General features: G+C 45.6%; 27 protein-coding genes and 1 non-coding gene across 30 annotated transcripts; 15 read left to right on the top strand and 13 right to left on the bottom strand.

The window, feature by feature from the left end:
* Window positions 1-5,378: 5,378 nt before the first annotated feature.
* On the top strand, window positions 5,379-10,217 carry LOC122613970. Of its 2 annotated transcripts, none has more exons than XM_043788415.1 (3): window positions 5,379-5,629; window positions 8,427-9,067; window positions 9,516-10,217. In XM_043788415.1, exons 2-3 carry the CDS (start codon window positions 8,428-8,430, stop codon window positions 10,040-10,042), a joined length of 1,167 nt encoding a protein of 388 aa, XP_043644350.1. In that variant the 5' UTR covers window positions 5,379-5,629; window position 8,427; the 3' UTR covers window positions 10,043-10,217. The 2 variants fall into 2 exon arrangements, with proteins under 2 accessions (XP_043644350.1, XP_043644351.1); XM_043788416.1 differs by lacking the exon at window positions 5,379-5,629 and adding an exon at window positions 8,180-8,296.
* A 10,298-nt stretch (window positions 10,218-20,515) lies between these two features.
* On the bottom strand, window positions 20,516-20,889 carry LOC122614685. Its single transcript, XM_043789301.1, has one exon. It carries the CDS (start codon window positions 20,867-20,869, stop codon window positions 20,561-20,563), a length of 309 nt encoding a protein of 102 aa, XP_043645236.1. The 5' UTR covers window positions 20,870-20,889; the 3' UTR covers window positions 20,516-20,560.
* A 2,592-nt stretch (window positions 20,890-23,481) lies between these two features.
* On the top strand, window positions 23,482-25,905 carry LOC122613848. The gene is made up of 5 exons (XM_043788251.1): window positions 23,482-23,576; window positions 23,628-23,860; window positions 24,005-24,542; window positions 24,673-25,364; window positions 25,425-25,905. Exons 2-5 carry the CDS (start codon window positions 23,641-23,643, stop codon window positions 25,778-25,780), a joined length of 1,806 nt encoding a protein of 601 aa, XP_043644186.1. The 5' UTR covers window positions 23,482-23,576; window positions 23,628-23,640; the 3' UTR covers window positions 25,781-25,905.
* A 7,862-nt stretch (window positions 25,906-33,767) lies between these two features.
* LOC122612885 (40S ribosomal protein S11) lies at window positions 33,768-35,287 on the top strand. Its single transcript, XM_043786753.1, has 4 exons — window positions 33,768-33,890; window positions 34,405-34,530; window positions 34,603-34,808; window positions 35,086-35,287. The coding sequence occupies exons 1-4, from the start codon at window positions 33,879-33,881 to the stop codon at window positions 35,207-35,209; spliced, it is 468 nt and encodes a 155-aa protein (XP_043642688.1). The 5' UTR covers window positions 33,768-33,878; the 3' UTR covers window positions 35,210-35,287.
* Window positions 35,288-35,765: 478 nt separating this feature from the next.
* On the top strand, window positions 35,766-42,236 carry LOC122613601 (proteasome-associated protein ECM29 homolog). Its single transcript, XM_043787838.1, has 9 exons — window positions 35,766-35,884; window positions 36,013-36,143; window positions 36,246-37,126; window positions 37,179-37,664; window positions 37,730-38,196; window positions 38,250-38,612; window positions 38,676-39,311; window positions 39,376-40,607; window positions 40,662-42,236. Exons 1-9 carry the CDS (start codon window positions 35,857-35,859, stop codon window positions 42,099-42,101), a joined length of 5,664 nt encoding a protein of 1,887 aa, XP_043643773.1. The 5' UTR covers window positions 35,766-35,856; the 3' UTR covers window positions 42,102-42,236.
* Window positions 42,237-42,402: 166 nt separating this feature from the next.
* On the bottom strand, window positions 42,403-44,126 carry LOC122613605 (probable cytochrome P450 6t3). Its single transcript, XM_043787842.1, has 2 exons — window positions 42,766-44,126; window positions 42,403-42,708 (listed from the first exon to the last, which is right to left on the bottom strand). Exons 1-2 carry the CDS (start codon window positions 43,987-43,989, stop codon window positions 42,427-42,429), a joined length of 1,506 nt encoding a protein of 501 aa, XP_043643777.1. The 5' UTR covers window positions 43,990-44,126; the 3' UTR covers window positions 42,403-42,426.
* A 170-nt stretch (window positions 44,127-44,296) lies between these two features.
* Window positions 44,297-46,169, top strand: LOC122613604 (probable cytochrome P450 6g2). Its single transcript, XM_043787841.1, has 2 exons — window positions 44,297-45,606; window positions 45,665-46,169. The coding sequence occupies exons 1-2, from the start codon at window positions 44,338-44,340 to the stop codon at window positions 45,950-45,952; spliced, it is 1,557 nt and encodes a 518-aa protein (XP_043643776.1). The 5' UTR covers window positions 44,297-44,337; the 3' UTR covers window positions 45,953-46,169.
* Window positions 46,170-46,283: 114 nt separating this feature from the next.
* Window positions 46,284-48,923, bottom strand: LOC122613603 (cytochrome P450 6g1). The gene is made up of 4 exons (XM_043787840.1): window positions 48,749-48,923; window positions 47,743-48,239; window positions 46,881-47,681; window positions 46,284-46,823 (listed from the first exon to the last, which is right to left on the bottom strand). Exons 2-4 carry the CDS (start codon window positions 48,205-48,207, stop codon window positions 46,515-46,517), a joined length of 1,575 nt encoding a protein of 524 aa, XP_043643775.1. The 5' UTR covers window positions 48,208-48,239; window positions 48,749-48,923; the 3' UTR covers window positions 46,284-46,514.
* A 159-nt stretch (window positions 48,924-49,082) lies between these two features.
* On the bottom strand, window positions 49,083-51,351 carry LOC122613348 (methyltransferase-like protein 25). The gene is made up of 3 exons (XM_043787479.1): window positions 50,971-51,351; window positions 50,720-50,911; window positions 49,083-50,164 (listed from the first exon to the last, which is right to left on the bottom strand). Exons 1-3 carry the CDS (start codon window positions 51,349-51,351, stop codon window positions 49,256-49,258), a joined length of 1,482 nt encoding a protein of 493 aa, XP_043643414.1. The 3' UTR covers window positions 49,083-49,255.
* Window positions 50,215-50,708, top strand: LOC122613350 (small nuclear ribonucleoprotein F). Its single transcript, XM_043787482.1, has one exon. The coding sequence runs from the start codon at window positions 50,367-50,369 to the stop codon at window positions 50,631-50,633; it is 267 nt and encodes an 88-aa protein (XP_043643417.1). The 5' UTR covers window positions 50,215-50,366; the 3' UTR covers window positions 50,634-50,708.
* Window positions 51,352-51,355: 4 nt separating the features above from the next.
* Window positions 51,356-52,065, bottom strand: LOC122613349 (LTO1 family protein C191.08). Its single transcript, XM_043787481.1, has 2 exons — window positions 51,920-52,065; window positions 51,356-51,860 (listed from the first exon to the last, which is right to left on the bottom strand). The coding sequence occupies exon 2, from the start codon at window positions 51,779-51,781 to the stop codon at window positions 51,356-51,358; it is 426 nt and encodes a 141-aa protein (XP_043643416.1). The 5' UTR covers window positions 51,782-51,860; window positions 51,920-52,065.
* Window positions 52,066-52,190: 125 nt separating this feature from the next.
* On the bottom strand, window positions 52,191-53,953 carry LOC122613347 (WASH complex subunit 1). The gene has a single exon (XM_043787478.1). The coding sequence runs from the start codon at window positions 53,887-53,889 to the stop codon at window positions 52,387-52,389; it is 1,503 nt and encodes a 500-aa protein (XP_043643413.1). The 5' UTR covers window positions 53,890-53,953; the 3' UTR covers window positions 52,191-52,386.
* Window positions 53,954-54,142: 189 nt separating this feature from the next.
* On the top strand, window positions 54,143-54,559 carry LOC122613351 (protein transport protein Sec61 gamma-1 subunit). The gene has a single exon (XM_043787483.1). It carries the CDS (start codon window positions 54,246-54,248, stop codon window positions 54,450-54,452), a length of 207 nt encoding a protein of 68 aa, XP_043643418.1. The 5' UTR covers window positions 54,143-54,245; the 3' UTR covers window positions 54,453-54,559.
* Window positions 54,560-56,266: 1,707 nt separating this feature from the next.
* LOC122612241 (endonuclease G, mitochondrial) lies at window positions 56,267-57,387 on the top strand. Its single transcript, XM_043785713.1, has one exon. The coding sequence runs from the start codon at window positions 56,338-56,340 to the stop codon at window positions 57,268-57,270; it is 933 nt and encodes a 310-aa protein (XP_043641648.1). The 5' UTR covers window positions 56,267-56,337; the 3' UTR covers window positions 57,271-57,387.
* Window positions 57,279-60,031, bottom strand: LOC122612240 (T-complex protein 1 subunit epsilon). The gene is made up of 3 exons (XM_043785711.1): window positions 59,798-60,031; window positions 58,102-59,083; window positions 57,279-58,026 (listed from the first exon to the last, which is right to left on the bottom strand). The coding sequence occupies exons 1-3, from the start codon at window positions 59,903-59,905 to the stop codon at window positions 57,488-57,490; spliced, it is 1,629 nt and encodes a 542-aa protein (XP_043641646.1). The 5' UTR covers window positions 59,906-60,031; the 3' UTR covers window positions 57,279-57,487.
* Window positions 60,032-63,444: 3,413 nt separating this feature from the next.
* On the top strand, window positions 63,445-68,080 carry LOC122612498 (ornithine decarboxylase antizyme). The gene is given in 4 exon segments (XM_043786171.1): window positions 63,445-63,785; window positions 66,492-66,648; window positions 66,650-66,701; window positions 66,760-68,080. Coding segments are annotated over 4 exon segments (816 nt in total). The 5' UTR covers window positions 63,445-63,708; the 3' UTR covers window positions 67,290-68,080.
* Window positions 64,701-66,118, bottom strand: LOC122612499 (small nuclear ribonucleoprotein Sm D3). The gene is made up of 2 exons (XM_043786172.1): window positions 65,495-66,118; window positions 64,701-64,986 (listed from the first exon to the last, which is right to left on the bottom strand). The coding sequence occupies exons 1-2, from the start codon at window positions 65,811-65,813 to the stop codon at window positions 64,850-64,852; spliced, it is 456 nt and encodes a 151-aa protein (XP_043642107.1). The 5' UTR covers window positions 65,814-66,118; the 3' UTR covers window positions 64,701-64,849.
* A 757-nt stretch (window positions 68,081-68,837) lies between the features above and the next one.
* On the top strand, window positions 68,838-69,766 carry LOC122613539 (histidine-rich glycoprotein). Its single transcript, XM_043787754.1, has 2 exons — window positions 68,838-68,997; window positions 69,129-69,766. The coding sequence occupies exons 1-2, from the start codon at window positions 68,986-68,988 to the stop codon at window positions 69,516-69,518; spliced, it is 402 nt and encodes a 133-aa protein (XP_043643689.1). The 5' UTR covers window positions 68,838-68,985; the 3' UTR covers window positions 69,519-69,766.
* A 508-nt stretch (window positions 69,767-70,274) lies between these two features.
* LOC122613540 (neuropeptide-like protein 31) lies at window positions 70,275-71,043 on the bottom strand. The gene is made up of 3 exons (XM_043787755.1): window positions 70,891-71,043; window positions 70,775-70,834; window positions 70,275-70,705 (listed from the first exon to the last, which is right to left on the bottom strand). The coding sequence occupies exons 1-3, from the start codon at window positions 70,897-70,899 to the stop codon at window positions 70,502-70,504; spliced, it is 273 nt and encodes a 90-aa protein (XP_043643690.1). The 5' UTR covers window positions 70,900-71,043; the 3' UTR covers window positions 70,275-70,501.
* A 652-nt stretch (window positions 71,044-71,695) lies between these two features.
* On the top strand, window positions 71,696-80,446 carry LOC122612278 (pre-mRNA-processing-splicing factor 8). Its single transcript, XM_043785774.1, has 14 exons — window positions 71,696-71,833; window positions 72,004-72,635; window positions 72,691-72,906; window positions 72,966-73,178; window positions 73,239-73,364; window positions 73,636-74,055; window positions 74,114-74,331; window positions 74,388-75,439; window positions 75,503-75,695; window positions 75,934-76,507; window positions 76,574-76,724; window positions 76,786-76,962; window positions 77,025-77,316; window positions 77,379-80,446. The coding sequence occupies exons 2-14, from the start codon at window positions 72,022-72,024 to the stop codon at window positions 80,321-80,323; spliced, it is 7,191 nt and encodes a 2,396-aa protein (XP_043641709.1). The 5' UTR covers window positions 71,696-71,833; window positions 72,004-72,021; the 3' UTR covers window positions 80,324-80,446.
* On the top strand, window positions 73,408-73,584 carry LOC122615353. The gene has a single exon (XR_006325806.1).
* Window positions 80,447-80,461: 15 nt separating the features above from the next.
* LOC122612280 (dynein axonemal light chain 4) lies at window positions 80,462-81,443 on the bottom strand. The gene is made up of 3 exons (XM_043785775.1): window positions 81,238-81,443; window positions 81,083-81,166; window positions 80,462-80,786 (listed from the first exon to the last, which is right to left on the bottom strand). Exons 1-3 carry the CDS (start codon window positions 81,301-81,303, stop codon window positions 80,622-80,624), a joined length of 315 nt encoding a protein of 104 aa, XP_043641710.1. The 5' UTR covers window positions 81,304-81,443; the 3' UTR covers window positions 80,462-80,621.
* Window positions 81,444-82,137: 694 nt separating this feature from the next.
* Window positions 82,138-89,058, bottom strand: LOC122613909 (small RNA 2'-O-methyltransferase). The gene is made up of 3 exons (XM_043788326.1): window positions 88,802-89,058; window positions 83,271-83,440; window positions 82,138-83,188 (listed from the first exon to the last, which is right to left on the bottom strand). The coding sequence occupies exons 1-3, from the start codon at window positions 89,030-89,032 to the stop codon at window positions 82,405-82,407; spliced, it is 1,185 nt and encodes a 394-aa protein (XP_043644261.1). The 5' UTR covers window positions 89,033-89,058; the 3' UTR covers window positions 82,138-82,404.
* On the top strand, window positions 83,748-88,749 carry LOC122613908 (glutamic acid-rich protein). Of its 2 annotated transcripts, none has more exons than XM_043788324.1 (5): window positions 83,748-83,887; window positions 84,650-85,192; window positions 85,254-85,409; window positions 85,467-87,451; window positions 87,585-88,749. In XM_043788324.1, exons 2-5 carry the CDS (start codon window positions 84,805-84,807, stop codon window positions 88,077-88,079), a joined length of 3,024 nt encoding a protein of 1,007 aa, XP_043644259.1. In that variant the 5' UTR covers window positions 83,748-83,887; window positions 84,650-84,804; the 3' UTR covers window positions 88,080-88,749. The 2 variants fall into 2 exon arrangements, with proteins under 2 accessions (XP_043644259.1, XP_043644260.1); XM_043788325.1 differs by having other exon boundaries at window positions 84,647-85,192.
* A 1,199-nt stretch (window positions 89,059-90,257) lies between the features above and the next one.
* LOC122613918 lies at window positions 90,258-91,580 on the top strand. Its single transcript, XM_043788339.1, has 2 exons — window positions 90,258-90,537; window positions 90,722-91,580. Exons 1-2 carry the CDS (start codon window positions 90,261-90,263, stop codon window positions 91,558-91,560), a joined length of 1,116 nt encoding a protein of 371 aa, XP_043644274.1. The 5' UTR covers window positions 90,258-90,260; the 3' UTR covers window positions 91,561-91,580.
* A 60-nt stretch (window positions 91,581-91,640) lies between these two features.
* LOC122613917 (SET and MYND domain-containing protein 4) lies at window positions 91,641-94,285 on the bottom strand. The gene is made up of 3 exons (XM_043788338.1): window positions 93,709-94,285; window positions 92,511-93,634; window positions 91,641-92,359 (listed from the first exon to the last, which is right to left on the bottom strand). Exons 1-3 carry the CDS (start codon window positions 93,970-93,972, stop codon window positions 92,026-92,028), a joined length of 1,722 nt encoding a protein of 573 aa, XP_043644273.1. The 5' UTR covers window positions 93,973-94,285; the 3' UTR covers window positions 91,641-92,025.
* Window positions 94,286-94,748: 463 nt separating this feature from the next.
* LOC122613919 (S-phase kinase-associated protein 1) lies at window positions 94,749-95,666 on the top strand. Its single transcript, XM_043788340.1, has 2 exons — window positions 94,749-95,006; window positions 95,079-95,666. The coding sequence occupies exon 2, from the start codon at window positions 95,081-95,083 to the stop codon at window positions 95,567-95,569; it is 489 nt and encodes a 162-aa protein (XP_043644275.1). The 5' UTR covers window positions 94,749-95,006; window positions 95,079-95,080; the 3' UTR covers window positions 95,570-95,666.
* Window positions 95,667-95,729: 63 nt separating this feature from the next.
* LOC122613920 lies at window positions 95,730-96,253 on the bottom strand. Its single transcript, XM_043788341.1, has one exon. The coding sequence runs from the start codon at window positions 96,164-96,166 to the stop codon at window positions 95,882-95,884; it is 285 nt and encodes a 94-aa protein (XP_043644276.1). The 5' UTR covers window positions 96,167-96,253; the 3' UTR covers window positions 95,730-95,881.
* Between the last annotated feature and the right edge of the window lie 19,173 nt (window positions 96,254-115,426).

The following is a 115,426-nucleotide window of genomic DNA, read 5'->3' as shown; positions in this document are numbered from 1 at the left end:
CTTTCCATGTCATTACCGTCTAAATTATGCACACTCAGCGCTGTCCGAACACCATGTCGTATGTGTAATTGCAGCCGCTAATTAAAACCAGAGCTCAAGCTCAATGCCTAATGCAAATTGCGCATACGCCGCGTGAGCCATTGAACTTGTCGTCAGTCAGTCAGTCGTATTCAAATCCCAGCACACGCCATCTGCCGGAGGTTTCGATAATTACGAGCAATCCCGGGCTTCCCAAGTGATGATGATGAGGCCTATCGTGCAATCATAATTAATTAAACATTGTTTTAACAAGTTTCCGTGTCAAGATTGGTTGCTGTAAAAGTAATGGCTGCTACAGCAAGTGCAACATTTTGATGGTTTCCTGTGAGAAAGCAAATTTACTTGCCTACCACCATTGTTATCTGCGATAACTCAACTTGGAAATTAGGAAGTAACATTTTCGAAAGAAATTCATTCTAATTAAAAGGGTTCTAGTTGGAGTAAGCTTGCTTAGTTATTATTTATTTAGTTTTAAATAACTTATACATACCAAATTGTTTAACGAGATATAAAGATTCTTGCGAATCAGCTTAGAATTTAAACTATTGTTTCTTTTCGACGTCATATTCAAAGCCAACCTCCTTCCATCTGATAATTGTGGATCATAATCAACTTAAAGGCATCCGCTTAATCTAGTTTCAGCTGGTGGTTTCATTTTCAGAGTTCGGTTTCTAATTTTCGCCTGAAGTTTCTGCGTTTCGTGGAGCATTAATTGATTTAATGATTTTGCGGGCCGAAAACAAATGCCCTGTCTAGCCTGAAGTTAGCGATAATAATTTTAGTTGCGTTAACGAAGCGTTAAAAATCACCAAGCCAGCAGCATAAGTGGCAACAAACTGTTGGCGGCTTTCGAGCAAATATTGTCCGAGTATTTAAGTATCTTTCGGATACTTGGATAGCAAGAGCTTCACGCGTGGCAAACTTTTTTCAAGTGCAGCATGCAATTTTGCAATATTAAGAAGAAGAGCTCGGAAAAAAGTGAAACTCGGAGTATCTTGCAGATAGTCGAGCATAACTGTAACCATAATTACCGACAGCAATGAAAAGCGAAACAAAATTAATGAAGTGTGTGATAAGCGCCGAGGGAAAAACTAAAAGAAAAGGAAAACCCCCCATTCCGGCCAAGACAATGCCTTTGATACTCGGGTACTTGGTTCCCCCGGCGATGTTCATATGCACCTAAGTACGAGTATCTCGAAGCCAGTGCCATGTATCCATGTATCTTGTGCCGACACGGAAGTGCGGGAAAAAATGTTTCGTTACTTGGCCAAAACAATGCACAATGTACTCACGCGCAATTGTTTGTTTTTTGTTTTTTGGTTTTTTTTCTCCCCGCAATACGTTTTTGTATCTTGAACTTGAGGCATCATCGAACAAGATGTACTATCTGTGGGTGTATCCGCACTGCTTCTACTATATGTACATGTATGTGGGTTTTCTTTGCAGGCGTGTTTTTGGGTGTGTTGGGTTGACATGGAAAACTGTTTTTGGAAGTGCTGATCTGCGGCTGTGAGTAATAGTTGTCTTGCTGTGCTAATGATGGAAAACTATAATAGGAAATCAATTGACAACTGGCAGTTGTCATATTTATACAAAACAATTATACAAAACACTTCTTAAAAAGAATAAAAGCCATGAGAAACGACAATTGCATTTATAACATATATTAGCCTACCTTTTTTTGTAAAACTAACTAAACATTATTCTAAGTTTATTCATACGAACACAAAACTTATGTTGAGTGAGATAAAACTATTATATACCTTGAATCTATGTCTATAAATTTATTCAATAAAAAATCCCCTTGATAAGAGAAGACGCTTAAAGCAACATCATGAGCATGAACAAAATCCACAAAAACAATAATCGAGAGAAGGCAGCAACTATTTTGGCCAAATTATGTCAGAGTTGCCTCCAAAGATGTCTAGCTCTTGTGATGCTAGACTTTATTTTGCTGATTTTTTCAGAGCTCTACACACATAGGTGGATTTTCGTTAAGATGATTTGTGCCAGTGCCACTTGAACTGTGCGTCAGCAGTGATTGAGGCACATGGAGCCCGCGATGAAGACGATGTCGAAGATGGAGATGGAGGCGATGGAGGCGATGGAGGTGATGCCTGGCCCTCGGCGTGTCAGATGTCGATGGTGATGATGCTGCTGCTGATGTTCATGTAGTTCGTCTTTTATCTTGTGGTTTTTTGCTGCCCCGATGTCTGCCTGCAGTACTAGGCATTATTGCATCATCAAGCAGATTGAGCAATGAGTGGATTTAAATACAAACTTAATGGTTTCAGTTATGGCTCATTGTGTTGCGTCGGGGTTGTTAAACCGAACCCAAAACTGTCTTATCGATACGATTTATGGCTGAGAACACATTTTTGCCAACTGACAATAAACCAAAATAATTGTGAAATTAAAATTTATTAACTGTAAACACATTTAAAAGCATTTTTGGCATATATATTTTAACCTAAATACCCAAATTTAAGTGAATGTAAGGCTTTTAAATAATGAATATTATCATGTAACCAAAACCGAAACAACTTATTATTGAATATCAAAAATACACAAAGTAGTTTATTTACATTTCATTCAAAAGCTTAAAGATTTTAGCAAGTATATAAAAATTATTGCTTTATTTAATCTTTTTAAAAGGAAATGAAGCTGTTCCCTAATTTGAACTTTCATTTGATAAGTAGAACAAATGAGAGACATTTAGGAAATTCTTTCAGGCTTTCATATTTCGGCTTAAATGATTAATTCACGTTTGAATAATTCACTTAAAGGCGGATGCAAAATGGTTGGGGAAGGGCTTTTTACAAGCCGACAATGAATGTCCCGAGTTCGGCAAAGGAACCGCAAAAAGCGTTTTGCTGACACACCAAATGGGAAGCACACAATTACCGGCCATATTTCTTCCCTGTTTTTCTGCCATTGGACCGCTTTCCTTTTGTGGGCCGAACACGTGCAAAATGTCCAACACGGCGGCCAAATGGGGCCGTAGAAGCAAAAACGCCATAAATGCCCAGGTCCACTTACAATTATTGCCCCAATGGCGGGAGATGTTGGTGAGTTGCAAAAAAGCCCCTACTACAGAGGCTGCCAGCTATGAAAAATCGAAAGTGGCAAGCCGAGTGACAAGCGTGGAGCAAAGAAGTAAAAAGAGTCATGTGCTATGGGCTATAGCCATTCGATTCGATTCGGTTTAGATTCGGATTTGGTATTGCTATAGCTAGTGGTATTGGTACTGGTACTGCGACTGGGATTGGGTTTGGGATTGGAATTGGAACTTGGGCTTGGGTGCAGCGCAATCTGCGAACCAGCATCTCCAATGCCCGCTGCAGCTGTTGCCAATCCACATTGGTTGTAGTAATCGTAAAAACCAAAATGGAATGAAGACATTATAAAAAGCTGGAAGGTGCATAGTAGCACTATAAGTCTAGGGAATTCCAAGAAAACTCCTATATGTATATTATACGATACATTTTTACTCAATCGAGTTGATAATATTAAATGAAATTGAATATGAATTGGTGAAAAGGGTTACAAATTCATAGATGTCACCATTTGTGGTATGTTCTTACCAATATGAAATAAGTTTGCAATTTTTCTTGTCATAACCAAGAGCATGTTGCACAATGTCGCCGGTGCGAGTATCTGAAAGATACCGGGCGAAGGAGCGGAGCACACACACGTATTGGAATTGGAGCAGAGATCAACGAGTCTGCCGCCAGTCAAAGGCAAACATCTGGCTGTGGCACCGCCCCCTCTGCACCCCCGGAAAATCCACCATCCCCCGCTGGGTGGCCAGGTGCAGCCGGTTTCCTGTGCGTTTCCACACGCTGCAACGTGTGCTGCAAGTCCCCATACGGCGTTCGCCATTAAGAGCGGCAAATTGCTCTGGAGCCTCTGAATGGGGCCAATAGTGCATACATATGTACATACATATGTACATATATGTTGGGGTTCTATGGCAAGGAATGTAGGCCTGATGAACTGCAGGGTGGCTAGATGAACTGAATGGATGCCTAGTGAGGGCAACAATTTGCGAAACCCTCGTGACCAGAAATCCAAATAGCTTCCGAATGCTGAATGGCATAAACTTGCACGGCATTTCATTTATAGAAATATTTCTAGCTAACTCTTACCAACCCCTAAAAATAGGTTGACGTATACCACAAAAATATTCTGAATTATTCATAAGACATTTGAAGTATTTTTGAATAGTTTGGAAAATGATTTAAAGAGTATTACCACAAAACCAACCGTTTTCTAACAGCTGTGGCCGCTGAGATTGCGTAAATCCTTTAAAGCCCCCAAACAATTATTTGTTAATTGACTTTTTTTGGCGACACATCTGACCACAAAATGTGGCCCACTTTAGATGGCTTAATTGAATTGTTTTTGGTCTGGTCTATGGGCCATCAATTGATTGTTTGCACTCGACACTCACCGCAAAAGGAAATAATAACTGACCTGACTGAATAAACGCCATAAATATCGGCACGACTTTGGGATACCACAACAAAAAACCAAACCGCCACCGCATTGAAAGTGAAAGCTTAAAGGTTTTTTTCAAACAATTCATTTTATAAATACCTTTTGGTAGCTAACGAAAAAATGCATAAATTACCTGGGACTTGGCCGCTGGTGATGGGAAAAGTCTCGAATGAGAGATGATGCTCATCACCTGTTTTCTGTTCACGAATTCAAAGGCGGCGAACATTGCTCCACCCAAAAGTCGGTTCAAGTTGAAGTTGAAGTGATGCAATTTCTCTCAGCAGCGATTTCAATTTCTTTCCGCAGGAAAAAAGACTTGAACTTGGCAGCTGCTTTTTGTAAACCACTTACTCTAGCAATGGCTATGGTCACTTTGCGGTTGGGTTAAATGATTTTGGAAAATGGTTGTAACTTATGAGTGCTGTGAATCAGCTAATTTTTCACAAGTGATGACAGTTCAATTTACAACTTATACATTTTCACTGCCTTTCTAGATACATTTCCTAAGAGCAACTCCCATTCGTTGAGTAATGAAACCGAGTTTATCTGAACTACGAGTACGAGTATCTTCGGCATTTCCCTGGCGCAGTCGCATTTCAACGACTCACAAATTTGCATATCAATGTGACTTTGAGTAGCTCCGCGACTGTGACATAATCACGGGCTGTCAGTTTAATTTACTGCTAATTAATTTACAGGCCGCCCGAAATTACATCTAACCAAAGACATAAAGACTGAATGGGAGCTCTGATTAATTTTGATGGAAATTGGCAAACGAACCCGTGGCCACCGCAACCAGAGGATCAAACCAGTTCGAACATGCTGCCAGCAATGGAGCAGAAGACTTGTAACTTGGCTCAAACCGCTGGCCAAAACAGTTGAGCGCCGGTCGAAGAAGCGAACACAACGCGTTGCGCATGCGCGTGGATCATGTGCGGATCGGACGTGTCTGGAACTCACAATTCACATATTGGCTGAAAGGGGTTCTATGCCCATACAAGTGTTCTACCGCAAGTGACAAGTGACCGACGGCCAAAACAAATTCAAATTCACATTCAAATTGGTGTCCCCTTCCAAAAATCAAAACAAGGTGAATGAAACTGCCGAGCAAACTGTGTCAAAAGCAAAGAAAGTTGCGATTTGTGAGTGGGCAGGTCCCAAGATCTTTTCAGACGTATCTTCGGCTTTGTCTGCAGTTTGTTTTCAATCTTTTGCGGGCTTGTCGAGATTGAGATTGATCATCTGCGTGGGTCTGCGCCTCATGAATGCGAATGCATCGCAAGTGTAATACTGATCACCATCTAGGGCACTACGCCCAGGTATGCCGAAGAACTGTTCTTCTCAGGTGATTCATCAGCGAGGCTTCTGCTCGTCTTGGATATTTTCAAAGGTGCGGCAGAAGCGCAATTTGAATTCATTTCGCCCTGCTCTTGATTGGGCTGATGTAAATCCGCCTTTGGGTATGATATCACTCGAATAAATATTTATATTCGAATACTTGGCAAGGTCGATTGGCATTTGGCAAACTTGTTTCCAGTTATTTTGCATTATAATTCGATGTCGAAATATTTACCTTATTTTTTGCATAATTTGTGCTGAACGAGACATGGCCAGGTTGTTAATTATTACCTTAATTGAAATATTCGCAGGTGTGCCGAAATTGAGTGGCAAATTTAACAAAGTGGTTAAAATGAATGAGTGTTTTACTTTGAGCATTGGAATATTTTCGAAGTCTACATTTTAAACAAAAAATTTAGGTTGGTAACTTTATTCTTTGAAAATTTCTAGTTCAAGAATCAGTTATTGCTAAATTGAATAGGTTTTAATAGATTTTGTTTGAATTTGTTTATTTTATACTTTAACCAAATCTTCAATTAAGTTTGCGGTTGCTGTCATCCGTCTTAATAAGTTTTCCGGGTATCCACAAATATTGATGGCTGTCTTTAACTTCGAGCTCAACTCAGGTGGCAAACCACTATCAATCACCAATCGCTAACAAGCCCGACTGATTACACAAAGTAACTCGACGCGAACTTGACACATTTGAAATGCAAATGGCCAGAAGCCAAAGTCAAAGCGGCAATTTGCGCTGAGATGAGTCTGAATCTGAATCTGAAGCTGAATTTGAACCTGAGGTTGACCGGGGCAAGCAGCCAACCGCAGTGGAGCCGTGGAAGTGCCGGCCGAAGATGCCAATTAATTAACAGGGCTTTTGGGCCGTAAGTGGTTCCATATCCACGTCCACGAATGTGTTTGCATAGGCATCTCTAATTGCGGCTAAACACTGCGCATGCAATTAACTTTTCACGGTTAAGGGCCACGTGGCGCATACGTAATGCCAGTTTCACCGGCCAAGAACATTTGTTATTCTTATCAATTTATTCATCAGCTATCTGGCATAACAACTGAATATCCAATGCAAAGTGCAAAATTCGTAAGCCTTTCATATTTGCTTTGTACTTCATCCCAATGTTGGTATTGACTGCATTTTTGAGTTCCTTTAAATAATAAATAGCTCAAAAAACAAGCCCTACGCCATTTTGCCTCGCGTGCAAATCACTGCAACTGCATTCAGATGGGCTTGTGTGTTTATTTTGTGTTTGGATATATGCCATAAAAAGTTTATAGACCCTGAAAGACCCGCAGATACACGATTTCATTTGCGTGTCACAGCCAAGTCACGTTGTTTTTTTTTGGCTCGGTACAGTTTGTGGATTTTATAAATTATATTCCCATCTGAAACCTTTTTCTTGTTAAGGCCATGCAAATGTAAATCGATAACCGAACAGATTAAAACAAACCAGCTAAAACAAAACCAACACAACATTTTTATGCAAATGCACAAATCACAAATGCCTCGCAGAGATTGCGCAAAACCTTTTTTCAAATGGGCGTTTTAATGAAATAGCTGAGGGGAAAAACCTACAAAATTACCAAAACTTATGAAAAGCACAAGCCTAAAAAGTTTGGTAAAAAATTCGTTGAATATTATAGCATTTTATTTAACCTTTTTGTTTTTACTGATGTATTAATAATATTTTCTGTGTCTATTCATGTTTTTCATTCAGATCGCAGCAGAGATTTAATCGAATGAAAGAAATGTAAACCGTTTTTCGCTTATCAAATGCTGATATTGTCTTTCATGTTAAATAAACTCTGAAATGAATATGGAGTAAAAACTGAATGTTTTCCATATATTTATTTACACAATGGAAAACTCGGTGTACTTTAATTTCATTTCGATAGCACTGCAACTGACACACCGATCAAAAATCTAGTTAACCTTCTCGGCAAAATGGGAATTTGTGTATCTTTTCGTGGCACTTATTCCACTTGATTTTGTTTTGCATAAATCTGTATATTTGTACAGTTGCTGGCGGGCTCCAATTCAGATTTTAATTAAATAGTATTTTTTATGATATTTGATAAGTAAAGCAATTTGTTTCTGATGCCCGAAACGGGTGGATGGGTTTTGTTCATTTTCCTTTGACGTAAACCAGTTGGTTGGCTAATGGAATAGCGCGGCTTATTGGCAATTGGAATGCCAATTGATTGGCCATGCTAAGTTATGCAGATCCATAAACCGGCTAATGGTTGCGATGTGGAGTCGTGAAGTGTAACACCTGCAAAAGATATGTCTATAGCCGGTGTGCGATTTAAGCCGGCATTAATGCCGCGGAAAATTCGCGGCCACCGCCACCGCCAATGAAGAACGGGTTCGATTGGTTGACGGAAGAGTTTCGGTATTAGCCACAAAGTGCGTTGCGTAACCAACCAGTTGATGCACTTGCTCGTGGCTTTCCCACACACTCACTCTCACACTCACCATCTCCATCTCCGCATTTCCCAGCTAATATTACGTGTTTTTCTCTGCGAATTTCTTGCAGCATGCGTGAACGCAGCCAAACGACCCCAAGAAGGCGACGAGCCGGTCCAAAACAGGCCTTGCCCGGCGGCTCCTCCGAGGGAGTGGGCGCCCTGGAATCCCCCTACTACACCATTGACAACACGGAGGACATATACGGCACCACCTTGCTGCCCTCGCAGCGCTGCTACGTGGATCCCTGGGATCTGGAGAACTATGACTATGTGCGCAAGAAGATCGATGATGTCAACGGTGGTGCTGGTGGTGCTGGTGGTGCTGGTGGTGAAGCCATTGAACCCGCCTACGGTGGTGGGGGCAACTCACTGACGCCCAGTCCCACATACGGATACACTGGGGGCGTGGGTGTGGGTGTGGGCGTGGGCATGTCGGCCACAATGCCACGCCCCCACACCCAGAGTCGCCGGGTGTCGCGTGCCCAGTGCCAACTGGAGTGCTGCGTGCCCCAGAGGACTCGCCGCAGGAGCCGCAGCGCCCGCAAGGAGCCACTCTACACGGCCAGGAGCGACATCTACGGAGTGCCCAGTCGCTACGAGGACTACATGGCCACCATGACCAGGCAGCTGCAGCTGGACAACGCCGAGGATGAGGAACCCGAGGACCTTTACGGCGAGGAGCAGCGGCAACTTTACAATGGCTTTGGAGGTGCGTGCAAACCTAAATTTCAAATTCAAACTTTAGTGCAAGCTTTTAATTATAAATTACTTCATGTATTTTCGGCTCAAGTTACACAAATATGTTTAGATATCATTTTCAATGCCATTTGATTTTTCAATTTACGCAGTGCGGGTTTTATTGCAATTCAAATTTAATTACACATATCTGGCTAAATAATGGCAAGCTGAGTTCGACTATTTCAATTAATTTATAAGGAAATTTAATACTGCATTCGATTTTCTGCGATTGGGTTCATTACATTCTCAGTATTTATTTATATTTAATATTAGATAATCTAAACTAATATAATTAAGATGTATGATTGATCGATTTATAAAGATATATCATTACTAAAACTTGAGTATATGTTGATAACTGATGCTTCGACACAGTTTCGATAGCCTTCTTTAATGCACTGTATTCCCACACCTTTCAGGCTTCTCTAGCACCAGCTCCACGGAGCACCCCTCCTCCATTGGCGACGAGCGGCCCGTTCCCCAGCGACGGGCGGCCACCCTCCAGCGCCGCTCCGTGCCCAGCGAGATGCAGAGGAGCAGCAACCTGGCCGGGGGCTACGGAACTGCCCCCCATCCGCGGCGCAAGCGAAGCGGCAAGTCGGCGCCCCTGGCCGCTCCGCCGCAGATCGAGTTCCCCGCCCCGCCGCCACTTTCGCCCGCCTACGACTACTGCAATCCCTATGCTACACTGCCGTACTGCAGCATTCCGGATTGCAGCGAGTGCCAGCAGCAGATCTACGCCGCCCCCTCCACGCTCTACGGAGCAGCTGCCGGGGAGGGCAGCCGGATCAGGGGCTCGTCGCCCCACCACTCCAGCGGAGGCGACTCGTCGCTCTACTCGGGGATTTACGCCCGTAAATTCGGACTGAGCAAGAAGGGTCTGCTGCAGATCGACTACTCCTGCAGTTGGAACGACCTGGACAGGGTGATGCAGCGCCACTTCTGAGATGCACATGGTTCACATGGTGGGTTTGGGTGCTTGGGTTAGGGTTACCAACACATCACGTTCGCACCAATCGATTGGAGTCGCGAACAGAAACATTATTGTACTTAAGTCATTTTGCATTACAGATACACACACACTGAAGACCAAATAGCTGAACATGTTTGTCGTAGATTTATAGTGCTTTCATATACATACTTACTGAATAAACATTTTGAAGTCAAGCATTGGGAATTTGTTGTTCCTATGGAAATAAGATAGATAGATAAGATAGATATAGACTTAATTATAGTAAAGTCTAAGTGCTATTAGGTCCTGCCAAGTTTAATCCACTAATTAGGGAGAGCATTGCAAGGGAAAACTTGACTCGGTGACAAAGAAAAGTTCCCTATTTTCCACTCTAATTAGTTGTGTCGTCACGGGACGAATGGTTCATGTTTGACAAAATGTTTGGGGCAAATGAGAACACGGAAATGGTTTTAGCGCCGGACTTTGATGAATGTTTTGGGGATTGTCGAGCCCAAGTTCGTCGAACAAATGCCAAATGTGCAGGTGTGCGAACGAATATAAGTGGCAGCAAGCAATTTTTAAACTTTTAAAGCACACCTTTCGGTGCTGGTGCTGAATGGAGGAAAATCCATTAAACTTTTCTCCAGCAAAGTGGGAAATGCAACTTCAGCTCGATTATCTCGGCCGGAGGTGCACAAATACATGGGGCGCCCTGTTCAAAAGGGAAAATCAATAAGGTAAATAAAACGGAAAAGATTTTCCTCTATCTCCTTTGCTCTTGCCCCTATTTCTCGCCGCCCCTCCCCTTTGCCTCTGAATGCGATTTCAATTTCTCAATCCAATTTACCTTTGCAACAGTGTATACACATCAGTGCACAGACAAAAAAAGTGGCCATGCTTTAAATATAAAAGAAAATGGCAAGGCTGCAATATAATAGTGCAGAATACTGTCATATTTTATGCATTACCACAAGAAAATTTCAATAATCGATTTTCATTTTTAAAGGTAAAGTTAATATTTAAAAATATAAATTAATATTATTAAGGGTAATTACTGCACTTTTAATTAAAAAGTTAAGCCAATTGAAAAGTTAGCCATTTGTTTTGCGTGTATCAATTCCAATACCAACGCAAACACAAATACGAACCAAAGTACAAACACAAAGCACAAGTAAATCATAAAAAGCAGCAACAACAAGCATCTGCAAAGCGAAAATCTGAATGCACAAAAAGAAATGGGAGGAAAAATGTTCCAAGTCGAGGGAAAAAAGACATCAAAAATGAGGAGCTAAGGTTTTTGCTATGCACATAAAAGCGCAAATATTTGCGCAACATTTTCGTCGTCATCGTCGTCGTCGTCGTCGGCGACTTGGCGATAAAAATCGAACCAGAAAAATATGCAAAAAGCTGAAGCAGCCGGAGGGGAAATAAAATCGTCGCAAGAATAAGCCCAAGAATATAAAAAAATTTATGTATATATGATGTGTACATTAGTGTGGGTCCCTCGCTTTTTTGTGCCGGGGATTTGCCTTTATTATTGTATAACGTCAAACATTTGCATGCGGCGACGCCTAAATGTATGCCACACTTTGTTCGCCAGCTGCCACACCCCCTTCGAAAGCCCCCAGCCCCCTGGCCACTTTTTGCCACTTTTTGCATTTGCATTTATGTGCGGCGCCAATTCGAGCTGCCACGCCTCCGGCCTGCCCCTGCCTACCTCTGCCTGCCCGCCAAACAAATGCAAATCGCAGCGAAAATATTTCGCACTTTCACGAAACTGAGTTGAATGCCTGGCCAACCAACCAACCACCCATCCACCCACCTGCCAAACCCAAAGGCCCACCTGCGATTCCTATCTCGCTGCGAACGAGTGCTCGAATTTGGCCTGGAAAAGTGCTCCCAATTTGCCAGGGCCCTCGACTGCAGCTAAGCAAGATGAAAAGCCCTTTTCCGAAAGGTGGTTTGTCAGGCAATTTGGCAGCGATCTCTGGGGAAGTGCCTATTTTCCCATACATATATATATATACATATATAGGAGAAAAATTAAGTTTTTAAAATTTAAATAAATCTCAGAAGTGTGAGCCTACTATACAGTAATTTAGTTAACTTTTCATAATATGGTATCATATGTCTCTTAATGCTTTTTAAGGCAGCCAACTGCACTTAAACACAAGTTCATTGTGCTTGGCATTGCTTAATATTTAAAATTAGTTTATTTCATATTTGCATAAGCAATTTTTAAACTTTTATAGCTTTTATCTCTGCAATAGAAATTGATTATTCAAGAACAGGCAATATGGAATTTTCCCACCTTTTTCCCGCCGCTTTGTCGCTCCTTTTGCGCCGTTTTTCTTTGTTGGCTGGGGGGAATAGAGATGAAATGTAGAAAATTTGCGATTTTACGTTCTATTCTCCCTGGCCGACTTGAAAAAGGGCCAAATTGTCAGCGACAATTGTAAGTCGTTTGCACAAATTGCAAGTTAAATGGATCCCTGCCGCCGGGTCTGCCGCTCCATTTGAGGCAAGAATGGTGCAAGGATGGCAGGACGACAGGATGGTCGCATATAATGCGACTGACAAATGCAAATGAGCTGAGCGGATCGGGCAGCTGACAATCAGATGAGTATTATCCTTTTCAGCACAGGCAGGAGGCAGCTGGCTGCACAATTCCTTCGAGCAGTCAGGTGCATGAAAAAGGATTTGACTGGAGATTAGGGCTGAGATTGTGTCGCATTGATAGGAAATCTAATTTAAAGTTGCAGTGAAGCCACTGACTGAGAATATGAATGTCAGAAACTCAGCTGGGCAAACTTTAATTAAAACTATATTTAAGCTTATCAAATGCGAGGTGAAGTGCCACGAACTGTAGCCCCCATTATTTTTGGCCCCACATCATACATATGTGTGTTGGCCAACTTTTGAAGCGAGCTTCCATCATGAGGGACAAAATCTGCAGCTAAATGCCCTTATAAATTACGGGCAGCTGTCAGAACTTACGGTTGCTGTTTTGTGCCGTTCTGTGCTGTTTTGTGCTGTTTTGTAGTATGCAAAATACTCGAGTTAAAAATAAACCAGCCACCTGAAAACTTAATTAAAGTTTTTTCCTTCTTTGTTTCTGGCGATGTTGGGGAAACAACAAGTAACGAAACGAAACGAAACGAAACCCGGAGGTGCAGGACGAAAAGGACATACCAAACAAACAACAAAACGCAGTCACTTACTCACTCCTGAGTGTGTGTGTGTGTGAGTGTGCCTGCAGCTGTGTGAGTGGGCGTACCGGTGTCTCGTTAAGCCAGCAACTCAAAATGGCGCCCGAAGTCCTGCTGCCTTGTGTTCGCTATGCAATTTGCCAGCCATTTTGCACCTTGCAATGAAAATGTTTTTTAATTAAAAACAAGAAAGAAAACTTTGCGAAGGCTGTTGGCAATAGTTGGTACTTAAGACCCCAGGTATACTCAGTGTAGTCGTGGCTAATTATGGGTAGAGTACCCTGCTCTTGGAGAACCGCAACTAATTGGGTTAAGATCAACTTGAATCAATGATCAGTTATTGAAATGTGTATTTAGGCTGGTACCAAAATAGCTTTCTAAACATACGCTTCTTGTACATATACATTCCATCTACTATAATATCCTTACTCTAGTTGCCAAACGAACGGATATGGTCGACATTGCGCATACGCAGGGTATGCCAGCATAAAAGACAGCTTAAGTCGCACTAAGGTGTAGAAAGTGTCTGACATTTAGCGCCTTTTCAAAGGGCTACAAACAGTTTATAGACATAAGCACACAAAAATTTGCATTTATCTGTGCTTCTATGTGCCAGAATGTATACGTACATACATACATATATCTGGCATATCTGTGTATGTAGTGTTTAAGACGGGACCCCGGGCTGCCATTTGCTAATGAATAAGTTAATTTCATTCTGGCCTCAGCAGGGAAATGCGGAACAGGACGCTCGTCGTGTTATTTATGTGGCCGCTGCCTGACTGTCGCCCATTTTAAAACCCTCAAAGTGGTCATTAGAGACTTTGGCTCAGTTGGCAGTTTCAGTTTCAGTTCCAGTTCCCGTTCCCGTTCCCGTTTCAGTTCAGTTCAGTTCCAGCAGAGGGGCTGCACTGCGTATACTTAATTTATATATAGGCAACGCCCCCGTCCGCCCCGTTGCACGTTCCATGTTCCACGTACAACAAAAGTGGCCACTAAAAGTGAGTGAGAGTGCGGGGTGTAGATATATACATACACACGTATATAAAATGTGTTCGAGGCCCCTCAACTAAATTTAGTTGCGTACGTGCACAGTGTTGCTGTAAATGCAAATTAAGTCTTTTGCAGCACAATATACTCGTATACTCGTAGCATGGAGTAGCAGCAAACACCCAGGGTGCGGAACATTGGGATATCGTGGGTTGGCTGGCTAGTGTAGCCCAGTTGGCCCAGTGCCGCATTACGGCCAGAGTGTCGGAGTTACGTAAGCCCGAATCCATTAGTTGGAGCAGCTTAATTAAAATAAAGGACTCACTTGCTCCGATCCAGGGGGGATTACGAAATCGGGGGGCGGGCATGAGTTGGCTGTCAACAAGTGTCTAGGTGCGCCATTAATCTGCATTTCTAGGTAAATTCAATTTGCGAGTATCGCGAAAGGCTGCATTATCCAATCAATACTGTGGGTGTATCTTACATTTATACACAATTCCGATTTACTTTGGTCATGTTCGTAAGCGTCATGTGGAAACAAAACATCGAATTATATTACTATCTAGAGTTTTGGCCAGAGTGGGGGATTTATCCTTAAACATTCAATCTGGTAAGGATAGCAAAAGCAAAGTTAAATAATTCATTTGCCAATTTCCTCGTTCGCCTTGTGGAAAGTGTGACAAATTTAGAGCAATCAAAAAGTGGAATAGAAGCCATCTCACAACCAAACAATCATCCGACAAGTTGTCCAAGAAACCAGCAGGGGAAGTGCTAATGGGGGGGCGAGATGCATCAACAGCATTTTTGCATTTGCTGCCAAGGCTAATTGACATGAATAAATGTTACGCAATCAGCAGGATAATAAATTCAATGCAAAAGCGGGGCAGCATTTTCATTCGCCAGCGACGACTTTGTATGCGACGCTATAGCATTTACTGGAAAACCTCCTCGCACCAGCTATACCTCTTCTAGGATTCTTCCCAGGATCTAGTCAGCTGTACATCATCTCGCAGTCGTGGTTACTTGGTGATTCCCCCATTTTTCAGCTGGCTGCGAACTCCTTTCGAATGGGAAGCTTTATGGTTCTCGCACACACACACTCACACACATACTCGCTCCAAAACGTGACGGGTCCTGGCAGCAAATAAATTCACCACCAGCATCACGGCTCCTGTTGCAGCCTGCTGCTGCCTTTGCCGCCCTTGCTGCCTTTGCTCCTTGGGCTCCATGGGCTCCTTTGGCCCGAATCCGCACCCGCACCCGCCGTTCCCATGCTCGTGATGCCGCTTTTATTGCTCGCCGGTTCAGTGTCAGTGTGTCAAGCAGGCTGCGATGTGGAATAATTCGCAAAATGTCATTATTAGTTTGGATTTTGCGCAACAGCAGCAGGGGGGAGCGGGGCACGGAACAAAAGACAGGAGCAGTTGGAGAAACACTGAGAACAAATGTGTGGAAAGAAACTGGTTCAAATTCGAACAGCATAGACATAGAAGCCTTTTTGTTGATGCATACAACACAATGCATAATATTACTGTATATATCATTTTGAAAATATATTAAAGGAATTATTATTATATTGAGTAATGATTTGTGGCAGTGTAGGAGCACACGCACATCGGCACCCGTCACGTGCCCTCTGTGTTCGTGGATATGGGTTGAATGATAATGCCGGCCCAAGGTTCTTTTACCCATTCCCCGTGAACTCGGAGCCCCCTCTTTTCAGTCGTACATCATCATCAGGAGGCATCAGGGTAAAGTTTATTCGACTCCCCTTTGTTATTCTTGCCGCTGCCGCCGTGCCTCTCCACCTGCAGGACACGTAGAACATTTGATGGAACAGCCTCATTTTACACACCCACTTCGCATTGTGTGGCATGTGCATAAGTAAACACTGAAATTGGTTTCCCCTTGGTGCCCGATCCCTGCATACAAATACAAAGACTCAAATGTATCATATCGTCCCACAGAGCACTCCCTATATCTTCGCTCACCTATATGCCGTATGATGGATGGCGGTTTAATAATAAGCAGATTTTAGGGAGATCAAGCTGATTGACTGATGCCCAATAGAATTTACCTTCGGGCCCAAAGGGAGCCACCAAAATTAATTGGATTCTTTACAAGGGTTTCAATTGAACTGTACGTTTTTATGCTCTGCCATCAAAAGGTAAATTGATTGGCTGCATTTTCCAGAGAATTTTATGGCATATGCACAATGTATGATCTCCAAGTGAAATTGTTCCGGGTTTTGTGAGAAAGTTCACATATGAATGTATGATGATGTTAATACATACAAATAAGAGGCAGTTTCTGGTTTCCAAGTCATTTCATTTTCCATTTTCATTATCAAACGGACTTGTTGTGGTCACCGTTTTGTGTATGAGGGGATACCCAAAGGTGGTAATCGATTGACTTCTGTGGTCGAATGAAATTACGTTTCACCTGGACACAAATGTGTGACTTTCGGAGCCGGCCCACTAAATTAAATTACAGTGGTTACCTACGAGTATGTCCCTCTCCCAGTTATTCACTTAGTTTGTCAATCATATGTACATATACGAGTAGTATGTATTTGTCATGGGCACGTGTCAGCTTTTGTCATCTAATAAAGTGGGCTCTAAATTTAATCTGCATTTATTATTGGTTCACAGAGCGAGGGAAAGTACCTTTCCATATACAAATGTTCGTGTTGAAGCGTGAAAACTCCACTCATTTGGGAACATTTATATTGATCGGCTGAAAGTAAGCCCAAATTTGGGTATTTCAATTAGGCTTATGGCAGGGAATATTTTTAACAAGATTTCGGGTGATGTGCTTACGTTTGTTTGCCTTGCTCGCAAATGCGATTAGGCTGATTGACTTCAAAGTGTCTAAACTTGATTTCGTTTTCCCTGAAAAGGAAATTGCTCTCGAAAAACGAAAGCCAGCCAGAAGGAGACAGTTCCTAATTTATGCTTAATAAGACTCCAGTCGTAAATCTCCGAGGTGGAGCTGCATGTGGGTATGTGTGTGACCGCCCTTGGGGGTCATAAATAAAGCGAAGAGAGCAAAGGAAAAATCTGCACATAAATGGAATGCAGCATCTCTTTTTTCAGCCACGACGCAGCCTGCATTTTAATGTCCTTCGTGACTGGTGAGCCTAGATGGCTGGCCTGGCGAAAGGTCAACATAACGCGTTATCCTGCGGTGGAATCGCGAATAGCTCTCCACCCCCTTGGTATTCCACAACCACTTTTCCCTGCGGTCGGTGCAGAGGTTCGGACTCAACCCACTGCGACTCAACCCACTGCGACTCAACCCACTGAGACTCAACCCACTGCAGGACATGGTTCAAATGAGATGAAAATATGGCTGCAGTTGGCTAGTTGGCCATAAACATGTTACATGACGCGCTGCCAAAGGGAAACTAGGGCCAAAGGCCGACGAGCTGCACAGGGTTGCCAAGCAACCAGAGTTGCCAGCTCATTTGCAAGGCTGCACACACCTGAATTAATTGGACTTTAAGAATAGATGAGGCTGGGATATACGAGCTGCCATCACTTACATGCATAATGGAAGCTCACATCTCAATTATGATGTTGTTAAAAGGGTTTCGTACTTAACGTTTAAGCAAACTACTTGTCCTACAGAAGAAGAAGTGCTGAAAATAAATTGAATCTTTCCATAAATCCATTAGAAAAGTGGCACACAACTAAAATCTTTAGAAATCTGTTTGAGTATATAAATAGTCTTGTTGCGGTTTAGTGAAAGCCACTGTTGCCAGAACCCATTACGAAATTTGAGCCACTTTGCGAGGAATGTATCGATTGATAGCCATAACTTGTCCTGCACTTGGCAACCCATTGGGGCCACCCTCAAAGGGAGGTGCGTCCATTCCCGGGAGTTAATTCTTGCAGCCAAGGCCCGGGAAAAATCAAATTACTCCATTTGCATGCAGAAGGTTCGGCGCAACGTGGAGAGCAGGGAAATCGAGTTGGAGCAGCGTATGTACATGCATAAGTAGTTTACACCCACTGGCTCCGCAAGGGGCTCACATTTCCGAATCCTTGCTGTGCACCACGTGGCGTATGAGTAACGCAACGCCTTATTAAGCCGGACAACTTTATGGCACTTAGGACCTCACAGCTTATCGAGTACCAGAGCAGGGCATAAAAAATGCCGCTTACGCAGGCAAATTATTTTTATTTTGCTTCTCTATTGCTTACTTTTATTCCGCTCCATTTTCGCCTGCTTTTTGCCGTTTGACACAAAAATGTAAATGAAATTCACTAAACGAATTTTCTTGTTAAACGTCACAAATGACCACGCCCCATGCCGAGGCGTTCTGGAGTGCAGCGGGGGGTGTGGGCGGTAGTAGTTCGGGGGGGTTTGGGTTGACAAACCGAAATGCTTTTTCTGGCAGCGGCAACTGGCGCCACATTTCCAAATACACAGTGGAAAATAGGGGATTCATGTTGGAATGTAAAACTAGTACAAAGGCGTAAAGCGTACAAAAAATAATCATAATTACTTATTACATTGTATAAATTAGTAAGTAAAAATAAAAATAGATTTTTAATTTTGGCACATTTTTGTGCTCAAACGAATTGCGATTGGCGACCAGTTGACAGGCAGAGGCTCGAAATACATGCAAGTCCTTTAATGCCCCGGCTCCTTGTCCTGCCGATGTTTTCGTTGTTATTGTGGAAGGACAACGACAACGCTCACTTGGCTGGCCTTTTGTTTTGCAAACAAAGCAGAGTGGGGGCCAAGCGACAGGAAGGGCGGAATGGCAATGGGAGGCCACGGCGGCAGCAAGCCATAAATCAATTGGCAGCGTAGAAAAATTGCAGAAAATTACTTGATATTTACGGTCACTGAGCACACAATAGAGCCGGGCCCCTCCCACTTTTCGCTCTTCCGCCCATCGCCCAACGCCCATCGTCCACCGCCCACAGAAAGCAACAAGTATTGCCTGGCATCCGTGACACTCGGGGACAGCGACAGGACATTTGCTGGCTATAATTACACTTGTACCTTGCGTCGGGCCACATGTCGTATTAGTAATAAGCGCCAAGGCCAAGGACGTTGCCCAACGGGGTTGCAATGGGGTGTCTCCTATTTATTTAATAAACTACTGACAACTGATTTACGGACTTCGCTGGCTTTGAAAGTTCATAGTGCACTTTTTTAAAGATTTAACTTACAATAGTTGCAAGTCAAGCAGGAAAGCAAATAGGGCTGCACTTTGAACTGCATTTGTTTCAATAATCTGTGAAAGTTTGTCTTTGAAATTACTTACATTTCTACATTTACTCGATATGATTTAGTGGATCTAAATGGCCTGCAAACTTATTTCATTGCCTGCCTAGAAGCTCTTGCATTTTAGCAAGTTACAGATGTGGAAAGCTTCCCAGATTTCCCTGGCAAGGATCCCCTCTGGTACGCACCCATGTCATGGTCGGTATGATGCACTGCTCTGCCGACGCTCTCCAGGAATTGCTTCCAGCTGGGGCACTAAAAGCAAATGAACTAGGGGCCTGGTGGCTCTGCATGTAATTATTCTGTCATCCGAGGTGTGTCACCCAGAGCAGGAGGAGCAGGAGCAGGAGCAGGAGCCCGAGGAGTTGCCCAGAAGGGGGCTGGCCTGGATGGATGACAAAAGGCAGAGAGACAGGCAGCCAGCTGGCCTTGCCCTCTGACCCGGAGCCGGAGCCGTGTTGTTTATGGCCACCCAGTGCTGTACATGTGCCGTAATTGCATTGTTGCCGTTGTAATTACAGGCAAACATGCAGTTAATTAAAATCATTAAAATGCCTTTGCCTTCGCCTTTGCCTTCGTCTTTTGCCATTGAGCCACTCAGAGAAGTGAGTGTGAGTGTGTGTGTGTGAATTACTAGCAGACAGCTGGGAGGAGCGCCTTAATTTCCGCTGGAGGGGAAAGGATATGCCTTTCCAACTGTCACAGCGTCGAGTGTAAATTATTTTGGATTTTTGCAGCGTGCCTGGCACAGACTTTCGTTTGAAACTGTGAAGGCCGCCTCATGTCGTCGTCTGGCACGATTTGGGGCAAGAAGGAGTCCTTGGATTGATTTTGATTAATGCTCCGGCAGTCGCAAGTCGAGCAAATCATTTTCACGCTTGCCAAAGCATTCCCAAGTGACAAGCTCGTGCAGAGTCAAAATCAAATACCGAGTGTATATTGCATACATATGTGCGCATCAATGGCGCTCAAAGGACCAACGCGTCAAGTGCAGACATGGCAACCGTGTCCCTTAAATTCTTAATTGTTATTGCTCGCAGCTTTATTTCCACACGCTCCATCAGTCATGAACTCAAGCCATTTCGAATGGCACCTCGTACGAGTCGTACACCACCAGATGAACCTTCTCCAGCAGCGAAAGGCCCTTCAGTTGGGCATTCTTCTCGCTCTGCAGGCACAGCAGACCCAGTTCCATGCGGCACTTGGAGCAGTGCAGGTTCTGGAAGCGCTCCCCATTCGTCTCCCGGATCTTGTCCTCTTGGATCAGGTTGAAGGTCCTGCTCAGGAGCAGGTCGTAGGGCGTCTCGTTCACCTTGGCGGTCTTGTAACTGACGATATTGCCACAGTAACGACAGGCGTAGGCCACTTTAAAGGCAGACATCTGAAATAAGTATGCTTGGTTCCTTGATGATACAAAAGTGAACTAGCTCGAGACATTCGCTTCAAATAAAGGAATATATATACTTAATGGCTATAAAGGTAAAGAGCTGTTCTGGGTTTCCTTTATTTCCTATATTATTTATTTCCTAAGCCAGTGTATAGATGATAAATCCAAATTTGACCACTTAGAAGTGAGAGCAGATTGGGAAACAGTTACCAAAACACATAAATACATAAGCCGAACTACTGATGGCAAATCATTTGTGCCAAGTCGACCCATCATTAAGGACGAACAATCGAAGAGCACATTAAGCATATTTGATGCTCGGCGGCAAGTTGATTGCAAACACAATGCCGTATTCATGGCCGGTCACGGCATGGGTGTCCTGCAAGCTGCATCCCCCTCCGGGGTCCTTCTTAGATTCTTAGATAATTAATGAGTTTAGGCCGAGTCCTGGGATGGGGTTGTGTGCCTGGGGGAAGTGTTGCCATCATCGTCATTTGTTTATGCGTCTGTTTGCAGCTGTTATTTTATTCAGGCTCTCGCCTTGAAGATAATTTGCGCACGTGCTTTAGATTTGCTAGGTGTGTGTGTGTGTTTGTGTGTGGGAGTGTCCTTGTTTGGCCGGAAACCGGAGTGCGGTGGTGTGGGTGCACAAGAGGCACACGCACCTACTTTATGCTCGGATAATTGCGAGCATTTGTCTTGGGCGTACAGCCGAATCCAAATTTAAGCCAAATTACGGACTCGGATTTCTAACTGGCGCCACAGCAACGGGGCCAATTAAAAATGTATGCTCCCTGAGTGCCAAAATGTGTTATGCGAATTCAATCAATAAGCTTCAGCTGCTTTTATTCGATTTAATGGGTTTCCATTTATAACCCTTTTAATTGGAATTGCAATGCAAACAAAACGGGTATACCAATTGTAGCAAGCTTTATCAATAGGAATTTTTTAATATATATAATAAAATGTAGAAACTGTCTTAAAAACGCTTAACTAAGCCATTTGATTGGAAAAAAAAAAACCAATTGAATATGATATATGATGGATACAGAACGAATATATTAAACATTACAGCTGGAGGAGCCAAGAATTCCCGGAAATTCGATCGACTTAATGGTTTTATTTTCAAATCCCGATCTGAAATTTTATACCTCAACTACATAGTTATATTGGTAGTCATTCGAGAACCAAAAGATTAAGCCAACTTTTTATAAGTGGTCCAACTAGAACAACAAATTAATGAAAACTAACTTGAACATTCCCAAGTTTCGCAACTTTTTTCCCTCTTTTTCGCTCTCTGGCTAGCCATCTCTTTCTGTTGCTTTTTGACTTGTTTTCGGTCTTTTCGGTGTTGGAATAGACAGCTTTAGAAGGCGCCATTTCCACCATTTTCCTCCGAGCGAAATTGATGAAAACGAAATTGATGTTGACTCCTGGGCGAAGGGGGATGGAGGAAAGGATGTCTGCGTCGATGCGGTTAGAGCTGCCTTTTTGGCCGAGTAACGTGGACTGGCAAACGGAATTTTCGGAATGGGGAAAGCTTTTAGCAGATACTTTACGCAAATCCCAAGGGAAAACATTGGCCCACTTTCCGCCACTCTCTACCGCTCTCTGCCACAGCGGCCCCATCATTAAAAGTTAAAAAGGATTTTCAACGGATTTACGAATTTGAAGCTGAGCCCGAAAGACAAACAAAGCCATCAATTTACATATGCGAGCAGGTCAGAGCTGAAATTATCAAATCCTGAGCTCCCCCCAGACGTCGCTCCCTCGGCAAGAAACCGAAACAGAAACAGAAATACAGGAATTCAAGAGTTCAAGAAACACAATTTAAGATGCAGCCAGCGTCTTGGAGGAGGAGAAAACTGGGGGCGCCTCCATTGCACAGAAACAAAGCCGAGCCAAGACTGTCAAGTAGTCGTCGTCCCGCATCCACTTACGCCAGTCCCAGTCGCCGTTCGAGTCCCTCGTCCACATCCTCACCATCACCATCGTCCTCGGCCACTTCCACTCGTAGTCATCGTCGCAAGGACCTTGAGTTGTGCCTTCCATGGCTTTTGCCTTTGTTGTGCTAAACTTGTGGATTAGCTAAATGCAGGCTGGGCATGCCACGGCATGCAGGCGGCTTCATTCCGGTAAGTCAACCCGGACAACAGAACCTCCCACCCAACCACGTCGCCATCTCCTCCACGAGGACGCCCACTTAAACCTAAACATTTCGCCTTGTTGGGTTTTTATGAGCTGCTCATGTTGGCGTTTCGCTTTTCTCGTATTCCTCCCACTCGGTCTTTCATTTACTTACACCTGATGTTTGGCTTATTCTTACGTGCTCCTTGGAGAGGTCCTGCCCTACCCATTTCTGAGCACCCTTATACTTCCTAATGACTCAAAATGTGCGTTATCATTATTTGGAAAAGTGGAGGGCCGTAAATTAAAGACTTACGGGGATTGACTGTGGATCTAAGGCTATACTTTTATATGTTACACATTAAAAAGTATCGGTATTTAAACATCTTTTCTTATAAATGGAATATTTTTGAGACTCAAAATTGTGTGTGTATGGCCACACTATACATCGATTGCCGGCACAACGGTAACGCTGTTGATGTACATTCGAAACGATTTTTTTGGCAGCTGCGAAAAATCAGCTGGTGACGAACCCGCCCCTAACAACTCGACTGGAAAATCAGTTGAGCATCAGGTAGCAGTCACTGTCCTTTTGCATCTCCTTAATATACATACAAAATTGCAGCAAAAGTGCAGCTATGCAATTCTTTATTGCGCTGACGTTGATTTTAGTCTTCAGTTTGGACACCACAAACGGAAGCTGTGAGGGAGCTTTGGATTTGGAAAATGGACGGTTCTTCACTCGATCGAACAACTTGGTGATTTTCCAATGCAATCGCGGATTTGTCCTGCAAGGAAACTCAATACACACCTGCGATCGGGATGGTCGCCTGCGCGAGAAGAAACCATTTTGTGCCAGTGAGTGGTGACAGTTTTCAAAAATGTACACCCTCTAAGATCGAACTAAGAATACAAAACGGGTTAAATAATACATTTCCAGGAGAATTTCAATAGAATATTTATCAACAAGATGTAATATTTCATCTTTATTTTGATTTTCAGGGCGAGGATGCGAGAAGCCTGAGGATCCTACGAACGGATATGTTTTGGACAATCCCTTGAAGGCGGAAATCGTGTGTTTGGACGGTTTCGTGTTGTATGGAAGTCGCACTGCCTTCTGCGATGGGGAAAAGTGGAGCACGCAGTTGGGAGCTTGCCGGAGGAGCAACCACACGATGGACCACTCCTGCGACTTCGAGAGCGAGGACCAGTGCGGCTGGTCAGCGGAGGAGACCATCTGGCTGCCCTGGAAGAGGATCAGTGCGGTGACCGACTTTCACCACCCCAGCACAGGACCCCGATACGATCACACCTTCGGAAACAGCTCAGGTGGCCACTACATGCGCATGGAGACCCAGATCGAGGCCTATGGCAGCTACCACTTCGTATCGCCGATCTATCCGAGATCCCTCTGCCTGAATGCCGCCTGCTGCTTCCGGTTCCACTACTTCATGTTCGGAGCTGGAGTGGACAGCCTGGTGGTGTCCGTGAAACCAGCCTCGCTGCAAATCGACGACATGTGGAACAGCTTTAGGTCCAAGTATGTAAAACAATTCATTTAGTTTCGCTAAGTACAGGAAAATATTACAACTCCCTTTATACAATATGCATATCTACAAGCAATCGATATTCAACTTATTTTATATACTTTCTTTCCTTTTTTTGTCCAGTTCCAGCAAATTTGAGATAACTGGCTCGCAGGGAACGCACTGGCTGGAGCACACAATCACCATCGACAAGATGCGGGAGGACTTCCAGGTGGTGTTCACCGCCACGGATGCGAGATCGCAATTCGGGGACATTGCCATCGACGACGTAAAACTGATGACGGGCAGCGAATGTGGAGTGGGTGGGTATACTTCCACCACCAGCACCAGCACCACAGAACCCGCATCTTCAGCGATGTCCAGCAGCGAGGAGCCACTGGTCTTCGACATGATGAGCTGTTCGTTTCGCTGTGGATCCGTTAGTCCGGGGAGTCCACTTTTCTCCGTTGACGGTATTATCCTGAGTTGCGGGTGTGACGACTCCTGTATTCTCAACAATAATTGCTGTCCCAACTACTTCGAGAAGTGTGTGAAGGGGTTAGACATAGGGTCAAATGTTATTCTGAACTCAGCGACCACATCAACTACCCCGAGATCGAGAAATACAACGACGAGCAAAGTGTCAACCATTTCTATAACAACAACGAGAGGTTCCACCACCCCAAGGACGATCACAAATTCAACAACATTACCAAGAACTCAAATAAGTACTAAAAAGTTACTGACCACCCATGAAACTTCAACAGAAAAAACAACACCCACAAGAAACCCAACGTTTTCTGAACCTTCAACAGTTAGTAGCCAACACATAACAGGTAAGCATTAGGTATATTAATTATTAAGTCTTTAGCTATATCATATTGAAAATCCTCCAGAAACCACTACGAGTGATCGGTCCAGAACGGATTACCAGCAGGACCACGCAGGTCAGATGGACATGAACATAAATGAGCCGCATCCAGCTTTAATAGTGATGTACCTGCTCATCGGCGTCATCCTGGTGATAGTTGTGGCCAATCTCAAGCAGCTGTGTAAGATTCTTTCCAAGAGCTCAAGCCGTGATAACGAGAAGGTAGTCAGTTTCAAAAGGGCGTTCGAGGGTCTGAGAAAGCCGAGGGGAATGTCCCAAAACTACACCGGCATGGATCAGCATTTGTGCAGTGCCCTCGACGAGGATTTGGATTACTTCGAGGACATGGACATGAACATACGCATGGTGACTGATTTATGAGGGGCTTATGAGGTTCCCATTCCTTACCCACGACGAAATTTGAAATCATATCAAATCAATAGCATAGTATTGTGACAATAGTATTTTTAAGTAATTGATTGTAATCTGTGACAAAGTAGCTAATAAATGAGGTACGTAAAGATATGTAAATCTGTATTAATATGAGTATTACCTATTAAATTCTATTTAATTGCCCTAATTCAAATTAATAATTTCGAACCCACTTAAGGCGACGGGTAATGTGGCGCAGTTTTACGAAAATAAGTGATTTATATTGGTAGCCTAAGCTATTTGCCAATCAATATAAATTTTCTAAATATTTGGTCATCTATATTTGTGGGATTATCCGACTTCTACCTGTCAGAAAGTACATTAAAGTGTCTTTATCATTCAATAAGTTCCCAAGCCATTCAATTCATTTATTGCGGTAAGAATTGCCCACCAAAAACAATCCCTCCCCAATTGCCACCCACAATTGAAGGCATTTAATTAAAATACATTTGGACAGAGCCCGCGGGATTGCCCGTCCATCTGTGTCGCCTAATGAGACCTTCGATGGGCGGCCCATTCCGTTTCCATTCGAGTGCACCGAGTCACGCAAGGAGGCGAGGTGGGCGGCACCACGCCCCCAAGGCCGAGAATCCAAGGCACTTGAATGCAATAGGCTGGAATAATTCGAGAGGGGATGCGCTGACCCCTGACCCCAAACACCAGACCCCAGAGCCGAAGCCCAAGAAGGCGCTACTCAATGGGGCGTTAATGAAATAATTAACGCATAAATACAATTTGCTGGTCAGAGTTCAAGGAAACAAGAAGCGACCAGCAAGCGGCCCAAAGGGCCAACAAATTCACCGCAACTGCTACAAAGCCATCAATTTGCCAGTCCACTTTCCACTGCCCCCCACTACCCGCCACTAGCCCCCACTTTTCCAAGGATCCGATGAGGCAGTGAAGCATGCAATTTGCTGCCTTATTTATGGGGCCCAAGATGGTGGCGCTGGCCAAGCACAAGAAGCCATGGGAGCTACGAACCGCCCAAAAATCCGGCCTTCCGACGGAAGCATGAGCAAAACTTTTGCAAAATAAAAGTTTTCCGCTATTTGATTTGTTGGTCATTCGGTTTTCCAGTTCAGCCCCACAAAAAAAAGAATCCAAAAAATCTATTGAGCCACAGCCAAGCGAACCAGTTAAAGGCATTAGCCGGAGATCGGAGCAAAAGTTACTCCCTCGCAGGATTCACAGCGACATCCACTGGCTGCATCCACTGACAATAAAATTCAGCAACTGTTTGGCTTGCACATCCTGCTGCGCTTTTGTTTGTCGAGCAGCGAAAATTTACAATTTCTCGCTGGCGGTTCGGCGCAGGATGTTCGCCGTTGGCCAGGATGCGCCAGAAATGGCTTCACTTCCTCCTTCGCTGCCTTATGGCCCACAGCCGGAATTTAAGGGCGCCTTTAAGAGGCACCTCCTTCTCCGGGCTGCTCTGTGCGTGGACTCACGTTTGATGTGATGCCCGGCCCCGGATTGTTTTGCCAGTCAAACGAGGGGCTCTAAAAATACCCAGGCCCAGCTACCCGTTTCACTTGTCAAGTGCAGAGATACACAAGCACTCCTTTAGAGGTTTTGGGGCCATTCGTGTCCTTTGTGCGGATACACAAGGAAAAACCCCACCTTACCTTGATTTTTGTTTTTTGAATTTGGATTATTAACAGCGGAGTTAACTAAGGAGTTCTTAAGCGTGGATCTCGAACCAATCAAACTAATAGCAAGTGCACATTTAAAAAAGATATACAAAAATATCTTATACCAATATAAATGCAACTTATTTAGCTATAGACTTTTCTCGCTGTGCACAAGCAACCGCTTTACTCCATCGCCAGAAAGCATACATATAATAAACATTATTATGACTGCCACTGTCCGAGTCCGAGTCCGTGTCCAAGTCCCGGTCACATTGTGCTGACTCCAGGGGAGGAAGCAGATGGCTCCGCACCAGGCAGAGATGGAGGCCCATCTAAGGGGCTGGCATAAAGTTTCACGACGTTAAGTGGATGATTATTTGCGATTACACGACGGCCAGCAAACCAGCAAAACCAGGCAAAACCAGGATACGAACACGGATGTGAATGCGAATGCGGGCACATCCTTGACGCGAAGGACACTCGCCGGTACACACATGGCTGGATTCGCTGGCAGTTTAATGAAGGTCCTTCGGACTTTACTGCCCCTTCGGATGGGCGCCCACAGACCGCCACTTGATTTTTGCACGCCGCCTTGGGGCGATGATTATGTGTTAATGGTCATCGCACGCGTATTTTTTTATATCGATTGCCAAATTGGCTGCTAACAATTGATGTATGTTGGCAATTACAAAGCAGGCATTACTCATCCAGTTTGCGAGTCTGGGCCAAAGTTTCCCCATAAATGCGACTCGTAAATCTTTGTCGATGCTTACAATAGTTTTTCCTAGTGCTGCCCTTTTCCCACCATGCCCCTCCCTCTCCAACCCGCTTCAGTTTTTGATCGGGGGCAGCTGACCAATCGAGGCATTCAGCAACAGCCAAAGCCATAAACATGGGCCACCATTGTCCGCTGTATGCGAAACGCTGGCTCTGACTGTGGCTCTGAATGCGGCTGTATCTGGGAACGAGGATGTGGCTATATGGCTATATGGATCATTGTGGACGGCGGATGCGGAGGCACAAATTGCTGCTGCCCCAGTTTTGGTACAGTCCAACCGAATTGCACACGCTTCAATTGAATCAGTGCGTTTCCTGAAAGCACGAAAAATGTACCTTCATGGCTACTGAAAGTACTACAAGAATTTAAAGATGTTATGTATAAATCTTTAATGCGGTGCTGCTTCGTTTTACCTTCTTTCAGTTAGCAAGGTCACACTATACGCATTAGTGTAGCCTTGGCTAATAAAACAAGGTATAAATAAGTGCATTTCGTTGTCACCATTGCCATTACATTCCTAACTGATTTTATTAACTGGATTGAAGCAAATTATTTGATTGGACACTTTAATATTTTATATTCCAAAACAATCCCACATAAAGCTTAGATCAATAAATTTCGATTATCGCCAACAATGCCTGCGATGAAAAGCAGAATCCACTTCATTTTAATTTACACCCGAATTTGAGATAAATCATGGCCACGTCATGCATAAATTTACGACGAACAATGGCACAGAAGCGCCTCTGCCTCCCCCCCTTCCCCATTCATCGAGTGGGAAAGAAGGATACAGATACAGATATAATATAAAAGAGCGTGAAACCAGACAAAAGGAATCGCTCCAATTAACGAGCACAAGCCCAACATAGAACATGTACCATGTAGGCAGATTAAATCGAATAGACCTGTTTAATCAGTTTCAGGTTCGCATGCCGATTTCTATGCTTTTCCTTCGCTTCGATTTTCTGGATTGCCTGCCCGTTTCCCGCACCACTTTGCCATAAAAAGGAAACGTAATCTTCCACTTCCCTGGGCGTCGTTTGTCTGCCTCGGCGACGCTTCAATTTAAGAAATTAATGCGAATTTCGTCTTTTTACGGCCTGCCAGCGGGCGCGGCCAATAAATCCACGCCTCACATGCCCCGCGGCGCTCGTAGGACGCTCGTAGGACGCGGAGATAGACCAGGAGCAAGGCAGATGACCTGGCTCCGGAGCCGCCCCGCCCAAATTACGCCAAGCCTCGGGTCTGGCCTCCAGGGCCACGGCAACGGATGCCAGGCACATGGTTCTGCCAAAAAATACACGTTAAAAGCGTGTTTCGGCCAGCGACAGGTCGTGTTTTTGATGCTCTATAAATTAGAATGCCACAAAGTGTCAAAATAAAGTAGGATAAGCGTTGAGCTATTTTTCTTAAAGCTTAAGTTTATTTAGGTGCCTTCCCCATGTGCAGTATTCGCTGTTGTCTGGCATCTTGAATTAAAACTTCAGCTATACAAAAAGCTTTCACGGATCACCCGGCGTATGCGTAATTTAAACAACAGAGCTCCCTAATTAACAATGTTAAGCCTTAAAAAAACTCTGAACTACTTATATTTATATATTTATATTTTTAATTTATTTTTTATGAGCTCTTCCCAGTGTACAACGAATATACATCAAAGTTACGTCCCTACAGACTTAGTACTCATTCGCCTTTAATCAAAAAATATTTTCCGCAATATTTCGTAATTCCATTCAAACGAAAATGTTATTCGCGCGAAAAATGCCCTCTGATATGTAAGCGTAGCCTCAACAGTTGGCGTGGAATTCTACTTTTCATGCAGGTCCTTTTTTATTGCCGCGCCTGCCATTGTTGTTGCTCTTTAATTGCGAGCGTCAGGACACAGGCGTTTTACGGCCTTTTGTGCGGAGCCCGAAAGGCAGAGGAGCCCATGAGCAGGAGGAGCCCATGAGTAGGAGGAGGAACAGAGTTTCTGGGGCGCTAAGGAGGATAAGGAGGCGACAGGAGCCTGGCAACGAGCACTGCCTATAAAACTGAAACGGAGAACGGCACAGGCGACGGCGAGGGGCATGATGCAGTGCCTCCCGCGGACGAATCAGTGGGTGGCACGTGTTCGGGGAGTACGAAAGTTTTTCAATTAGTCGGCCGGAGCGGGAAAATGGAGGGCAAGACTGAGTAGCTCCGAACGCTGGACAGGCTTCATTAGAGTTGTTTGCCGGGTGATTTGGGAGCTCTCCATGTGGACGCCGCTTCCGATTAGGCAGTCAAGTAACGTTGTACTCTTGTTTCTCCCTAATTAACTAGAAATCTGTTGGTTGTTTCGTTAGCCTTTTGAGTCGGGTATTATCGTTGATTCCAATAACATTATTATGCCAATAAAGTTCTTCGGATAATTGACAAAAGCGGAAATTGACTTTGCATTCTTCTGCTAATTTCCGCACAATCTGTCACTTTGCCATACCTCTCAGCCAATAAATGTCCGAGGGCTTAGTCGTTTTTCTGGGTCCTGACAACCCGCTGATAGCGAACATTTTCATCAACTCAGACTGGGATTTTCCAGGGACCCTTGCCTCTGGAATTTATCTGCAAATATTTGGGGAATGTTACAAATACGGAAAATTAACATAATTACAGCCGGCAACCCCTTTTTCCAACGGGGGTGTGCAGGTGTAGTCAAGGCAACGCCCTGCGCAAGGCCCCAAAAATACGGCATCGTAATAATTTCTTTGCATTCGCATTTTACGAGGAGCCAGAGATACAGAAAGATAAAGGCGGTTGGGGCGGCATCGCACACCCATCCCATTTCCCCACGCGCAACGCATAAATTTACTTGCTTAAACAACCCAAAGAGCAGGCAGCCTCACTGGAGGGGTGTTTTTTGGGGCCATCAATGGGGTGGGCGGTTTTTCATGGGGGTTTTCCAGACCCAAGCCCAGGGGCTCAACCGCAACCCAGCTGCTGCTCATCAAAATTGCATGGGCCGGGAGGTGGGCGACACGATGGCGAAAGTAAAACCAAACAAAGCATGCCAAAAATTATCTCGGTCACTTTTCAAATACACGTTCTGAACACCAAATCCCCAACTTTCTTTTTTCGGTGGTTTTGGGGTTAGGTGGTTTCTACACAGGAAGAAACAGGTCCTTATAGCAAAAAATGTTCATTAGAAAACTTTATATAAAAGGGAATAAATAGCAGACAAAAAGGTTTTAATTGGCATAGAAAAATTCATCTTCACAAAGACAGAAACCTATTGAGCCTGAGTGTTAAACATATCAATTTCGTATGCTACGTTTTTGTCGGTGCCTTGGAATTCCTGGTCCACCGCTGCCACCAGAGATCCGCGTTCTTCTCTGTCGCTAGTTCAGAGTTCAGTTTCCCCAAAGCATTTCCCATTCATGGGGTCAATGGTTCCGTCTCGCGACGCCCCCACCCCATTTTTCCACCCATTTCGATCCACTTTCAAGTAGTAAGTGTATGTATACAGTGTTGTAGAACCCATACTGAAGCACGAAAGCCCCTGGCCCCGCCCCTCTGCCACGCTGGACAAGTTGACAACACTGTTTACCTAATGTACCGTTAAGCTGCGCACTTGATGCCGTTATCTTTGCGCTCTTTGTCCCTGCCGTCAACATGGAAATTATTTTCTTAATTTGAGGGCAACATCCAAAACTTTTGGCCCCGACTTTAAAGAGCTTAGCAATACTTTGTATAGTCAAGATTTTATAGCTTAAAATGTAGTTTTCTTACAGTTAAACTATGCACATGGTTGCCATAATGATTTTTTAAAACGCTTAAACGGAAAAAAGAATTAAATTATTAACTATTATCATTACAGTTATTCGTAAATTATAATATAATATTATATAAAATAATTATATTATATATTTATATATGTAAAATAATGACAAAATGACAACAAATTGTTTTATTTCATATAGACGTATATGTATTTATTTAATGTATTTTAGCTCTTAACGTAGTATTTCAAGATTCATTTTCGAGGGCCAAATGATGGTTTCAAAAATGGGTATAGGTCATGATTTTTCCGAAATAGAATTGGTGAGCAAACCCTATCAAGTTATTCTATGCCAATTGGTACCATTGAGTTTCGACGCTGTAACAAATAAGCCAGCTTCGATTTTAAACTGTTGACTGGTCGAACTTTGGCAGTTGGGAAAAGTTTTTTCATTTGCTCGGGCAAACAAGAGTAGCACCACACCCGAAATGGCAATGAGCATGGAAATCATAATAATAAGCGAGTGAAACAAAAGCGAAAAAGTTGTAAACTTTTTTACTGCTGTTTATGATGTCCCGGGGCTTATTTAATCGATAATGCCGAATGATGTCCTGGGCGCATAAGGCGCAATAGTAACAGGTAACAAACCAGTTTCATTTACCTGAGGAAATTCCTCAAACGACGAGCAGGCGGGATAAAACGGCCTTGATGGGTGGCTATGGGCGGTGGCAGCAGCTAAGGGAGGAGCGTAAAGGGATTTCGTTGCCGTCAGAGCTCGGCAAGGTGAAATTGCCGAGCGTGGCGAGAGGCCGACTGGGAAAACCTTCGCCAGCTTCACACGCATGCCACGCCTAATGCAGCTCCTCCTGCCCCTTTTTGCAGGTTAAGGTCATCACCAGCAACAGCAGCGCAGCAGTAGCAGCAGCAAAGCGGCAGCAGCTGCAGCAATGTTTGCCGCAATTTTATGCTGCAGACAGCTGCATTAACAATGGCAATGAAACCCAGGCAGAGCCCAGCGAAAGCCCAGCCCAACCCAGCCTCCTTCGTCCTGCGTTCTTCTCCGCTACATCCGTGACGTTTAGCCGTAAACGGATTTATAGCAGCTGGAAAGGCTGCCGTGGCTGCTGATTGCGCCTTGAAAGTGGGCGGCATTTCAAGGCCGCTCTTCTGGCACTCGTTTACGTTGTCATTACTTTTAATCCGACGTATTCGTGGGGCATGTGGAGAATTAGCGCGGTAGGTATGCGCCTTAAATGCGGGGCGAGTTTGTGTGCCACTAAATAAAAGAAAGCCCACAAAATGCAGGCACAAAGGCATTCTTTGGCGTTGAGCACTATGTACTTAAGTGGTGCTTGAGAAAAACATGGCTGAGCTTTGACTGTATATTTTCAGTCAATGTCGAAAAGATGAAGGTCAATAGCGGCGACAAACTATCTGAATCAGCAGATATGCAAATTCGAGTGCGCCAAATAAAATATTCAAAATCTTAACACCCCATTTGACCAAGGGCGCCATCTTTCGGAATAAGTTTGTGGTATAGCACAGCCTCCAACCATGGTTTGAGCATGAGCTGCAAGGGCTGGAATGTAAATTGCAGAGTTACATTATCTGCTACTGTTAAAATACATTTTGCCGAACATCACCAAATGGAGCATGTTCAAAACAAATCGAATACACCTAAATAACAAAAATGTAAGCAAAAGTTTTTGGCCGGGAACCAGTTTGTGTTTAGCAACATATTACTAATACAATTCACTGTGCTGATATGCCTAACATTGGGCTTAACAGAGTCTGCGTTATCGCCTTCGTTGGGTTGGTATTTCGGCATTGCTCTGCGACGGTCCCACTTGTAGCGCCCACGGCAAACGGTCACTCTGAATCGTTCTTTCCTTTTTCATCAACATGGCTGATCAGGTAAGATTCCACGAGAGTGTGCTAAATAAATGAAATACGCGGGTTAAACGGCGGATGCGAATCCGAAGCAAGATGCGCGATGAAGTGTAAGTGACGAGTGAGTGGACGAACCCATGGAGTAGCTAGCAAACGTGTTGGGAAGCGCAGCCTGGACCAGCTTCGCCCTAACCCCACTTTAGCGCATGGTGTCGCCAATAGTGAACACGAAATGTATATTGCAGCAAACCGAACGCTCGTTCCGCAAGCAACACGCGGTGGTCGTAGTGCGTCGCAAGAGCCCCAACTTGAAGAAAAGGCCCCGTTTCTACCGCCAAATTGGCCTGGGCTTCCGCGCTCCAGCGGAGGTAAGAGAAACCCGAACAAACCACGACTAATGTTGCGCCCCCTTCGTTTGTTTCCTTTTCACGTCTCCCCACGCACGCTGAATGTTCCCGCCCGTGCCTGCCGCCTGCCTGTTGCTCCGACACCACCTTGAACCCTACACACGATCCCAACCGACCGACCAACTAACCAGAACGAGCGCGCCTTCCAAAAACAATTCGGTGTCAACCTAAACCGTAAGGTCAAGCCCGGCATCACCAAGAAGAAGCTGCTGCGTCGCTCCCGCGATGTGGGACTCGGTTTCAAGACCCCCCGTGAGGTGATGCCCAGGATATAGCCCCTGAACTCGCAAGAATTCCCTCACTAACAACATTGTGACTCCATGTTATAGGCCATCGATGGTACCTACATCGACAAGAAGTGCCCCTGGACCGGTGATGTGAGGATTCGTGGTCGCATTCTGACCGGCGTGGTCCGCAAGGCTAAGATGCAGCGCACCATTGTCATTCGGCGCGACTACCTGCACTTTGTGCGCAAATACAGTCGTTTCGAGAAGCGTCACCGCAACATGAGCGTCCACTGCTCTCCTGTTTTCAGGTAAACATATCAATTAAGCTATAATTAATTACGTTTTTCCATCTTCATGTTATGCTAAACCAGAAAATGATTTAGTATATTTTTCATTGAAGATGTGAAAACGAGACAAAATACCTCATACTCTGATGATAAAATCATGACGGTCTTCATAAAACAAATTGCTGAAAGAACTTGACTCTTTTTACTAAAAGTAAAAATACTGAAACTAAGCCTTAGGCTACATTCGTGCTAATCCTGTAGGATCTTTCTCTAATCCGTCCTATTTCTTAACTTGCAGAGATGTTGAGCATGGCGATATTGTCACCATTGGTGAGTGCCGTCCTCTGTCCAAGACTGTGCGCTTCAACGTCCTGAAAGTCAGCAAGGGTCAGGGAGCCAAGAAGAGCTTCAAGAAGTACTAGAGCGGACAACTACCATTCGGGCGATAATATTTGTAGCAATTATTCTTTCTGAATAAAACAAAAAAAAAGTAACTTTAACCATTGGTTTTCCCCAGTCTTCTCTGTTTTCACAGCATTTCAGCAGACGTGCAGCCAGCTATTCCATTAAAAGGTGTGTAAAAGATATTCTTTTGTCAAAACATCTAGTAATTGGCATTCTGATGATAAAATCATGACGGTCTTCATAAAACAAATTGCTGAAGAACCTTGACTCTTCTCATATAAAATGAGAATACTGATATTTATCAAAGAAAAGCCTAATAAAATAAATGTAATTATTCCATACTAATGATATGATTTTTTACTTTTTTACAGGACTAAAGATGGCCTACAGTACAAAGGACTCAAATTTCATTTAGTGTACACATTTTTAATACGATTTTCTTAAATAAAAGTTGATTAATGAGAAATTGTTTTTTTTATGATTTGTATGGCGAAGCATATGTTGTGGTTCTCGCTTCCAGTGAAATTTTTGAATTTGGTGGCGGTTTTGCTTTGAAAAGTTTAAGTGTTGAAAAGCTTTCGAATGAGACTAAAAAAACTTCTGTCGAATATTTAGCACAATAGCTGGTAACACTGAAACAGGGAAACAAAAATAAAGCAAAAAAATGGAAACTGGACCAAATGCAGAAATTGGTAAAAATTACAATTAGCATTGCATACATCGAACTATATGCTTCATCAGTGAATAGAAGAGATGGGCTAGATAATAATAATAAATTAAAGCTGTTCCAAACATACCGATCATATTCCGTCGATTTCAGAGCTTCTGGAGCGCGTCCTGTTGCGTCTGGGAAATGCTGACTCGGATGAGAAGCTGGAAGCCGCTGTGGGCAAGTTCCTGGCCCCGGTGATCCTCAAAATGAACTCGCCCCACAATGCGGTGCGCACAAAGGCAAGTGCATGGCCAAACAATGATTAGCTGAAGGGTTTCCCACACCCTCTCGCATCGTGACAGTGCAAAATTGGCCGGTTGACTAATGCAAGTTTTGTTTAGGTCGTAGAAGTGCTCACCCATATCAAAAGGCGTCTCTCGTCGCGGGGACAGGTGCAAATACCTGTGGAGGCACTGCTGGATCAGTATGCCGCCCAGGATAGCAGCACCTTCCTCAAGAACTTCGCCATTATATTCATTGCCATGGGTTTTCCGCGCCTTGCGGTGGAACAACAGACTGCGCTGGCCAGCAAAGTGGTGGGCTGCGAGGACAAGCTGGAGAGCTACCAGGACAAGCTATTCGCCCTACTGCTGCCCATACTGGCGGACATGAAGATTCCCGATGACCCGGCGCAGCGCTCAAAGCTACTTGATCTGCAGGACAAGCCAGTCATCGGTGCCAACTTTCTGTCACTACTCCAGGATGTGCTCCTCCTGCCCTATGGCATCACCCAGGAGCAGGATGTTCCACCTGGTCTCAGTCCGTACAGTTTTAAGCGCATCATCGCCTACAACTGGCGGGCCGAGGAGCTGGAAAAAGTCAAGAAGGGAATAGTTCGCTTCCTGTGCGCCAGTGTGTTCAGTGATGTGCAAATCTTCGTGCCGCTGGTGGTGGCTTCCGCGGACACACGTTTCAGCGTAGCCACTCCAGCAATCGCAGAGCTGAGCAAGCTCTGTACAATGCTGGATTTCAGCAACCCAGCGGTGACTGCTCCGTTGTACACTCTGTTCGCTGGCAACCAAAACAAGTTAACTGACCGCCAGACACGTCCTTGCTGCGCCCGTGTGCGCCAAAAATTGCTGCAGTATCTTATCAAGTGCCGAGGCAAAAGCATAAACGTGACCAAGGGCCTGCAGGTGATCTTCGATGGCTTGTTTGGGACAAACACCAACCAGAAGTGCAAGGTCCTGGCGCTACAGTTTGTAGAACTGGTCCTCAGAGAGTAAGTTTAGCCGAATTGCAAGCACATATAATTATTCGTTGTTCTTCCTAAGTGGCCCCCACGAACTGGTCTCGAAGGTTTCCAGGGTAATCCTTACCGGCATCACCAAAGTTATTGGGCGGGACTCCAACGAACCGAATGATGTGCAAAATGCAGCGTATTCCGCATTGGCGCAACACGCTCGCAGCTTTCCGCAGGACGTGAGCCAGGATCTGAAACTAGTCCTTGGGTACTTCAACAACCTGGCCAGCTGTGCACCAGAATTGCATTCGTCCATAAGGGAAGCATTGGTTTCGATGGCTCCCGCATTCGCTTGGAAGACAAAGGAGAAGAGCGATGCAATGGAGGTGGATGAGGACGTCGATTCCTCAAGCGTGAAACTGGATGGCCAGCAGCACCTGCTATTGGCCATGCTGCTGGACAATGCGGAGTCCAAGGTGCAGATCGTGCAGAATGTAACCAGTGTTTTCCTCACCAGCTGTTATCCCGAATATTATGCACCAGCCAGATACCTTTTGCTACTAATCGCGGGCGAGCGGTATGTTTTCTATAAATTTGTGGATTGCAATATTTTTTTTATAAAATATCATTTCCATCTCTCAGAAATTCCCTACGCGAGAATGTGACAACTTACTTGTATGGCACATCGAAGAAGGATCACGTAAATTACAGCATGCTCTCTTCCATTGATCAGGCTAAAAACCGCATAAACAGCGAATCCATAAGTGACTTCAATCACCTGTCCCTGGAGCAGCGTAGAGTCCTGCTACCCAGCTTCGAGGTAATGATGTCGCATGTTCATGAGATGGCCGATAAACGCCTTAAGAAGAGCACGGCCTGTGTGGTTGTAGGTCGTACAAAGCTGCCCTACAGCCTGGAGGTCTACGAGGAGCTTCTGGACTATCTGCGTCTATGCCTGTGGTACTCGGCTGGAGTGGTGGCCGCTCCCGGCGACGAGAAGTACGCCCACGAGCTACGCAAGTACATAACCTTGCATTACGAGGAGACGGAGGACAATGCACTGCATCAATATGTGCAGTTTGTGCAGCGAAGCGTGGAGGCCAAGAGAAGTACGTTAGCAAGGAGAATGCAATTAAACTAGATAACGATTTTGAATTCTTAGGCGAATCCAATCTCATCTGCCTATATGACTTGTTGAATGCCGCTCCGGAACTGTTTGCGGCTAAGCAGCTGCATCTGCTGGAACCACTTGGCAACACTTTGAAGGATGTCTCGGAGACTATGCGTATTAATGTGGCCCAAGTCTATGCTATTCTCTGGGCTTTTGGTCTCTCCGATGAAAAATTCGATGAAGAAGTGGGTGAATGCCTGAATAGCCTAACGCAAAAAACCTTGGAGCACAAGCATGGCTGGCTCCTGGTGGTGGGTCACACCTTTAATCGCAAAATTGCTATGCTTAAGCGGGAGAATAAGACCAAGGACTTTGCTGCCTGGTCGCAGTTTGTTAATGCGGTAAAAATAATCTGTAAGTTCACGCCTTGACATTAATGTATGACCTGAAAGTATCTGTAACTTCGATTTTATCCAGCAAAATCCCTTTGTGAATCCCAATGGTTGCTCGTGTCAGCGGCAGTGAAATGCATCTCCATGATCGGCAAGGCTGTGGAAATACCAAACGTCACGGTGGAGATCCAAGTTCCATCAAACGATGGAGACGACGACGAGGAGATGACCGAGTATACGAGCATAGATTCCTCCACCAAGCTGGTTATCTTTGGAGTCGTTTTTCAATTACTGCGAAGCTCTTCGGTGCGTCAGAAGATTCGTGAGGAGTCCGCCAGATGTCTCGGATACCTGGCCATTGGCGATGGCGAACACTTCACGAAACGCAACCTGGAAAAGTTTCTCACCCTGACCAAGATTCAAAAGGATGCTGCTCTAAACATAGCTATTTCGGAAGCGATCGTTAACACACTTTGTGGCTATGATGTAAACAAGGGGCAACCCGATGAGAAGTTTGTCAATAAGCACTGCAAAGACGACGACTTTGAGCAGTTCCTGAACTCGCTAATACGTCTGGTCACCGCACCCAATCCACACTCCCGTCAGGCAATTTCCGTGTGGCTTCTAGCTGTGGTGAAACACTGCAGCCAACGTCCAGCTGTATTGGCCAAAAAGGAGCTGTTGCAGTTTGCTTTTACCGAACTCCTTTCAGACGATAGCGGTAGGTTATTAACGATTTCTATATTTTGTGCCAAAGTGGTAAACTTTATATATTCCTTTATCAGAGTTTGTTCAAGACGTTGCTTCTCGTGGCCTGGGACTGGTCTACTCGCTATCCGATTCTGGAAGCCAAAGTGATTTGGCAAACTCGCTGTTGGATCAACTAATTGGAGGAAAACGAAAAGTCAATCAGGTGTCCGCCGACACTGAACTGTTTGCCGAAGGAATGCTGGGTAAAACCCCAACGGGCGGCAACATCACCACCTACAAGGAGCTGTGTTCCCTGGCATCCGATCTCAACCAGCCGGACATGATCTATCAGTTCATGCAACTGGCCAATCATAATGCCACTTGGACCAGCAAACTGGGTGCTGCTTTTGGATTGAAAACACTCTCTGCGGAATCCAGGCAGAAGATGCAGCCATATCTGGGCAAGATCATTCCTCGCCTCTATCGGTACAAGTATGATCCCACACCCAAGATCCAGAACTCGATGATCTCCATCTGGGACACAATTGTGAGTGACTCGAAAGAGGTGACCGAGCGTTACTACTGGGAAATATTGCGCGAGCTGCTGGACAATCTCACTTGCAAGGAGTGGCGAGTGCGAATCGCGTGCTGCTTGGCTGTAAGAGATCTCTTAAAGCGATCCAACGGCCTTAAGCTACGATCGGAGGAGCAGGTTCGTCGGGCTCCCGCCGCTAATAGTATGGATGTGGATGAGGTTCCTGAGCCGGAACTCAAAGAGCTCTGGTTCCAGCTGTTTCGTGTGATGGATGACATTCATGAGGGCACAAGGGTCACTGCCCACGGAACTGCTTCGTTCCTCGGCAAGTTGTGTGTCATCGCCTCGTCATCGGACCATGGCAAATCCGGGACAGCCGTAGCATCATCGACATTGCCGTTTCTTCTAGAAACCGGAGTGGGTCACAAGGTGCCCGAGATACGCAGAGTTAGCATCAAGACCATTTCCGACATGATAGATTCCTCAGGAGCGCTCATTGCCCCGCACCTCGCCACCCTGATTCCCTGCCTGCTACGTGCCACTGGCGAGCTGGAGAACACTAAGCTCTCCTACGTATCCACTCGCTTGGGGGCCGACAACGAGGCCCAGGAGGCGGTGGATACGTTAAGAGCGGAGGCTGCTAAGTCACATCATACCATGGAAACCATTGGGAAGTGTGTGCGCTATATCGATTATGCCGTTTTGGAGAAAATGACGCCCGAAGTGTTGGAGCTAATGAAGGGTAGTGTTAACCTCGGAACCAAGATTGGCTGTGCGCATTTTGTGTGTCTGGTAGGTATGCGAAGTATATGATTAAAAAAGTTTACAGCATCGAATTCATTACAGATTAGCATCCGGTTAGGCAAGGAGATGACACCTTTGGTGGGAAAGTACATTCGTGCCTGCTTTGTGGGGATCAAGGACCGCAACGCCACCGTGCGCAAGTACAACGCAAGTGCTATTGGCCACCTGTTGGGCTTGGCAAAAGAGCAGTCGATCAAAAGTCTATTCACTAAGCTAGACGAGCTGTATGCCGAACAGCCAGGAAATCGCTCTATTGCACTTACTATTCAGTCCATCAACAAGCGTCACCATGAACTGCTCAAGGACTACATGGACAGTATGTTGCCGCTGATATTCTTTGCCATGCATGAAGAGCCCAATGAAGAGACGAAAGCTAATGTTGAGCTGTGGAAGGACTTGTGGATCGACGTTAGCCCAGGGGATGCCGGCATCCGTCTCAATCTAAATGTGATCATACCCAAACTGGAGTTATCTCTCAACGATGCAAGCTGGTCGCGAAAAGCCCAGGCAGCGAATGCGATCCAGACAATTGCCACTCGTCTAAGTAGCTCATTGGATGAACCCGACCGATTAAGGCTCATCAAACTTCTCCTAAGCGGTCTGCAGGGACGCACTTTCGAGGGCAAAGAACGGCTGTTGCAAGCGCTGGCCGGACTTACAAAAGGATTGGATCGGAATCATGAAATCTGTTCCAGCATTATCGACGCGGCCATGAGGGAAGCAAGGAAGCGGGAACCCGTTTATCGCACCAAGGCATTGGCTTCTCTTGGCGAAATTCTGGATCAACTGGAAGCGGATCGTTTTGAAGAAGTGTACAATATGAGCTGGAACCTGCTGGAAAAGAAGGAGCTGCGCAAGGAGTCTGACGACGAGGACGAGCCCAGCACCAGCCAGGAACTGTCTGCCGACGAGCGCAACAAGAGGGCTCAAACACTCAATCGACTGAAGGAGGTTGTCTGGGAGACGTTGGGTAAATCCTGGCCGCGCCACTCCATCGAGACGCAGCACCGCTATCAACTCTTCTTTGCTGAAAACTGCACCAGCATTCTGGCGGAGAGCACGCGCCCAGTGCAAGTCAGTCTACTAGCAGCACTCACAAAGTACATCGAACGACTCCATGTCTTCGATGAGTCTGCCCAATTGCCCGATCTGCCACAGATTAACCAGGAAAAGAAGATCAAGACGGAGGTTCCGGCTCCAAAAACCCGAGAGGCCATCGTCGAGAAGATTTGCACAGATGTTTTGGCTGCAGTGGCTCTAGCCGCTGGAGTTCCTCATTCCGGTTTGAAAAAGGAGGCCCTCAACATCGTCCTTATGCTGATCAAGCGGCTGAGTGGAACCAAGAACCAGCAGCCACTGAGTTTGATCAGACGCAGCTTTGAATCGAATTTGGAAAAGTTCCAGCGCGATTCGGCGCCAGAAATCCGGTGTCGCATCAAGGACATCGAAGAAAAGCTTAGCAAGTTGAATCCAGAGAATTAAGTCAAATTAAAATAAGGATTTCACTTATGTGTGTGGCCAAAAAACCTGCCTTGGGTAGATTTTAAAAAGGGGGTAAGCGTTAAAATAAAACATCTAACTTTGGCAAAAATGAACAAGTAATTTGCATGCAGATAATTTTATATTGTGATTCATTGAAGCGGGAGTCTAGGAAACCTTAAATATAAATCATAACCTTAAATCATAAATACTTTTGGCTTCGTTTTAAATTGAATTTTTTAGGAGTACTAAGGTCTTCTTAGATTATAGGAACTGATTAATTATCATAGCGTATAAGTCACAGCCGATCGTTTTTGGATACTTATAACTACAAATTACTCCTGCAGAATCTTAAGTAAATCTCATCCTGCGACTCCAACATGAAGGACTTTGGATTAAAGCGAATCTCCGCCACTGTTCGCTCACAAACCTCAACCCAATATTGTTTTAAAATGTGAGCTATGCCCAGTTTCAGTTGGAGGACGCCCAGACGACTACCAATACAGCCATGTGGGCCAGCTCCAAAAGGTATGTAGGTGATCGGGTGAATGTGCTTAACGCGCTCTGGAGCGAACCTCTCGGGATTAAAGAGGCTGGGCTCCGGCCAAAACTGGAATTCAGATTGTCATAAGTAAGTTGGAACAAGCAGCTGCGACTTTAATCATACCCTTTCATCACGGTGGAGGCCGAGAATCGAGATGTATGCTGGCATTCCTGGTGGCACTACGAAATCCACATGAGGCTGCAGAGAGAATCCCTCGGATGCCGGACTGGTGCACTCTCTGTTGACGAAGGCAGCGGCCGGATAGAGACGCAGTGCCTCCAAGCACACCATCTTGAGGTAGGGTAGCGCCATCAGTGTGTCATAGCTTAGGGTAGCAGTAGAATTAAAGGCTTCCCTGAGCTCCCTCCTCAGTCGGTCTTGAATATCCGGTGCCTTGGCCAGCTCATAGAGAGTGAATCCCATCAGGGCTGAGGAGGTTTCAAATCCGGCCAGCAGAATAATGCCTGCCTGGGAGGCTACAAAGTCCGGATGTTGGGAGTAGTGGTTGGATGAGCGGCCCAACTGAAAGTGCTGCAGTTGATTGATGAGATCTCCCTTCGTGGGCTCGTGATGATCCTCCACCAAGTGCCTCATATACCGCGCATAGTCTTCGGTGAAAACTTTGGGCTTCAACAGATTCGTCCATTTGGGCAGAAAAAATACACTCATGAAGTCCAGAACCTTGCGGGGATTGGTGTTAAATAGTTCCTTCGTTTTCGTCAGCAACTCAGACCGCCCACGACGCAATCCACCGACATCCAGACTGTAGAAGAGATTTCCCGTCACGTCGGTGGTGTACAACTGGCACATTCTTGCCAATGGGAGGACACGCTCCAGTCGATTCCCCAGCTTCCTATTTAGGTAGTTCTCCAGGTCAATTGCCACATTCAACATTTGGCTATACATTACATCCCGCATACGGCCGCTGGTGAAGAGCTGGGACATGCACTGCCGACTCTCTTTCCAGTGATGGTACTTGGCCAGCGGGAGCGTCAGTGCACCCATGGGATCTCCAGCGTCCGCCGATTCGAATCGGTTAAGGAAGCTGTTGAAATTCTTAATCAACACCTGGCGGATCAGCTCCGGATCTCGCACCATAAGGGCCGGCGTTTGAAAGATAAAGAAGCCAACGATCTTCGCCTGACCATTGCGGGGATCTGCGTAGAGCTGCTTAAAGAGATCGCCGAAAGAAATACGCAGAAATAGGAGTTGTCCCAGATTGCCCATTGGTGACCAGGAGGAGGGTGCCAAGTATGGAATCCCGCGGCTCCTAAAGTAGTCGTACTTGTGCCTCAACCAAAAGTTTAGCGACACAATGGTGAGCAACAGCAGCCAGAGGAGCAGCATGGTGCCTAACAGGAAAATAAAATATATAAAATGTGATAAATTAGTAAATATTCTCCGATGGGGATAGTTTTAAAAATGTATAATGCCGGTAAAGAAAGCTGTAATTCAAAGTCATATTTCTGAATGAAGAGACCTTGTTCACGACCGCCAAAAACGCATTTCCATATGTATGAATTGAACCAGACCCACTTAACATCCGCCCAGCACTTCCATTCACAAATAGATTCATTCACAGCACTCGGGATCATCTTGATGATCCCATCGTAGAGTTTCCGCTTATCCAAAGCTTTAACCCAGTTGAGCTGGCACTTTTTGCGCCAGTTGGACATTTGGTTTGGTGGCGTGAACATGGAACTCGTACTGCTAATCCTCCTGGTATCCCTAATAGGAATAGCCTTTGTGGCACTGCAGCAGCACTACTCCTATTGGCGGCGAATGGGAGTACGCGAAATCAAGCCCAAGTGGATAGTGGGCAATCTAATGGGACTGCTCAACATGCAGAAAAGTCCCGCGGAATTTATATCCCAACTGTATAACCATCCCGATGCGGAGAACGAGCCCTTCGTGGGCATCCACGTGTTCCACAAGCCGGCGTTGCTTTTGAGAGACCCCGAAATGGTGAGGAATATTCTTGTCAAGGATTTCGGTGGATTCTCCAACCGGTACTCGAACTCTGACCACAAAGCAGACCCCTTGGGATCCCAGAATATATTCTTTCTGAAGAACCCCGCCTGGAAGGAGGTGCGATTCAAGCTATCGCCCTTCTTCACCGGCAATCGATTGAAGCAGATGTTTCCCTTGATCGAGGAGGTGGGTGCCAGCTTGGATGCCCATCTTCGCCAGCAGCCGCTGCATAACGAGCGGATGCGCTGTTTCGACTTGGAGGCCAAGGAGCTGTGTGCTCTCTACACCACGGATGTGATATCCACGGTGGCGTTCGGAGTGAGTGCCAACAGTTTCACGGATCCGAAGGGCGAGTTCCGCCGGCATGGACGATCAGTGTTCGAGTTTAGCCTTCAGCGGGCGGCGGAGTTCACTCTGGTGTTTTTCTTGCCCCACCTGGTTCCCTTTTTTGGATTCAAGGTGGTGCCGGCGGAAGCTACTAGTTTCCTGCGCAAGACTATTAACTATGTGATGTCGGAGAGGGAGAGATCTGGACAGAAACGCAACGATCTCATCGACATCCTCATTGAGTTCCGGAAGAGCACGCAGCAGGCGAAGACAGCTGGGCTAAAGGATCAGTTTGTGTTCGAGGGCGATATCCTGGTTGCCCAGGCGGTACTCTTCTTCACCGCGGGCTTTGAGTCCACCTCGTCTACCATGGCGTTCGCGATGTACGAGTTGGCCAAGGATGCGGATGTACAGCAGCGACTGAGGGAGGAGATCAAGGAGGCCCTGGTCGAAAGTGGGGGTCAGGTGACGCTGAAGATGATCGAGTCACTGGAGTTCATGCATATGATTCTGCTGGAGGTGCTGCGCATGTACCCGCCACTACCGTTTTTGGATCGCGAGTGCACTTCTGGAAAGGATTACGCGCTGGCTCCATTCCACAAGTTCGTGGTGCCCAAGGGAATGCCCGTTTACATTCCCTGCTATGCCCTGCACATGGATCCCCAGGTGGGTTAAAGGGATCCCCTAGAGTTGGATAAATAACCTAAACTCACCCCCTTTTCAGTACTTTCCACAACCCCGGAAATTCATGCCGGACAGATTCTCGCAAGAGAATCGCAAGCTCCACACGCCCTACACCTACATGCCCTTTGGCCTGGGTCCGCATGGCTGCATCGGCGAACGATTCGGATTTCTCCAGGCGAAGGTGGGTCTGGTGTACCTGCTGCGCAACCACTTGGTTACCACCTCCGAGCGCACTCCACATCGCATGCAGCTCGAGCCCAAGGCGATTATCACCCAAGCCAAGGGCGGCGTCCAGCTTCGATTGGTTCGCGATCCTTTGGGCGTCTAACTCACCTGGATACCTTGGATAGCTTGGATATTTTGGATACTTCGGATAGTTTGGATATGTCTTTCTTGGGAGGGGGCCTATGAAGCCTACAACAACTGAATGGAAACTAAGCAGCAGAGTCGCGTGTTTCGGGGTTTAAAATTGAGCTGGTGTCGCATCTTAAATGCGATTTGATTGGCAAATTGCGTGTTCTATCGCCGGAGAAAGGGAGTGCAATACCTTCCATATATAATACATATGTAGATCCAAGCCCATCTGTATGGACTCTATTTATGCCCTGGACTAGAGTCATTAGGTTATTGATACATTTGGGAGATGCCTATGCACTGAATTCATAATCAAGAAGATTACATTTATTTATTGGTGGCGTAATTGAGTAGCTTCTCAACACGCAGATTAAATGTAATTTGATAATGATTTTGTTTTTATTTAGTAGACTGGGCGCCGCTTCTGACACGGCGTTCTATTGTATAATGTGCCAGCTGTCAGAAGGCGATTACCCCGTCAACTAATCACTCTTACCAACCATATACTACACACTAAAGATCACAGTTCGTGGGATTCATTGGACCGATGTGGCGCTCTCCTCGTAGAGACGATCGTTGATCACCTCCAGATGGATGCCGCCGTCAGCCTGGAGCACGAAACCCTTGGGATCGAATTTCATTTGCTTCATGGTGGCCTCGCAGTCCCGCACCGAGTGATTCTTCAGCAGGCTGACCAGTCCCAGCTTGCTCTGGAGCAGGCCAATCCGACTCCCAATGCAGTTGTGTGGTCCGGAACCAAAGGGTTGATAGGCCATGGCCACTATAGACTTGCGGTTCTCGGGAGAGAAGCGCTCCGGGTCGAACTGGCTGGGATTTGTCCAGTACTAGGGATAAAAAGATAGTCAAAGGGGTCTTATGTAGTTCTTAATGGCATCGAATACCTTTGGATCGTGATGTAAGGCATAGATGGGTATAAACACCGGGGTTCCGTTCTCAAGGGTATAGTCGTAGAACGGCTTCAGGCTCAAGTCCGGCTGTCCCTGCACACTCTCGTACTCGCGGTCCAGGAACGGCAGCACCGGATACATGCGCAGCACCTCGTCCACCACCATGGCCAAGTACTCCAGCGATTGGATCTTCTCGTAGGTCAATGACCCACCGCCCTCCAGCAAAGCCTCGTTGATCTCGGCACGCAGGCGCTGCTGCATCTCGGGATGCTTGGCCAGCTCGTACAGAGCAAAAGACATCGTCGAGGAGGAGGTCTCAAATCCCGCCGTGAAGAACACCCCGGCCTGGGCCACCAGGAAGTCCTGGTTCTTAGCATAGTGAGGTTTCGAGGGCTCGGCAGCCGCCTCCTTTCGCAGAGCCACCAACACATCTATGAGATCATTGCGGGGCAATCCTGATTGCTCTCGCTCCTTCATGACATGACCAATGGTGCTCCGCAAGAAGTGGGAAAAGTCCGGCGTGAAGAACTGGATGCGCAGCAGCGACACCAGCTTGGGCAGGAAGAAGGCCACAAAGAAGTCCTTGGCACGGGATATGTTGAAGGTAAACAACTTGCGTCCGTAGTTGCGGAACTCTGCGTTGGGATTCTCCAGGCTGTTGGCACGGATTCCGAATGCAATGGTGGCTATGCTGTCCGTCGAGAACTGTGCGCAGATCTCCTTGATCTCCGTCATGAATTTCCCTGAGCTCTTCTCTCCATGTCTCTTCAGTGCCAACTCCAGATCGTTTCCAATCTGTAAAGCAAAAAAGGTAATTCCCTTATTAGGAATAAAATGGAATATGAGAAATCCTTACCTCTTGCATCAAGGTGTACATCTGCTTAACCTTTCCGCTGGTGAAAACGGGAGTGAGCTTGGTGCGAATGTCCTTCCAATGGGCATCTCGGACGAAGAATAAGTTGTTATAGCCCAAGGGATCGCGGTGGGGATCGCAGCGGGCGTAGCGGTTGTGGAACCGACTGAAGTCCTTGATCAGAATCGATTTGATCAGTTCTATGTCGCGAATAACCAAGCCGGGTTTGTTCATGGAGTAGATCCCCACCACAGCCTCGTCCGTCAGCCGAGGATCGTTGTATATCTCCGAGAGGTGCATGCCAAAGGAGTTCTCCATCTTGAAGACCACCTTCGTGTTTCCAATGATCGGCGTGGGTGGGACATAGGGAATGCCCTTGCGCTGCCAGTAGCTGTGGTTTCGCTGGAACCACATGTAGAGCGCCACCAGTGCGGCGACCACCAGAAAGAGGAGCTCGGTCAACACCATCACGGGGATGTCGATTTATGGGGATTTACCCTCTGTAAGTAGTCGCTTGATTTAATAATCAAATGACAGGCCCTTCAGCGTTATCTTATCTTGATTACATTAGAAACAGGCAGTGCTAGCAGAGTAATCTAGAGTGATTTGATAGACTTGTTTACCCAGATTCTATTAAACCAGCCATACTAATTATTTTTATCTTTCTCACTCCAACGCGAATTACAATTAGTTATGATAGCGGCATTACGTCCAGGATTTATAATATGCTTATAGTTATTTATTTCTGCTATATCTACACCCAACTAAACTGCATGCAAAGCGAAGCAAAGACCTTTTATCGCGAACTAAGTCTGCCACTGAAAAATCGCTAGCAAGGAGTTAACTCAAGCTTTATTAAATAAACGGGAGACTACTATTTGTTTATAGCAAATATCTGCAATTTTTCTTTGAAACCTGTTCTCTAGCTCTTATTGTTACAGGACACCAAGTAACACAAAATCTAAAATAAAAATATTCAAATTTCATTAATTCGAATTTCATTCCGTACTTTAAATATACACTGGACTTTGATGCGTAAAGCCACACTACTTATTCACAACTGGCCTAATTCGCAACTAGTTTTTCCAGCAATCTCAAGGAAACGTTTAGTGGATTAAGTCTGAGCTCCCGGGCACACAACCGACAATTAAAGCTCTACGCACCGCACTTGAAGCGATTTTAAATGTTGCTTGCGTTTTTATACTCAAAAGTGGCAAAAGTTTTGAGATAGCAATTTCTAGTGCTTATATATAAATTCACCTGTGTGATGGAAAAGCTTTAAAATACAACAAACAAACCTATCGTAAGAATCTCAAAGCAAAACAAGCGTGAGACTGAAGTAATTACAGCTCATGATTACATTTATTAAATGATTTTTACGTTAAACATCTTGTTTAGCGTTTGTGTATTAAAGTGTAGTACGGTTTTAAAAGCATTGCGTGCTTTGATCTACAAATAATTAAACAGAACCGGCTTTTCCGTCAATCTTTTGATACATTTTTGAATGCCCCTATCGTTACGCCAGTGGCTTTATAGAAACAATTGCAAAATGCCTAGGCGAAATGACGGGATCAAATAAATTTATAAGATAGCTGCGTTCATAGCCAAGTTCCTTGAGGTAGAGCAGGCGATCCAGGAGAATCAGACTCTCCAGTACCGGAGCAAAGGACATACGTAGCAGATAAAACAGATCCAAGTAGTGCTTGTCCACAGCATATTCCTGGAGCAGGGATTGAAGCTCTTCTTCTTCGACAGCTGCCAACCATGGAGCCTCCAGTTTAGTGGCACACTTTTGAATGTACTCCTGGAAACTCTCGAATTTCCGGACCTTGCCAACCTGCAGTTCGTTTTTCAACTGCGGGGCATGGCGGCAAACCAGGATCTCCAAAAGAGCTCGATAGTAGAGCGTTACATTTGGCAGCTCTTTGGCATCCACGGTGCGTTCAATTGACTGGGCCGCCAGCATCCGGGCATTGCGACCCATCCGCACTTTTCGCTCCTGGAGGTACTGGCTCAATGGGAATCCGTAGTCCGTTTGCAGGTCCATCAGAGCCTTATTGCCAAAGAATTCCTGCTGCGAGTAGCGCTCCCTCAGCAGATGATAGCAGCAGCCAACGTTACACAGTAACCGGCAGTCCGTTTGGGCATGGAAAACCTGAAGACAGGTGGCCGCCAAGTTGCCACACGTATGCAATCCAGTAAGGCAAATGTTTGGACTGTCTTCGGGGCCTAACTGAGTGAAATGCTCCGCCAGCAAGGCGCCAAAGTTAAGTTCGGTGGTTATAAACTTGGCCGTTGTCTTATAGTTTTCTAAGGCTGGCGCACTCTTCGTGCTGTCCCTTGCTGGCGACTTTTTACCCCGTCTCTTGGGCGTAATTCCTTGGATTTGCAGCTCCGCTCGTTCCGTGAGTCCGTTCCAAGCGCGCTGAAATGAAATGAAATTTTAATTTTGGCGGCAATGAATGGTTTTCCAGCACTGTTCTGCTATGCCATTCTTCTTCTTGCTGTGGTATATTCTAGCAGCGCAGATGCGGTCACACTATACTAAAAAACGCGAAAGGCCGGCGATTTTCGGCACGCTTGTTGTATTATTTTGCTAAGAAACCCAAGAAAATCAAATAAACACAATGTCGGCTGGTATGCCAATCAACCCCAAGCCCTTCCTGAACGGCCTGACAGGAAAACCGGTGCTGGTGAAGCTGAAGTGGGGTCAGGAGTACAAGGGCTTTCTGGTCTCAGTCGACGGCTACATGAACATGCAGCTGGCCAACACGGAGGAAGTGATCGAGGGCTCCGTCACCGGGAATCTCGGCGAGGTGCTCATCCGCTGCAACAACGTGCTGTACATCAAGGGCATGGAGGACGACGACGAGGAGGGCGAGATGCGCGACTAGCCAATGGATCCACTTACACACACCTTACTTATAAGTCTACAAAAGTAACCTAATAAAGCTAACTTTATTTTGTAAGCCTGGCCTACCTGCAGTTTGCGATTCCGACTCAAGGCGTTCTGCGTGTTTTCAGTGTTCGCATCAATGCCGAGCACACGGTGACCATACTGGAGCGCCAAGCGCGAGGAAAGATATCCCTTGCCATCGCCCGCGTCCACAATGAAGCCGCCTTGACCAGAGCTCTTTACAAGATGGTCCACAAGTGCGGCTGTTAGTTCCACCTAATCGGAGAGATTAACTTATTTCTAATATTATTTTTTGTAACTAAGAGCTTACCTACCTCATGACACTTTTTGGCGCTCATAAACTCTCGAATGCTTAGCTGTGTGGAGTTCTCCTGTCCCTCAATAAGTTCCTCCACGCTGGTCAGCAATTCCGAATGAATCGCTAGACGTTCTTGCTTGCTCTTGCATAGGAATTCTCTCCATGCCGTAAACCTTATTGATTCTTCATTTTTTTTCCAAAATAGATCTTCTATTGCCAGAGCGACATCTTCACTGCCAGAGATCTCACTTTTCAGGGTTTCGGAAAGAAAGCAATCCCAGTGTTGGTCCGTCAAGTAGTTCACCATGTGGCAATTGACAAAATCCCAGTGAGGATTGAGGAATGCCAGTAAACCATCCAGACGCCTCTGCAACTGCGCGATTCCCACTTTCGACATGTTGCTAGAAGCTGTAGTCTTTATGCTCGGCAGAAATTGTTTCTGGAGGCGCTGCACCAGGCGTTTTTTTGGATCCCAGCAAGGCACGTAGGCGACGATGGGAGGATCGAATGTCCTGCACTGCACCTACTATATCCGCCTGCGGATCGTTGGTGCGCGGAAACTCCTCGATGAGTGAGCGCAGCTGCTCCAAACTGCGGCGCACCTTGTCCGTGTGTTTTAGTTGCTGCTGAGCCACCACCTGGCCCAGAATCTTGCCGAGCTCCTCGCCTAGGGAGACTCCCTGGGCGTAACCCAATTTGTAGCCTTCTTCGTTGCCCTGCTCCTGGCCGTCTTTCAGTCCCTCCACGTAGCCCAAACGTGCTTCCTTCTCCTCAGTCAGGACAATTTCGTCAAAAAGATCGTTTATATCCCGCGACGGACTTGTCATTATATGTGGTTTTCCCGGATTGCTTGTAAAAGCTCTCCTCCAGCGCACAAGTAATGCTTGTCCTTTTCTTTGATGAATACTACAAGTATTTGGTAACTTTAAAATTTAAATTCGTTTGTTATTTCAACTTGTTTTTACCCGAAATGTGATTCTCCTGCGGTATTTTACAGCACTGGCAGTGGGCAACACAACAGCGCTGTTATGACGATTTAACAGGGGGATTCATTGATTTCAAATAGGAAAATACATATTAATTTAAACTCGATTTCATAGTTATAATAATTTTTTAAACATTTAATATTGAGTTTATATTAGTACAAACAACTTTTTAGTGTTATATGAAATCACAAAATGTTTAATTGTAGATGTTAATATTTATCAGTTCATGCTTTTAATAAAAAATTTCACATTTTTGAGTTATTATTTTTATTTAACTGGTTGACTTTGACCTAATTTGGCATGCTCGCTTGGGCACAGAATTTGGAATTCGTTCTAGTGATTGGTATGCTTTAAGCTAGATAAGCTAGTGCTTTAAGCCAGCCAAGGCACTTAAATCGGTGCTAAAGCTAAATAAACGAGAATGATTCCTATTACTCCGGCATTCACTAGTTCCACCCATCCTCGTCATCCTCGGAGTGTGCTTCATCGCTGGACTGAGATCCCTTGCGGGGCTGCACCGGCGGCGGAATAACGCGGGAAAGCTGCTGCATCAGGGGATTGCCAGCGGTGGCCTCCCCGGGATTTTGGCTCCCAGAAATTCCCTTGCGTCGAAGCATTAGCTTGTTGTGAAGGTCCGCCATCAGGTCCCCCGTGGCAGCGGCTCCCGCCTTGGAGCGAGTGTTGTCCACCACGTCGAGCGGAGCAGCCGCCGGCGACCGCAGACGACCGCCGTGCACTCCGCCTGCGTTTCTTATGGCAGCCATAAGCTCAGATCGCGGATCTTCAGTAGCTGGAGGCGGAGGCGGCATATTAAGAGGTGTTGATATTGACGGGGAAAGCGGTTTCACAGCTCCTTTTGTGGGAAAGGGTGGCGGTGACGGAATTCCCATCGTCTGGGCTGGCGGAGGAGGTGGAGGCGGCGGTGGTGGCGGAGGAGGCGGTGGTGGTGCAGCCATAACTGGCGATGGACACTGTCCCAGACTCTTCTTACGCGCAGGCCCTGGAATGTGCGTCCGCGCCGCGATGGCTTGCACTGTGATTTCCTGCTCCTCGAGACCCAAGTCGGGCAGCTCCGGTAAATCACCGAACTGATGGGAAGGGGCTATTGGTGTTTGCTCTTCTACTGGCTCATACTGCAGGTCATTCGCTATGCCGGGTAGATCGGGCAGATCCAGCGGAACATCAATGGCGGGTGCAGCCAAGGCAGCAGGATTATAGCGCAGGTCCCCAGCTGGAGTCGCGAGTTTGGTGGTGCCATGGGCCAGAGAATGAGGCGCCGGAGCCAGCTGCTTCTCGGCGGTGAGTCGTGCGGACTGACTGGCAACGCGTCGAGCATTTTGCGGCGGTAGCGATCGCTTCCAGGCATTCAGATCCTCGCCGTAGGCGAACTCATTGGTGTTAAATCGCATAAGCGAGGGTACGGAGCGCACTCCACCCGCAGGAAGGCTTCCCAGGCCAGCGGTCCGATTGGTTATCTTCCGCTCGGCGACCAGTGGCGATTCCTGCTCCCGGTCGCCACGTACGTGAAAGAAGATGTCCGCATCATCCTGCTTCAGCTCCGCGGGACTGTGGCTGCTGTAAGGCCGCTGTGGCTGTTGGTCCACCTGCTGCTCCATCAGTGGATTGGCTGCCACCTGTGGAAAGGTGGCTGGCAGCGGGGCCAGGACGTCGCTGGCCGGAAAGCGGGCGGGTGCAAAGATCTGGATGGCCCGCTTGGAGCCAACGAGCGCATCGATTTTCGCCTGGGCGCGCTTCACACGATTGTTTATGTCCTCAACCTTTGAACCATTTCTCGCCAAGCGGGCATCGATTCGCTCGAAAATCGAGTTTATGGTTTTGTGTAGACAGTCCAGGGACTGGGCTGCTTGGATTATGGTGTCCTCGTGGTGCAGGTCAGTGGCGATAATGGCCACCTGGTAGGGGCTGTGCAGGTAAGGTGACTCCTCCATTTTTTTATCGCAAAAAATTACATATTTATTGCAATTCTACTGTTGTTCACGGTAGTGTGACCAACACTTAGAGCTACACTAAATTATAAAAATTGGGTGTCAAGTGATTTGGTTAAAAATAATGGTAGCATGGGTTTTTTATTTAAAATTAAGCTAAAAATTAATTAAAAAATTCAAATATATTAATATTTTTAACAAATAAAAATAATGTAGAAACCAATCAAAAGGAAAGCGTCCATTTTAAGTCCATTTTTAAGAGTTCAGCATCTGGTAACACTGCAGGAAACGACACGGCAGCAAAATAAATATCAGTTCACTTTATTGAAAATTCTTGGTTAAATACTCATAAATACACAATGGACAAGGTTGTTAAATTCGCCGAACCCGGACGCGCCTTCGCCAAGGACTCGATCCGCCTGGTAAAGCGCTGCACGAAGCCCGACCGCAAGGAGTTCCAGAAAATCGCCATCGCCACCGCCGTGGGCTTCGCCATCATGGGCTTCATTGGGTTCTTCGTCAAACTGATCCACATTCCCATCAACAACATCATCGTGGGATCCTAGAGAGCGGCAGGTGGCCCCGGGACCGGAAAGAGATTACATGTAATTAACGATTCCACGCGGATCTTTAGCGAAATAAAAAGCCCCCTCTTCGGATTATACACACACAATATGCACATATCTTTGACTTGGGGTTAAGATAAGAAGGTCTGGTTATAGTTTGGTTTGGAAGGTTTTGGAAAATCGTGTGAGGCTAGTGTCTACATTATTATTGTGCTCAGGAGTTTTAAATATATTTCCGAACACAACTGAGCTTCAATTTTATTGTACCAGGTTAAATATTAAATCTATGCTTGGAGAGCAAGAAAAAATGTCCTTTTTATTTAGTGTTTTTATTGCTTCTAAATTTTGAAATTTGTGCGTTTTGCAGTAAGACAGTTTCATTGGTTAAAGCTCTTAAAATCGGAATATAATATGAGAAGTTACGGATTACTAGTTGTAGCATGGTTATTGTTAGCAGAAAAGAATAAACATTAAATTTGGCCATTTATAATTATGTTTGGGGTGGGGCTTACAATTCTTTCTAGTTTTTGCAGCACTCAGATCGTTCAGAAAAATTGTTCTTCAACTTTAAAAATAAATAAAAATGTTAAATATACTTAAGTTTTGAATATACTGGCTTATTTACTATTATAATATAAAATATAAATTTAAAATGAGTTCATTAATATTAATAAATAAATATTTTTGTTTTATCTTTAGATTTCTATCCTTTTTTGTATGATCACTTGAAATGAAAATTTTATCCATATTTTTGCTCTCTAAATAAATAAATAACAACAAGAGCAATATCTTAAAAAATAAATAAATGGTGAACATCAGTAAGGTCACACTATTCCTTTTTAGTTCCATGGTAACGCTGCATATGGTTATCGAGTATGTTTTAAGACGTGGCAACGCTTGCTGAGTGCTTTGATTTTGAACGCCAAAGTGCGTATTTAAAAAAAAAAAATGAAAAAGGTGCTTGAAAGGGGAAAACCTGCAACGCGGAAAGCTCATAGACACGAAGGCGCCCTGGCCCTGAAGGAGGGAATTTTGAATTTCCAGGACAATATATTGCAGTTCGGGGCGCCTCTGTTCTTCGTGGTGGACGTTGGTCAGTTCCGGATGCTGTGCATCGCGGCCAGCACGGAGCACTGGTTGGCCGTGTACAAGAGGGGCGTACATAGCCGCAGACCAATCGTGTTGCGGAAGGAAACCCTAATTCTTCTCTGTTTCTCTTACTAGACCAAAACCCAACAATGTATGTAAACAGGATATGTTTTTAGAATATGTAGCATAACTTTTATAAATAGCCAGCACAGCCAGTACCTCTGCTTGTCCTACCACCACCCGCTTCCACATCAAATTTAGTTAGTCATTCCGATTTGGTAGTGACTAGGATCGGGATCAATCAGAAAAACGGCACCCAGTAACTTGGATAGAAACGTAATTTTGAGAGCAAGCGTGGAAAAGGACCCCTATCCAATATTAATAATGTTCTGTTTTTAGTTTTAATAATTACCGTTTATGAGGAAGAGGAATACTTGGAGTGTTGCCTCTTATCGTAGAATTCTTTCGGTCTTTTGATAAAACCCGCAATCTGATGCCATGTAAATCAATACGATCAATAACAATTGTATTGTATTTCCATCTATATCTGAAGTTGCCTTGCTGTGGATTGTGATTATATATTATACGTTATTAAGTCCTTAATTAGTTCGACAATTAGACCTTATTAGTCCTTAATTCGACAAAACAATAATGTTCGCAAGTATTTGCACCACTTATGTCTGTCACTGTACTTCGTTTGACCGCTCTAAACTTTGGTCACACTAAAGTACCTGAATTGTGCAATAGCGGTTGTTATCTGTTCGTTTTGTGCAGATTTATAAATCAAACTGCTTAAATGAATAGTCCACGAGTGGGTGGCGTATTAGCCCTGGGTGCCACTGCCCTGGGCGCTTTTTACCTGGGCACCCACGTGGAGCGCGAACGCCGGCACGATGGCTCCACAAGTGGCCTCCCGCGGCTGCCTGGTCTGCCCACCTTTGGAACTGTTTCGGCCGCCAGTTTGATTCCCGCCCAAGAGAGCAATGTAAGCCTAGCGGCAACTCCGTCGCGGATCGGTCAGATCATGAAGTACGGTTTCCCGGGACTCGATCACGTGCGCTCCCACTCGGACTACGTTCTGTCCTACGATCGGAGGAACCGAGTGCCCCACTGGGTGTTCGAGCACCTAACGGCCGAGTCGGTGGCCAAGAACGATGCCGTGGACAGGTCGAAGTGCGATTTCAAGCAGGACGAGAGCATCCACCCGTTCTTTAGGTCACAAAACACGGACTACCGCCGATCGGGCTATGATCGCGGACACATGGCTGCCGCTGGAAATCACCGACTACACCAGAAGCACTGCGACGAAACCTTCTACCTATCGAACATGGCGCCACAGGTGGGCCAGGGCTTCAACCGGGATGCGTGGAACACTCTCGAGGCACACGTGCGCAGACTGACCAAGACCTACTCAAATGTGTTCGTCTGCACGGGTCCACTGTACCTACCGCACAAGGAAGACGATGGAAAAACGTATGTGAAGTACGAGGTCATCGGCTCTAACACCGTGGCTGTTCCCACACACTTCTACAAAGTTATTGTGAGCGAATCCGCGGACCACAAACTCCACATGGAGTCATACGTGATGCCCAACCAGGTGATCAGTAACGACACTCCCATCAGCGTGTTCCAGGTGCCGCCAGAGAGCGTGGAACGCTCGGCGGGATTGCTCTTCTTCGATCAGATCAATCGCAAGCAACTGGCCACCATCAATGGCAAGAAAGTCTAGTCGATGGCTTAGTTTCGTTTAGTGTATTTGAACAGGGATAGCCCCTTGTTTAATGTAATTTTCTTCTTTTCCAAAGAACTTGTGGATTAATAAAATTAAACAATTAATACAGATGTACATAGAGATGAGGCTTAACGCGGGTGTTGTTCGTGCAGAGATAGCGAAGCGAGGGGATGTGAATCTGAAACTAGATCTGATGTGTGGTGCTTGGCGGTCGTTACATGCCGCCTTCGTTCTTAGAGCGCACGTCGTCGATCTTGAGTATCATCTTGACGAGCTGCGTGGAGAGCAGAATCTGCTGCTTCTTCGAGTGCAGCGACTCCACCACGTTGTGGCTCTTCATGTCCGAGTCACCCGACAGCATGCAGTCCACACCCAGGCTGGCCTTCTTCTCAGCCACCTGACTGGCCTTCAGTTCCGACAGCGTCTCGATGGGATGCAGGCCGCTGTTCTCCGCCAGGGCCAGCGGAATGCTCTCCAGGGCCACGGAGAAGGCGCGGAAGGCGTACTGCTCCAGGGTGGACAGTTGGTCGGCCTCCTTGGCCACAGCCAACGAGCAGCTAATCTCGGCAGCGCCTCCACCGTAAACAATACGCGAGTCCTTCACAAGCGAACGCACCACGCAGATGGCATCGTGAATCGATCGCTTAGCCTCCGCAATGATCATGGCGTTACCTCCTCGCAAGAAGATGGTCACAGCCTTGGAGTTCTTGCACTCCTCGATGACCAGCATCTTGTCCTTGGATGTGCCGAATGCTGCAAGAAGAAAAGTTATTTAGGAATGGTTCGTATGTAAAGGAAACTAAATCCAACTATTAAACGAAAACGTACCCATTTCGCGAACGAGTCCAGCAACACCAAGTTTCTCAGGGGTAAGCTCTTCGAAACGCGGCACGATGCGTCCACCAGTGGCGATGGCAATCAGCTCGATCTCCGGACCGCCAACCCAGCGCACGGCGGGCAGCTCCTGCTGAAGCAACAGGTGGTTGGCCTCGTCATCGAAGCCCCACTGGCAGATGGCAAGGGTGGCGCCGGCGTCCTTAACCTGCTTGACCATCTGGGTGAACTTCTCCTGCTCGTACTCGCGCAGCGCCCTGTAGTCCTCCGCGGAGGTAACATCGAGCTTATGCTTGGTCTTTGGCTTCGGGGGCTCAAACGGGCAGGTGAGAATGGCCAGCTTAACGTTCTTAAGCTCCTTGGGCATCTGCGAGTGGCTGAGGGTCTTGTCTACGATAACACCCTTAACCAGCATCGAGTCCTCCATGCGACCGCCCACCTTGGTCTCGATCTTGATGAGCTCGAAGTTCACGTCCTTCTTCTCGATATCGGCCACATTCAGCACGGCATCCACAGCCATCTCGGCCATCTGACGGTGGCACTTGTTCACGATCTTGCTGCCCAGGGTGGTCATCGCGATCTGGATCAGTGGCTCCTTGTTCTTCGGGTCCACGGGGAAGGGTTGGGCGATCGCGTCCAGCTGCTTAATGGCGCACTGGGCGGCCAATTCGAAGCCATCAGCAATACGAATGGGATGAATGCCCCTGTCGATCAGTCCCTCGGCCTGCTCCAAGAGTGCTCCGGCCAGAACAACAACGCCGGTGGTTCCATCGCCGATCTCGTCGTCCTGCGACTGCGACAGCTGCACCATCAGCTTGGCGATCTCGTGGTCAACCTCCATCAGCTTCATGATGGTGGCACCGTCGTTGGTCACAGTCACATCGCCGTCGGGACTGACCATGATCTTGTCCAGACCCTTGGGACCCAGAGAGGTCTTCAGCGTGGACGCGATCTGGCGGGCGGCCATAATGTGCGTCTGCAGAACGAAAAAATTGACAATTAGCAAGTACTCAGGGTCAAAATACCAATACTTATTATAACTGTGGCTAAAGTAGAAAGTATTTTTGAATGGAACTTAGTTCTTTAGCGCAACTGCTCTTAAGTAAAGGTTTACTTTTTAATTTAAAGTTTAAATCAACTTTGACTGATATGATATTCTTATTGGATTCTACAATATACTGATAACTGAATAAAGTCTAGTATAAATATATACACAATAAGTTTCATACAAGAGCAGTAAAATCTGCAGCTGCTGAAGGAAATGTTGGTCTTTTTGGACATTACAGTAGCTTTTCATCCAAACATCCAAAGTTTTTGCAGTGCGCGTGACTCAGCCGGCAATGAAAGAAAAACATCTGGGCGGCGTTTTAACCTCAAAATCGGCCAGACAAATTGGTTTTACCAAATGCATTGTTTATTAGTGCAACTGAAGAATGAAAGCTTTCTTGGAGGAATAGCTCACTATTTAAGAAGGATATGCTCAGCATTTTATTGAATATAAGCAGCAGACAGTCTATTAAAAACCGGCTTTTTAGAACATCTGGAATGTTCCACAGACGATGCGTCACTCCTGAGACTCATTGGTCACAAAAAATTTAAGAAAGGCATTTGCCTGCGAATCTGCTCCTAATCAGCTCGTCCATGATACGGAATCCACCGCCAGGAGGTGGTAAATCGCAGTTTCATTTACCTTTATGGCATCTGTTCCTGTGATGCGCTTCTGGCGCTCCTGGTCGCGCAGGATGATGAAAGGCCGACCATATTCGTCGAACGCGAACGTACCGGGAAAGGCGCTCATGGTTTTTTAGTTGAAAGGATGACGGATTCGCACGTTTTTCCAAGATTTAATTCCCGAGTTTATTTTATTCCAACGAATGAACGAACGACAGATCCTAAATTTGACCAAGCGCGTTGTGGCTTGGGATGGGAGAAAGACCAGACTTATATCGATATTTTCAGATTTGTTTTGGTTTCATGTAAATGTATAAGTGGGGTATTCTCTTATATGTTTGATGTTTTTCATAAGTTTTAGCGATTTTACTGTCGACGCTGTTTAATATTTATTTGTATTGACACGATTTTTCATTAGTCATATCTTTAAGAATTTATTATTATAAAAATCAGATGATGGCATAACAATTCTTGATCTTGATGTTTTAAGTACATAAAATTTTAGGTAATGTCTTCTGCCAAGGAACTCCACAGAGCAATTGTGCATCATATTCTCGCGTGTATATAAAAATTTGAACTTCTGATTTAAGAATCGCACAAAATAGTAACAGCTTATTGATTCCATCCCTAACTTGCATTCTGTTATTGCAGCTAGTGTGCCCAAACTCCGGCGGATAAGATGCCCCGAAAAAAAGTCGAGGAAAAGCCTATAAAACGAAAGCCACGGCGGTATTTTCATCAGTTTTATACTAACTTTTGACGACATCAGATCACAAATTGCTGGGAGGTTTGCACCCCAATCAAAGCCAGTTTTACCACAAAAGTCAAATTTCGTTCGACTCGATTTCTTCTCAGTGCGTTAAGTTGCAACCATTAAGTGTGAAAATGCCATCCAAAATGAATAATAAACTGTAAGTAATGGTATCCAAATTGGTTGCCATACACGACGAAAAAAAGTGCAAAGTCGATTTTGTAGTGCGAAGAAATGAAAAAAAAAGAAAAAGAGAAATGAAAATAGTGCTAGGGAGTCCACGACCCCTTTTCCATTCCAATTGGTGGCAAGTAGGCTTGGTTGTAATGGTTTGTAGTGCAATAGTTTAAGTGTAACCTGCTAATAAATCGGGTAACGGTGTTGGTTGATTTTCTCACGTACGCAGACGCACATACGCACACATCCAACCAAGTGCAGCTGTGTGGGTCAGTATGTTTTTTTTTTACTGTAAAGTCATCTGTGACGCACACAGAAGCAAAAACAATGAGCTTTACGGAAATAAATAATGGAAATTGTGGCCATGTATGTACATACATATGTGTTGTGGCACGTTTCGTAAGTAAAGTAAATAATTGATTTCAGCCGAGAACTATGAAATTTAATTTTTTACTTTATTATGCCTTATTTATTTACTGTTTTGCCTTCTGTTCAAGATGGCCGCCACGCAGCGTTGCCACTTGCTTTGCGCTGCTTTAGTAATTTTGTTGATTGTAAACACAAATATATAACAATAATCTGCTTGCATAAATGCTTTCTTAATACTTCTGTTTGCAGGCCATGTTTACTAATTAATTAGCGCAAGCGACACATCATGTTTGCGCATCTGGCAACGCCATGGCCCCTCATTTATTTACAGTTTGAACCCCCTTCCAATTGGAGAACCCATAACATCTGTGTGTGTGTATGTATTTTCTCTATTCTTTGTTTACCTGTTTCTTTTCCATCGGAAATGGCATTTGGCAGTTTCGCTTAATGCAATCCAATTGGTGAAGTACTCGGTAATAACCGGTATTTCTTCCGTTCCTTTTTTGTTCTTTGCGATTTTCCAGAGTTTTGTTCAAGCTTTTCATTTTTTTGTGGGCTTGCAACTTGGTCGGCTTTCATTATGTCATACAACAACAAATACAAACGCACGCACACAACTATAAACATGGGAAAATTCCACTCGCCATTGCAGTTTTGCCTTGTTGTTGTGCGGCAAGTGAGATAGGAGAAAAAAGGATGGATATATGGACTTGCATATATGTACATACATATGTATGTAGAAGAGCGATATTGGGTCATCGGCACTTTTCTAGCAGCTTCTTTGGTCTCCTTCCACTGCTTCTACCCCTCATTCGCCCTTATCTTATCTTACGGAACATAACAAGATCTTATCCCTTATCGCGCCTATTGTTCTCGTTATACCATATAACAATTTCCAGTGCCCGTGTGTGCTTTATGACATCTTGCTTTTGTCTAACAATCCAGCTGACTGTTTGCTTAGTACACTTCGTTTTTTACGATTGTTTTTTCACTGTCGAAAGATTGTACCTGATCCCCTAATATTTGTCCAAGAAGAACGACCAGTTTTGATGTTGATTACACAAGCGCACCAATTACGTGCTCTTATCGCCTACTTTACCTATTTAGATCTAACTTGGATGGAGATCTATGTATGTACGTAGATCTGCTTTGCCTTTTTCACTTCAACTGGGCTGCTGCATTGCAGTTTCAGAGACAGTTGAAAAGCTTAACACATGGTTCTCCTTTACAAGACATATCGTTTACCGATTATTTAGGGTAGTTCCTTTCTTATCGCTTTTGCCACGTCGACGACACGTGATCGACGACGAAAGATTAGCCAAAGAATAAGCGATTGCCGTAAGTTAATACCCCAAAATATGGCAACGGTACTGGTACTATACACGTTTTTCTGGCAAAAATGTTTTCATACAGTACAGGGCACATAAATATATACGTTCATATTATTCTTTTTGTCTACGTTATAACATGAGAGCTTTTTTGTTCAAAATCTGTATAAATATTGTACGGAAAACCCTGGGAAATATACCAAATTACCTAATTTTGTTTATAAGGCCTTTTACCTGGTTTATTGATCTCCTAAAGCGGATTGTTATTTGTTTAGACTGAAACCTATTGAAAGGTACTCAATGAAAGCTGCAAAAAACAAATAAACCTCCAGTTTATTGCCGTTAATGGTGATTTTTATTAGTATTCGTTTGTAGTTATTGAGATAACCTCAGCTGTTCGTTTACATACCTACATACATATAAATACATATAAATGAATATATGATAGCTCGTTACGTTGATTTGTACCTCGTTTTACCTCCAGACCCCTGCTTATATTAAGCCCAACTATAGACTTTAATTTATAGCAGCTATCGCCTATATTAATTAGCCGTTCGTTTCGTTTGTTTTGGTAAATTCGTACAAAAACAACGGCAGACACGTGCAGCCAAAAAAATGTGGTGGGGTTTTTGACTGAAATAGCGAACGAATTTCTCTTAGACTTTGTATATTAATTTTTATGGATATTTATAGACAGGGGCTCTCTCCGTTTATTTTGTTTGCCCATTGGGACTGTAAATGCAAATACTACGTCTGCCGGCATTTTTACTTATAGTTATTTGCGCCTTATTTGTATAGCGATTCACCACTATTTGTAGGGAGCAAGGGGCTCCAATTAACCTTGGGCTCTGACTCACCCCTCGCCCCAATTCAGATCCATATCTCCTGACCAGTCTACGGTACACGTACTCTCCGGTATATTTGTATATCTCTCGGATAGAACTGGGCTATGCAGCTACATACATATGTAGATATATCGGGGGCCTACTAGTCGCTGCTACTTAATCAGATAAATGATGCCGCCACCGTTTGGATGTCGTCAGTCGCCAGACAAACGCCCAAAGCACAGCACCTCACAGATCAGCGAGCAATCTCCATATCCCAGCGGAGGAGAGGCACGGAAACCAGGCCACACTACATACAGATCCAATCGCATCGCATCACATCTTTTCGATGTGAGTTCCAAGCCCCGCCGAAGGACCGAAGCAACGCAACCTGTGATAGATAAGGAGCACATACCAGGAGACAGATAGTAGACTGCAGCTGTGATAAATCTCAACCGGAGACCAAATATTTAACTTGGCAATGACGACGTCGAGCGATGTGGTGGCGCAGCCAGATAGCCAGGGCAATAGCCAGAACGAGAACCAGAACCTCTTGTGGTACGTCAGCAGAGCCCCTTTTTTTTATTAATTGCGAAAGCGTTTTCAATTGGCTTGCACGTGCCATCGATTCGGGGAATTATTACCCTGCCCCCAGTCCAGGCGAATCCATAAATTGCATCCATTAAGCATTGAACTATGTACATACGTATGTATGTACATGCATCCATCTGGTGGTCACTGTTCCCATTCAGGCCTCTATTTCGCTCAATTCACAGTGCTCTGCCAAGTGCGCAGTTTGTTGATTTAATTGGCTTGGCAGAAAGGAAAACACCAGCACAGCAAACAGCAGAACAACAAAATGCCTGGCATATTTCGCACGAAGTCTGCCGGCAAACAATACACAAATGTACATACGACACGATATACTCGTATAGAAGGCGTTTATAGTATAGGTATCTGTATTTTTGTGCCGTCCTCATTGAATGTCTGATTAACACCTAGAACAAGTAGAGTCGAATCGAATCGAATCCATATGCGAATAAGTGAATAAAGAGAGCTGTCCGTCGACAGTCCAGAATCCATTTAATATCACTGTCATGGAATTGCTCTCTTTGTATAATATTCGACGATGCGCTATGAGGCTGACTAACCTAACCACTAAACCCAGTTCCACTTCCAGTTCGTCTGGTCTAACCTTTTGTCCTGTCTGTCCTGAGGCGCTAGCGCTCCAGCTTTCCGCTTTCAGATCCCCCACGAATAGTGAAATGAAGAGAGCTATCCGTCGACAGTCAAGTTAATACCAATTGTAATACTGTCATGGAATTGCTCTCTTTGTATAACATTCGAAAGGCGACGATTAGATTATAGATCGAATTGGTGTGCTTAATTTTAAGCCAAACTTGTGAGCGTCCCCTGGTTATGGTGCCTAATCCTTCCCACCTTTCAGGTGATTACTTAGACAAACAGTCTGCGTTTTCAAATTCAAATTCAAGTTTCTCTGTATTCTTGGCTTCTCTGCCTGATAAATACTTTACAAAATATCCGGAGAAGTTCGACCCGCCCGTTAATAATATAGTGCCCGCAACTTAGAGAATAGAAATGCGTTGTTCGGTAGGCAGTTCCTACAGGCCGCCGCGTCCTCGACCGCCGGTTGGTCCTCCCTGCCATGCTCCACGTCCGCCGCTGCCGCCCGGAGCTCCTGGTGGTCCACCAGTGCCTCTTCCGCCGCCCGGAGGTCCTCCTCTTCCTCTGCCACGAGCTATAAGGGATTTCAGTATTCATATTAATATTTGTAGTTGGCTGAGGGCATCACACACACTGCAAGGCTGTCTTTATATCATTTTTAGCTTTTACTTTTTAAAAATAAACGTCTACACAAGCTCACTGCTTTAATATGCTTCTTATTTAACACTACCTAAAAGTTGCTTCTAAAACTTTAAAAGCAAAATAAATAAAATCGATTAGTTTTAACGAGAATTACCAACTCACTTTTAAAAAACTAAAACCTGCATTATTATATTTTTGGTAGCACACACTTAAAAAATATATTGGTTTTAAAAAAAATCGACAATTTAACTACCTTACTTTGTTCACTATATATGTGGTTTTAAAAATTGGGATAGGAAAGGTTTTACTAAAATTGTGTGGAACTTGAGTTAAAAGGCAATTTATTTGAGCTTTTCTGGAAGAGCGCATAAAACAAAATATTTGTGTGTTTTAAAGACAGTCGTGCAGAGTGTGTGTGTGGGCCAAAGTGCCCGACTCACCCTGTGCGCGCAGAATGGCCGCCTTGCCCCGTCCCGCCGTCCCACCAAGTCCCTTGCCCGTCTGCTTCTTGAACATCGGGGCATTTTTCAGCATGTCGGGCAGTATGAGGAATCGGATCTTGGAGCCGCGGATGTAGACGTTCTCCAGGTTGGCGGTGCGTCCGTCGCGGTAGGTTACCGTGATCTGGGTCATCTGGCAATTCATGTTGTCCTCCGCCTCGATTAGTTTGCCGCGGTACACCTCGCCGGTGATCGTTTCGCAAGTAATTATGTGGCCTTCGGCCTCGTGCAGCACTTTAATGGGAACTCCGATCGACATGTTTGCTTGGTTTTATGTTGTTGCCTGTTCTTGTTGGTTTACTATAGATTTTTCACTGTTTTTTTTACGAAGCCGCTAAATTTCTTCTCCGCTTTTCTTTGCGCAAACGTTTACGCCGAGTGTCTGTCTGTGTGTGTGCTGCCGCTTTGACAGCTGCCGGCGGCCATCTTGTGGTGAAATTAACGCGTGAGCGCAGGGCTGCATTCGCTGCGTGACTATCGGACACAGCTTATCGGGTTTTCGATAAGACGCGCGCGTATCTAATCGCTTTAAAATAAACAACTGCAATTTGGTAACGTCATAAAGGGGAAATATTTTAATGGCTGATAAGCCTTTTGTTCTGCCTTCGTGGCCATCAGTTTGTTAGCAGCTTTTGCGACGTTCACCCACCAATTGAGTTTTACTCTGCATCATGTTGTGGTAAATATTTAGGAAGATTTAGCGATTCTAAAATCTAACCAATTCATCATATTAAATGTCTTTAGTCTTTTCTAAATAGTCCAAGGTTTAGTTTAATGGAAAATAATCTTTATTCCAAAATGCGAGTATTCATTATATGATAATTATTATAGGATAATATATTAACATTCACACAGTTTGAGGGGCGCTACAAAATCGAGACGGCACATCAAGTTCGATATGGGTTTCTAACTAAATAACCAATTCCCCTTCCCACAGCGACCCAGTGTTTAGTAGTGGCTTCGTTAGAAGAGAATTTAATGACAGCGGAATTGCCGATGGCAAACTCCGCACCATCTCGACTTCGTCTTGCGCCACGACCATGTCCTCGGAGTCCTACCGCATCTCTCTCGGCGTAGGGCCTCTGTGGTGGTCCTGATGTCCCGGTCCACCACAGAACAGATCACGATAGGGCATCGCTCTTAGCGGGTGAGTAAAGCCTATCCATGCAAAGATTATTATGCTAAAAAATGTTATTTCCCCCTAGGCTACAGCCGTAAGTCTTCGGTCGACTCGGCTGGCGGCAGCCTGTACCAGGCCAGCTCTCGGGCGTCGTCGTTGTCGTCCTCCCAGTCGGATTGCTCCGACTTGGAGTCGCAGCCCGACATCCACTCGCTGTGCTCGGAAGATGACTGCCAGGAAGTGCTGCGCCAGATCTTGCAGCACGACCAGCCGGTGCAGATCACCATCAAGCTGCATGTGACCGAGGACCAGTACACCAATTGGAACACGATTTTGAACCCAGTCAACAACTTGTTGTATGTCGCTCTGCCGAAGGAGCTTCCTCCGGCCGGCTCCAAGCAGACCTTCATCTCGCTTTTGGAGTTCGCCGAGGAAAAACTGGAGGTGGACGGCATCGTTATGGTCATGCCCAAGGATCAGCCGGAGCGGGCTCGCCTCATCGAGGCATTCCTGTTCATGGGCTTCGAGCCACTGTCTAGGAAGGCACCGCAGGCACCCCCGACTGCCATTAACGACAACGAGAACCACTACTTCCTCTATAGCATCGAGGAGTAGTTCGTTGGCAAAGGGGACGATTTTCGCAACATAAACGACTAACGAAGAACTAATATCAGCAGCAATCCAATATTTTCTTCGTAGTTTCCGCCAATAACTTTTATCAGCTTACCGTAGATGCAATGACATATTGACCCCAATGTGTTCAGTGAAAAGCAAATCAACCCTTTTTGAATCTTCGCGTTTTTGTAGTCGAAAATCGTTTGGAAATTGTCTTCGGAGCGGCTTCATTTTTGGTAGACTTTCAATTATGGCCAGCCACGTTAAGAGCCTGATCGCAAATTACTATATTAAACTATATCGACAAAATCGAACAAAAATGTAAAAAAAAGTAGAAAACTAAAAAATGTCCAAAAAAATGTATTAATCCTAAGTTTATTCGTGAATCAATATTTTGTATTTATGTTTTCATTTTCGGTCTAATCAGCATATATATTTTTCATGTTTTTCCGTATTTTATATTTAAGCTTATATATGATGTATTGTAATCCCAATTTGTTCGCACTTTAAAATATTATATATATTTTTATTCACTTTTGTACGCCCAGAGCGACGAGAATGGCAAAGTAGAAGGTTTGGAGGATAGAAAGGGAAACGCATATGCATAGAAGCTAATTACATAGACCAGCAAAAAAGCCATATACACTGTATATCCAATATAAATAAACTTATTAATCAATAGATTCCACACCAAGCTAGCAAATGAAAGCAGTTCTTTTATTTATTCCACTTTGTATGTATAATTTTCTTGATTCCAATAATAAAACACATGACTTCACAGAATTATTGAATTGTCGGCCTGATTATTGAAATGTTTCGTTAATGACGCCCACGTTTAGTGCGCATTATTATTGTTTTTGAGGGTATCTCGAGTTGAACATGGTCGAGACTTATGATTAAATTTTATGGCCCAGGTTGCCTTACCTTCCTTTTGCTGATAGCATGGATGTCCGATTTCTTCGCAGTTGAAGTGTTTTGAGTTCTACTGTTTAAGAAGTGATTCAATATGATCGTGAGAGATAACAATTAAGGGTGCACAGTCTGTCTCTTGTGCACTTTTTTTATAGGTAGTTATCTACGAAATGGGGGATTCATGGCCAATATCAATTAGAAATCATCACCATTGGGCTCTGAAAAGGAGAGTCAACATTAAAATCGAAGGGTCATGCTCACATTAAGGTAATTATTGCACTTTTGGCTTCAAAGCAGAGCTACATTTATGAAGAAGTTTAACAAAGTGATAGCCTTATATTATCTAATGCATATATACTAACTTAAAAATGAGAACCTGAAAAAAAAGTAAGTTGCGAGTCTTTTATCACAAGAATATGGAATTAACTTCTGTTTTAAAGAGACTTCTAAGTTGATCCTTATCGAATTGTAAAGCTTTAGGTAACATGTTGGGAAACTGCAATGCCAAAGTGCTTTCCCAGCTAATCTCGGCTTGGAAATCATCCAACAGCTGTCCACTCCACTGTGCGTCTGCCCCTTTAATGGGCGATAAAACTTGCCGCACTCGAAAGCGAGCCGAATATACCCATCTATGTGATATGATGGCTAGGGGCACACGCATGAGGAGATAACGATATAAACGGCGGCGGAAGAGGCTCCGAAAAACAGTCGAGACTGGAGCGTCGCTGAGTTTGCACGATCGAAAGCTGAGCAAGTCCACGGAAGTGAATATCCCGGAGTTATCATGTTGAAGTCGGTGAGTGTTGTGCCAGGTTCCAAGGGGCGGACCTTATCTAATCGCCGCTTCAGATATGTCAGTGCTTCAATTTAATTTACTATCAATCCCTTTCGATTCGCCTTGATTGCCCCGGATGTTGGCCCATGCAGATTATCGTTTTTGCCACTATCTTGGTGGCCGTGGCCTTGGCCATGCAGCCATTGGAGGACAATGAGAGGAACCACCATCTGAACCACAAGCGCCAGTTGTCGCAGCACCACCAGAAGCTCCAGGAGGTGAGGCATTCGGCCCACGATCACCTGAAACATGGCAAGGAGCTGCTCCAGAGCGGCTTCCACGCAAAGGAGCACCTAGCCCATGTAAAATCCCACCACTCTCAGAGAAAGACCAGGCAGAGCCACAAGGAGCCGGGCCACCAAAAGAGCAACCACCAGAAGGAGCACCGTCCGCAGCAGGACAACCACTCCCGAAAATCCCGATCCCACTCGAAGGGCAGCAAGCAGCATCACAAGCGGCACACGGGATCGCGCCGCCACTAGGATGGCCCAAGGATGTGGCCAAGATATATTCTATTTAAACTCTAGCTTATGTGTACAATGCTCTCTCCGAACGCTGGATTCCCGATGCCAAAATAATGCGGAGCTTGAAGGAAGAGTCCACACGAATCCGAATACAGTAACCATTCGTATTTTGCATGTTACAGACAGTAAACCCAATCAATTTAAATATATACAAATGTACTGTGACATAAGCCATGACCAAATAAACTCACATTTTATAAATAATATTGCTCAAACTTTAAATCTAGGAAATGGATACATGACCACCAATCAAAATATCATTTAAAAGATTCCCGAATATGTATGTATGTAAACTTGAAATATAGATAGAGCTTCAGTGAATTTGTCACAAAAGTTGCACTTTTTAATAATCCCTACCTGATTATGAGTTGAAAATAGTTTATTGTCTAATAACTATTATCTATAGTATCATTTTCTTTGAATCTTTAGAAAGAGATAACCGTATATATAAATATAACTCAAGCTTCTGGCTGATATGCGGTGTATAGCCCAGCTTTCTTGTGACCCCGTTTATGGCCCGAAAATTGGCCAAGTGGATCGTTAAAGATAGGTCCAAGTTAGGGTTCAGATGGTTAATTACTCGGCTTGGCCAACTCGAATTTTGCTGGATGTGCGCGCATGTTACGTTGGCCGCCTCAATTTCTTCGGAAGCGCCGACCAAGTGCCAAAAATCCGGTTTCGGACAATTGAAATTTGAAAATAATAAACCGCACATGCGAGCGTAGTCGTACATAAAGTGCTTTGTTTTTATTGCAATAAAGCCGGTCTTAATTGCGGTCTGGGGTCAAAAACTCCACTGACGTCATCGCCGTGGTTGCAAGACAGTGAAAGGGTTACAATTTAAAGGGGGCTTGTATGGTTTCTTTGGTCACTGGTGCGATTACATAGGATTTTCTGGGTTAAGGAACGCTTGTAAGTTTGGCATCGTAGTGTGGCGTCATTTAGCCCCAAACTGGATAAATCCGGGGACGATAAAAGCCGCCTCCATAGGAGCGAAATCCGCCGTAGCCCCCATACCCGGAATATCCGCCGTATTTGTAGCCCCCTCCATATCCTCCGTAATAAATGGGCGAAGGAGCTGCATAGTATCCGTAGCCAATGGTGTCCGCAGTGGAGAGATCAGCCTCCTCAGCAGGTTTCTTCTCCTAGTAAGTGATTGGATTTCATAGCTTGGTAGGGAAATTTAGAACTTATAATTATGATATGCCACCTACCTCTATAGGACCTGCGCTGATGGATCCGATGATAACCAGGCACAAAAGGATGGAAAATAACTGCAAATTTTCACATTTAGTTATTATGATAGAACAACTTGCTTTGTGAGCAATACCTTTGCCATTGTTGATCTTGTTTGCGAAATTTCACGGGGATGTACTCTAGATTTAATATTTTTCTCTCAAATTAGCAACTTTTCCCGATCGTGTTCTGGCCAGAAGCGTTGTTGTCCGTAAACTGTGATCCCCATCGACCTACCGACAATATTTATAGTGGCCCAAAACGTCCCGGAGATCGATTTCGCACATGATCATTGATTGGACAAACATTCTGGAGTCTGGGGATGTCGTTACCCGATGCGAAATGAGGTGTCCCATATCGCAAGGCCAGGCTGATGACTCGGTGGGATTTTCTAATTCGGTTAATTGAAGTTCCTAACTACAGTGAGCATTAGCTTACAGTCGAAGGAAAATGTATAATTTAACTTAGCCAGGTTTTTGTTAGCCAATGTCTACTGTGTGTTCTCAATTTTACCAGTCATCAACAATAATATTGACGCACTACACAAAAAGTTCCTAATTATTACTATTAACACATTTGTTGACAAGCTGATTCAATTGATTTAATTACAAGGATTTAGACTGAATCAAATGTGCTAATATCAAAATATTGTTTATACAAAATAATTACTTTTCACAGATGCAAATACATCGGCGTTGTGGGTTAAAATTCAATATTAAAACATAAACATGATGGTAAATTACATGGTTGGTAAATTCCCTCTTTGAAGTATGTTTTGAAATAACAGCTTTTTAATTTACTTATTCCGAATATATATTCGCACCTTGCGTTTTTACCTTGACTGCTTGTGTCACCACCTAAGCCTTCGATAGACGATAAGCGCCGATTGCACAGTGTGACCGTTCTACCATTCTATAAATGGCTGCCGCATGAAAAAATAAACCTCTCGTTTTGCAAACCGGAAAAATTGTGAATTGCGGCCAAAGAAAAGTAGAAAAAGTGCCAAATAGGCATCAAAGTTACAAGTTAACTGACAGGTAAGAAATTAAACCAAAGATTAGCTGTGGGAAAGGCGAATTACACGTCTTTTCGCGGCGTGGTGAAAACTGCAAAAGACCGCGACGTCGGCGGCGGCATTTCGATTTCTCCCCTGAAACAAAACGTGTCTGTGTGTCGTAAAGTGCATGTTTCTTCGTTTATTGATTAGAATAAGTGCAGCGGAACGATGTCCATTCCGCCGTACATGATGCCGCAGAATGCGTGGGCGGCCCAGCTGATGGCCCAGCAGGCCTACGCGGCGGCCCACGCTCAGCAGGCTCAACTGCACGCCCAGCAGCAGATGGCCAACCAGATCCAGCAGATTCCGCCACCGGGTGCTCCACTGCCGCCGTCCAGTGGCCACCCGAACGGGATACCGGTCCCAGCAGGAGGTCAGGGTCCCGGCTTGGGCCAGATTCCCACTCCCAAGCCGGACATACTGACCGAGGAGAAGCTACAGGAGAAGGCCCTCAAATGGCAGCATCTGCAGTCCAAGCGATTCGCTGAGAAGCGCAAGTTTGGCTTCGTGGATACCCAAAAGGAGGACATGCCGCCAGAGCACATCAGGAAAATCATTCGCGACCACGGGGACATGACGTCGCGCAAGTATCGTCATGACAAGCGAGTCTACCTGGGCGCCCTGAAGTACATGCCACATGCAGTGCTCAAGCTGCTGGAGAACATGCCCATGCCATGGGAGCAGATCCGGGATGTCCAGGTGCTGTACCACATCACGGGAGCCATCACCTTTGTCAATGAGATTCCCTGGGTTATTGAACCCGTCTACATTGCCCAATGGGGGTAAGTTCATTTAGCTTTTCGCTGTGCACCCAACTGACGCTACATATATCCGCAGAACTATGTGGATCATGATGCGGCGAGAGAAACGCGATCGTCGCCACTTCAAGCGCATGAGATTCCCGCCCTTCGACGACGAGGAGCCACCTCTAGACTACGCCGACAACGTACTGGACGTGGAGCCCTTGGAGGCCATTCAAATTGAGCTGGACAACGATGAAGACAATGCCGTATACAAATGGTTTTATGACCATCGTCCTCTAGTGGATACGCAGTGAGTTTTAAATTGGCATTTTTAGTTGATCTTGTTTTGATAAATATATTACTATCCAGGTTTGTAAATGGCACTACCTACCGAAAATGGAATCTTTCCCTGCCACAGCTGGCCACGCTGTATCGATTGGCCAACCAATTGCTGACGGATTTAGTGGACAATAACTTCTTTTATCTGTTTGACCCCAAAAGTTTCTTCACCGCCAAGGCTCTTAATATGGCCATTCCTGGTGGACCCAAGTTTGAGCCCCTCATTAAGGATCACAATGTTGGGTAAGACAATACATGCTCTGAAAACTTGGTAAATTGTAATATTCACTTCTATTTTTGTAGGGATGAGGATTGGAACGAGTTCAACGACATTAACAAAGTCATTATCCGACAGCCAATTCGCACGGAATACCGCATTGCCTTTCCGTACTTGTACAACAATATGCCCCACTTTGTGCATTTGAGCTGGTAAGATCCCACATTTCTCGAAAATGATTATTCTAAAATCCTATTTACGTGGTCAGAAACGTTTCCAAGTGAACAGCCTCTCTGAAAATGCTTCATGCCGCGTTAGAAAAACGGAGAGCTCCCAGGGTACTTCCAAATTTGCGATAAAAGGGAGCTGCAATGAATATGTTCGTGGCGATTGTTAAGAATTAATCGTGACTGCTGATAGTTGCATACATTTAAACTCGTAGCTTAGAGGATCCACATAACCGATGGACTTTGTCTATTTTAGGTATCACACTCCCAACGTGGTCTACATTAAGACCGAAGACCCCGATCTGCCCGCATTTTACTTTGATCCGCTCATCAATCCCATATCCCATCGCAATGCAAACTCAAAAATTCAGGAGCCCCTGCCGGATGACGATGAGGACTTTACTCTTCCGGACGATGTGCAGCCGTTCCTGCAGGACACCCCCCTGTACACTGACAATACTGCAAACGGAATCGCCTTGCTGTGGGCACCTCGCCCCTTTAACATGCGCTCCGGCCGCTCTCGACGTGCCATCGATGTGCCGCTGGTCAAGTGCTGGTACAAGGAGCATTGTCCACCTGGCCATCCGGTTAAAGTGCGCGTTAGCTACCAAAAACTGCTTAAATACTATGTGCTCAATGCCCTAAAGCACCGCAAACCAAAGCCCCAAAAGAAACGGTGAGTTCTATGAAAGTGAAATTATAGAGACGTTTTTAAGTGTGACTTTACTTTGCAGCTACCTATTCCGTTCGTTTAAGGCCACAAAATTCTTCCAGACCACAACTCTGGATTGGGTTGAGGCTGGATTGCAAGTTTGTCGTCAGGGATACAACATGCTAAACCTCTTGATTCACCGAAAAAATCTTAACTACTTGCATTTGGATTATAATTTCAATTTAAAACCTGTTAAAACTCTGACCACCAAGGAGCGTAAAAAGTCGCGTTTCGGAAATGGTAAGTACTTTAACTTTAAAAAATTTCCTGTTTAACAAATCCTTTCCTTCTATTAGCTTTCCATTTGTGCCGTGAGATCCTGCGTCTGACCAAGCTAATCATTGACTCTCATGTACAGTATCGGCTGAACAATGTGGACGCCTTTCAGTTGGCTGACGGACTGCAGTACATATTTGCCCATGTTGGCCAGCTGACTGGCATGTATCGCTATAAATACAAGCTAATGAGGCAGATTCGAATGTGCAAGGATCTGAAGCATTTGATATACTACCGCTTTAACACAGGACCTGTGGGCAAGGGACCCGGATGTGGCTTTTGGGCGCCAGGATGGCGAGTCTGGCTGTTCTTTATGCGCGGCATCACTCCGCTGCTGGAACGCTGGCTGGGCAATCTACTGTCGCGTCAGTTCGAGGGTCGACACTCCAAGGGTGTAGCCAAGACGGTAACTAAGCAGCGCGTTGAATCCCACTTCGATTTGGAGCTACGTGCCTCTGTAATGCACGACATTGTGGACATGATGCCCGAGGGCATCAAGCAGAACAAAGCTCGTACCATTTTGCAGCATTTATCGGAGGCTTGGCGTTGCTGGAAGGCGAACATTCCGTGGAAGGTGCCCGGGCTACCCATTCCCATTGAGAATATGATCCTGCGTTACGTGAAGATGAAAGCCGACTGGTGGACAAACACCGCTCACTACAATCGAGAACGTATCCGACGTGGAGCAACTGTGGACAAGACGGTGTGCAAGAAGAATCTGGGGCGACTAACGCGTCTTTATCTAAAGGCGGAGCAAGAGAGGCAGCACAACTACTTGAAGGATGGTCCCTACATATCACCAGAAGAGGCTGTGGCTATTTACACAACCACGGTCCATTGGCTGGAGTCACGTCGCTTTGCGCCCATTCCCTTCCCTCCACTTTCGTACAAACACGACACCAAGCTGCTAATTTTGGCCCTTGAGAGGTTAAAAGAGGCGTACAGCGTTAAGTCCAGGCTAAATCAAAGTCAGCGTGAGGAGCTGGGCCTCATCGAACAGGCCTACGACAATCCTCATGAGGCATTGTCCCGCATCAAGCGTCACCTGCTCACGCAGCGAGCCTTCAAGGAGGTTCGTTATCTGTATTTCTATATATATTTGAAATCCTTGTTAAAACTTATATTAATATCTTAGGTGGGCATTGAGTTCATGGACTTGTACAGTCATCTGATTCCAGTGTACGAGGTGGAACCCCTGGAGAAGATCACAGATGCATATTTGGATCAGTATCTGTGGTATGAGGCTGACAAGCGCCGATTGTTCCCGCCATGGATCAAACCCAGCGATACGGAGCCGCCACCATTGTTGGCCTATAAGTGGTGTCAAGGTATAAATCTGAACAAGCTTCTAAATAACATTTTTGATGGCGTTACTGGGCATTTTGGGTGTGTGATTTGTAGCAAAGTGATAAGTATTTGATCATCCCCTTGTTGCAAACCTCACGCCAAAGGTGACCTTCGAAATACACAGTGATATGAAAAAGAAAGTGCTCTTCAAGGGATATAGAAGTCCTTTAATACTATTCAGTCTCCTATTTAGATATATTGTATTTTTCTTTTTAACAGGCATTAACAATCTGCAGGATGTTTGGGATGTGGGTGAGGGCGAGTGCAACGTGCTGCTGGAGTCTAGATTCGAAAAGCTTTACGAGAAGATTGACTTGACGCTGCTCAATCGTTTGCTCCGTTTAATTGTCGATCACAATATCGCCGATTACATGACGGCCAAGAACAACGTTGTGATCAACTACAAGGACATGAACCACACGAACAGCTACGGCATCATTCGCGGTCTGCAGTTCTCATCGTTCATCACGCAGTACTATGGACTGGTGCTAGATCTATTGGTTTTGGGTCTTCACCGATCCAGCGAGATGGCTGGCCCTCCCCAAATGCCGAACGATTTCCTCACGTTCCAGGACACAGTCACAGAGACGGCACATCCTATTCGCCTGTACTGCCGCTATGTCGACCGTATTCACTTGTTCTTTAGATTCTCGGCGGAGGAGGCGCGGGATCTGATCCAGCGATACCTTACTGAGCATCCGGATCCGAACAACGAAAATATTGTGGGCTACAATAACAAGAAGTGCTGGCCCCGCGATGCTCGCATGCGTTTGATGAAGCACGATGTTAATTTGTGAGTCTCCTTTTACTCAGCATCAACTTTGAAAGTGAGTAACGACTAATTTAATTTATTTTACAGGGGTCGCGCTGTCTTCTGGGATATTAAAAACCGTCTACCTCGCTCTGTGACCACTATTGGTTGGGAGAGCACTTTCGTCTCGGTGTATTCCAAGGATAATCCGAATCTGTTGTTCAACATGAGTGGATTTGAATGTCGCATTTTGCCAAAGGTTCCTTTAGCCACAAATGAAACTTAAGATCAGTTTATAATTCATCATTTTTTCCCCACAGTGTCGCACGCAGAATGAAGAGTTCACCCATCGTGATGGTGTTTGGAATTTACAGAACGAAATCACCAAGGAACGCACTGCCCAGTGCTTCCTGAGGGTGGACGATGAGTCTTTGGGTCGGTTCCATAACCGTGTCCGACAGATCCTGATGGCTTCTGGGTCCACTACGTTTACAAAGGTAGTTTATAAACAAAATATCTTCTTAAGAATTTAAAGTAAAAGCGCAATTTTGTATTCTAGATTGTGAACAAATGGAACACTGCGCTTATAGGTTTGATGACCTACTTCCGCGAGGCTGTGGTCAATACTCAGGAACTGTTGGACCTGTTGGTGAAGTGCGAAAACAAAATTCAGACTCGTATCAAGATTGGCCTCAACTCTAAGATGCCTTCCCGTTTCCCGCCCGTTGTGTTCTACACTCCCAAGGAACTGGGCGGTCTGGGAATGTTGAGCATGGGCCACGTCTTGATTCCGCAATCCGATCTGCGTTGGTCCAAGCAAACGGACGTGGGCATAACCCACTTCCGCTCCGGTTGGTATTTAGCAAATACAAATACTAGTACATATGCTAATTTGCATTTATACTTCTTACAGGTATGTCCCACGATGAGGATCAGCTTATTCCCAATCTGTATCGCTACATTCAGCCGTGGGAGAGTGAGTTTATAGACTCACAGCGCGTGTGGGCGGAATACGCATTGAAGCGTCAGGAGGCGAATGCTCAGAACCGTAGGCTCACACTGGAGGATTTGGAGGACAGCTGGGATCGCGGTATTCCACGTATCAACACATTATTCCAAAAGGATCGTCACACACTGGCCTACGACAAGGGCTGGCGAATTCGTACGGAGTTCAAGCAATACCAGGTGCTAAAGCAGAATCCCTTCTGGTGGACGCACCAGCGTCACGACGGCAAGCTGTGGAACCTGAACAATTACCGCACAGATATGATCCAGGCGTTGGGAGGAGTGGAGGGCATTCTGGAGCACACGCTGTTTAAGGGCACCTACTTCCCCACTTGGGAGGGTCTCTTCTGGGAGAAAGCCTCCGGTTTCGAAGAGTCGATGAAGTACAAGAAGTTGACCAATGCTCAGCGATCAGGTCTTAATCAGATTCCGAATCGTCGATTCACACTTTGGTGGTCACCGACTATCAATCGAGCGAATGTGTATGTCGGTTTCCAGGTGCAGCTGGATCTGACTGGCATATTCATGCACGGCAAGATTCCGACACTGAAAATCTCTCTGATTCAAATATTCCGAGCCCATTTGTGGCAGAAGATCCATGAGTCGATTGTTATGGATTTGTGCCAGGTCTTCGATCAGGAACTGGACGCCTTGGAAATCGAGACGGTGCAGAAGGAAACTATCCATCCACGTAAGTCCTACAAGATGAACTCATCGTGTGCCGACATCCTGCTCTTCCCCGCCTACAAATGGAATGTATCGCGACCTTCACTGCTGGCCGACACCAAGGACACCATGGATAACACCACCACCCAAAAATACTGGCTGGATATCCAGTTGCGTTGGGGCGATTATGACTCGCACGATGTGGAGCGCTATGCCAGGGCCAAGTTCCTCGATTACACCACGGACAACATGTCCATCTATCCCTCCCCGACGGGTGTGTTGATTGCCATCGATTTGGCCTACAATCTGCACTCCGCATACGGCAACTGGTTCCCCGGCTGCAAGACCCTCATTCAGCAGGCTATGGCCAAAATCATGAAGGCAAACCCCGCGCTCTATGTACTGCGTGAGCGCATCCGTAAGGCATTGCAGCTCTACTCTTCGGAGCCAACAGAGCCGTACCTCAGTTCGCAGAATTACGGAGAGCTGTTCTCAAACCAGATCATCTGGTTTGTGGACGACACCAACGTGTATCGTGTCACCATTCACAAGACGTTTGAGGGAAATCTGACAACGAAGCCCATTAACGGAGCCATCTTCATCTTTAATCCGCGAACGGGCCAGCTCTTCCTTAAGATCATCCACACCTCTGTGTGGGCTGGCCAGAAACGTTTGGGCCAGCTGGCCAAGTGGAAGACTGCTGAGGAAGTGGCCGCTTTGATTCGATCACTGCCCGTGGAGGAGCAGCCCAAACAAATTATTGTGACGCGCAAGGGCATGTTGGATCCGCTGGAGGTGCACTTGCTCGACTTCCCCAACATTGTGATCAAGGGCTCCGAGCTTCAACTACCGTTCCAGGCTTGCCTTAAAGTCGAGAAGTTTGGTGACCTCATTCTGAAGGCAACCGAGCCCCAGATGGTGCTTTTCAACCTGTATGACGATTGGCTGAAGACCATATCTTCATATACGGCGTTCAGTCGACTTATCCTCATTCTGCGTGCTCTCCACGTCAATACGGAGAGGACGAAGATCATCCTAAAGCCGGACAAGACCACCATAACGGAGGCGCATCACATTTGGCCCACTCTGACCGACGAGGAATGGATCAAGGTGGAAGTGCAGTTGAAGGACCTCATTCTCGCCGATTACGGCAAGAAGAACAACGTAAATGTGGCTTCGCTCACTCAGTCCGAGATCCGTGACATCATTCTGGGCATGGAAATCAGTGCTCCCTCAGCGCAGCGCCAGCAGATCGCAGAAATTGAAAAGCAGACCAAGGAGCAAAATCAACTGACGGCCACCACTACGCGTACCACAAACAAGCATGGTGACGAAATTATTACCTCAACCACATCGAACTACGAAACGCAGACGTTCAGCTCGAAGACAGAGTGGCGAGTAAGAGCTATCTCCGCCACCAATCTGCACCTGCGAACGAACCACATCTACGTGAGCTCGGATGACATAAAGGAGACCGGCTACACCTACATCCTGCCCAAGAACATTCTCAAGAAGTTTGTCACGATCTCGGATCTTCGGGCCCAGATAGCTGGTTACTTATACGGTGTAAGTCCACCGGACAACCCACAGGTGAAGGAGATTCGCTGCATCGTAATGCCACCGCAATGGGGAACCCACCAGACGATCAACTTACCCAACGCCCTGCCCACACATCAGTATCTCAAGGACATGGAGCCTCTAGGCTGGATCCACACGCAGCCCAACGAGCTGCCCCAACTGTCACCGCAGGACATCACGACGCACGCGAAGATCATGCAGGAGAACTCCAACTGGGATGGCGAAAAGACGATCGTGATCACGTGCTCCTTTACTCCTGGCTCCTGCTCACTTACCGCCTACAAGCTGACGCCATCGGGCTTCGAGTGGGGCTCCAAGAACACGGACAAGGGTAACAATCCCAAGGGATACCTGCCTTCGCACTACGAACGCGTTCAGATGCTGCTGTCGAACAAGTTCCTTGGGTTCTTCATGGTGCCGGCGCAAAGCAGCTGGAACTACAACTTCATGGGTGTGCGCCACGACCCCAACATGAAGTACGAACTGCAGCTGGCCAACCCGAAGGAGTTCTACCACGAGCTCCATCGCACCTCGCACTTCCTGCTCTTCTCGAATCTCGAGGACGGCGGCGATGGTGCCGGCGCGGATCGGGAGGATGTGTACGCGTAGACGATTCGCATCCGGAGTCTTAGGGTTCTCGTTTTAGTGCATACAAACAATTTTATAAGCCTGTTTTCAAAATGCTAGCATGTAGGGTACACTTTGTAATAAAAACCATTCTTTTCCCAACAAGTCACATCGTTGCCAGGGGATTTATTACTCCGCCGCCGATACTAGGCTTAATATTCATAACATTCGTTAACGGTAAATGTTCTGTATGGCTAAAATTAATGCTAAATTTTTGTTTGGTTCGGTTTTGGTTCCTGTTCCGGTTTCTAGGTACGTTCGTGTCACTGCTGACCCGCATTCAGGAGCACTTCCACAGCACGATGGCCAGGTTGCCGGCGAAGAACAGGTAGAGAATGTTCTCCGTCTCGTAGGAGACCTCGAAGCCGAACCCTTCGCCCACAACCACATGCCAATAGATGCCGAACTTCTTGTCCATGTTCTCCTTGATGATTTTGGCAGCGTGCTGGAAGTAGATGAAAAGTATTAAGTTGAGTCTATTCACCGTCCTTATCCTCTTCGTCTCATTTATGGACCCCTCATCATTGGACAAATAAATAGTTAGAAAATGGTGTTAATTTCAGAGCTGTCAAATCAAATGGAATTTTAATTACAAGTTAAGATTTATACTTTGCACTTTAAGCTTAACAAGCATAGATTATACACTTTATTCCTCCTAACAAGTGGCATTTAAGCATTTGGATAAGGACTTCTCACATGAAAATAATGGATGAGCCCGTTCGAATGGTTTCTTGTAATTACCTCGTAATTGGATGAATATTTTTCACAGGCGGTAATGGACAGTTCAATGGCCTCTATCCGCATCTCCTCGTTCATGTCAGTGTGCTTAAATCGGGAATCAACAATCAACCATCAGAAAATAGTCCGGAATATACTTAACTCTATACTTAACCAACCTTCACCAGAGGATAAACGTGCACGATTTTCTTCTCGCCCTCCTTGCCGCCCTCCTCGTCCGCCATGTCTGCGATTCACCAACGACTGAAGGAAGGACTATCACCAAGCAAGCGCTATCACGGAGCCAGGCTAATGTAATAAAAATCGAGTTAAATTCCTATTTACATGTGACACACAAGTCAAGGTAAAGGCAGTACTGCCGTAGCTATAAATGTACTATGTGAATGGCAGGTGAATGTTTATGAATTCTCCGTTCTTGCGCTATTGTCACGGCAGTTTGGCTGCTATGGCAATTTGGTTTTGGGCACGGTTTCGCTTTCGATTGGCCTGCCAGCCTGTCAGGAGCGAGGTTGACTTGCAACTAACGATGGCTCCGGATCCGCCGGCTCCGTGCTGACGCCAACTCCATTAACTGGCAACCACAGCCGGAGTTGCTGTGCCGGGAAGGGGAAGGAACTTGTGTGAGCCGGGGAGTTAATAGCTACACTCGGTGTGCGCTGCGTTTGCGCCAAGTCTGCATGCTAGGGGACGTATGTACGTCTCCTGCTCCCTGCTCCCTGCATCCTGCATCCCCTGATTTTGTTGCAAACAAAAGCAATTTCCGTGCGGGTGCCACTGCGAGACAGACGACGCGGCGTCATAGTCATCATCTTGGCGGCAAGGCAACCCCAATTTTTGCAACGATTTCTGCACTGAAAGTGGTCAGCAGGGGAGGAATGGTCACCCATGTTCTGGGAAACCCACCCGCACCCCCGATGATGCACTCAAAATGTCAACAGCTTGTCAGTTAACACAACTTGGTTTATCCTTTATTGTTAAGTCTTAAATGGAATTAATGACCCACAGAAATAATGGCGTAGTTAGAAGATTTGCAAATGATTATTGTAATATCAGCATGAAGTTCTTACGCTTCTTACACAAACGATTTAATTTGAGCTTAGGTAATATCATTCGAAACATATAAATATATTAAATACCGAGCTTCGGTTTGTCAAGAAATCCTTATCATTAATAACTAAGTAAATTTTGTGGAAACGCTTTGAGAAATTAAATTTGTAATGCACAAACCAGAGTTTCCACACAGAACACATTGGTATATATTCCGTGACCGAACTATGGTTTGTTAGAAATTTGGTAAAACATATAGTAGTTTTAAATATCGTAAGCTACGACTCTGGGCTTTGATCCCAGCATTCCTCCTCTCGCTCCTGGTCGACCAACACAGCCTCTTGGGAATGACTATCTGACAACTCGTAGGGATCAGACCAATCCGATTCCTGATCCGAATTATCTATTAAGACACACTCGTTCTCTACTTTTAAGTTATTTTCCTGTATCAGTTCCTCGATAAGTTCCTTAGTAGCTCCAACGTGCTTTAGGCGATCCAATAAAACAGCAATAGGCATACTACAAGTGTCCTGGTAAGTATCCACCTCAATCTCACAAGAGTTAAAATGCCGTTTAAAACGCTGAAGCTCCATTTGTACTTCAGTCCAAATCTTTTCCTTCTCGGTACGCGTGTCCACATAGAATGGATATTCCACGGAATGAATTAACTTGTAGGGAGTGGATTCCTTATCAATATTGGGTTTGCTAACCAAAGGGTTAACCAACTGCATCTCCAGCAAATCCTTGCGAACAAATATGGCTATCTGTGAGACGTGGCCCACGGATTCGTATTCCTTGGGTGGATTACCCACTCCCGTTAAGGAAAACATGTAATTCGGGTACTTCTCCACAATACCCAAACACCAGTTCTTGAACTCTTCCCGAGTCCACTCGAACTTGTGATCCTCGTGGCGAAAACCATTTGGCAACAGGGGATTGAACCGCGTAAATATAACGTTGAAGTCCGAGTTTGGTGTGCTAAAGACTACCAGTTTTGGCTGCATGAAACCAAAAATATTAACTGGAATTTTAGCCAAAACATCGTCATAAACATGCTCGATTCTGAAATGAAAACATTTGTTTATAAATGTAAAACGAAATTATCCATAATTATACATTACAAACAAAACCGATACAAACTTACAGTTCTAGTGCGACTACGGCATCTGTGTCCCTTAATTCTTCAGAAGAATCTGCTACACTTCCGTGAAGAATTTGAACATTTAGAGGACTCCCGCGTCTCCGTATGTAATCGGAAACTAATGGGTTAACGCTGGATACGTTTTTCATGAGCAAGGGCTCGTCAATGTCCACCTGCAATTAAATTGGGTATTTAAAAACAACCGCCACTTCATGAAAACAAATGGGAATGGAACGAGCAAAATTTAAGATTTTAATTCAACCCAGTACTGAATATTGAAATGATAACTTACGAGGGTTAAATTAAGGAAAGAATTAGATTTCTTTTACTATTTGAGCATAAACTATTTTATAGAAAAACAAACACAGAATTTGAATTATAATAAAAAAATTGTTTTGCAAAATACACCTTTCCCACATTTCAAGACTACGGTCACACTTAAAAGTATATTTACATCTTTCCCTACGGTCACACCACAAAGCTGAGTGCCTGTGTGTGTGTGTGCGGAGCAGTGCACAGGAAGAATGTGTAATTGTTACGAAAAGCCAAATGGAAGCGAAATTGTAGTGCAAAGCATGTTGTGAGAGTGCAATAGTGCACCGTTGCACCAAGTGAAAAGTGTAAGCATTGCAAATCAAGCTCCCAAGCAATTGAAAACATTGAAAATCGCCCAAACACTTGGAACGGGTCAAAAGAAAACGTAGAAAAACAAGAAGAAGAGAACGGGTAATACGTGAGAAAAATACATACTGAAAAATCAATTCGACTTAACAGCCCAATAGCAAATGATTGGCGGGAGGAAATCGTTGAAATCAAAGGGAAAACGCTGTGCAACCGAATAAATATGCCAGCATTTAGTTCTTTGTCTAATAATGCCGGCCAGATAATCGATTTTTTTCGGGACCTCGGTATGTTTGTATGTCGTGTTGTTTGTGTTTCCAGACATGGTGGTGCGTTCGCGTTTGTTTGTGTTTGTATTCGTGCCCCCGGACGCGCACCAAACTGGATCACTTTGCAACACTGCAACATAACACAAAACCTAAAGTATCTGCATGAAATTCAATAAAAACAAAATAAAAGAATCACCCATTCCAATAGAGCAATATGCAATACAAAAGAACTCTTGCGTGATCTGTGTAATCTTGGCGTGAACTCATGCCATAAAAATAACTATCCCCCTCGTTGTCCAACACTGCAAGGGAAACAATTAAAAATGATTGTGATAAAGGCGGACTTGAGGCAAATGAAAAAATAAAAAAAAACAAAACAACGATAATCCCTCGCAAATTTGTCAGCTTTAGTTTGAAAAAAAGCCATAATACAAGACTCATAACTTAAAAATAGATATTTAGCAACCATTAATCTTCTTCTTTCATCAGCAGTTGAAAGAGAATCACAGTCGAAAGCGGAATCGCACAAAAACAAATCAACCTTCGCATACAATAACAAGCAAACCTCCTAAGCGTGAGTATTGAATCACAGAAACTAAGGAAAAGTGCCACCGAAAATCGCCCTAGGACCATCGCCAGCTGCCGCGATGGGCAAGCGGCTCCAATTGGAGCGCCCGACCACGGATCGCAGTGCTCGCAAGCGAAAGCGTTCTGCGGTCAAGGCCGCCGAGAAGTGCCAGCGCTTGAGCGGTGGCTCCAGCACCGCCAATGGCTTCGAGTTCCACGAGAACGACGATGAGGAGTCCTGTTCCTCGGCAGGCTCTGCTGCCGGCACTGAGGCTGATCCCCCCACACTACTGCACACCCCGCAGGCACGCAGTCTGCTCCTGACGGGAGCCAGCATTGCCAGCGATCACAACAACTCCAGTGTGATGGAGTCACCGCGCCCGGTCTACACGCTCCGACCCTCGGTGGTCAACGGAACCATTCTGAGAGATGTGCTCTCCAAGGCCTGGCGCTTGGGTCGACCCATAGGTAAGTGCACTACACGAGCAAGTTTGGTTTTAGGAGAATAAACCACCCATTTGTTATTCAGGAAAGGGCAACTTTGGCGAGATCTTCCTAGCCTCGGACGACACTGTATGCCCTGCCAGCTCGGAGACAGCCAAATACGTGGTCAAAATTGAACCGCATTCAAACGGACCTCTGTTTGTTGAGATCCACTGTCTGATCAACACATCCCAGAGCAAGGGTATGCTGTCGAAAAACTTTGCATCGTCACATTTGTATCATTACACTTTTTTTTTAGATTTATCAGATGTCGCAGAAGATGCTTCAAGCCTGCCAGCCCCACAGACGCATGCCCTAAGCAGGGGACCGCCCTCTGGAATACCCAGCTTTATTGCGTCGGGCACTCACTATTTTGGAGACGTTCGCTACCGCTTTCTGGTGCTGCCGCGCTTCGATCGCGATCTGCACTCGCTGATAAAGAACTCAAGGGTGCAACAGAAGTCACTCCTCGTGCTTGCTGTACACATCATCAACGTCCTAGAGAATCTGCACGATAAGGGTTATTGTCATAATGATATCAAGGCGCAGAATCTGATGGTGTCCAAGTGCAAGTACCTTAGGAGGCAGGCAGTGCCCAAGGGTAATGGCTACGAGGATCACTACGAGAAGCAGCAGACCACGGACAGTGGCAACAGCTCAGAGCAGGAGACCAACGATGATGACTACTTCCTGAAGAGCGAGAAGTTCGCCTTGAAAAAGATTGTCGATATTAAGCAGGATGAAGACGAAGACGACGAGGACTTCGATGATGGCGCCACGTCGAACAGCAACAATAGCAACAGCCTAGACGTCTTCCAGACTCCAATGAACAAAAAGCGATCCGCACGCAATCCAGTTCAGTTCAGCGGCTCCAATCCGGTGCGCTCTTGCCGTCGTGAGAAGCGCAACTCCATGTACGAGGAGATGGTCAAGTCGCACTATTTGCGACCCACCAAGCGGATTAGTTATCGCGAGGAGTTCAACGAAGACGGTTACCCCAAGAATACAGCGGAAAACAGTGATGAATCGGCTGAATCGTCTGACAACGAGTCGGATGAATTCATTCCCCCCTCCTCCCGTCGCACAGCTAGCAAAAGAGGCAGAAGCGTTCAGATAGCGACTCCAAAAAAATGCCCGGTTTCAACGCGGGCCACCCGCCACCAGGAGAAAGTTAAGAAGGAACCGAACGGTGATCAAAAGGCTCGCAGCAGGGTTAGCAAGCACTTGGACAACAACCCATCAGAGTACAAGTTTCTGCCCACTGAGGAGGAACATGTTTTTCTTATCGACTTCGGCCTGGCGTCTAAGTTCCAGGACCGCGGAGTTCATCGCCCGTTTATCATGGATCAGCGAAGGGCGCATGACGGAACGCTAGAGTTTACGTCCCGGGACGCCCACCTGGGTGCCCATTCGCGACGAAGTGATCTGGAGTGCCTAGGCTACAACCTGCTGTACTGGTCCGAGGGTTATCTGCCCTGGAAGGACGTGGCGCAACAGCAGCAGCAGGAGAAAGTGCATCGCGCTAAGGAGCTGTTTATGACGGATGTGCCGGAGATGCTGCGACAGTTCTATGGCAAGCAAGTTCCTAAATATCTGGGAGAGTTCCTGCTGCAGATCGGTCAGCTGGCCTACCAAGAGCGACCCAACTACGAGCACTACCGCAAAATCTTTAAGCGCGAGTACCAGCGCCTGGGTTACGATCCCAGTCAAATGCGTCTGAGCAGCGATGAGATCCTCCGCACCTGTGTCTCCGCCAAGGACGTGGTGGATGGCAGCAAGTGTGACATCTTCGAGCTAAACAACAAGGCCGCCGTGAATGTGATGCGAAACTCAGCGCTAAGCACTCCGTTCCAGGAGCACTCACTCACGAACCGCGTATCGCCCAAAAATCTGCGTTCCAAGTCGAATAAGAAAACGACAAAAAAGAAGTTTTCGTGGGCGGAGGTCCTATCGCAGGATCCTGATCAAATAGCCCGCGAAAGGGCAGTGAAGGAGTTTGAGCGGGAGGAGACAATCTGCCCGCTAGAATCCCGTCTTCCAAGGCGCTACGAGGGTAAACCCACTTACGCGATACTGGATATGGAGCAAAGACGTCGCGAAAAGGGTTTGGTTGTCCAGGAGCATAATGAGGAGCGGGAGGAGGATGAGGAGGAGGAGGAGGAAGACGATGACGAGGAGAACCAGGAGGCAATGGATGATGAGCAAGAGGAGGATGAAGAGGCGGCAGATAGCGTCGAAGGCGAGGTAACACTCATGAAACTATTTATTAACTTATGTAACCAGTTAAAAAAATATGTGCAACGTGTCTTTCGGTTGGACGAGATTTGTGTGGAGTTTTGAAAGAGCTATCATAATAAAGTCTATTTATTTAACACAGGATGATTCGGACAGAGCAATGGAGGAGAGTGACTGCTCCGATCACTCCCAGAAACGTGCGCGTGGCCGTCCCAAGGGCACCACCAGGAAGCGAACCACCAGCAGGCAGACCCAGTCCCAGCAGAACCAGCCGTCGGTGAAGAACCATCGCGGAGTGGGTCGTCCGAGCAAGAACTCGGGCGTCGTAAAATTCGCCGCCGGAGCCGTAAGCAAGAACCGCTCTACGCCGCTATCGGCAGTGGCCAGTAACAAACGTGGCTGCGCCACACGTAAGGAGAATTCCACTCTGGCATCGGCCACCGGCGAGGGAGAGCGAAAGCTGAAGACAAGCCGTACGCGCAGAGCTCTTTATAAGACTGAACCCAAACACGGCGAGCACGATGCGGAGAATAACTCGAGTCTGCTCCTAGTGCAGAACCTGTACGGCGAATACGATGACGAGAACAACTACGGCAAGGGGCGGAGTGTCCACTCGTCCAGGCACTGTCGCAAATAATTGCCAGAAGACAATTAGGAATAGAGACTATAGACGATCGATAGGAGGTCGTCGGACGGCTAAGGAAACACAGAAACAGAACAGATTAGATCAGAAGAAACCTAAATTCGCTTTCAAGTATTTTTAGTGGTAATTAAGGTACGAACAGGACAGAACCTACTTATAATCATACTTCGGATCTGTCGGCAGGCGAGGCATGGACTCGAACTAGTGAGACCGACATCATGTTGTGTAATTTTCGTTTTTAAACAGTTTATCTATAAGTTGACATAAGGTTATTTGATTGGCACTCTCAGCTCCATAGGGAAGATGTTGTTGAATTATCCATTATACCATGTAGTCCCCAGATGTAAGCGATGTTTATATGTTTAGTAGGTGCGCAGGAGAAGTGCGCCATTGGCCTTGATAGGAAATCCTTGATTTTTATATATTTTAACTTTATTTGCGAGTTTTGTGTTAGTTTCGTTAGGCTATCTTTCATATTATAGACCACATGTACGACTCGTTTCACCCACATTTCATGCAGCCAGGTACATACTCTCCTCAAAAAGTATTTAATATAACTAGATAATGGTTATTTCATAAAATCAATACAAGTCTAAGCTAGGATATGCGTGTATAAACAGCAGCGGAAATAAATAAACTAGAATTGTATTTCCTTAACAATCAACTTATGCTATTTTCATTTCTAGTCTAAGTCTAGTCTAAGCCCAAGCTCTTACCAGTCCAATGTGTTCTATGGTCTCGATGCGACGCATAAGCTGGAAGAAGCGCATCTCGGCACAGCCGAACTCCACGACCTTCCTAATCTGATCCGTCCAGCGGGCGTCCTCCAGGATTTGGATCGTGGCACAGTATCGCTGCTCGTACACCGGAGGATCGAAGGTGATGCCGGTTTCAGTCATTTTGGTCAGGGTTTGGAAATCCCCGCAACTAAACTTGTGCGAAAACATTGCGCGTTTCGTTAGAGTGACCACTGGAATCGGTGACGAAAATCTTACTGTCGCTGCAATTGGCAAATTACTCAGAACTTTGGCAGCTACATATCGATAGTTGTTCTTTTCAAAAATGGGCGGTCTTTTTTGCGACACTAAACTTCAATCGGGCCTGTTTTGGCCTGTTTCTGTAAGAACTCTCAAGTTCCTTTAGCTTGGCGTCTTTGTAATGATCCTATATAGCTCTCCTATATACTATTAAATCATAAAGACTTGAACAATGATATTTGGAAATGGTTGTACCGCCTTTCTACAATAAGAATCCAAATCGATATTTTCGATAGCTGCTGTTTTAATAACTACAGCGTTCTAATATTTTACTAAACTGAATGCGGCTTTACGGGTACTAGTTATAAAAGCAAACTTTTCCAAATGCTAGGTAGTTACTTCAAGATTATAAACTTTATGGTAATCAGGGTAGCTTTGTGGCAGGGGAATCACGCAATTTCCGGCATCCTTTCCGGACGACCTTCGCTGCAGGTGCTCGCCTCCCATTTGCCCTGGAACTTTGGTGGTGGACCCCACCAGCCACCAACCACTCCACCCGACCATCAAATTAGCAGACAGGTCTGCTGGTCTGCTGGTCTACTGGTCGTGGGAGCTTTCCATCCTGGTGCAATGCACATACTTATAATCAGTGGCTTCGACTCCCATGTGGGCAAACGCTTTAACTTTTCAACCTGCTGCCATAATTTCCAGGCTAATTGCCCTCCGCTTGAAATGGAAATTTACAAATCAATAAATTCAGCGGCCGGCGCTGGTGGAGGTTCGTCCTTCCCCATGGTTGCCATAATTATACACGGCCTGTCCTGTCGCCACGGACTGACTTTCGTTATTGTTTGCACTGAAAGACGTTGCCGAGGCTCTCATAAAGCCATCAAATGCGAAAGGACACTGGCAGAAATCCAAGTGGATATATGGTAAAGGTCGTAGCATATTATTTATATGTATTGCTGGGTGAAACGAATCAAGTTAAACCCAATGGCTTATCCTACCAAATATACCCATATATATTGGTTTTCCGAAAGCAAGTAAGTTCAGTAAGCAGTATAAAACAAAACATATAATCAGAAAAAGAAAAATTTAGAACATAATGTTTTCCGAATATCCCCAACAATCCAGATGGATCTTAAGCTACTTATAACAGATGTCATACGAAACGATTTCGTGGTTATTTTCTGTGTAAATGGGGGCCGGTAGTCCGCACGGAAACCGAAAATCCAATAACGGTTTTGTGTGGCAAGCCTTGCGTGCTCCACGAAGTCATCGGTTTTCCAGTTTAGTTCGCAATCGCCACCCGTGCCATCAAGTAGCCCGTCAAACGATGGCCAACTTCAGTCCGCACCAGCTGTCGAATCCCCGGGCCAACGTCTTCATCCTGGTCAATCTTGGGTGCGAGATGCTCTACGTGATCGATCAGCGGCTGAAGGCGCAGCAGATCGCTCAGGACAAGTCGGTTCAGGGTAAGAATTCCCGCCAAGAAATATGAACCTAGATATCACATTTGAGATGCTAGTCGTCCTTGCAAACGTTGGTAAAGGTTAAACTCCAAGTCTTGGTGTCTTCTATATGTCTTTATGCTCAAAATAAAATGAATAGCTAAACTTATAAATGATTTAGAAGATAATAGAAGATATTCTTCATCAGTTATCCACGATGTGACTACAGTACTGCTCGAACCGAAGTTTATAGACTCGCTTCTGAACGGATCGAAGCACAATAGTGCGCAGCTTTTGACCGCCGAGCACTGCAAGTTTATGCTGAACGACATAGCCACCTGCTCCTTGATGCGACTCGACGAGCAGTCGATGTCCAAGCTGTGGAATCTGATGACCATGGTATACAAGTGGCAGCTGTTCGTGTCCCGCCATCAACACCACCTGCTGGAGATTACCTTTCGGCACTTGGAGGCGGTCAACAGGTTGTATCCGGATGCCAAGCGGCACATGCTGATTGACTTCACGAAGAACACGCTGCTAGACTTTTGGAATGCCAGCGGGGAGGATGCGCAGCTGTCCATCTACCAGACGAATCGGGCCTGGCTGCAGTGCTTCAACACGAAGATATCGCTCCTGATTCGCATGGGTTTTCAGGCCATGGACGGTAGTTTCATCAGGGACGTGGATCAGGATTACTACGCGGAATACGTTGAGTCGGCCGGGGATAATATCTATGCAAAGAGTGCCGAGCAGCGGGAACGCCAGCAGCGGGAGCCCAACAGCATGGATCAACTGGCAGCTCAGCTGAACATAAATCCGCCGCAGAGCGAGGATCTGCAGCCCATCAACGCCCGCCAGTTCCAGCAGCAGTTCGAGCAGGCCTTCGGCAGTGTGCTCTTCACTGACACAGCAGGCAGCTCCTCTGCTTGCGAGTTTGTCCAGCTGCAGCCCACGACGGCATCCTCGGAAAAGGTGGCGCCGACAGTGTCCCGGGGAGGATCCTTGCTAAACCAGAACCTGCTCGACTTGTACAGCAAAATGCCTTGAAGCCAAAGCCACTTCGGTTTGAAAATATTGTATTTCTTGTTCAGTTGGTTTTTGTAAAATAATTATAAAAACACCGTAGGTTGCATAGTTCTCGTTTGTTTGTTTGTTTTTCTTTTGTTTTCATCGAAGACATTGTTGTGATCAAAAAATAAATCAACGTTAGAATTTTGAGCTTGCGACTTGTTGTGAACAACTGTGAAGTGTGTGGTGGGCGTGTGGGGTGTGCGGTGCGGGGTAAAATATAATCAAAGGTCGAAATGTACAATTACAAATATAAAAGTTAAGGGCGTGCTCCTCATCGCGCTGCTGCCTGCGCTACAGACTTATGGCAACAACATGTATACTCAATTACTCTCCTCGATTTGTGTGTCTCGCTTGTAATACGCTGTCTCCAGTCAAAGTAAGCAAAGGAAAAGTTCGTCCGTGTTGGTGGTGTGGGGTTGGTTCTTCAGCGGCAGGATCCGATTACATCTTCGCCTTGAGCGGCACTGCGTCCACCATGATATGCAGGGCCATCTTCAGGCACTCCTCCGCGGAGCTAATCTGCTCGCACGGATAGGCGGCACCGTATTGCGTGAGGAAGTCGCAGTACTTTCGGTAGTTGCTCACTGCGAAATCGTAGTTGTAGGAGCCCAGAGACATTTCCGTGTCATCGGTCACCGACGGCACCGTCGCCTTGTGCGGGATTCGTCCGAACATAGGGTAGTCCAGCTCGCAGCCCTCGCACTTGCAGTCGAAGCGGTACTGCATGGACAGCGTTTTCAAACGCTCCTGCTTACTGCAGATGGCGAAGTGAGCACTGAAAAGTTGGTAGTCTATTAGTTCTAGTATAATATTTGGAGAGAGCTGGAGTGACTTGGACCCCTATTTATCAAATGCATATTATGCATTTGTTTCAAAGTGAACTGAATACCCAAAAAAGTCCTCCTTTTACTTTGGTTACTACTCACCCGTAGTTGTCGTAGAGCACATTTCCCGCCTTTATGGGTCGCAGGACAAACATGTACGCCTTGGTGCCCTCGTATATCCTTACAGTATTCGGCGCGCACGAGTGATTTATGAGCGAGAGGAAGGCGTACGCCCCGGACGAGTGCGTCTGGTCGTCCTTGGTCTCGTTAACCTGCTCGACCAAGTCGATGCCGTGCATATTCGAGGGCGATGTCTGCAGATGTCGGAACAGGAGGTCCGTGAAGAAGTTCATGCCTTCTTCGCCGCCCAAATGGTCCTTGAGCGGTGTGTATTCGATTATGAAGTGCTTGAGTACAGCACAGACCACGGAGCGCTGGAAGAGATCGGAGACGGAGCGCAGGTGCTGGTTGGTCACCAGTCCATGGATGGCCCGGTAGTGCTCTTGCGGCGACAGCTGGCTGTAGTCGAGGTCAAAGGCGCACTTGTGCTGGTTCTGCTGCTGCTCACAGAAGGCCATTAGCTCCTCGATGCTGGGATAGAGATCCAGGGCGGTTAACGTGGTGCGCAGGGCGATGCCGTGGATCTTGTTGAACATGCGGTGCAGAAAGTCAATGATGGGGCACTCGAAGCGGTGAAAGGTGGACATGGCCTGCTGCTTGCACTCCTCGGAGCAGAACATCACGGAGCAGCAGCTGTCGCAGGGTATGAGGGTCAGGTAGTTCTCCCGCTTGCAGGTGGCACACCGAATGTATCGCATGGGCGGCAGCAGTGTGGAGCAGAAGGGCTGCTCCACGGCCACAAGATCCCCAACGACCAAATCCCGATTGGTCACCACAAAGCGACCCTCGTCGGCGGATTCGCGCAACTCCAAACAGTCGGCGATGAAGGGCACCTGGGCGTGCGGATTGAAACTAAGCTTGAACTCATAGGGCACCACATCCGGCGGTTGCTGATCGAGCAGCTGTTGGCAGTCCCTTTCCCGCTTGTCCAGTTTGTGGCTCAGTCTCGCCGGATAGTTGGCCTTCCTTGCCAGCTCGATATTGGCCAGGCATTGCCGGTAGCGCTTCCACTCGAACAGAACCGCTGACCGGTTAGCATAGCCTATGGACAGGTGCTCCGAGTTCGGTTCGGCATAGCAGATGCTTTTGTTGTACAGCTCCAGAGCCTGAAACGGGTTGCAGGGATTAGCTAGGGACTAGAGACCGGAAGAAGTTTAGCCATTGAAGGGACGATGATTACCTGAAAGTATTTCCTGTTCTTGAGCGAGAACTGCTCGTTGCCCAGCATCCGGAACTCCACGCTCCGCTTGTTGCACTTGTCCTCCCGGAGCGTTACATTCAGGAATATCTTCTCAATGTACTTGAAGTCAATAAGAGCGCGCATCACGAAGTCAACCTTGCGATGGTTCTCCTTCAGCTCGTTGAACTTGCCGGATATGATGCCGATCAGCTTCCAGTCCTTCAGCTTCATCACCAGATCGTCGCTCACGTCGTACACGTCCATCTCTTGTGCGGGGCGGTTGGAAGTCCTCAATGTCCTGGAAATTTCTCCGGATCGGATCGGATAGCCTCGGATCCTTTGGTTCGGTCCGCGTGTCGACGCCGCCGCCTGTTTTTTTCAGCCGGAAAAACGGTTCGTTTGGCCCACTGACGGTGCCGCGAATTCTTTAGCTGGCGCAAGTGCTGACCGCTAATTAGCGATTTCACGGGCGATTTCAATTCGGCAATATTGCAATTATTCACACGGCGATTTTAATGTTATTTTTTGCCAATCCGCTGAAAGCAGTGTGGAGTATAGCCTGCGAATAATTAACGCTGCATCGTGTGAAATGCACTAAAAAATGCCGCAAGTCGACTGCTTGCACTAGCCGGGACACAAACCTTAGGGTTTGCTATTAATTTTTCACGAAAATATTTTTTTTAATTCGAAATTAATTAAGAGATAAAAGAATAATAACTAACAATAATCTCAGGGTCTTGTAGATTTCTGTTCAAAGGATACAATGTCAGGACATAAATACTGACTCTTCTCTATACATCCGATTGGGAATACTTATTCTCGCAACATTAGTTAAAATTAAATTTAAAACGTGATACGTTAATATGCGTTGATTAGATGAAAGAACAGAAATTACAATTTTGCATATTTAAAGGAAATAAAACTGAGCTTTTATATACCGCTAGTTGCCACAGTGTATCCACACCGTTAACCGTAAAGGGCGCCATCTTTGAAAACCGCTGCAGAGGTGGGCACACTGGCAGAAGCTTCACTTCCAATTTCCTCTTCGATCCGTACAATTTCTAGTTTTCTTAGAATCCGGGGAATTATTGGCAGCCAAGTTGTTTGTTTAACAAACGCCCTGCTCTCAGACGGCCGCTGCACCAGTTCGGTTCAAGTTGAAGGCAAGGGAATATTATTTTTAGCCAGTAGGCCACAGCTAAGTGGCACCGTGTTGTGTCTAAAAATTTTGTTTGGCTGCGTCTGCAAATAAATTAAACCGTTTTCGTATCAAATCTTGGGAACCAAATCAGCGAGAGGTGTGTACGAATATAAATAAAATATAAATATAACTTAAAAAGGGCGTGGGCCGCAATATGAATTTATTGTAGAGATGCCCATCATTCGGCTGGAGTCTGCGGACAAGGAGATCTTCGACACGGATCAGGAGATCGCGAAGTGCTCGGAAACGATTCGCATTGCACTGGAGGATATGGGTGATGAGAGCGACAACAGTGTGCTGCCCTTGCCGAATGTCAACTCGTTGATCCTGAAGAAAGTGCTGCACTGGGCCACCTACCACAAGGACGATCCCATGGTTGCCGAGGAGGATGAGAACAAGGAGAAGCGCACGGATGACATCTCATCCTGGGACGCCGACTTCCTCAAAGTCGACCAGGGCACTCTGTTCGAACTGATCCTCGCGGCTAACTACCTGAACATCCAGGGTCTGCTCGACGTCACCTGCAAGACGGTGGCCAATATGATCAAGGGCAAAACACCGCAGGACATTCGCGACACCTTCGCCATCCAGAATGACTTTTTGCCACAGGAGGAGGAGCAGGTGCGCAAGGAGAACGAGTGGTGTGAGGAGAAAAATTGAAGGGTATCTGCGCCTAGGCGAATCAAATCATATAAATACTATAAAGTAAACTTACCATGGCAAATTAAAGCTTAAATTTGGGTTTCTCATCTCAAAAGCGTCAGCAATTGACTTAGAAGGGTGTGCAGGCATTTTTCTTATTGAAAAACATTTAAATGAATCGGGTACAAAACGTTTAATGTTATTTACATAAATTTGGAAGGTATCAACATTTGATTTACTTAATGTAGCTTAAAAGCCGTGTGGGCACCTCCGCAACCATGGTCATGGAGGCACCCGCCAGATTGGCCACTACACCCGGAATGGCAAACTTTATTTTTGTCCATTGTAAAGTATCAGGAATCTGAAGATAAGTAGGGCGAAAACCGCTATCAGGACGGGTTTCACCAGGGACAGCACCATTCGGAAGAGAAAGACGATTGCGTAGCTCGTCACCACCAGGAACACCACGTATATGATCAGATCGCCCATGGCAGAGGGCATGGACGCGTTCCTGTAGACACAGTCAAGGAACAGCATGCCGCATTGTTTGTCACTCTCCCAGTGCATTCTCCCGTACTGTTCCCGACTGCCGACACTTCTGCAGCTTTGCTCCATGGCTAGATTGGCGAATGTAGTGGACAACCTGGCGAGGAACTCTGAACAAAACAAATCTTCCAATTGCGAAAATCAGCTGTTTAATGTGACCGCATTGCGATCGTAGTGGCAGCCCTGCAAGGTGTGAAAAGTCGAGGTATGGGAAGTGGGTCAACATTTTTGTTTGATGATTTTTAAAAATATAAAAGCTGATAATGGATAAGTAAACGACATAATCTGCAATAGATGCAATTAATAGTACCCGTTGCTCCTAGAGCAAAGGGACGAAAATTGGGTCATCAATCATTTTTGCAATTACACATACTTTGTTTTATTAAACATGTAAAGATTTTTGTTATCGAAATTTAGTGCTAGGAACTAGCAGGAAGTGAACAATATTTTAAAAATATTTTGTATGGTTCAATACAATACCATAACCCGCACTTTAGCAATAAATTAATAGGCTTAATTGCGGTTTTACTTTTTCGAACGAGGAACAAGAGCTTTAGAAAAAGAGTGTGAAGTGTTTCTTAAAAGTGTTTGAATTCAGCACCATAATGTCACCAAAGCCGTAAAATAAAAACAATAGTAGTAATAAACAATAATGTATGCCCTACAGGATGCCCTAAAATCGGATTACTTAGAAAAGCTGGCATTGATGGTTCCCAATTACTCGTACCTTCCTAAAATTACCAACGGGGCCAAAATCTTCGTTTGATTTCAAACTACAGTGTTTTAAAGCTAGCCAGGCCAAAAATCTAAACGGCGACCTTTCCACTTCGGCGCTGTGCATTGAACCGGCAGAAAATTTGTAAAATCCCTGGGATTCCCCAGGGAATTGCTGCCTCGCAAAACGATACCTGAAACTGACGCTTCAAACAAAAAAAAAAGAGAAGAAAAGAAAAAGAATAAAAGTACGACGGGCGAACAATAAGCAATTTTCTTTTTCTTAGGGCTCATTCGGTTCAACGTACTGCACCTACTATTATTTGCGGTGAAATTTAAATAAATTGAAATAAATGGCGCCAAGCAGGTTCTTTCATATACTTCATGTACGGCTCACAGACAGTGGGTGTGAAAAGCATGAGAGCTCGACTTAATATGCTTGAGCTCATGGCGATTTCACCAAAAATGCAGCTTCATTGTTCTTTCTGTCAACCTGCTATTAGCCATGCTCTTTGCCACGCAGCTGTCCGCATCAAACGACATGAAAGAGTGGACACTGGGCACTGGGTACTGGACCAATGGAAGAATGGTCGAGGGGCAGCAAGTGCAAACAGATGTCCAACTGGGCTGCAGCTGCACTCTGCACTAGAAACGAAACTTCAGGGAACTGAACTCGACTTGATGCAACTGACAGGCTGACTTTGACACAAAGCCCAGGAGGACGGGCTCTGGGTCTATAAATAAGGCACGACCCCACAACCCCACAACCCCACGACCATGTGACCGTGTGGTGACAGTGATGCCAACGCACTATATAATTCATTGGGTTGCACAGTTGCAAGTTGAATAGACAGCTAATAGTGAGGGTCACACTGGATGCAAGTGTACAAAGTTCATCGTTTGTTGTGATCTTGAATGTAACAAAGATCAAGAAGTTTACACCGCACAACATTCTTGTACACGTTTAAGATCTTTTCAAAATGTGTCGAACAGTAGGCTTTAAATCCTGCGTCCTAGAAAGAACTTCGCAAAAACTATCGAAAGTTTCTGTACATCAGTAGAGACTCATTCATGTGGCCTTTGGATAATGGATTTCTTTGGATTTATTCCATCCTTTTCGATTTAAGCATGCATCCAAGTCGGCATCTCTGTTTGCTGACCCAATGCGAGTTGGTCTGATTCTGTGTGTTTGAGGGTGTTGTAAGTGCAACAACTGTGTCACGCCTTGTTTCTGTGGACGACAAAGCGTAGAATAGTGCACAAAATACAGAATATTTCATTCCGAGTGCAACGGGGTGGGGAAGGGGGAGAGGGAGGGTGAGGGTGAGGGATGGCCACAATCTGCTAGAGCCAGCTTGTTATTATTTCTGGCTTTTGTTGCTGGCTTCATAAAAGTGTTGTCTTGTGCTGTCCACGTGTGTTTGCCTCTTTGTCTGTCTGTCTGTCTGTATGTTTGTTTGTTTGTTTGTTTGTTTGTTTCCCCGGCACTTCCTGCTGCTCGTTCGACTTCTGGCTGAGCGTTTCCGGTTCCTTTCATTTGCCATTCCACCCGTGAACGAACGCCCGCTTGCGCTTCCACTTCATTTTTGGCCCGCTCTGGATTTGCTCGCCCTGCAGCTATTTGCTTGACAAATTCCTAGAAATCCCTAAATATTTAATGCACTCGCACCGTCAGAGCCAAAAGTATTTAAAGCACTTCAAAGCACAAGGAGTTCCCGAACAGATTTTCTCTGTGGTCTCGCAGAGAATCCACCTACAAAAGTGGGTGTGCATATGCCAGCTTCACCTGCCATTTTCATCGGGAACACTATGTCGCGTTGACGGCTTTCGTTGTTTTTCCATTAGATTGGTCTCCCAGCTCGCAAGAGTGCAGTACACTGACCCAAAATGCGGGTTAGGTTTCCTAGGATATTTAATATTTAGGATATGCACTTGAAAGTATGCCTAAGGTTGTCAGTTGGACATGACCATCTCTAAAAATATTACTTAAGCTAATATATTGATCGGAACCGAGAGTATGTTGAAAAGCTTAGTAATGATACATTGTAGTGTTGTGGCAAGTTCTTGCAGTGCTCTTGCACTTTGCCACCCATTGTGGCCCACTTCACCTGGGCGAGCGACACGTGTCACCTGTAAAGTGCATCGGATCCGGCAGCCACATCTTTAGCAACTCAGAGCAGCTGACCTTTTCGCGACGGAAGACTCTTGAGTGCCGAGTATCCAAGTATCTGAGTATACAAGTAGCTGAGTATCCGAGTCTGTTGCTTGCCGGGGGCAAAGTCATTTGACATAGTCAACTTGTCTTTAATTAATGAGCACGCCGAAAAAACGCGCATAAAATTGCTTTGCGTCCCGGGCGAAGAGCTTCAACTTGGAGGTGGAGGTGGCAGTGGCGGTGGCGGCAAGCAACAGGTGGAACGGGTGCTCCCCCAGGAAGTGGCCGCAAGGAGCCACTCGAAAGTATTCGAGGGGCAAAGCAAAGTTTGGGCCACGAAGTAAAGGAAGGCTGGCGGGCATAGGAAAATAACAAAATAACAAGAAGCCCGAGAACAAACAAAAGGGCCACGGGCCCAAAGGATACGAGTATCCTTTTTGGGCTCCGACGCGCCTTTGTGTATGCTTAATGGATCCACCCGAATCATTTGACCAGAGATCCATCCAAAAGGCCTTTATCCGCGCTTAAATGTCAGCGCGTTATGAAATTATGGGCTGAATGAAATTATTCACAAATAAATGAAATTGCGCAGTCAACGGGAATCATTTATGTATATTATTTTTACACTCTCCTTTTTTCCTTATTTCACTTTTTTAATATTTTCAGTATTTTCATTCAATTTTAAGCTGCCACTCTTCACCCCCGCCTGAAATATCAAAGGTGAGGCGGCGGTGGAGTAGTTTCCCCGAGCTTCGGCTCCAGGTGAGGGATGCCAGGTGGCCTCCGCTCCGCTCCGTCGTGTCAATTCAATCAAGCCACCAGTTCACCAGCTCACCAGCTCCACAGCTCCACCTGACGCACCTGACTTGCCCCCACCTGGCTTTCTCCGGCTTAATCTCGATGTTGTTGGGCCCGTTGTTGTTTGGTTATACAAAATGAGAATTTATTGTACGGCACACATAAGCTGACTATAATAAAATTTCAATTTGCCCGACAAACGATGTCGTCGACACTCGTTTTCCCGCATAAAGCCAAAGAAGACGCACAAAGCAATCGCAGTTCCCCCAGCCAAAGTGTACGCAAATATCGTTTATGTTCAGGCAAATATTCACGCTTATTGCGATGTGAAAGTTGCAGAACCCTTGGCCAACCGCTTAACTTTTTAGTTTGAAACGCGTTTGCTCGAAATTCGGCGAACAGTTGCTCATCTAGAGACGCCAAACAGATGCATTTGAAACAATAGCAGCTTCTTTGGAAAGATTTGTTTGAAAGTGCAGCCATGAATATCATATAGTTCATTTGGAGTTTACTCATTGCTGCATTAGCAGGTCAGCCGTTGGCGACATTTTATACAAACTATGCAAAAACTAAAATTTGGATCTTAAATTGGGAGTGCACACTTTTCCATATACATGTGTACTACACATGTGAACTAAAGATTATTATTAGTATTAAGATCAAGTAATAAATCAAAGTCGATGATTAGATCTCTATCGACTACGTAAAAAAAGTATTTGTTAATGAACTTTAAACTCCTGTAAAAATACTGTATCTTGCAAAGTACTTTCGTGTTACTGCTGGGATTGGCTTTCTCAGAAGAAGCCTTTCCTAGTACACGTATCAAAGCATATAGCTTTTAAGACACAACATATTTAATGCACAGAATTTATAATCGCTTTAAGGTTTTATACCAGGCAGCATCGAGTTATGGCAGATGTCTTAAGGGGTCACGACCCGATCGGAATAAACCATGTGCTTGGAAATGGCGTTCGCGTGCTTGGAGGGTGGGGCGGGCGGCATAAAGGCTCAGACCACATCTATTGATATGACATTTGCCGGTCGGGGACTTCGAATCCCCAATGACGTCACCCGGGAGCAAATTGGTTGGGAGCAAGGAGTGAGCCGCGGAGGTCACGTACAACACGCTCGTTAAAAATTGACGAGGTGCATCAGCGGCGGCGATGCGGAATAGCTTAGGCCAGGTGATGATGTTCCAAAGTTCACTCAATTCAGTTCGCTTGGGCTCAGCACATATCTGGTTGGTGTGGTAAACCACGTGTCTGGAGCACTTAACCCATTGACGACCGCGGGACCACTTCTGCGCCGAGCATTTATCGGAGAATGTACGAGTATATCGCCCGGCGTTTTCAGCATTTATTGCATTTTAAAGCCGTCGCCTTGGCTGAACCTCAACCCGCATCTCGCATTTCGCATCGCGAAAGCCATAAAAAACAGGGCCCACCGAAGCCAGGCCCAAGAGCACCCAAAGGACATCCAGCACACACTTACTGGCTCCCATATATGTACATACTCGTACATATATGCATGCATATGTTTGCTCATATAAATATCTAAATGTTTTGCATACTGCATGGCCCTTGACACGCCGCCGCCTTTTAGCCCGCGCTCGCCCAGATATAAATACGTAATGCATGTCAGTTTGGTTCTGCGCTTTGATTTACCAGCGTTGATTTATGGCGCCCGCGCTGAGAAGTATGCTACACTTTGCTATGCCATGCGGGCGCATAAAAGTGAGCGTAAAAATCCACATTCGCGTATAAGCCATGGCCACAGTGAAAGCGGATTTAATTAGTGGAAAGCAGACGAAAAGTGGGCTGCATGCTGTACGCTTCGCTGACAAGACGAGATTAAATGAAATGGGATGAGATAAGATGGGTAGCGAAGGGTTGGGTTGGATTGGATTGGGCTGGGTTGGGCTATATACGGCGATGATGCCTCCGTTAAATTGCCAAAGAAATGGGCATGTGGAGCTTTAAAAATCTTTTCGGGGCGAAAAACTTCTGGCAGGTTGATAGTATCCAGGTTATTCACACATCTTGCCGGTCAAAAACTTCGCTTGCGTATATCAAATTAATGTGAGGGCCGGCGATGGAATAACGAATAACTTTGACAACTTGCATTTATTCGGGATCAAGGCGAGAAAGTTTGGCGGTCCTCTTTGGCACTTGCTAATTAAGTTTGCCCAAGCATTTCATACGCCATGTGGGACCGTTCGCCGCCCGACTTGTTAACCTTTTTATTTGGTTCAATAAGCAGAATGCCACTGCGAATGCGAATATTTATTTGTATAAACACATATAAATATTTGTGTGCCCCTACGGAACGTAGGTCGCCTGCTTTATTTGCCTAACATAACATTGCGTATACGCAGAAACAGGGGATACTCATACGCGCGTAGGGTATGCGAAAGTGAAAGGAAAGGAAAGAATTGAGAAGCGGAGGTACCCACGTGTTTTCCTTGTTTTTTAGAAAGCTTTTCATGCTAATGGAAAACCCAATATGTCTAATATGTACTTATATGTACTTATATAAAATACTGCGCGGGTGGATGTGCCAAGTCGAGAGGATTCGCCCTCCGTCTCTTGGAAGAAGTGCATCGGTAATGTACTAAGTATTTATCCCATTTTACGGGCACCACATGTGGCCATTTTTTGTTTGAAACGTGTCCATTTTGCCAAAAACAAAATGAATCCGATATTTCTATGAACCCTGAGCTGGCCTTGAAAGCGAGACATTTAAATGTGGCGCTTGGAAGCATTTACTTGACAAAATTAATTACCGAAATGCTCTTCTCTGCTAAATTATAAATAGCCAAGGGAGTCGCATAAACAACCAGCAGTAAAAACAAAAACAACAACAACAACAGGACCAACTCAGGTTGTTGACAAAAATACAAAAATGTGGCCAGGAGATGGGTGTCGGTGGGTGGCGGTGGGTGGTGTAGAGCCGCCCCACCGTTTTGCGTTGTTCAAATATTCATGACAAGACGGCACAAAGTGCTCAAGTTTATTGCAATGAGAACAGTAAACGAAGGCGGCGACTGTTGCTTTCCCTTGCTTTCCACTCACCACTTTCTCCTTCTCCTCCTCCTCCGGCTGTCTGCATCTGCCGCCTTTCCCGTGCTTTTCAGCCAATCTCTTGATGCTTTATGCGAAAATACGCGATTATACAGCGGCTGACAAATTGTTTACAGGACTGTCAGGATTGTCAGGAATGTCCAGGCATCGGCATCATCAGCAGTTGGGCGCCCGGGCAGGTGGCTGTGCATCCATTTGGCCATTTGGGCCAACAACTATTGCATCATACGCAAATGCTGACGCATGCATTTGGACTTTCGACTCCGGGCCATGACATCACTTTACACGCACGATTTGTGGCAAATGCCGCCATAATTTCTGCCCTCCGCCCGCTTCCGTGATTTTTGGGATCTGTGCCCCGGGGAGGAGGACATCTGCGAGGAGCAGGAGGCTCCCAACGAGTGGGCGCAGGATGACCGAGCGCAAGAAGATGGCGACGACTTCCGCACAAACGGAAGCCACATTCCGCTCTTTTGCTTCCTACTTGCCATTGTCAACGTTGTGTTCTTGGCCCACACGCACACAGCAACCGATGCAGACACACACATAGATACAGATACAGATAGAGATAGAGATACTGTGATGCATCTACACTTTTGGCCAACATCCAAGAGCTGAGCACAAATTTTTCGAGTACAGTCAGCAAAAAAGCGCATTTTGGCATGGCAACATGGCGAACTCAAAAATCACACCCACACACTCAGCGGCAGGACACCTTTGTGGAAGTTCAGCAATTAGCGCACTGAACTGAACAGGTGCACGTGTATATCAGCGGATATAGGAATATGCAGGAAAATACTGTTGCTGCATAATTTAGTTTAATTAATATTTTCCCAAAGTCTTGAATACTTTATGTGTCAAAATGGATGTAGAATAATTAGTATGAGCCATGGCAGGGTATATATATTTGTGAATAAAGAATGCTAGGCTATTATTGGTTTATCCCCACAAATACTTATCATATTAATGACTTTACTAATAAAAGTAACGATTGATTTGCAGGCTAAACAAGTTGAAATGACATACGTATGAAAACGACATTGCAATTAGCCATCGCCGCTTGAATTACGGGGGTAGATTTCAATGGAAGTTAATGCTGCTTCGGCTTAAATATGCAAATGCCCAAATGAAACCTGCGGCGGCCAGCTGTAATTATAAATATTTGCGCAACACTAAAACTCACAAGCAATCAACCGGAATTGTCATGCCTGCACAGTGCGGAGGTAATTCCTTCAATTAACGATGTTTCCAGAGACAACAACTTCCCCGAACTATGATTATACAAGGCACTTCCAGAGTGACACGGACAATTATGCCTATGTCGTACTAAAATGTCTGGGGAATAACCTTAACTACCTGCAAGTTAAGAATATAGTAAAACACATAAACCAGTTTGTTTTAGTTTTCTATAAAATCCTTTTAATTACTCTAGATAAGTGAATATCTCTATTCATTTGAGAAAGTTCGCAACAATCAGTTAGCTGTCATACCCTTTGGAAGAGCGTGTGGCGCACCGCAATCGTATAAATGCCTAATGAATGAAGGTGTCCTCGGTTTCCGGGAAATCCATGCAAAGTGGGTTATTAAAACAGTTTACGCGCCGTGCTGGCCGCTAAAATTCCCACTAACTGAGCAGTTGACATCATGGAGCCTCGTGGAACCTCATGGCACCCCGTGCATTCAGTCAGATATACAGATATACGCTATATATACGCCATAAAACTGGCTTGCAATCTCCTCTGAATGGAACAATGGAACAACCGCATGGGGTGAGACTTTTGTGGCTGGGGTTGCATATTTGCCGGCAGCATTTTTGGCGGCAAACGCCTACGCGCCATTGTCGTTGCCCCAAACCCCAAACCCACAGCCCCCAACCCACAGCCCCCAACCCACAGCCCCCAACCACTAAGCCACAATAAACTCGATTTGTCCTTGGCTCCTAGGCGTTAGTGTTGCTTTTGGCCGATTGGGGCTTGAAAAATCATTCATTGAGACACACACACTATGAAGGGGTGTGTGTGCTTCTGCGAGTGTGTGAGAGTGGCTAGTTGGCAGTCAGAGAGTCGTAGAGATTTTTCGCGTGGGCGTTGTGCGCTGTTGTTTTCATACTGCAAATATTTGTAGTGGGAAAATTCTTGAAAAACTACTACCAACGAACGAGTCTATTGAGCTGGCTCACTCTCGCCCCATCTCTGTCTATCGCCAACCGTCTCGCTCGCTCGCCATTAAGTTTCGTTTTATGACAGTGTCGCTGTCTTTGGCCAGAAACAGTTGACGCAGCAGCTCCACTTTCGAAAAAGTAGACAACAAAAAAATGAGGAAAACGAAAAGCTGAAAATTCCAAGTCAGCGTGGGCGTCAAATGCTTCTAGTTTTCCCCCCCACCACTGCGGTTTTCCCTTATTGTGTATGCCTGTCGCGCTTTGCTGATTTTTCTTAATGGAATTTATGCGAGTGTGAAATTTATGTTTGTGCACAGATAGAGAACGCAGAACTATTCTTAGTTTTCGCTCTGGCGGGTGGAAAAACACGCGCGTTGCCTACTTTTCTGCGCAAGGACACTGCGTACCCCTAAACCGAGCACCACCCACCACCCACTGAGATTAACTGCAGCGCGTGCGGAGTTGGCCACACACACTGATCGCCACACTTCGGATTGGCATTAAGCTGTTTGTCCTGCGGTAACTCTTACATGTCCATTAGCCGTAGCCGTCAGTGGAGGCACTGAACCAGGGCACCAGTGGGCACGAGGGCGCACCGAAAAGCCAGCTGGATATCGGTTGGGATGTTGGGATACCCGAACGTGGTACCTATTGCGACTGCGAGGCGCAATATCGCGGTTGCAATATTGCACAATCGCTCGCAGTTATGAATATTTACTGGCATCCTATTTTCTGCGTGGCCCACACACATTACTATATTATGTCAATGCGAGTGTGTGGGCGGAACAAATTGCTTTTCAATCAATTGAGCATGCAGTTATTGCACTCGCCCAAAGGTTGCGTCGCCTCCTAAGCATACAAGCATACAAGCATACACATTTCTATGTACATATGTGTATATTGCTCATACGACCCGTTCGCCCAAGGAAGAAAAGCCAGCGGGGGTGACAGAGGTTCATTCATGTGCCGCTCTCTGCGACTTGTGCGCCATTGACTGGCAAAACGCCCTCGAAAAGTCTTCCATTACAAATGGAAATTTCCTGACTTTTGCCAAAAGGGGAAAAAAACGCGAGGAAGGACTCTTTGTCAGTGTTGGCATATTTATGATTCAGCCGATAAATGAAATAAATTTCATTTAAAGTCCATTCCAGCCGCTGTCCGACTATTTGAGTCCATAATTTGGCTCGTAAATAATATTTGCCTAAAGAGCTTCCGCCCCCAAGCCAAAAGCGATGTGTGCCTTCTAATATTCCAATATTATGCAGCAGACAGGCCGCCGATGCAATCGGCTGGCTTGGCTGGTTGCGGAACTTCCTGATGTGGTTATACACTCGGATGGCGGATGCGTTGGCAGGGCGTTAGGTGTTCCATTTGCTAATCCTTATGTCAGAGAAATTGCATCAGCAGCCACCTGGCCGCAGAAGCTGGTTGAGTGCCTGATGCGGCTACAAAATGCCAGCCACTCCTCTGTTCTCCTCTGTTCTCCTCCGCCCTCGTCTTTGGCGACCTGGACACGTACTCCGCCGCCTCATCCATGTTGATAAACTGAGGCACTCAGTCGGAAAACGCTTCGGTGGCTGGGAATGGTTGGGAGTGGGTAGCAGCTGAAATGGCTGCTGGGAATGGCAAAAGTGGGGCGATCCCGAAGTTGAGACATGTCAAAGGTGTGGTAACTCAAAACCAGACTGTGTTTGAAGGCCCATCAGTTTCAGTCAACGAAATTGTTCGTAAATATGCGGATAAGAGTGCATAATGAAGCTGCTGCCTTGCCTGGAGGATATTAAAACAGGACAGGACAGCTACAAAAAGGGCATTGTAACACCTATGGGATAACGAACATTTTTAATGAGTTCCAAAGTGTATTTTCAAACTCTAGTGTGCGCTCCACTGTGCACCTATTTTCTGGCCCACTCATTTGCGAATTTACGCTGGGAACGTGGCGGCCAAATTATGACAAACCGCTGGGAAAGTTTCAAAAAGCGTTTTCAGCACACACTTAGCGCTCACCTTCACGCCCCATTCCGCCCACTTTGCCATTCGCATAGAGGAGGAGGAGCCGAAATGGCCAAAATGGGGAAAAATGTGGAAAAAACCAGCAAGAAGTACGTGCCAGTTTAGTGCACTCGAAAGTGACTGACCACGCCTCCTGCAGAAGTTCGGGTTGATTAAAGTGCGAGCACGGTGCGGAAACTCACCGAAATGAATGGAAATTCTCCGGAATTTTGCTATCTGGCTTTGGGTCCTAACTGGAGTCCATAACTTATGTTTATGCCGACTGGACTTCTGGCCAGAAGCACTCTTCATTTCGCAGGCTCAATCTTTATTCTCTGCTCGCCCCGTTCGCTTGTGTGAATGCCAACTGATGCATTATCTCAGCACTGCAAATAATCGGGGCTAGTAATGTAAATACAAAGTAGTACGAGGTCGCCAAAAGTCGATAAAGATGTAACAAAGTATATTAAGTATATTCTATATAATGGGAGAGATGGAGCTTAATGGTAACTGCCTTAGTCAAGTTCCTACAGCTTATGTTTACAAATTAGACATATGCTTTTATGTGTTTATCTCTATTTACAATGATTTTTGCAAGTGCAGGAACCTGAGCTGCCCAGCTAGACCACTTGCTTTCCGGCTTCGGGGCTGGGATTAGTTAATTTTGAGATAATTCGAGTGTTAAGCATGTGGCAGTCGCAGAGGCAGGCACACACAATTGCAGGCCCATTCCCAATTAGTTGTCATCATGCGGACCGCTTGTAGCGGCTTTGGCGGTGCGTCCTGCTGGGCAAAGGACGCAGGACATAGGACACAGGACACAGGACATGGGACGCAGGACATGGGACACGGGACTCGGGCAGACAAAGGATGCCAAAAACCGTGTCGCCTGCAATCAGAGCGGATGAGCAGATGAGCATATGTATATGTGCTTGTGTGATAAACAAGTCTAATTAAAGCTAACGAGATTTGGCCGGCCCAAGACGCACTCGAGCACAGTTTTGGGCTTAATTAAATCCCCTGTCTGTTCGTTCTCAACTTGTCAATTAGCCGGCAGTGGGCAGGCGGCATTGGGCGGTGGAACACACGAGTTGGGATACATAATCTCTTGCCTATTTTCGAATGCTGTCTAAAAATACGCGTTAGTGTCGCATTTGTGGGCGGTCCTGCACTGCAAATAAGCAAGTGTTTGCCCATGAAATCGATCAACGGATTGGGCCCTCTCATATGAATGGTGGATTTGGTGGGCGGATTTCGGCTCCCCAGCTCAAGTGGCTAGCAAATAAGGGTCTAAAAATAATCGAACACACGCACATAGGCCATCCGATAAGCGAGAGGCGTTAAGACGCTTTTTACATTTACAAATATCTGGTTTACGAAAGTCAACATGAACTGTGGGGTTGGAGGACATAATTTGGCAAAGAAGACAGGGGAAAATTCCTGCTTAAAGGAAGCTGTATATTGCCTACTTTATTTGCTCTGACATTGAAACGAATAAATGTGGTGTTTGCCTTCATTTAAAGTGCAAATAAAGTGATATCATTGATTACACCTGTGTATTTTATTTGCTTGTTTGCACTGCACCATTTCTACCAATTTAATAAATCAATGTTGTACTTTTGGCAGAAACTCTTTGGTATAATTTATTACTGATTATCTACCTACTTTAAAACTATTTTAAGCTATCTGTATTCTAAGGAAAACACTATTTTATATATTCAATAAGTTTGCTTGGCCTTGTCGCTCATTAGAATCACATTCTATTCAACACAGATATTTAGTATCTCATCACTTTGAATTGTGAATGAACAGCAACGACATTCTCTGGAGTCTGTAACCAAATATTTGCCTGGATTTGTGAATTATCGATGCCGAGTTGAACTGGAAATGTATCTAATGAGAGCCCATTATATGTTTAATGAGCTGCGGCTCGAATAACTCGAGGTCTGGGCTTTTGGGGCGGGCTAAATCGAAACTCAAGTTCGATGGAAAGTGAACTTCAAACAGGCGCCCACGTGGCGGAAGGTAAACATTTACTTCTAATGATCTATGTGCTTAGTTTTGGAGAGAAGTGCGGATATAATGATGGGCTCTGGGTCTGAGTGGGCGTGGTCTATGCCATTTAACCAGGCTGAAACAACTGAGTGAGTGAGTTATGTTGTTTGTTCTTGTAATTGCCTTCCGTTTAGTTTTTGGCCATTGATTCGAAAGGCAGTGGGGTCAAAGGGCACGCTTCGTCGTCAGTCAGATCGTGGGCGTTATTAATTAATGAACCCATCTCTCATCATCATCATGACGAGCGGAATCATGTTAATTTACAAGTTTGTCCTTGGCCGAAAACAAAGTGTCTAGTTGCCGGGGACAATTATGATGTGACACAGAGGTAAACTTGACAAACAAACTGAGACAAGAAACCGAGACAGTAACAGTAACAGAAACAGAAGCAGAAACAAAAACAAAAGTTTCCCAAAGTTTGCTTTTCGTCATCAAGAAGAAATCAAGCAAACGACAGCGCAAACAAATAAATATCAGACTCATCAACGTCATCAAAATGGCGGCAGGCTGACCATCAGCAACGTGGCCAAGAGCGACTTGGCCCACCCAGGAATGGCCAAAAGCAACGGCAATCCCTGGTAATGACAGTAATGAAATCTAACAGTTACATTGCGCATCGTTAAGTCGCACACAAAAGCCCGCCGACGTTGCTAAGTCGCGTGGGAAAAGCTGGGGAAACCAAAAGGAAAATCGGGAGTGGCGGCAAAAGCGGTTTTTAACTCTTAGCAACGAGATGAAATGTGCCCCACTTCGAGTTGGTTTCTTGGGCTGAATAAAAACCTGCTAACTGCTGGAAAGATGCCCTGTTTTTAATATAATTAATTGCTACAACAGTACGAATATGTAAGCATATATAAATTATTGATTGCTAACCTACTGTGGTTACTTCGGATTATGTAAATTAATTATGGAATTAAGTTTGAATTAAACTTGTTAGTTATAAAATATTTTCGGGAGCTTGAGCCATTAAAACCCTTTTTAAAATTCCCAGAAATGACTGCAGTGCAGTACTGAGCCTGCTAAGCGGACTGCCTGGAAAAGCAGACGAGGAGCAGCCACATCGGCCACACAGAATTTGCATAGAACGCAGATTGTGGCATTGTCCTTGCCGGCATTTTCTCAAAGCTGCAGTTGCAGTTGCAGCTGGAGCTGCAGTGGAAATTCGATTAGGACCCCCCCGCCTGCCGCCATGAACTGTATTTTAATAAATGCCAGCAGTAGTTCGGTGGTTCTGCTCTCTCGACTTTATTTCCTGTCGGCCCAGTGGGGGAAATTGCATTCGTTGATTCGGTTTGCGCTTGAAAGGACGTTAAGGAATGCGGAGAAAATAAAATGTGGGCATTCAAGCTCGGCTGAATTGAATTAGTGGGTGCAGCTATTTACATATCGCTATGATTAATGGCATTGCACGCTGAAGAATCGAATGTTTATCTTGAATCTCGATCATCATTCGCCTTGGGAACTCCCAGTTCCAATCCGTTAATCCCAGCCAGTGCCAATCCTGCCCCACTTAATATGCCTAATTGCAAATTAATGGATATTCCCCGCTTTCTGGGGCGTGGGTGTCTGTTCAGGAGTGGAACTCTGAGAACGCCCCTACCATTCCGGTTAATTATAAATTATTTGAGGCGAGCTCTTGATGTGTTGTCGTGGCTACAAGCGCGGCCATGCTTAATTATGCTCTATGATATTATTTAAATTTTGCGCCATTTCGCGGGCAGGGAAATGTCGAATATCCTGCCATTTACTGCCGACCCCGTGTGCGTAGGTCCTGATCCAATTAACGTCTCGCTGGCGATTAGGCAGCTGATTTGCACAAATCAATGCAACGAGCCCCAAGGACACAGGCCAACCCCCACCCACCAACCACCCACCCACAAAGCACTACTACAGCCTTATCCAGGACCTGTAAGTGTATAGACCACCGGTCGGCGGTGAATTGAATGAATTATTTTACGGCATACTTTATTGCGGCGTCATAGGCAAGAGAAATGTCGTTTTGATTACTCGCACGCGCCGTGAAAATCGGGGGCGTGGGGCGTGGCTTATTGATTTCCCGACAATTATTTGTGCGTAGCCACAAGTACATATCTGTATCTGTATCTGTGGCTGTATCTGTATCCGTTTCGATTTGTTGCATTTGCTAGATTAGAATCTATTGCTACTGGGCTATTTGGTATCGTTTTGAATCGCATAATTATGGTCTGCAGTTAACAGGTCACTGTTTTTTGGCCTTTCAAATGTCAGCCACTTGTCGTCACAGCCGACTCCTTGTCACCCACCTGGTAAACGTTGTGGTACGCCCCTCAGCTCCAAAAACGACATCAACATATAGTTCAAAGCACCGCCTTGCACTGTCCCGAAAATCGAGCCTGTTGGCTCGGGTTAAAGTCCTGCACTCGGGCCTCCATTCATGCCACAAATGCCACACAAAGTACGTAACAGTTGGCATTGAAAGTGACATTAAAATTTGGTGAGCGTTTATTTTTGGCCTATGCGAAAATAACTTTTTTGGTGCTCCATACTACTGAATAACTCTTCAATAGCAACGTTGTCTAAGAGGCCAATTAAAGATGCTCACTTACCATGTTTTACGGTGAATTATAAGCCAGAAATAGACCATAGACCTGAAATAGCTCAGTTTTTATCTGTCTGTCAAACTCAGCAGCTTATCATCACCACTTGGGCACTTTGCTCCAATTTGCTCCAATTTCTTGTAAATTTAAGCCTTTCACAACTAGGAGGCTAACATCCTTTAGCCTCTGGAAGATTGATTTAAGGATACCCTTCTGCATTCATCTCATTATACAGCATCTGATTTTCAAGTGGGTCCACTGCAACAAAAATGTCCATATTTCCAGTTGAATGGCCGAAAAGAAGAGGCTTGTAGCATTCTTCGCCGGAAACTAATTTAGGAAAATTCTTGGAAGCCGGCAGTGCGACGCAGACATGTTTTACTCGAGAATCGGGATTGAGGAATTGTGGCATTGTGGCATTGAGGAATTGAGGGAGTTATGCCGGTGGGAGGTGGCTGGCATAAACCCGATTTGCCATTTGAAGCGGAAGTGACCCTTGAAGTCTGATTTTGTTTGTGCGGCCATTCGTTGGCAACGAGATTTTCCTCCGGCCAGGAGTCCACTTGCCACTCCACCTTCCCCCAGCGGTTGTATCTGTATCTATTTATTTGCTGCTATTGCGTTGTCGCTGGGCTTGCTGTTCAATTTTTAATCAACGGCTTTGATGGCGTCTTGGCAGCGCCTCGTGGAATCCATGCAATTTCCTGTTTGGCTGTGGACGAAGTCTGAAAGACAGGCGGCGCAAAAAGGAAAGCGGCTAGCGCCAAAAGGAAACTCTGCTCAACTCAACTCGGCTGGTTGTCTATTTATAGCATTTTGGCCATATCCCACGGAATTCAATGTCAACAGCACAGCCGGCAATCCAGCCCGATGTCAATGGGTGGTAGAGGTGGAGCTGGAGTTGGAGCTGGAGCTGGAGCTGGAGCTGGAGCTGGAAGTGGATGCGGATGTGTAGGTGGAGGTGGAGTTGGCCAGGACTGGAGGTCGGATGGCGGAGTTGTCATCCGCAAGTGGCGACTTGAGCATAAGCAGGCGGACACTCGAGCCGATCTCCGTCATGGCCCATCAGTCAACCGATTAGGGTCCTGTGCCCCACCAAAGTGCAGCACACTTGCGGGGGTTGTAATTGAACTTTGCTCTCTGCGGGCAATTAAAGCCACATCATAAATCACGACAGGGGGCGTGGGAAGGGGGCGGATGACATGGGGTTATTGCACAACCACATACTTTATTTGAAACCTATATTGAGGTATCGAAATAATAAAGAAGATAGCTGCGATTTCAGCTTAGAAACCATCCTTGTCCTTAGGAGGTGATAGTGTGCTATTAGGCACCATTATATATATACCTATTATGTTATAATAATATCCATTATAGTTTATTCCTCTGGGAACTGAATTCTGTTAGTATAGTTTGCATAATGGCAAACGCCTTAAAGGTATATTAATTGCCTAATATCATCGGCATTGTAAATTAGATATGATGTACTGCAAATGCTTTCATTTTCATAACATTTCATTATTTAAGGCATTCCTACACCAGCAAACCCCTCTCGACTCGCCAGGTTCCAAGTGCAAAGGTGCAAGGCACCTGAAAAGGATCAGTGTGAGAAAGGACAACGCCGAGGTGGCCATGTGACGAGCCCAACTGTGGAATCGCCAATGAATCGCCATCGGCCAGGACAATGGGGCCAGTCTGCATTCGCTTAGAGCTTCGGCTCCTCGCTCGGAGGTCCTGCGAGCCTGCTTACGTCACAGAGCTGCGTAGGCGTCATCGTCGTGCGGCGCACCCATCGTCCTCGTTCCGCCCCCCCCGCTTCTCGGCCAAACAGTTGCTCGATTCCGCGATTCCCCGAATCTTCGGCTTCTCGACAACGACGACGTCGTCCGTCGAAAACGACGCCAGCCAGGCGCTGATTCTCCCCAAATGCCCCAGCTCCTCGAAATTTCCCCACTCCCAAGCCCCTTACCATACCCATGCCAGACCCATGCCACCGTTTCCATATCGCTGCTCGAGGGCTCGCGCTCTTGTTTCCCCAACTTTCGTGGGTGGAGGGGGCTATCTCCTGAATGAAAATCCGCCGCTTCGATTTTTGTTGTTGACGTAGTCGTCGCCTCTTGAGTTTGCGCCTGCGCACTCCGGCGGCAGAATCATCTGTTGTTGTCCCCCCACGAATCCTTCGAACCCACCGCTGGCCTGTGGTGCCAGCAAGTGCATTTGGCTTGTGGTAGGACCGTGTTGCGGGCCGGGCGTGGGGGGAGGGGAAAGGTCCTGGCCAGGCTCAGCTGTTTGCCGTCGCCTGTAGAGTTTTCCAAACGAGCCGGAGACTTTCGGGCCGTGCAACAAATTGAGAGCCCAAGCCGGCTTTTCGCACGGAGACTTGCCTCCGATGAGACTCGGCTTGAGATCAAATAATTTCGAATTTAGTTATATTACATCTTAAAACCGGGACTTAATGGTGACTTAATTATGATGAAATACTTATATATATATATTATATATTATATAATGATGAAATACTAAGTTTACGAGTTTATTAGTGTACGTAAAATGTAACTATTTATTAATAATGTTTAAAGTTGACAGTTTTCGGACTTGATTGATTAATTTTCGCTATGAATGACTGCATTCTCACCTTCTCTTTACGTTCGAGTGCGAAACTTTTTCGAGTATAGAAGCTGCCTATTCACCTTTTCGCCCATTCAAAACTCTCCACACTGTGGGCCAAGTCCATTCACGTGGCTTGAGCTCTCGATTCAACTTCACCTCGGCTCGGAAATCATTACGTTGGCACGGCGAATATATTATAGCTCGCTCGTAAAACGTAAAAGCCACAGACATTGTGACGACAAAAGGACTCGTCTTCGTCCTCGGTCCGCCCAGCCACGCCCCCCGCCACCAGCTCTCCGCCCTGCCTTCAGCTGTTTGTCGTGTGCAACAGCAAAAACAATGGCAAAAGTCGAAAAACGAAAAGCGAAAAGCGGGCTGCAAGCAACGATGACGCCTCTTCCACAGGACATTCTCCTTCATTCATGTTGGCTTTCACCCGAATCGAAGGCTCCTTCGGCTCCGCGTCCTCCCTTTTCCCGATTCGGCTTCGGTTCGGCAGCCTTAATGACTTGCAATCTATGTGCTCATTTTTATTCACAATATATTCGCGGTGCTGCTGCGAGAGTTGTACTTTGGCTTTGTGTGTGTGTGTGTCGTCAGTGTGGTTGACAACGTCTTTCGATGTTCGAATTTCGAAATGTAGGGGAAATGTACCGTTGGTTCGCTGGGAAGTCGATCAGCGCTTGCTATAAGAAAGGGGCTTGAAAATATCACGGGAAATTAAAAAATTATCCCAAGTTATGGCACTGAATTTGAGAACACGAAGGAAAGTTTGAGTATCTGGCTAGTATGATCTAAATTTACTATAAATATAGTAAAAATATACATATTGTTATCAAATTCAGTTTATTTTTGCAGTATTAACTTTTTCAATAATTAGGGAGATATTTTATAATAATTTAAAGCATTTAAACAAACATGAAAAACTTTAAAAAAATAAGGAAAAAATAATGATTTCTTTAAAACATGGTTGCTAAAAGGGTTATAATGTAGCAATTTAAGCCATTGAAATTATTTAAATTATAGTACATACATATTATAGCTCGACAGCCTTTACCCAAGTGATTTCAGTGAAATTCCCATTAGCCTTCCTTTAATGAACCACAATCCTTATCTCGGGAGAAACCAGATAGTTGGTGTCACTTAATTTTCCCACGATTGATTTTTCCGACAAGAAAAAACACAACG

Source organism: Drosophila teissieri, chromosome 2R (assembly GCF_016746235.2).
Source record: "Drosophila teissieri strain GT53w chromosome 2R, Prin_Dtei_1.1, whole genome shotgun sequence".
Classification (NCBI taxonomy): Eukaryota; Metazoa; Arthropoda; class Insecta; order Diptera; family Drosophilidae; genus Drosophila; species Drosophila teissieri.
The sequence above is the reverse complement of the archived record's forward strand: the minus strand, read 5'-3'. Positions and strand labels throughout refer to the sequence as shown.

Coding starts and splice junctions, on each gene's coding strand:
- LOC122613970 (XM_043788415.1), top strand. CDS start 8,428: ATGCGTGAACGCAGCCAAACGACCCCAAGAAGGCGACGAGCCGGTCCA. Junction 9,068..9,515: donor ACTTTACAATGGCTTTGGAG/GTGCGTGCAAAC, acceptor CACACCTTTCAG/GCTTCTCTAGCACCAGCTCC.
- LOC122614685 (XM_043789301.1), bottom strand. CDS start 20,869: ATGTCTGCCTTTAAAGTGGCCTACGCCTGTCGTTACTGTGGCAATATC.
- LOC122613848 (XM_043788251.1), top strand. CDS start 23,641: ATGCAATTCTTTATTGCGCTGACGTTGATTTTAGTCTTCAGTTTGGAC. Junction 24,543..24,672: donor TGGAACAGCTTTAGGTCCAA/GTATGTAAAACA, acceptor TTTTTTGTCCAG/TTCCAGCAAATTTGAGATAA. Junction 25,365..25,424: donor TAGTAGCCAACACATAACAG/GTAAGCATTAGG, acceptor AAAATCCTCCAG/AAACCACTACGAGTGATCGG.
- LOC122612885 (XM_043786753.1), top strand. Junction 34,531..34,602: donor GTTTCAAGACCCCCCGTGAG/GTGATGCCCAGG, acceptor TCCATGTTATAG/GCCATCGATGGTACCTACAT. Junction 34,809..35,085: donor CACTGCTCTCCTGTTTTCAG/GTAAACATATCA, acceptor CTTAACTTGCAG/AGATGTTGAGCATGGCGATA.
- LOC122613601 (XM_043787838.1), top strand. CDS start 35,857: ATGGAAACTGGACCAAATGCAGAAATTG. Junction 37,127..37,178: donor GTAGAACTGGTCCTCAGAGA/GTAAGTTTAGCC, acceptor GTTCTTCCTAAG/TGGCCCCCACGAACTGGTCT. Junction 37,665..37,729: donor CTACTAATCGCGGGCGAGCG/GTATGTTTTCTA, acceptor TCCATCTCTCAG/AAATTCCCTACGCGAGAATG.
- LOC122613605 (XM_043787842.1), bottom strand. CDS start 43,989: ATGCTGCTCCTCTGGCTGCTGTTGCTCACCATTGTGTCGCTAAACTTT. Junction 42,709..42,765: donor GCCTCCACCGTGATGAAAGG/GTATGATTAAAG, acceptor TCTGAATTCCAG/TTTTGGCCGGAGCCCAGCCT.
- LOC122613604 (XM_043787841.1), top strand. CDS start 44,338: ATGGAACTCGTACTGCTAATCCTCCTGGTATCCCTAATAGGAATAGCC. Junction 45,607..45,664: donor CCCTGCACATGGATCCCCAG/GTGGGTTAAAGG, acceptor CCCCCTTTTCAG/TACTTTCCACAACCCCGGAA.
- LOC122613603 (XM_043787840.1), bottom strand. CDS start 48,207: ATGGTGTTGACCGAGCTCCTCTTTCTGGTGGTCGCCGCACTGGTGGCG. Junction 47,682..47,742: donor TGTACACCTTGATGCAAGAG/GTAAGGATTTCT, acceptor TTTGCTTTACAG/ATTGGAAACGATCTGGAGTT. Junction 46,824..46,880: donor CCTTACATCACGATCCAAAG/GTATTCGATGCC, acceptor TTTTATCCCTAG/TACTGGACAAATCCCAGCCA.
- LOC122613350 (XM_043787482.1), top strand. CDS start 50,367: ATGTCGGCTGGTATGCCAATCAACCCCAAGCCCTTCCTGAACGGCCTG.
- LOC122613348 (XM_043787479.1), bottom strand. CDS start 51,351: ATGTCGAAAGTGGGAATCGCGCAGTTGCAGAGGCGTCTGGATGGTTTA. Junction 50,912..50,970: donor GCGCCAAAAAGTGTCATGAG/GTAGGTAAGCTC, acceptor CTCTCCGATTAG/GTGGAACTAACAGCCGCACT. Junction 50,165..50,719: donor GTCGGAATCGCAAACTGCAG/GTAGGCCAGGCT, acceptor ATTTCATTTCAG/CGCGCTTGGAACGGACTCAC.
- LOC122613349 (XM_043787481.1), bottom strand. CDS start 51,781: ATGACAAGTCCGTCGCGGGATATAAACGATCTTTTTGACGAAATTGTC.
- LOC122613347 (XM_043787478.1), bottom strand. CDS start 53,889: ATGGAGGAGTCACCTTACCTGCACAGCCCCTACCAGGTGGCCATTATC.
- LOC122613351 (XM_043787483.1), top strand. CDS start 54,246: ATGGACAAGGTTGTTAAATTCGCCGAACCCGGACGCGCCTTCGCCAAG.
- LOC122612241 (XM_043785713.1), top strand. CDS start 56,338: ATGAATAGTCCACGAGTGGGTGGCGTATTAGCCCTGGGTGCCACTGCC.
- LOC122612240 (XM_043785711.1), bottom strand. CDS start 59,905: ATGAGCGCCTTTCCCGGTACGTTCGCGTTCGACGAATATGGTCGGCCT. Junction 59,084..59,797: donor CAGGAACAGATGCCATAAAG/GTAAATGAAACT, acceptor TTCGTTCTGCAG/ACGCACATTATGGCCGCCCG. Junction 58,027..58,101: donor TGGACTCGTTCGCGAAATGG/GTACGTTTTCGT, acceptor TTCTTCTTGCAG/CATTCGGCACATCCAAGGAC.
- LOC122612499 (XM_043786172.1), bottom strand. CDS start 65,813: ATGTCGATCGGAGTTCCCATTAAAGTGCTGCACGAGGCCGAAGGCCAC. Junction 64,987..65,494: donor GGCCATTCTGCGCGCACAGG/GTGAGTCGGGCA, acceptor AATCCCTTATAG/CTCGTGGCAGAGGAAGAGGA.
- LOC122613540 (XM_043787755.1), bottom strand. Junction 70,706..70,774: donor TCAGCGCAGGTCCTATAGAG/GTAGGTGGCATA, acceptor ATCACTTACTAG/GAGAAGAAACCTGCTGAGGA.
- LOC122612278 (XM_043785774.1), top strand. CDS start 72,022: ATGTCCATTCCGCCGTACATGATGCCGCAGAATGCGTGGGCGGCCCAG. Junction 75,696..75,933: donor GGCCTATAAGTGGTGTCAAG/GTATAAATCTGA, acceptor TCTTTTTAACAG/GCATTAACAATCTGCAGGAT. Junction 76,725..76,785: donor AATGTCGCATTTTGCCAAAG/GTTCCTTTAGCC, acceptor TTTTCCCCACAG/TGTCGCACGCAGAATGAAGA.
- LOC122612280 (XM_043785775.1), bottom strand. CDS start 81,303: ATGGCGGACGAGGAGGGCGGCAAGGAGGGCGAGAAGAAAATCGTGCAC. Junction 81,167..81,237: donor ACGTTTATCCTCTGGTGAAG/GTTGGTTAAGTA, acceptor TCCCGATTTAAG/CACACTGACATGAACGAGGA. Junction 80,787..81,082: donor AATATTCATCCAATTACGAG/GTAATTACAAGA, acceptor ATCTACTTCCAG/CACGCTGCCAAAATCATCAA.
- LOC122613908 (XM_043788324.1), top strand. CDS start 84,805: ATGGGCAAGCGGCTCCAATTGGAGCGCCCGACCACGGATCGCAGTGCT. Junction 85,410..85,466: donor CAACACATCCCAGAGCAAGG/GTATGCTGTCGA, acceptor CTTTTTTTTTAG/ATTTATCAGATGTCGCAGAA. Junction 87,452..87,584: donor CAGATAGCGTCGAAGGCGAG/GTAACACTCATG, acceptor TATTTAACACAG/GATGATTCGGACAGAGCAAT.
- LOC122613909 (XM_043788326.1), bottom strand. CDS start 89,032: ATGTTTTCGCACAAGTTTAGTTGCGGGGATTTCCAAACCCTGACCAAA. Junction 83,441..88,801: donor CCATAGAACACATTGGACTG/GTAAGAGCTTGG, acceptor ATTTAATTGCAG/GTGGACATTGACGAGCCCTT. Junction 83,189..83,270: donor GCCGTAGTCGCACTAGAACT/GTAAGTTTGTAT, acceptor TTTTCATTTCAG/AATCGAGCATGTTTATGACG.
- LOC122613918 (XM_043788339.1), top strand. CDS start 90,261: ATGGGGGCCGGTAGTCCGCACGGAAACCGAAAATCCAATAACGGTTTT. Junction 90,538..90,721: donor TCAGGACAAGTCGGTTCAGG/GTAAGAATTCCC, acceptor ATTCTTCATCAG/TTATCCACGATGTGACTACA.
- LOC122613917 (XM_043788338.1), bottom strand. CDS start 93,972: ATGGACGTGTACGACGTGAGCGACGATCTGGTGATGAAGCTGAAGGAC. Junction 93,635..93,708: donor AGAACAGGAAATACTTTCAG/GTAATCATCGTC, acceptor AACCCGTTTCAG/GCTCTGGAGCTGTACAACAA. Junction 92,360..92,510: donor GTGCTCTACGACAACTACGG/GTGAGTAGTAAC, acceptor CCAACTTTTCAG/TGCTCACTTCGCCATCTGCA.
- LOC122613919 (XM_043788340.1), top strand. CDS start 95,081: ATGCCCATCATTCGGCTGGAGTCTGCGGACAAGGAGATCTTCGACACG.
- LOC122613920 (XM_043788341.1), bottom strand. CDS start 96,166: ATGGAGCAAAGCTGCAGAAGTGTCGGCAGTCGGGAACAGTACGGGAGA.